General features: G+C 49.0%; 1 long non-coding RNA gene and 44 other non-coding genes across 45 annotated transcripts; 43 read left to right on the plus strand and 2 right to left on the minus strand.

Moving 5' to 3' along the window:
- Positions 1–44,378: 44,378 nt before the first annotated feature.
- Positions 44,379–62,833, minus strand: LOC144166877 (uncharacterized). Its single transcript, XR_013321783.1, has 3 exons — positions 62,672–62,833; positions 52,055–52,184; positions 44,379–44,483 (listed from the first exon to the last, which is right to left on the minus strand). It is a non-coding gene; the product is annotated as an uncharacterized LOC144166877 (long non-coding RNA).
- A 7,072-nt stretch (positions 62,834–69,905) lies between these two features.
- Trnaw-cca (transfer RNA tryptophan (anticodon CCA)) lies at positions 69,906–69,977 on the plus strand. Its single transcript has one exon. It is a non-coding gene; the product is annotated as a tRNA-Trp (tRNA).
- Positions 69,978–70,352: 375 nt separating this feature from the next.
- Trnaw-cca (transfer RNA tryptophan (anticodon CCA)) lies at positions 70,353–70,424 on the plus strand. Its single transcript has one exon. It is a non-coding gene; the product is annotated as a tRNA-Trp (tRNA).
- Positions 70,425–70,799: 375 nt separating this feature from the next.
- On the plus strand, positions 70,800–70,871 carry Trnaw-cca (transfer RNA tryptophan (anticodon CCA)). The gene has a single exon. It is a non-coding gene; the product is annotated as a tRNA-Trp (tRNA).
- Positions 70,872–71,246: 375 nt separating this feature from the next.
- Trnaw-cca (transfer RNA tryptophan (anticodon CCA)) lies at positions 71,247–71,318 on the plus strand. The gene has a single exon. It is a non-coding gene; the product is annotated as a tRNA-Trp (tRNA).
- Positions 71,319–71,693: 375 nt separating this feature from the next.
- Positions 71,694–71,765, plus strand: Trnaw-cca (transfer RNA tryptophan (anticodon CCA)). The gene has a single exon. It is a non-coding gene; the product is annotated as a tRNA-Trp (tRNA).
- Positions 71,766–72,140: 375 nt separating this feature from the next.
- Trnaw-cca (transfer RNA tryptophan (anticodon CCA)) lies at positions 72,141–72,212 on the plus strand. The gene has a single exon. It is a non-coding gene; the product is annotated as a tRNA-Trp (tRNA).
- A 375-nt stretch (positions 72,213–72,587) lies between these two features.
- Positions 72,588–72,659, plus strand: Trnaw-cca (transfer RNA tryptophan (anticodon CCA)). The gene has a single exon. It is a non-coding gene; the product is annotated as a tRNA-Trp (tRNA).
- A 375-nt stretch (positions 72,660–73,034) lies between these two features.
- On the plus strand, positions 73,035–73,106 carry Trnaw-cca (transfer RNA tryptophan (anticodon CCA)). The gene has a single exon. It is a non-coding gene; the product is annotated as a tRNA-Trp (tRNA).
- Positions 73,107–73,481: 375 nt separating this feature from the next.
- On the plus strand, positions 73,482–73,553 carry Trnaw-cca (transfer RNA tryptophan (anticodon CCA)). The gene has a single exon. It is a non-coding gene; the product is annotated as a tRNA-Trp (tRNA).
- Positions 73,554–73,928: 375 nt separating this feature from the next.
- Trnaw-cca (transfer RNA tryptophan (anticodon CCA)) lies at positions 73,929–74,000 on the plus strand. The gene has a single exon. It is a non-coding gene; the product is annotated as a tRNA-Trp (tRNA).
- A 375-nt stretch (positions 74,001–74,375) lies between these two features.
- Trnaw-cca (transfer RNA tryptophan (anticodon CCA)) lies at positions 74,376–74,447 on the plus strand. Its single transcript has one exon. It is a non-coding gene; the product is annotated as a tRNA-Trp (tRNA).
- Positions 74,448–74,822: 375 nt separating this feature from the next.
- Trnaw-cca (transfer RNA tryptophan (anticodon CCA)) lies at positions 74,823–74,894 on the plus strand. The gene has a single exon. It is a non-coding gene; the product is annotated as a tRNA-Trp (tRNA).
- Positions 74,895–75,269: 375 nt separating this feature from the next.
- Trnaw-cca (transfer RNA tryptophan (anticodon CCA)) lies at positions 75,270–75,341 on the plus strand. The gene has a single exon. It is a non-coding gene; the product is annotated as a tRNA-Trp (tRNA).
- A 375-nt stretch (positions 75,342–75,716) lies between these two features.
- Positions 75,717–75,788, plus strand: Trnaw-cca (transfer RNA tryptophan (anticodon CCA)). Its single transcript has one exon. It is a non-coding gene; the product is annotated as a tRNA-Trp (tRNA).
- Positions 75,789–76,163: 375 nt separating this feature from the next.
- On the plus strand, positions 76,164–76,235 carry Trnaw-cca (transfer RNA tryptophan (anticodon CCA)). The gene has a single exon. It is a non-coding gene; the product is annotated as a tRNA-Trp (tRNA).
- A 375-nt stretch (positions 76,236–76,610) lies between these two features.
- Trnaw-cca (transfer RNA tryptophan (anticodon CCA)) lies at positions 76,611–76,682 on the plus strand. The gene has a single exon. It is a non-coding gene; the product is annotated as a tRNA-Trp (tRNA).
- A 375-nt stretch (positions 76,683–77,057) lies between these two features.
- Positions 77,058–77,129, plus strand: Trnaw-cca (transfer RNA tryptophan (anticodon CCA)). Its single transcript has one exon. It is a non-coding gene; the product is annotated as a tRNA-Trp (tRNA).
- Positions 77,130–77,504: 375 nt separating this feature from the next.
- On the plus strand, positions 77,505–77,576 carry Trnaw-cca (transfer RNA tryptophan (anticodon CCA)). Its single transcript has one exon. It is a non-coding gene; the product is annotated as a tRNA-Trp (tRNA).
- Positions 77,577–77,951: 375 nt separating this feature from the next.
- Positions 77,952–78,023, plus strand: Trnaw-cca (transfer RNA tryptophan (anticodon CCA)). The gene has a single exon. It is a non-coding gene; the product is annotated as a tRNA-Trp (tRNA).
- A 375-nt stretch (positions 78,024–78,398) lies between these two features.
- Trnaw-cca (transfer RNA tryptophan (anticodon CCA)) lies at positions 78,399–78,470 on the plus strand. The gene has a single exon. It is a non-coding gene; the product is annotated as a tRNA-Trp (tRNA).
- Positions 78,471–78,886: 416 nt separating this feature from the next.
- On the plus strand, positions 78,887–78,958 carry Trnaw-cca (transfer RNA tryptophan (anticodon CCA)). The gene has a single exon. It is a non-coding gene; the product is annotated as a tRNA-Trp (tRNA).
- A 375-nt stretch (positions 78,959–79,333) lies between these two features.
- On the plus strand, positions 79,334–79,405 carry Trnaw-cca (transfer RNA tryptophan (anticodon CCA)). Its single transcript has one exon. It is a non-coding gene; the product is annotated as a tRNA-Trp (tRNA).
- A 375-nt stretch (positions 79,406–79,780) lies between these two features.
- Trnaw-cca (transfer RNA tryptophan (anticodon CCA)) lies at positions 79,781–79,852 on the plus strand. The gene has a single exon. It is a non-coding gene; the product is annotated as a tRNA-Trp (tRNA).
- Positions 79,853–80,227: 375 nt separating this feature from the next.
- On the plus strand, positions 80,228–80,299 carry Trnaw-cca (transfer RNA tryptophan (anticodon CCA)). The gene has a single exon. It is a non-coding gene; the product is annotated as a tRNA-Trp (tRNA).
- A 375-nt stretch (positions 80,300–80,674) lies between these two features.
- Positions 80,675–80,746, plus strand: Trnaw-cca (transfer RNA tryptophan (anticodon CCA)). Its single transcript has one exon. It is a non-coding gene; the product is annotated as a tRNA-Trp (tRNA).
- A 375-nt stretch (positions 80,747–81,121) lies between these two features.
- Positions 81,122–81,193, plus strand: Trnaw-cca (transfer RNA tryptophan (anticodon CCA)). Its single transcript has one exon. It is a non-coding gene; the product is annotated as a tRNA-Trp (tRNA).
- Positions 81,194–81,568: 375 nt separating this feature from the next.
- Positions 81,569–81,640, plus strand: Trnaw-cca (transfer RNA tryptophan (anticodon CCA)). Its single transcript has one exon. It is a non-coding gene; the product is annotated as a tRNA-Trp (tRNA).
- Positions 81,641–82,015: 375 nt separating this feature from the next.
- On the plus strand, positions 82,016–82,087 carry Trnaw-cca (transfer RNA tryptophan (anticodon CCA)). Its single transcript has one exon. It is a non-coding gene; the product is annotated as a tRNA-Trp (tRNA).
- Positions 82,088–82,462: 375 nt separating this feature from the next.
- Trnaw-cca (transfer RNA tryptophan (anticodon CCA)) lies at positions 82,463–82,534 on the plus strand. Its single transcript has one exon. It is a non-coding gene; the product is annotated as a tRNA-Trp (tRNA).
- A 375-nt stretch (positions 82,535–82,909) lies between these two features.
- Positions 82,910–82,981, plus strand: Trnaw-cca (transfer RNA tryptophan (anticodon CCA)). Its single transcript has one exon. It is a non-coding gene; the product is annotated as a tRNA-Trp (tRNA).
- A 375-nt stretch (positions 82,982–83,356) lies between these two features.
- On the plus strand, positions 83,357–83,428 carry Trnaw-cca (transfer RNA tryptophan (anticodon CCA)). The gene has a single exon. It is a non-coding gene; the product is annotated as a tRNA-Trp (tRNA).
- A 3,649-nt stretch (positions 83,429–87,077) lies between these two features.
- On the plus strand, positions 87,078–87,149 carry Trnaw-cca (transfer RNA tryptophan (anticodon CCA)). The gene has a single exon. It is a non-coding gene; the product is annotated as a tRNA-Trp (tRNA).
- Positions 87,150–87,512: 363 nt separating this feature from the next.
- On the plus strand, positions 87,513–87,584 carry Trnaw-cca (transfer RNA tryptophan (anticodon CCA)). The gene has a single exon. It is a non-coding gene; the product is annotated as a tRNA-Trp (tRNA).
- Positions 87,585–87,948: 364 nt separating this feature from the next.
- Trnaw-cca (transfer RNA tryptophan (anticodon CCA)) lies at positions 87,949–88,020 on the plus strand. The gene has a single exon. It is a non-coding gene; the product is annotated as a tRNA-Trp (tRNA).
- Positions 88,021–94,293: 6,273 nt separating this feature from the next.
- Trnaw-cca (transfer RNA tryptophan (anticodon CCA)) lies at positions 94,294–94,365 on the plus strand. Its single transcript has one exon. It is a non-coding gene; the product is annotated as a tRNA-Trp (tRNA).
- A 376-nt stretch (positions 94,366–94,741) lies between these two features.
- On the plus strand, positions 94,742–94,813 carry Trnaw-cca (transfer RNA tryptophan (anticodon CCA)). The gene has a single exon. It is a non-coding gene; the product is annotated as a tRNA-Trp (tRNA).
- Positions 94,814–95,189: 376 nt separating this feature from the next.
- On the plus strand, positions 95,190–95,261 carry Trnaw-cca (transfer RNA tryptophan (anticodon CCA)). Its single transcript has one exon. It is a non-coding gene; the product is annotated as a tRNA-Trp (tRNA).
- Positions 95,262–95,637: 376 nt separating this feature from the next.
- Trnaw-cca (transfer RNA tryptophan (anticodon CCA)) lies at positions 95,638–95,709 on the plus strand. The gene has a single exon. It is a non-coding gene; the product is annotated as a tRNA-Trp (tRNA).
- Positions 95,710–96,085: 376 nt separating this feature from the next.
- On the plus strand, positions 96,086–96,157 carry Trnaw-cca (transfer RNA tryptophan (anticodon CCA)). The gene has a single exon. It is a non-coding gene; the product is annotated as a tRNA-Trp (tRNA).
- A 376-nt stretch (positions 96,158–96,533) lies between these two features.
- Positions 96,534–96,605, plus strand: Trnaw-cca (transfer RNA tryptophan (anticodon CCA)). Its single transcript has one exon. It is a non-coding gene; the product is annotated as a tRNA-Trp (tRNA).
- Positions 96,606–97,871: 1,266 nt separating this feature from the next.
- Trnaw-cca (transfer RNA tryptophan (anticodon CCA)) lies at positions 97,872–97,944 on the plus strand. The gene has a single exon. It is a non-coding gene; the product is annotated as a tRNA-Trp (tRNA).
- Positions 97,945–98,306: 362 nt separating this feature from the next.
- Trnaw-cca (transfer RNA tryptophan (anticodon CCA)) lies at positions 98,307–98,378 on the plus strand. Its single transcript has one exon. It is a non-coding gene; the product is annotated as a tRNA-Trp (tRNA).
- Positions 98,379–109,661: 11,283 nt separating this feature from the next.
- Trnac-aca (transfer RNA cysteine (anticodon ACA)) lies at positions 109,662–109,733 on the plus strand. The gene has a single exon. It is a non-coding gene; the product is annotated as a tRNA-Cys (tRNA).
- Positions 109,734–119,514: 9,781 nt separating this feature from the next.
- Trnaw-cca (transfer RNA tryptophan (anticodon CCA)) lies at positions 119,515–119,586 on the minus strand. The gene has a single exon. It is a non-coding gene; the product is annotated as a tRNA-Trp (tRNA).
- Positions 119,587–139,972: the final 20,386 nt, after the last annotated feature.

The raw sequence follows: 139,972 nt of genomic DNA on the forward strand, positions 1-139,972 counted from the left end.
ACGATGGGTAAGCTGGTTTATCGATTACGATATTTGAGGGCAGCTTCAATTTTGCCTTACGCGGAAGGTATTGACGTAAGATATGGTTCAAGCAGCGAGTTCGCTGCTTAGCCTATTTTAATAAAGTATCTTTTTAAAGCCCAACAGGTGTGTCGCTGCCTGTTGATCGGAACGCCAGTGTGGGTCAGGTTAACGACTGCACCTCCTGTATATCGAAAAAATTGGGCCCTCATCTGTAGTCACACTCTGTGGGCTACTGGTGCTCATGCAGCGAAGCACATTCATTGCAAACTTCGAATTCATTCAGTGAAATAATAGGGACCTTCCGTATCATACAACATTCATTACGTTGCGCTCCCACACACAATTACACAGGCATGATTTCCAGTTGTACTAAGCTTCGTATAGGTCGTCATGTTCTCAGATTCGCGTGAGACCACACAGTATTGGATGGGCAAGATTCACCTTACCGATACAAAAATTTACCTCTTTAGATGGGTTTCCATTTTCCGTTTGGTCTAGCTTTAGTTTTTATGTACGGCATTCCCCAACATTTTCGCCATCGTGCCATAGATAGAGGCGAAATATACGGTGGACCTTGAATCAAAGACAAACAGCTACAGAAGATACGGAGCACGCGACTGACGATTTTGCAACGTTCGCATGCAGACTAGGGAGCAAACGTAGGATCCGTTCAAAATTTATGGGGCTATTTTCTTGTGACCACACTGAAGCCATCTGTCTCGCGGGACATACGAACTGGAGGGCAAGGATTCAAGAAGCTGAAACAGTGCATGCAGCGTTCAATGGGCCGTACCGGGGCCTGGAATGGGGTGTGTTCTTTTCCCTAAGAATAATTTAAATGGAAGCTGACGGGGAAAACGGCGTACCTGCATGGATACAGGCAAGAGGGGCACTCACTTGATGCCATTCTCAAGGGCAAGGTTTCAGCATCAGTAACCACCGAGTGCTCCAAATGCTTCCATCGTCTCTTATGGCTGTTAGGACAACCTAAAATAGCATTTATTACGAGCCTAGTCATCAAATGTGTGGAGGTTTGGTCTCCGGGGATACTATGAAAAGCAAATCTTGGGCGTTTAACGTGCCGAGCTACCCCTCGGCTACGAGGCGCGCCGTAGTGGAGAGCTCTGTATTAATTTTGACTACCTGAATATCTTCAACGCATTGCGAAGTCTCAACGCACGGTAGTTTTCGCTTTAGGCCTCCGTCCGAAAAGCAGCAACCGCCACCGGGATCGAACCCGCGTCCTTGGACTCAGCCATCGTGTTGGCTCGGCAGCAAAACGCCCTAGCCACATAGCCAGCGTGGCTTTATTTATCGCCGGGTGTTTACGTCAACAATAGGAACGGACAAGGTTAAAACCGCTAGCGCTACGGTTGCTAGCGTAGCATAATTTAGAAACGTGGCATGTTCAATACTGTTTCCACTTCCGGCAGCCAGTCCGGTACACACGACGGGGCCTTCCTCCCTTGTACAATTCTCCTGATGTACTCGCACAAGTACTGCCTCGCCGGTCTGGAATCAACATCGCTGTTGCGGAAAGCCATGCCAGACCTTCCATATCCCGTGCGAGCCAAAAGCATCAAAACAGATCATAAGGTACTGTGCAGTCCACTCTTAAAGGGAAACGGCGAGTGCCTGGCCACTGCGCTCCGCGAAGCGCCGCCACTGAGAAGTGGAGAGAATCGGAGACGTCCGGCACATACGCACTGACGACTCCAGGCGGGAGAATCCGCTCCGTGGTCTGCTACGGCTCTCTGCTACGCCACTCAGCTTGCGATAGCGGGGAATTTCGCACTCGAAGGATCTGAGCGGCACGGCGAAGCGCCCTTGCAGTCGACAGAGCGGCTTCTCCCGCCTGGAGTGGTCAGTGCGCATGTGCCGGACGTCTGCGATTCTCGCCACTTCGTGGCGTCGACGCTTCGCGGAGCGCAGCGGCCACGCGCTCGCCGTTTCTCTTTAACAGTGGACCTCACTGTACATCATCATCGCCTTCTACACACAGGAACTGAATCCTTTTTCAGCGCACGCTGGAGCACATCCAAAAGAAATACCGCGTCCCAACGATCCAGGAACACATGTTTGATTGTTTCGGGCTTCTTGAAGAGAGTACAGTCCATACCCCATGAAACAAAGGGGCCCTACCACAGCATACACGTTTTCGGGAGCATAACACAGGCGTGTAATTCTAAAAAAAAAGGATTTGACTCTAGGTGGGCCGGCCATTCCTTTGAACCGGTTAAGTGCGTTCTGCTCAGGTTCTGCAGGTACTGTTTTCCTCTGGACATTGCACAAGTATTTAAAAAAAAAATCATTTACACAAAAATTGAGTGCCTTGGACAATATCGCGGAGATAACCATGAATACCTCCAGACAGTGGTTACGTTGCACTAACAACAAAATATGGCAAAGCCCTGCTCAAACCTACTTGAATAACGGTTAATAACAACGGATCTTGCCCATCACATAAAAAGAAAAACTGCTTGCCAACTTGACCCAGGAAAACATGCGACAGTAAGAGACCCTCGGAGCCGACACGTCGGAGCGGGATTGTGCGACTCGCCCGCCCCCAGCTAGACCCGCAAATAAAGGCGGCGAACACGCGGTGCTAGCTTTGCACATTGGAGCATGCACAGTACATATTTGTATTGTCTTCATTTCATTGAGTTCTCTGTGGTTGCTAAGCAAATTTTCTTACTACTACTAACAGAAATGAACATTCCTGTAGCTAAGGAGCAATTGCTTTGTTTTCTTTTCCATACAAACCCTTGCAATGTTTATTGATATGCCTGAAGCAAAGTGGAAAGCCGGGCTAGTTGAAAATGGTTCATGACTGGAACTGCGCACAAAAAACTGCCTCTGCGTAATAAATCAGCCCAAGCTCAAGCTTCGGCAAAGATCTAAAGGAGTAATCCATGACTTCGTGTAGCGCAAAAAAAAAAAAAAACACGACAGAAATCACAGGCAGGCGTCGGGCACAAGCGCTTGTGTCCGTCGCCTCTTTGTGTCCTTTGTCGTTTTTTTTGCGCTACACGAAGTCGTGAATTACGGCTATCAACTAGCCCAAACCCAAACTCAGATAATCTGAAGGAGTGCTGACACAAAATTTTGAAGCAGAGATAACTATGCATAAAGCTTCTTTTGTATATGTAGGTATCCTCTAGGAAGATATAACAGTAACCGTTCAGTACAACAAACTTTAAATGAGTTTTAAATTTTGCCGCCCAAGAAAGATTAGAATGGATGCTTTTTCGCATCGGCATAAGCATGAAGATTTAAGCGCCCGACCGCAAACTGCCGACGTCAGGGCTCCTGTGACGCAGCCAACACGCTGGCTGGTGTTGGCGCGCGCTGCTCCGCCTTCTCTAGACGTCAAAGTTTTGGGTCTGGTACACAAGGCCGTTCTCGACCGCTGTCGCCGCCGGTGTCGACGCGATCACTCGCTCAGGCGGGTGCGTCTAGACCGGCTGTGGTGCGGCGAGAACAATGACGTCATGACCGCCGTCCTGTGGGTGTCTGTTTTGTAAAAACCGAATCTGACACACATTAACGAGGCTGTAAATAATTACTTACACTTCTATCGGCCATGTAATCTGATGTTCTGATTATTAGGCTGGTCGGCACCCTTAGCAGTGAGAAAAAAGTAACACGAAAATTTTGTGTCAGTACTTCTTCAAAAAATAATTTTAGAGGTTTCTGCTGCATAAAGGAATTACACTACCATTAATCACTAGACTATATATCGTGTTCAATTATGGCAGTGAAAAAAACATTTAGCTTTAAACATTTTCACGATTCAAAAAGTTATAGTCCTCATACTATGCTCCGCCGTGGACGCGCTGCACCTGTGACTGCACTTGGCGGAGGCTGTAATGGTTACATGAAAGCGCCATGGCAATAAAGAGGCAGAAAGCCATAGCTTTCATAGAGCACCCTACCAATTCAAATATCTTGTACTGTGTAGGCTGCCACAACAAATGACGAAAAGTGTGACCTTGACTACCACCAGCACCACGACGCAATGGTAATCGAGTGCGATATAATGCTTTCAGTATGCTTGCAATGGCTGGAAATAGCTGGTACACTGATAGCCTAGCTTGTTTGGCCTTTGCCCGATCGTAACGTAAAAGGTGTGCTTTTTTATGTAGGCGTTTTCACGCTTTTTGTTTTGCACTAGCCTCAGCACCACATTGCATGTTTCCTATTGTCGAAGCCCTCAAGCGTAAAGAACATTTCACACCCATACTACCTCATTTTCACAACTGCCTGAAGTTTTTCTGAATAGCTAATTCAGAAGCCCCCAAAATGCTAGCAACATTGATAGCAACCTAATAATGAAGCGGCACGAGCTGCAGCAGCATAGTGCGAAATTTCAAGTTTCCGCAAAAAACCTGCAACGCGTTGCTGGGGCACGCTAGACCGCATTCTCGAGTAAAACGTAAAAAATCACCCCATAAGGAGCACGGTTTCTACGCAACGATCAGCCACAGGCGAAACACTAAAAGCAATCTGCACACCAGCTATCTCCAGCCTCATGCAGCTACCACAAGATTACCGATGCAGTATTCACGCACGACGACCAACATTACGTGACACTGCCTGCAGTTCATGGCAGGCAGCGCATTCCGTCATTTTTGTTAAGTTCGTAAACAACCGGACAGGTCGTTCTATGCGAAACATTTCACACAACGTACGTAAGTATTTCATAGGCCATGTTCAGAGTATACCGACGCAAAAGCCGTATCGTGATCTATGGACGTAACAAACGGCGTGTCACGCAGTTCGGTTGGCTGAGACCTGAAATGACGTCATTTTTTAAAGTTATTACGACAGTTGCCGACAAGTTTTAACCCGGCCTTATTTCTCAATAAAAATCATAGCTCTCATCGGATGTGCATGACCTAAAAATATTTTGGACAAACATTTCTCGGTAGCACACGCGTTCAACGTTTAAAAAAAGGCTTGAAACTCCATATTCTTCAATCAACTTAAAACAAACACTCCATGAATACTTCCATGAAGTTTATATGGCTTTGTTCGAAGCTATGAGATTACGCTAATGTTAATGTAAGCTCGTACATTACATTCTATCTATTTGTTGAAAACAGAAGTTCGTGAAAATTAAAAACATTCGAGCTCTTGGGCTTAATGCGCTTTCCACTACAGTACACCTGGGCCATGAGGTGTACTGTAGTGGAGAGCTTCGGATTATTTTAAGCAACCTGGTAATTAGTGAAAATTGCCACATTCCCATATTTTGAATTTTTTCAAGTAACAAATAAAAATTTCCCATTTTGAGTGTTTTACACACTAATGTGATGAGTTGTACAGAAGTAGAGGACTGCGGGTTATTTTACACCGCCTGGTAATTTTTCGTGCACTAAAATCTAGAAAAATGGGCGTTTTCGTTCTTCGCCGTTACCAGAAAAACATCCAGGGCTGGGATAGAACCTGTACTGAGCTGCCCAACGCCTTAGCCGCTGTGCTACACCGACGGGTCCGGTGTGTGTGCCATAGTCTTTGTTGCCAGCCCTGGGTTACCGCTTAATTTTAAATGCAGAGCATTTCAGTAACTCACGATGTCACCCGCGTTGGCGTCCGTAGTCCGCACGCTCGCTGCGCATGCGCGTCGAGTCGAGGCGAAAGCGAACACTCTCTCGCGAGGGGCATTGGATTGGATTCGAAAACTCTCTCTCGAGGGCATTAGATTGGATTCGATTGGCTTGGCTTGGATTGGATTGGATTGGCTTGGATTGGCTTGGCTTGGATTGGATTGGATTTGGATTGCATTGGATTGGATTAAAGTGGATTGTGTTGGATTGTGTTGCGTCATAGCCGCGGCAGACGCGCTGGGGCCGGCGCATGTGCAGTACTCTCTCTTCCGCGGTTTCCTCTCCTTCGGGCGCGCTGCGCATATAACCGGTGCGCCGTTCTCAGGCGAAGCAACATCCGCGCTTGGCTCAAACACCTAGGGTCCTCGCCGCTTTACAAGTACGCCAACGTCGTCGACTGGGACCGGCTTACGCAGTCCCTTCAACGTATATAAGCGGCGGAGCGCGCGTTCGGAATTCAGTCAAGGGCGTCTTTGCTTGGCTTTCGCTTGACGTGATGCTTTGCTTGCCTCGAGTAGATGCGACGCATTTACTCGAGTTCCCCCCGTGGGAAGATGCGGGCGGCTTTTTTTGTTTAGAGATGTCCACAAAAATGCACAGTGTTAAAGCATGCCAGTTGCCTTGCAACCCTACACAAACTCCACCCGGATTATGATCCAATAGAAGTATCAGACATAGCCACTGAATGAAAGCAGTGCTCCAAGTTTCGATTTTAATATTCCATCTAGGTGGATTTTTACTTTCAATAGGAAAAGCCTTTTTGAATAGGAGCCCATGCATCCTTACAGGCATTATTCTTAATCATTTCTTCATTTCGAGAGACAGATAAGACAAAGACGCATTGAAAAGCAAGATGCCCTTAGCAGATGCGCACCTTATGAGCTAAAATTTTAGATTCACCTGTTTCATAGCAAGTGTCAACTTTTTTGTCAGCGCGCGTCATGATTGCGAAACATGCTTGCAATGTTATGCTTCACCAAGTGAAAGTCCTCGCTGTCTTCATGAAATCATTCAGGATGTGGTACGATGGGAAAAGGCCTCCAACTGACCGATCTTGAGGCAAATGAATACGAATCGTCTTAAAGGACTCGAAAATGGCGTACATGATCGAGAACTCGCTTAGTAATGCCTTTAAGCTTACCCGCTACCTTTTTATCGTTTCACTATATCCTTACAATGATAACAGTAAAGTCTCAACTTACAAAGTTAAATTAATTTATGGAGGCTGAGAAACCCTGGTGTGATGTCGATGGTCCGCCTCTTGCATTGCCGTTCGGGTGGGTTGAATTTACCGATGTGTGTGCAAAAATGAGGAAGATAGTTTTAATTCACGTGCAATAAACTGTGTGCCTTAGTTTCATATAAGTAAGGTCTTGCGAGACGCTTGCCTAGGCAAGGCAGAGTATGCTCAACTGTTCACTGTTGATATTGAATAAAAGTATCGAATAACTTTGTATAGTGATAAAAAACTGGCTAGAAAAAGGGTGCTCCGGAACCTGTGGCTCTAGGCTGACCAAATCTACCCGTGCTACTGAGCATAGTTCCCGCGACTTTGACTGCAGTACAAGATGTTCATTCGAATTTCGCACGTATATTTGTCTTTTATACTTTGGGAGTCAGTTAAACTCAGTCACCCAGGAAAGGGACAGAGAAATAAATGAATAGCAAATATCGGGAGTTATTATGAACTTTCGAATGTTACTGAAGCCTTTCAACAATGCAGTACAAAAGTAAAATGGGAATGGTTTGATAACCGTAGTATCCGTAATATCTGCCGCACATCACCGGCCGCTCTTCAATGCGTGCACAATTAAGGGAAGGGGTTGAAAGGGGAAAGGTACGTGCACGCGTATCCAGACTTAACACTCTCACCGGCGACATGGCTGTTGTGCCGGTGGGGAAGGGCACTGTGTGGGCATCTCATGACCCGCTACGACCTGACTGCTGTCCACTGTGGACGAGCGGTTTCAGTTGGTATGTTACACATACAGTAAGATGCCTACGACGCGAGAGGGAAACGGACAGCTCGATGTTTGTCCGCTAGAATAAAACACTAGTCCTTCCAAGCTTCGGCCGGCTAATTGGCTAGGAAGTATGCTCTATCCCAACTTATAAGCAAACGTGTTTTGTTTCGTACACGCCCTAAGCTGCGCCCAGCGGATAAGTTCTGTGTGAGGTGGCGAAGCCACCTCATTCTGAGCTTCACCATGTATCGATTATTCGAAGCCTGCCACGCGGCGTTCCGGGGTGTGTGGGTCATGGCTGTTGTGAAAGCTAAAATGCGGCTTGAACTGGTACAGCTGAGACGTGTTCAAGCAAGCCTTCCACATGCGACTGCCGTCGGGGTGACTCCTCCTTTCCTCCCTGCCTCCGGCACAGCGTGAACCGGCTTCTGTGGAATGTATCACGGGACCTGTGGAAGGTGCCTTGTGTATCGGTACTTTTTGGTGCCGTGCGCAACACGCTGAATGCCTGTTAAAGGAGTACTGACACGAAATTTCTCGCTTTCAGTTTTTATGCTGTAAAGAATGCCTATTGGCCCAGTAATTACGAAAATCGAACCGAAAGCCGTCAGCCGCCAACGCAGAATTAATTATAGCACGTTTATTGCAACCAATTTCAAATTTGGTCGCCGCGCGGGAAAATGGCCGTTCGAAGGCCAGCCTGCAAGCGGGCAGCCTTACGTCACGGTCTCACCCGTGACGTCAGGGACGTTTTTCTTTCCTCCATGCGTTCGCCGCATCGTCTGCTACGATTGTACATGGTCCGCGACATGTCGTCTGAATCTTCAGACTCGGATGAGTCACTGCCACCCGACAGACAGAACAACTTTATTTGGCCAGGCGATTAGGCCGGCGATGTCTTTGCCGTCGTCCGTTTTTTAATATCACTGCGGCTCGAACCGGCGCAGACCGTGATAGCAACAGCTTGTCGCCACTCTTATAATCAATCTGATCACGAAAAAGAAGCTCTACATGCGAGAAACTAGATGTTAGTGTGTTGAAAATTGTGCTAGGAGTTGTTATCAGAGCTGAATTTAAAAGTGGCGTTCAGATATTTGCCGCGATGGGAAGCCTACGCTGACCGGAAGCGGAGGTTCGGCGCTCCGACCCAGCACTGTCGGCACCACGGTGCGGCGAACGGCCGAAAGATGGCGCCACCTGCGCGCTAGAATCAAAACAGGCCGCGGCAGTTGTCTTGGTCACCGATCGCAGAAACGGAAATTATTGCCAAAATAAAGCTTCATATGCGAAAAAGGGGATGATAGTGTGGTGAAAAGTTGTGTAAGGGATGGTCATTCGCAGTTGTACAGATACCATCGATCAAATAGTCGCCACGATACTAAGTTCCCAACACCCAAGGTGACCCGTGCAACCCCGAGCCCGCTGGCTTGGGCGACAGTTCTTGCAGCCGCCGGCGTGCACGAACTCCACGAAGTCCACATTTAGCGCTGCATGTCGTCGCGTGGAAAATAATGCATCTTGGCGTCGTCGTCGATTTGCTCGGGCAGGCTTCCACGAGCAGTACTTCGCATACCGCGAGCTTGCCATAGCACAACTTGGGCGAGCTCGGCGACGCGCACCGCCGCGTCGCCGCGGTGCCCGTCGACATCGCGCACCACGCCGTTTTCGGCACCAGTGTCGAACACCATGCGCCGGCAACGAACTGAACAGCAAAGACGTCGAACACGCAACGTTTACAAGCATTGCTCACACAGCTACGCCCACGTCTCCTGCCCAAACGAATACCACCGACAACAGCAGCGCAGGATATCGTTTCCGGTTCTGAAAACGACTATATGACGTCACCCTGAACCGGCCATACACGTAGGCCAATGTTTCGTCACACCGAAAGCGATGGCGCTAGTGCTGCCGATTTGTGGAAGCTCGCGGCCTCGACACTCAAAATCGATTTTAGATGTGATTCCGGCCTCGGATCGCTGCAAAAATTTCTGTGAGGCACCTGTACAAACTACTGAAGCCAATTATATCATTTTTTAGGTATCGAAATTTGGTGTCAGTACTCCTTTAAGCGTTAGGAATTCTGGGTATAAATACTCGCCTTGCGCCAGCATGGACCCGTGCCTCCTGGGCCACCGGGAAGAACGTTTCTCTGCCCGTTGTATGTGTCATGTTGTAAGCACGCCAGCGTGCTGTTACCTCTATCATCGCTGTTGTCTATAGGCATGCATTAAACAAGTTAAATTTGACTGTTCATCGTCGGAACGGAGGGAATTCCCCTGCAAGCCGCTCATCCACAACGTTACCAAGGCATCACGGAGGTCGGTTCTTGTACGCCTTCGCTCATGTAACAGTGGTCATCCTTATTTACAGTGTGAAAGGGCACTGAATTTTGGCGCACAACACTCATGTGACAGCGTAGAAGTGATCTGTTACGCTGAAAACCAACTAAAAAATTCGCGTTCCTTTGCAGCTGCTTTTGTACAAAATTAGAGAAAGAACGCCCGGATTGACGCCAATGAGTCCGCGGCTTCCTAGGCTGCCGTAAAAAAGTGCCCACCCAAAAAGGAGTCGTGGATAAAAACCCATTTGTGTGGAGAACAAAAAATGTCACGAAAATTTTGAGAAATTTTAGCAATGCGCAAGCATTCTTTCCAGCCGCTCTGCTGCACACTGAGCCGTTTTGAAGTCGGCTTCACGGCTGTATGTATATTGGTTCGCTGGGAAGAGGCTTAAATACAGGATGTTTATCCAGTCATGCCTGAGTGTGCAGGTGACGTGTACCCCTACGGAGCGTTATACAAATCTCTTTGTGAGGTCGGCTACACTACTATGCAATTACATATTGCTAACGCATTGTGCCGAGAGTTATTGTTTTTGTGTTTGTTGTGGTTTTTAATTTGTATTAAGAACGTGCGGATTATCTGCATTTGCAACTGGTTACACGTGTTAACTAGGCAATATGTGGATATATGCACACATTTTGCAGATATCAAGCGGCTCCCACTTAGCTGCCTCCAGAACGCCCGTTAATGAAACGGAGGCAGCCCTACCCTTTCCCTCTGCGGCAACACCGTCTCCCTTTCCACCGCAGTGCCTTCGGCACATTATAATGTGGAATAAACGTGGTTTCATTCATCCGTTCAGGTGTCCAGCATTGCAGACAGATTTTATGGGGTACTGTGAAAAAAAAAAATCATTGAGAACTAAAAATGGCGCTTAAATTGACCTACAGTTTGTTATCGAAACGTTTGAAAATAAATTGAACGGTCTTTGCCACAGGTCATAACAGGATTACTCTCACCTTGTAACCCCATAGAAACCGCGTAGAGAAGTACATAACGAAACATTCCGGTTACGCAGAGGCACAGATGCGCATATAAGCTTGGTATGGCTAATTATAATTTAAAAATGAAGTACAATAATTTAAAAGCCCAGCCAGCCAATAGAGTGCAGCATTGCTGACGTACAGCTGAGGCTCTGAAGTGAAGAGAAGCCCATGGGCGTACAACGGTAGCGCTCCCTGACCACCGGACGGCGAAATTCTGAACTCAGCTTTTCGTGAGCATCGCGATCCCAGCGCGCCATCTAAGTGTACCTAAGCGAACTGGCACGCAACGCTGCGGTCTCAAAGGGAGGGCGAACAGGCGCCACAGGAGGGCGGTATCGCCGTGCGCCTAAAGCACCCTCAAATCGAAAAAGCGCAACGGAGCGTACACGTGCGGCTCGTCTGCTCTGGCTATGGCGGGCATTTGCGTATCGTTTACAGGGACGGGGTGGCTGTAAGTGAGCGGCACTCCGGCATAATCGTTATTCCATCGGGTTCATCCGGCTCTCCGGTACGCCCACGGAACGCTAGTTGCGCTATGCGGATGCACCGCGGCTAACAGAGGCAAGGCACGTGACGCCCACCCGTCGCGTGTCCCGCCAAACGGCCTCGTTCTGTAATCCCTTTGTTAGGTGCTCCATCTGGTGTCGCATATCAATGGGGTTGGTGTGCCTTGCTTCCAAGTTCCACCCCCCTCAAGCATGGCTTTTTTGTGCCAACCGAAGCTACGTGTCAAAAAAAGAACAAAAAAGAATCTGTAGTAGCGAAGAAACGTCGCTCACGCCCTCACTGATGTCCTATCGTTAGACGTGGTGAATGCGGATAAAGACGGTCAAGCCATAAATCAGCCGTAGCGCCCCTGCGTTACCGACACACGGAAACGCACTATTTATCTCCGGCATCAAGCGCGTTCAACCACGCTCTCTTTTTTTCTAGCGATTGGATTTTTTTCAGACTCATTTTTGCGCGCAACGTGTGTGTGTGTATGCTTGCGCGTGGGTGCGCGTGCGTGTGCGTGTGTGTGTGTCTGCGTATGTATGTGTGTGTGTGCGTGTGTGTGTGTGTGCCTGTGCGCGTGTGTGTATGGTCGTGTGTGTGTGTGCGTGGCGTGTGTCTGTGCGTGTGTGTGCGTGCGTGCGTATGTGTCTGTGTGTGCGCGCGCGTGTGTGTGTATATGTCTGTGTGTGTGTACGTGCGAGCGCGTGCGTGCGTGTGTGTGTGTGTGCGCGTGCGTGAGTGCGCGTGTGCGCGCGCGTGTCTTGTGGAGCGTGTTGCCGTGTTTGTGGGAATCGATGAGAACTGAACGTACGCACGAGTTATCCGGCGAAAAGACCGTATTGCATGTATACAGTCCATCATTAAAAGGATGAGAAATGCGGTTCCAGCTATCAAAGTGACTTTCTGCACTATATGTTGATCTATCACCTGCCACGTGTTTGACAGTGCTGATGCTCTCAACTAAATCTAAAAAAGGAACTGTAGCGCCATGCAGTGGAGAAACAAGTTTGGTAAGTTGAAACGACGTTGCGGATACTTTGGTGGTCGGTATACAGTCAAACCCTAATATAACGAACCCGGATAGAGCGAATTGCACTATATATCGAACAAAAGCAAATCTGTTACGAAAATGTGTGCGACGCATACTCCTTATAACGAAGTTCACATCGGATATATTGAACTCAGCGGGCATACAATCGACACCGAAATGCGTGGTCTTGGATCGGTGATTGAGATGCTTATTGGCTACGATTGAGATGTTGAGCCTCTCATGGACCGAGGTGATGCCAGACACCTTCCGTAACTGTTTCCCACGCGCGGGATTCACGACGGAGCCCATCCAGTCAGCGAGTACGGACCAAAACGGCATCATCGGCGAACTGCGCGAAGAGCTCGCCAACGTTTCAGATGCTGTGCCGAAAGAAGTGCATTCAGAGGATTTCCTGAGTGTTAACGACGATGTTGCCGTCACTGTGAGCTCCTCGAGCGCACACACGGTCGCCGATGTCATGGCAGCTGGTGCTGCTGAAAGCACTGAAGAGATTGCGGACGTCACAACGTAAAGCCGCCCGACTCTTGATGAAGCGCTTTTTGTCAGTCGATGTTCTCCGTTAATATTGCTTCGATATTGAAGGACACGGACTTGAACTGGGGCAAACGAGAGAGAGAGAGAGAGAGAGAGAGAGAGAATAACTTTAATAAAAACCAGCGATGTTAGCCGAGCCGTCGGGCTGGCTTGCTACGCTAGATGAGCGAAGAAAAACAAAAAGAAAAAAAAAAGAGAAAAAAATGGAAAACGAAAAGATGTCATTTGATACGGCCAAAATTTTCAATCACAAAACTCTGTCCAGTTCTATGCTCCGAAGAAACTCCAAAAGAGCTTTGATTGCACGCGCAGCCCGACTGGGACCCGTCCATGGACCCAAAAGCCATCAGCTCAAGTCCCGCACGAAGCTGCCTGCACAAAGATAACATGAGTTTCTGTCTGTGCACGGTGTACTTTGGACAGACGCATATAACATGATGGATGTCTTCTCGTGAGTCACATCTGGAACAAAGAGGTGAAGATGCCTGCTGGATTTTGTACAGGTAATGTCCCGTGTAGGCCGTGTAGGCCGCATTCTCTACACGATGTCTCGTGTAGAGAATGCGGTGCTAGTTGGTGCCGCCAAAACGAAAGTGAAAACAAAAATCACTTCTTTCTTGCCAAGTAGGCAGTTAAGGCGGAAAGTAGCTTTATTGCATGAGATAAATGGATTGTTTTGTGTATAAGGTAATGGCATACTTTCTGTGTTCGGTTCGTTCTGTGGGAATGGCGGGGGAGGGGGGGGTCCGCGTATCGCGAACTCGTAACAAAAAAATTCGTTACAGACGGGTTCGGCTATATCGAAGTATTGGATATATCGAACTAATCGCCGTGCATATTACAGTTCGTTATAACCGGTTTTGACTCTATTGGTGTTCTCGGTGAGCTAAGCTATCGATCTTGAGCCACTTATATTTTGACTTCAGTGTTTCTTTTTAAGGCATGTCTTCAGTGACCATAGACAGCGGAGTCGCCGCTGGATAATGCGTGGGGCTAATGGGCTTGCTGTAGCTGTCTATTTATTTAGAATGCTCCAGTCACATTAGGGGCTACTGCTGGAGTGAGACATGAAGCAGCGCGTACAATTCCTCTTCCTGCTAAATACATCGAGTTCTTCCTTCGATTCCCGCCAAACAGCCTTAAGCTGGAAGCAAACGGCTGACCATCACATCCACATTGGCGCACGTGCACGTACCTTTACGCTAGTGTCCATATCGGATCTCATCATCTGTACGACGCGTTATTCCGAGCAATAGACGACATGGATCAACGTGGGGTAATTCGACGCTCCAAAGCCCGTGGTCTTCGCCCGCAGTGCTAGAGTAGTAGTAGTAGTAGTAAAGTATTTTATTGGGGAAGGGAAGGCTTGTTGGCCAGACTGGGAAATGGTAATAGCGTAGAGGGAGGAATAACATTTCTTGAATCTTCAAGGGCATGTAGGAAGCTTCCAATGGAGCTTCTAGTTGTCAAGTTTGAGGTGTCGAGTGGGTTGTAGGCCCCGGCTTACAGTACTCGTGCTAGTCCGCTCTCAAGGGAAAACGTGCCTGCCGCGGTGAGAAATTGTGGATTGCAGTTCAGGGTGTTACCTGGTGAAGAACCATTGGGGAGTGCACTTTCGAGAATATAGCGATGGTCGGAGAATGCAGCGCAGTGCCACATTAAGTGGTTTAGGCCCGCGATAGATGTTTCTGAACAGTGTTAACAGCGTGGCGGTGGTACCTTTCCACGGTGAATCCATTTCGAAACGATGTAAGGAATGAGAGCAGCATTCAGAAGTCTCTTGTTAATGAAAATTTGGGATGGGGTGGTTGAGAAGGGACGCCGTTGAGATAGCCAAGCGGAGTGCTTGGTGTTACGCGGAATTGCCGCGCGTGGCGACCGTGGTCTAGTTGCACGTGAAAGGAGGTAGGCGTGCGAGACAGCAGCAGAGGATTGGTCATCCAGAGGTGGGGTTTCGAGGAGGCTCTCGTAGCAGCGGAGCGTGCAGTCTGGTTGCCATGTACCTGCATCATGTGTTCCGGTATCCACGCGAGGCGAGTTTTCGTGCCATTCTGAGTGCGTATGCTGGCCATAGCTTGCATCTGGTGGACAGTAGAGCTGTCCGTAAAAGCCTTGTTGAACCCCTCAACAACAGTTTTCGAGTCGTTGAAGATACGAATGCGGGACGGTAGCGGGGCAGATATGTTGTAGGCAATTTGGTCTAGTGAATGGGGTACGCCACGCAACTGGGCTTCAGTGGGGGAGCGAGAGAGTAAATGTTTTGTAACAGAATCGTCAAGTTCAGGTCGCGCTGGATAACGCCACGCGAGGCCCATTCGGTGTTGGTCAAGGCTGGCATCGTTAAAGATGTCAATTTCATCTGGGAGCTTCATGTCCAGGATGTGATGAAGGGCCTTTTGGCGTGGACGTATCCTTGCTCTGGGAATGCAAACTCGCTGACGTCGGGGTGTCAGAAGTGGCCTTTCTGAGTGGGGAGGCGGTGCCCGACTCAGAGGTGGCGGGAACACAGTGCGAGAATTCCGCGCAGTGAGCGCCGCTCCCTGACACGTAAGCAATCGGCGTTCTTCGTGTTCGAGTGTTGCTTCAGAGAGCAAGACTTCCGTAGGAGGCAGAGGAGGCGCCTTCTCGAGGGCGTCGATACGGGTGTCGCGGCAGTCCAGTTATTGTTCGGAGCGTAGCTCGATGCAGTACTGCCAATTGCTTCTTGTGACTGCTTTAGAAGGTATAGATAGAGTTACCGTGCACAAGGCGGCCTTGGGCCATTTGTCCTGCTAGGGTAATGCAAGCCGCTTGTTGTTCCCCTCCGTACTTATTCGACGGGACCGCTCGACTACAATTGATTTCGAAAAACATTGCACTTCCGAGCCCGCCAATTAGCCATTTTAGACGATGCTGTTTCCGGGATATTTATTACATTAGGCCCTGACGAGCTTAATGCAGTTGCGGAATTTCTGAAGCCTACTTCAGTTAAGGCCCTCCGCAACTTGATTGGCCTTCGTTCATACTTCCACCGGTTTGTTCACGATTCCGCTTCGATTACAGCATCTTCGGCAAAAATACTGTGACTACTGTGACTACTTTACGGCGCTTGCTGACATCACCACCAACACTGCGCGACTACGACCCCAGCGCCCCTACGAAGTAGACACAGACGTCAGTAGTGTAGGCCTCGGGGCTGTCCTCGCGCAATGAAAGTATGCTTACCCCGAATTCATCAATCTGTATCATATCAATCACAGCGCGAGAGACGAGACAGAGAGGAGAATAACCACAGGATGAGCGCTGTTTTTATAAGACAGGATGCGGCACATTCTCCGGCTGTGTCCCGTAGAGGGCTCCAAAAGGCTACATATTGCTCGAACTTGAGCTGGACAAATACTGTGTTTAATGTGCCACGCAGCAACGCTCACTTTGCACACGTACAATGCAACAAGGGAAGCTACTACGGCCAAGTTGGCCAGGAACGGGTTAAAGCATGTAGCAGAGCCTAATTTAGAAGACCGTCTCCTGTCTGTCTCGTCTGTTGCGCTGTGAACACGTACCAACTCGCCCAACTTGCAACTGTTCATCGATGAGAAAGCCAGCTGGACTCTCTTGAAAGTAGAATAAAATCTCTAAGTAACCGAAAAAGAGTTTCGGCCGTTGTCTAAGACTCAGGGAAATTCCGCCCTTATTTATACGGCCCGGCTTCTGAGTTTTACTGGCCATCACGCAATACGTTCGTTATCGTCTGTCAGAAACACCATGAAACGGCTTGCACGTTGGTCTCTCCCTCTTCAAAAATACGGCATTTGTATCGCCGGCCACGACAGCATGCTCGATGCACCTGAGCCCACAGATTCTCTCCTCGCTTACCAAAGCCGCTAAAAATGAAAAAGAACCGTGGGTTTCTTCAATGATGACCTGTCTTACAACCACAATGTCTACATCCCAACTTCGCGCACTGCGGCAGCAAGCCTCTCACTTTACTGTACGTGATGGTCTTCTGTACCGTAGTAACTACATGTCCGATGGAAGGACATGACTTCTCGTGATACCGCGCCACGTTCGAGCCGAAATGTGCGAACCTTTAGACGCCGACCCAAATACGCCAACTCTTGCCTGCTGAAAACATCCCCCAAGCATCGTCAGCGGTATTGGGTTGTGGGTCACGGCTGGTGGGTACTGTGTTGCCAGGGGAGTGCCTTGATTGGATGCGCACGTTCGATGGTAGTGCATCGCCCAATTGTACTGAATATATACAGTAGACTCTCGATAAACGGAACTTCAAGGGACCGGAAAAATTAGTTCCGTTTAACAGGAGTTCCGTTTACTCAGAGAGATGTTCTAAGGTGCAAATTTATGGGCGTACACAATTCTAAGGGCATTTCATGGAACTCTAACCACTAGAAAGTGACTGTAGCTGATAGTTTTCAGAAAGCAAAAAAACTACAACAAGCGTAGGCACAGCATTCACAAAGTTGATTTGACAACAATGAGTCGCTGTGCACTACAAAATGCGTCAATTATTTTTGTTTGAGTCCTTGCAACTGCATCTTCACGGAGGCTAGAGGCCTCAACTTCGCGAGTGCTTACGAGCCACCGAATTTAGAAGACGGCAACGTGGTAATGAAGGAGGAATAGAACAACGATGGCACGAACGAGGCGACGGTAGGTGAGCCCTGTAGCCTCGGCGTCTAGAATCGAGACCGAACGACTGGAACAAGAACTGCGATGTTGCATTCGTAGCGCTAACACGGCTAACTACTTACGAGACGAGGCTTACGAGGCCAACAAGGCTAAAAAAGCATAGGGGAAGTTAAAAAAACAAGAACGAAACAGCCGGAACCGTAAAAAGCTGATTCTCATGCCAGGATTTCACAAGAAGTTCCATTTCTGGTTCCGTTTACACGGTGATGCGGAAATTTTAGTTCCGATTACCGAGAGTTTTTTTACGTTATCTGAATACAAAACCAACCAAACTCCAGGAAACTCTTCCGTTTAAGCAGCAATTCTGTTTAAGTGATTTCCGTTTATCGAGATTCTACTGTATTTCTTGAACGCCTTTTACGAATCACCAACATATGATGTCAAATGTCTATTTTTTCTACGAGCCACTGCTTGGTTATTTTGCGCTGTGCACAAATGTTCGTGCTTACTTTCGACCGAAATGAGATCTCTGGAGTTTAATGATACTTATTACAAGACAAAGACTTCCACGATCGCGTACCAGAGACTGTGGTGGTTTGCAATTCTGTGTAAATACCTTTATTTCCTGCGTGTGGGTCTTTAGGATATAGGGAGTGGATTTGAAAACGTTTATTTGACCTGAAGTAAAGCGCACGCGCTTTAGACGGGGCCTACGTCGTCGCCTGCAGGTGTGTCCACTCGCCTATTCAGGCTTGTCGAGTCCCTTTCTGGCTAACGCCTCGAGGACCCGCTGGATGGCCTTCAGTTGTGTTGCTTGGTCTGCGGTCCGCGTCACCCATTCGAGCGACGGCGGAAGCATTCATCTTCGTGCTTCGTCCGGATGCTTCTTGAAATCTCACAGTATGTGTTCCATGGTGGCTTTTTCGTCGCGGCACACCTTGAATTTGTGGTCTGGGTACATGTCTGGGTGCATCTTGTGTAGTATTGCTCGGTTCGGTAGAGTTCTCATTTGTAGTTGTCTGAATAGGACAGCCTCTGTCCTGTTCAGGTTCTTGTGTGGTTGCTGTAGTTCTCTTATTGCCAGTCTGCACATTTTGATGATTTCATCGTATTTTGTCATTCTGTCTTTGTTGATGTACCACAGCTCGGAGCATTCCCCGCGGGCGCAGTCCGTTTGCTCTCGCGGCCGACCATGTGCCGCTTCGTTGCGGTTTGTGTTTTTCTCCGACACTTTCGTGGTGTGTGCCGTTATGCACTTGATTCTGGCGTTTCGTTTTTTTTTGTTTCTTTCTTCTGTAGCGCGCTGACGGCCTTGGGGGTGATCCCTTTTTTGCAGAGTTTTTGACTGCTTGTATTGCGTCCCTGTTGATTGTCCTTCAGTCTGGATTTGCAAAGCCCAAGGCGATTGCTATCTCCGGCTTTTTCAGCTTTTTTACAGTCCACGCTGGCTGCTGTTCGTGTCTTCCCTTCGTTGTTCATCATTACTATGGCACAACTACTCCGCCGCGTTCACCTATCTGACTTGTTTATCCTTTGCGTGTGAATCCACCATTGCTTTCCCTCTGGCTTGCCTGCTGCCCAATTTATGTTCTGGGTGCATGTTCCGGGGTGGGGGGTCCGCCCTGATGCATCTTCTGGCTTCGTCCGGTATTGAGCATTTGGGGCTTTGTTGTCTTTGATGCATGATGTTTAAATTGTCCAATATTATTCCGGCTTTGTTGTATTGAGTCTCTACAGTTGGGCTGTACGCTGCGGTTCCGCTATTTTGTCGAGCGTGCTGTGCATGCCCAGCCGGAGTAGGCTCTTCGTGCTCCTGCTTTCCGGTAGTCCTTGTGCCTTCTTATCCGCTTTTCTGATGAGCAAATTTAGCATGTTCTTCTCGCTTTGGTTCCGTCTGTGATACGCCGCCACATAGAGGATATGGCATATCACAAAGTAGAGGAATAGCCTTGTGAGGTTGTCTTCTCTCACGCCACCTCTCCTGTCCGTGATTCTTTTAAGCATTGTTACTGTTTTTGCTTACTTGACTGCTATCCGTGTGATGGTGCCGCCGTTGGTTCCGTGGGCTTTGATAAGCATACCCAGGATTAGGATCTCGCTTACTGTTGGGATTTCGTGGCCGTAGCCGGTTCTGATCTTGATTTCCTCGCTTTCTCTGGTATTAGTTCGGTGCGCTTTAATTGTATGGCAGGTCAGTAGCTCTAATTTGCTCGGAGAGCATCTCAGGCCAGACCCTTCCAGGTTTTCTTCTATCACTTCTACCACCCTTGGCAGTGTGGCCTCGACGTGTGCATCGCTTCCACCCATCACGCACAGCGTAATAAGGCCCGCGTAGATTTGGCGCATAGGTCTTGCATCTGGATCAAACTTTTGGCCAGTCGAATCATGACGAGCTTAAAGAGCATGGGCGAGATGACTGCTCCTTGAGGGGTGCCCTGGCTGCCTAGCTCCTTTTCATCTGCCTGTAGTTCTCCTGCCCTGAGTTCCAGTGTTGGGCTCGTCAGGAAGTCCTTGATGTATGGTATGATCGTTCGTCTATGCTGAACTCCGACATTTGCCTTAGGACCGCTGCATGCGTGACCTTGTCAAGTGCGGTTTGCAGGTCAAGTCCCAGTATGGCCTTGTTTTCACTTGTCTTAGTGTCAATTATTTGGTGCTGTCGGAATCCGATTATTGTTTCCGGACACTGTTCGTCTCTCTCCAGGTACTCTTGCCACTCATTATGTAAGAAATGCTTCATGGATTTGCCCACGCAGGATGCTAGCGCAATTGGGCGATGGTTTTCCGTGCTCAGTGGCTTCCCTGGCTGGGCGTGAAAATGGTCTCGGTATTTTTCAACTGTTTTGGGAGCTTGCCGCTTCTCCAGCATTAATATTCCGACATGGTTTTGATGTATTTGTCGTCGAGGTTCCTGAGGATCCTGTTGGGGACGTGATCCGACGCGGTGTCGACATGGTGTTCAGGTAGTGCAGCGCTATCTGTACATCTTCGACTTCGATGTCCCTATCGAGGCGCTCGTTGGGTCGGCCTCGGTACGGGCCATGCTCCACCATGGACGTTGTCGGTACGTACTTGACTCGGTGACTTCTCGGTGGAGGAACTTGGTCGGTCTGTCTTGTAGGTGTTTGAGGAAATTCTACGCGCCTTACCGTTGTGTAGGTGGCCGTCGACCACGTCGCACATCTCGTTCCAGTGTTGGTTGCTCAGGACTCTGCAGTGGTTCTCGATTGGTTTGTTGAGCTCGGCCAATATCTTTGGCAGTCATTTGTTACGTTTGCTTTTAAGTGCGAATGCACTTCTTAAGCGACCCTGAACCTGCGTCCACCGGCGATGTCCGCATAGCATACCCACGTGGGGGATTGGCCAGGAATCTCCTCGTCTTCCTTGGCAACGGGGGGAGATGGGCGCGCGCTGCCTGGCCGCTGACATGGCACATACCCACGTGGGGGATTGTCCAGGAATCGGGCGTGAGAAGGGCTAATGCACCCGCTTAAAGGAGTACTGACACGAAATTTCAAAGCTGAGATTCGCTCTAGCAATCAAGTACAACGACAACACAAATAGGTGTCTGTGAATAAATGCATCTTTCTTTCTTTGTAGTTGCGTGTGTGTGTGTGATCTCTCTTTCGCGAACATTACCGAACCGCGCAAATTCAACTCGTGCATTCGCACTTTCACATTCTTCCCCTTGGGGAAATGCGGGGAATTTTTTCCACCTGCCTTGCGTGGCTTATACACCTCGATCAGCTATGCCAGCCTGCTGTCCATGACGTCCGTTTCCACGTCTGTTTCGATCTCCTTTGTTGTCTCTCGCACGTTGCGGGCGAGTTTGTCGTTGCATTCGTCGATGTCATCTATCTCTGCGACGTCCGCTTCTTCCAGGTCCCTGATCTTCCTGACCTCGGACCACTAGATTCACTCTTATTTCTTACGCTGTTCTTATGGTCGGCCGTAACTGGCACCGTGATTTCTAGTATTACATGATCACTGCCCAGCTCCTCTACAGTGTTTTTTCACTTGATGACGGCGTACGCGTCGTTCTTCACAAATGTAAGGTTGTAAGGTCTGGCGTAGCGTCCCTCGATATCCAGTTTCTGATACTCGCCGAGTACGCAGGGTCCGTGATTAGGATATAGTCGAGTTCGGTTGCGTCGGGTGCCAGATTCCTGCCTTTGGCGTTGTTCTTGAGGTAGCCACACGATTGGTACATCGCGTTCCGCACGCGAGTAGTTTGGAGTCTTTAGCTATGTTTCCGGCCTTGTGCAGCAGTGACTTTAATTGTTGGTGCTTCTGTGACGCGTTGATGTATACGTTTAGGATTAATAGCCTCTCTTCGTTGTTGTCGGTCGCTATGAGTTATGTGTAGACGTGTTCGATTTTTTTGTTTTCATGTTCCAGAAACGTCACTCCTTTTCTGACCAAGTTGCACAGGTCTCTTTCGCCCGCCGGGCTCACTTGCACTCTGTATACGGGAAGGGTTGGGGTTGCGGTGAGCGTTTCGTGTAGTAGGATCCCGTCCGCCTTTTTCTTGGCGTGTTCGATGTGTTGCTGTAGCGCTGCCTGCTTTGGCTAGAAATCGCGGCAGTTCTATTGCTATACGGTAATGCTTGGTAAATCAGTGACCATGGTTGCCCTGATTGGTAGTTGTTGCCAGGTGCTTGGTTGATCTGCTGCATGACCGGTGTCATCATTTGGTCTATGCGTACTCTCATTTCTCCCAGTACCTTGTCTTGTTGTTGAATTTTTTTCTCGAGGGTTTTCGCGATCCTCTGGATTGTGTTGTGGAGTTGGATGTGTGTTATTGTTACTTTTTCTTCTTGTTCCTCGATACGCCATTTCTTCGCTGATGGCCCCTTGCTCTCATCTGCTTTGGTCTTCATCATGACCTTCTCGGTGCTTGGTTGGTCCGTTGGTTGCTGTCAGTTAGTCAACTTTCTCCTGAGGCTGTTCACGGTTTGCGTGAGTTACTGAATCATCGCGCTCACCTCCGCATTTTCTTTGCGCATCTCGTTTCCTTGGCGCACTATATCTATTATCTCCTTTTTTCTTATCTTCTTTTGGTGCTTCTTGTTTACAGCGCTCGCTTGTGGGTACTCCGTCTTGCCGCTTGGGGGGCGCACCATGTCCTTCCAGCTCCCTTTTCTCTGGATTGCGATCTTCCGCATCGCGTGCTGTAGCCCGGACCCGGATATCCAGCTTAAGTTGGTGACCCGAGCACGGACGGCCAGCCGAAGTCAAGGCATCCCGGACTAGATACGCCTTCCACGGAGCGAGGCCCGCACATCAGCCTCTTCTGGAGAAATAAAAAATATTTTTTTTCTCTCTCTCTCTGTCGCGGCTTTGACTTCTCCTCTTGCTATTGTCCCGTGATTGCAAAATGTTCTGAGAAGGCGTCCTTGGCTTTTGCGCAGCTGGCGTGTCGAGCGGTGGAAAATTCCCCGCTTGCGTCAGCTGCTGTTCTCCTTTGCGCCTTTCCCATTGCCGCTTACATATCACGTAAGGGGTCTTGTATCTTGCTCTACACTCACGATCTCCTGTGAGATTCTTATCCTCACGAAGCTTGCACTTCGGTGAACAGTAATGATCTTCTTTGGTGTCTTTCTCACCGCAGCCTCTGCGCGCCCGCTCGTTTGGTGTTGGGCATGCATCTTCCCTGTGTCCTACTCGGCCGCGTTAGTGGCGAAAGTCTGCTTGCTTGCGATAAAGCTGACATTCGATCAGGGCGTTTCCACACCTGACATAGTTTGGCAACCTTACCTCCACTGAAGGTTACGGTGGCTGTTGTTGATTTTCCGACGCGTTTGGCGCCCAAGGCTATAGCGGGTTCCGTTCGTTGACGATACTTTGGTCTATGTGTCTCGGCGTTTCCCGCAGCCGTATCCCTCTGATCACTCCTTTCACTGTGTCGTGCGGGGCCGTGCGATATGCACTCACCTTGTTTGGGTTGTCCCTGATGACGATGCCTTGAATACTTTCATGGCATCTTGCGTTCGCTTCTTTTGGAGTGCTGATGAGGAAGATGTTCTGTTGCGCGTTTATGCACATCGTGTCTTCCTTTCCGTCCTCCTCGGTGATCCCGGCTGCGACGTGTACGGCGACCATTACGCCAAGTATTGCAATCTTTGCCACGTGGTCGGACTACAATCTTGGTTCCCTCCATTGGCATTGCTCGCCTCCTCGCTGCTTTGATTGCCGATATCCCCGTATTCCTTGACTGTTTTTCCATTAGCGTCTGTCGTCCCCTCCGTTGGCGGTTGCCGTCTTGTTCTGACAGCGCCTCACGTGTCGCTCGCCTGCTGTTCTCCATCCTGCTTCTTCGTTGAAGTCTTCCGGTGGGATTTCCTCTCCCTCTACTTGCACATATTTTTCATGGCCCTGATATTGAGAGCAGGTTTTCATGTCTTGCTGTAATTTCGGACTCTCGGACGTGCCCTGACTCACCGCCAGCATGACGGCCTCTGTCTAGTAGTCACTCGTTAGGCTTAGCGCTGCGTCGTCCGGCGGTGACAGAAAATGTCAATTAAGTAAGCAAAATTTTCCTTGCCTGTTGGTATTTTGGTATCCACTGATGCTGCTTAACCTCACGAGCATGTTGATATATGTTAATGACCTTTGTGGCTGATTAGCCCTTCATAACGAACCATTAATTGCGGAGCCGATGCGACACACGTCCGCTCACTTCGGTGATTGCAGCGCCTCCTTTCGTCAATGAGATTCCTCGGTGAACGGCCTGACACGAAATCGCAACTCACGCATGCTTGCAGTACTGTCTCCAACGTGACGCCGAACTGCAACCGAGAACTATGGAAGACCGTTCCTTGGAGAAGCTCACAATACTTCTAGTCAACCAGCGTCCCGTCTCAAACCATGCACGAGCATTCTCCGCTTTTCTCGGGGCTAGCGAAGCGCTTCCTTTAGTCTATAAATTCGAGGTTGAGATATCGAATTAAAGTCCATTAACTCATTTTATAAACGGAGCAAGGAAAGTCGCTGCTTACGTACCTTTTCAGCCACCATGAAGTTGAGTGTGACCCCCCAGTCCAAAAGCACCTTGCCCGGACTGAGGCCGCCCTAATATATAGGCATCTTGCACCGGACCAAGCCCGTTGTGGACGCAGCCCTTTTCTACATAAAGGTGCCTATAGCGTACGCCGGGGCATACAGAACTATCGATTTTTTATACTGTTATCCCCCACTTCGTGCAGAGCACCGTGGTAACGGTTTACGGGACTGACACCGAGACAAGGCGTAAAGAAAGAAAACCATGATGAATGCATAGCTCCTGCTTGTCTCTTTTATCAAATAGAACCTGATTTGTCGGCTAAAATACGAGCTACCAACGAGTTGTCATCTGCACCGCTTTAATTGTTCATTCGTCTCGGCTTTTGTTGCCATGTTACCCCCGATGCCTTCTTTGTGTCGGCGCCCGTGGTTTCACTCGTGATGATCATAGCTGTTGGTATCTGGCAGGGCGCCGACACTTACGTAAATTGAATGTTACGAATAAAGGCCCTGGTGAGCATGACATCTTCCACAATAGATATGACGCCCGAACCACCATGATATAGCAAATGGCGCTGCTTCTTGGGCAGCAAACATCACTGTAACATGCTGACGAAGTTAGTTGTTCGAAAATATTGTAGCGCTAACAGACGAAGACATGGAAGCAAAGACTACATCCCTGTGTGCTAATCTTCAACTGTTACAAAGCTAGCCCTTCGTGATGCCGCATCCCTCCCACGGCCTCCTGTATTAGCACAGCCTTGTTTTCAAAAGTTCCAGTTCCAAATGCCAGAAAATCTGCTTGTCAAGAAACCACGAGGGTTCAATGTCCACTCCAACCATCAGGTCCGGAAAGGAACTCTTGTAGAAACAATAAGCGTTGATTGATTTTCCGTACAGGCAAGCTTTGACCGACGAGCGCCACCACACCACGGCATTGTTTATTCATGACGCGTATTGTAATGATGCTCTTATAGAGTGCAGGCAAAAATATAGCCGAGTTTGGAAGCTCTTAAGCACCTTTACTGAGCGGTGTACCTCATTCTAATGAAAGCGACCTTCGGGTGCGTTTGTTTAGCGTGTAAGACCTATAACAGGTGATGTTCGTAAATAGCCCAATTACGCTAGCAAGCTGATGAACTTACGCTTGTTGAGACACCAGGAGCTGACGAACTTCCAGATGAACTTTATAAGACATGTAAATTACTGTTTTACTTAAATAAAGTTCCCTTCCGTGATATATGAGAGCCAAAACGAACACATCTTCACGACGGAAGCCTCACACGTTTACCCAGAACGGTAAACCAGCAGGTTTGCCAACTTTATGCATGTCCGCGTACATTTATTTTGATGATACTCTGTGATCATTCTTGCCCCACATTTCTAAGCAGGCTCTAAGAGAACAGGGGGGGGGGAAACAACATCTTTACTCGCCGGCTAAAAGGTCACGGTGGCTCTCACTCCCTCGCTAGGAGGGGGATGCCGGCCGTGACTGCTGGCGTGTGATCGCCGCCAGCGCAAACTGCGCGGCGGCTTTCTGTACTTCCTTGTCCGTCTCGCGCACCGCACGCGCGAGATGGGGCGGTAGTATATTCGTTCCCGCTTCCGCGTCGTTGCACTCCCACATCATGTGGGTCATGGTCGCCCTCGCGGCCCCGCACACCGCACACTGGTCCGTGATGTATCGTTCGGGCGTGACATGCACGGCCCACACCGGGGTCCACGTCGCTCGCACTTGGAGTTGTCGGAGGAGCGCCGCCTCCTGCCGGGTGAGGTCCGGGTGCGGCGCAGGGTAGCGTTTACGTTGCTCCCTGTGCCATTCCAGGACCCCTCCATACGTTGTAATCGGGGCGGGCTCCTGTTCTTCCACCCCCTCGTCTTCTGCGTTGTCGCTGTCGTCTCTGGCGTCGTTGTTTTCTTTGGCCGCACGAGGTGACGCGGCGCGCCGGCCGACGGGGCGTCCGGTTAGCGCCCTCGCCGCCCTGTCCGCGTCCTCGTTGCGGTTGCGAACGGGTCCCACGCTGCCCATGTGGGCCGGGAACCATCGCAAGGTTATCGGCGTCCGCGAGTCCAGGGCTCCGCACACCCTCACTGCGTTCACACACACTTGGTTCCTTGCGAAATTGGCGATTGCCTCCCTCGAGTCACTTAGCACCGTCGTGCATCCTCTGGCGGTTGCCGCCAGCGCTATGGCCGTTTCCTCCGCCTCCGTGGCCGTCTCGACACGCACGCTGCACGCCGCGACGACTCTGCCGGTGGTTGCTTGCACGACCGCCGCCGTGTAGGCATGTCGGCGGTTGTCGGGGTATCGGGCCACGTCGACGTACATGGCGCCGGCGTCGTCATCGTACGTCTCTGCCAGGGTGCGAGCCCTGGCCAGGCGACGCTCATGGTTCTCTGTTGGATCCATGTGCCGTGGGATCGGTGCGACGCGGATGCTGTCGCGGGCCTCGCGCTTCAGCGGCAGCCGCCTCTTTCTCTCCCGCAGCCTCGTTTCGTGTCCTACCGCGACAAGGATGGCCCTGCCCGTGCGCGTCGTTTCCAGTCTGGCTATCTGCGCCGTTGCTTGCGCCTCTATGATCTCGCTCAGCGTGTTGTGCAAGCCTAAGTCGAGCATGTTCTGTGTATTTGTGTGGGTGTATAAGCCCAGCGCAGCTTTGTATGCCCGGCGTATGAGAGCGTCGAGCTTATTGCGTTCGGCCGTGGTCCAGTTGTGAAAGGCGGCCACGTACGCCAGGTGGCTTATGACGAACGACTGGACCAGCCTCAGCGTGCTGCGTTCCTTCATGCCGGCGTGCCTGTTGGCAATCTTCTTGACGAGGCCGAGTGCTCGGCTTGCTTTGATTTGCAGTAGCTTGACGGTGTGAGCGTTGCGTCGGTGTTCGTGGATGTGTAGTCCGAGGACTCTGATGGTCTCTACCTCGGGTATGGCCGACCCGTCGCCCGTGCGCACTTGGATGTTTGCCGCCTTCCCGTTCTTGGGGCTTCGCGGGGCCTTCAGGATTAGTAGTTCCGACTTGGCGGGGGAGCATTGCAGCCCCGTTCCCGACCCCGATCGGTTGTATAATGAATTGGGGGAAAACGGCGCAATTTAAGGCGAAGGACGATAAAAAAATTGGCTCCAATACACGTTGTGAAGGTGGTTGGAAAGCAACGCTGTGAACGATCCCCGCAGCAATTCCACATGCGACGTCACTTGAATTCATACACGCGGCTCTAGAAAGAGTCAAACCAGAGATTCTGCCATCCGTTACCTGGGATTCACGGGAACGCCGCCCCGAACGCAGCAGCGTCGGCCACGGCCGGGCTCGAGCGGCAGACGCCGCCGCTGTATCCCGGCCGTGCGTCGGAAGAAAGAAAACGGAGAGGACCGTATTTCGAATGGTGAGACAGCGGAACCTAGCCATCCTGATGTGCTAGCTCGCGGTTACACCACCGCGCGACACAAACGCAGACACCATACAATCCGGCATGGGAGCTTAGTGATTCCCATTTATACAGGTTTAAACTAAACAGTTTCGTAAGTTTGAGAATTGCGAGCACGCTTACGGAACTTATATAATCGCTATTTATCAGAACCAGTTGCTCCATTCGTATTTTGTAATACCTGTTAAAACACAACCGAATTGGTATTCAGCAATATAGAAAACGCAGTCCCATTCGTGACAAGCAGGGCGTAAAGGCTGGCGTTTCTCTAGCGGCCAAATGTCTGTAAGTGGTCTCTACATTTTGCTTTCCCGCCCTGCAAACCCACCCTTAACGTATATTTGCCGTATGACCACTTAATTCCCTCGGGTCCGGGTTACCCAGGACGTGCTGTCGAACAAGTTAATCAAGCCGTGCGAGGTAAGCGCAGAATGGATGCGCAGCTGCACCAAAACGGCCGAACACCGTCGCTAAACCAGACGACAAAGCCGACGGAAGGCTCCCGCCAATGCGAACACCGGGGTGAGCACGGGGAACGCTGGGTAATAGTGCCCTATCGCCACGCCATCTACCCTGTGCTCCGTGAGTGAAAAGCGCCCTCCGCCTCCCCAGCCCCGTTGGAAGTTTCTTGCCCCGCACGCCACGAAAAAACCACTGGCTGGTAGAGGTAGAAAGCTTTGCTTTAAACACTTCACAGATGAGAGGTTCCCTAGGTAGCTCCTTTTGTCCTTCGTTTCAAATTCCGTTGTGTGTACGCACTATATTTCTGATTTGATTGATTGATTGATTGATTGATTGATTGATTGATTGATTGATTGATTGATTGATTGATTGATTGATTGATTGATTGATTGATTGGGGTGCTTAACGCGCTGACGCAACGCAGGCGATGAGGCGTGCCGTAGTGTAGGGTTCCGGATTAATTTTGACCACCTGGGGATCTTTAAAGGAGCCATGAAAAGAAAACACAAGTTTAGTTAATTCAAAAGATTACCTCGTTAGAATCATACTGACACCACTTTTAACGTAAACTTGGCTCAAATAAGCTACATAATTAGGTAAAAAAGGGAATGGCCATGCGGCCCACTAGCTCATTTCCCGCAACAGGACCTATGATGTCACCCGCCGCGGTGGCTCAGTGGCTAAGGCGTTGCGCTGCTGAGCACGAGGTCGCGGGTTCGATTCCCGGCCGCGGCGGCCGCTTTTCTGATGGAGGCGAAAAGCAAAAACGCCCGTGGTACGAGATTTCGGCGCACGATAAAGATCCCCAGGTGGTCAAAATTAATCCGGAGCCCTCCACTACGGCGCGCCTCATCGCCTGCGTTGCGTCGGCGCGTTAAACCCTACAATCAATCAATCAAAACCTATGATGTCCTACCACACAGCTCAGCGATTGGTTGAGGGCGGCAAAAGCAAACGCAAATTAGGCAGGACATATAATCTTGCCGAACGAGCTATTTGCGCTTAAATTTAGGGCACATTCTTTTTAAAGCCCTAAGAATGGTGGGACAAACAGTGGAAGTTACGAAAGCACACGTAAACATAGAAATACCGATGCGTACTGCTGTTGGTACTGCGCGCACTATGCTTGGTTTAGCTGCACAGTACTGCGGGGCTTTGGGGTGATTTCAGACGACACTGGCCGATAGGCCTCCTGCGCTGGAGTTTTGGCGACATGCAGCGCCCCTAGTGACCGACACCTCTGGGTAGTACAAAAGCAAACGACCCTCGCCGCCCTCCATGTGTTTTCAATTACAAGCCAGAGTGACAGTTGGTTGTACTTAGTTTAATCGCTTTGTGGCGCCTTTAAATGACTGCATACTGTGTAAAATAGCCCTTAAAGTAGTTGCAGAGGCTAAGCAAAATAATACCCGCTAAAATAGGCCGATTTATCAGCTTTCTTTTGAGCGAGATCGGCTTTCTTACTGTCGCGGCGTGGGACAGCATCGCCAGGTCGGGTGGTCTAACTTCCTGACGACCATTACCGTTCTTTCTTCTTGCGCGCGGGCGACAAAAGAAAGTTCACGAGTAGCATAAACACGGAACGCTGCTGGTAACTGCAAAAGGTTGCTTCAGCGGGAGCATGCAAGCGAACGCAACAATTGCGCAGCCGACTCAGCTGACACTGCTGGCCTGGCACCGCCTTGAAAACGAGTGGAAATTTTGTTTTGTATTTTCGCAAACTAAATGATTCTTGCGTAATGTTTTACGCCGCACGATTTACGAACGGCAGGGTACATGTATACTAGCGAGTAGGTGAGGCAATAGCGTCAAATAAACAAATTAAGCGCTATTAAAGGACGCAAAACAAGTACCAAATCGCACGCCCGCTGCCTGCAAAGATGTGTACTTCTGTATTTGCATAACATAACAGCCGCATACACGACGCGCGGCCCCGAATATTTACATACGATCATCACTGACTCTGTTGGTTATCTTCTAGTGCAGGGGTCGTCGCTAAAAATCTGAACGCTGACACGCGAGTTTTGTCCTCAAATGGAGTTCGGCAGCAAGAAAAGAATAGAGAATTGGTCGCTTCCAGTTGTATAGCCCCCCATCTTCACACTTCGCCAGAATATTGTCAAATATTATTGGCAATTCGCTATTTCTTTGTTGTTGTTTTTTTTTTGCGTTCAAAGCCCCCCTGCCCCCCTCACCACCCGATTTGGCGTCCAGCCCTCCGCCGTGTCGGCTGCATGCAACTCGGCCCTGCAATTCAAAACGTTGCTGACCCTCATTCTAGCCTATTAAGTGCGAACTGGGAATACATAATGCAAGAGCGTAATTAAGTAAAGTGGGAGCAAACAATGAAAGCGAGCGGCCTCTCAGTTCGCCCGACCACCTTGTTTTACCGCCACTAATTTCGGAATCGCGAAACAGATTTCACGCTTCGGACGGTCGCTGCATTTTGTCACTGAGACACGCGACAAAACGGCAAGATAATACTGCACCATGTATTCGTAACGGCGACGCAAACGAGCACTGTTTAATGAAAGCGCACGCATAGTGCGCAGGTACGCAAAAGAGCGGTGCACCGCAGCAGGCGAGCCAGCGGTCCGCCGGACTCACTGGCTTTAAAGCGCGATCTTCGCCGATTGCGTCCCTCTTGTTTTTTGATCGGCTGTTGCTGAAAAGTTCTTGTCAGCTAGAGTATTAGTTTAAACTAGAAGTTTCACTTCAAATGGTCAGTGAACCTGCGAGTGGGGGAGCGCCGTCACCGTCCCGGCACTTTCGTCGGCGCTGTAAACGTATTTAGCGCTGCAAAGCTTTTCCCTTTAATGCCAAGTTGATCGCCGGAAGAGACCGGACTCGTCGGGGCTGGGCTGGTGACCATGTCGCAAAACAATCGGAAACATCAAGATCATTTTGCTTCTCTCAACACGCGATCCTATGGGACCCGCGCAGCTGTGTACTACGCGGAAGTACTGCCCGGAAGACGCTTGCGCAGCGCCCCCTGGGCAGCTCAGGAGGCCTATTGACGCAAGCGACGATGTCTTACATGACCGCATTTGTCGAGCGAACACCATGTATCACGAAACGATTGTCTCCATGAACAAAACAAGCCAGGTACAAATACGTTCATAAAGAAACGAAAGGCTGAAAACGGCTTCTCGTGGTGCGGTGGCGCCATCTAGGTTCACTAACGGTAAACAAGGCCCTGGGATGTCATTGCAGACCACGAAAACGCACGATTTAGCGAGAAAATCAAAATTTTAACTGAAATACATAATTTATCAGTAAATAAAGCATCGTTTGCATTCGGACAAGCGCTCGGGGGCACTATAAAACACGAAACCTTTCGAATAACACAAACTCGTGTTTTGTCTTCATGGCTCCTTTAAAACTCTTTCGCTACCGCGCCTATCAAAATCGATCAATTTGATCGATACTTTTGGGAGCGCCTTTTCATAGCGTTCCAGGCGTTTCTCGAACAAGTAAAGCTGTTCGGAGTTAGATCAGAAAATGGCCTTTCAAAATCAGTTTTGTTTTCATTTTTGCAACGGAAACGTGATTTTTGACACGCTTTTGAATCACCTGGGTGTGGAAAAGGGGCGTGGTCATCGTGCGTCACGGCTACCAACGAAGAATGCGTGCAACTCGTAATTACTCTGCACCAGCGCTTGTTTTTTGCTATCAGGGCGTGAATGGGGAACTAGCAAACGATTTTCAATCGTCAGGTTCGCGTTCTGACAGTAATAATCCCAGAAATCGGGTGAAAATGTCAAGCAGTGCCTGGTTGCAAAGCTACTTTATGATTTTAGGCAGTTTTACTGCCTTTGCGCAAGTTGTTCTAAGTACTGTGGTAGTTCTACTTACCCCAGGACCATTCGCAAACAGTTTACAACAGTTTCGGTTTCGTTTCTGCATCGCGAAATTCATATTTAGCGCTACTACGCAGTTACCCAACTTCAAGGCTACCTGCCATGGCGCCTGAAGCGTCCGCGACTGATCCTCGAACAAAGCACGCCGCTCCTGATTTCCCCCCACCCTAACCCGATTTCTGCGATAAGAACTTCAGATGCAAGTCAAAAGGTCACACCCAGTCGCCAGATATCTGTTCCGCCGAGGACAGCGCTTCAAACCGGCCTTACACTGCCAGCTGTTCGCCTTCCAGTTTCTTTTCCATGCGAGGGTATCTAATGTTGCTGCTTATTTATTTATTATTTATTTAAGACATACTGCAGTCCGAAGACCAAGCAGGACGAAGACCAATAGTTGAACTGTCTATTCGGACGGAGTCTCTGATAAGTTTTTGTACTGTTTCATTTGAAAAATGTTAGGTGGCGCTGCAATAGAGGAGGCTCGTTGTGCTGATCTTTTTTAGCGCGCTACTGCTACTCGGCCAAAGATCGCAGGGCACGATTCTAGCTCATCGTACCTCATTTTTGCGAGCAAGGCTACAATTGCGAGTAAGATGATAATAAAGCTCAGCTTTATGTTTTGAGAGATAACTGACCGTGAACGACAACAAGCATCAGCCACGGCGTTCCGTTTTCAACTTCATGCAGGTTTTTTTCCGCATCGCGTGCTTGTCCCAAATATTGTGCTCGCTGTAAATGCAAAGTCAGCCATTGACAAGATGTTTTTACGTTATGTGGGGGCAAATTGGTTCCTCTGATAACGTCAAACCGCCAGATTTATTCCGGGGAACCACCCGAAATTGCACATTTTGAATTAGAGGTTGGGCTTCACCGCATGACACGAGCACCGTGCGTGCTAACATTTTTTTTTTATATCTGAAAAACTGTTCCGCGCAAGTCGACATTTTTTTTAGGGTGTGTTTTTCAAATGTTTCCCTACAAAATGTATATTCTAATTTTTTTCTACTACCAGTGGTTTGATATACACAACTCCTTTTTTATCATTTTTTTCGACAACTTGACAAAAATTTTGATTTTGATATTTTTTTTCACAACTATGATATTTAAAAATCTTTAAAAAACTGGTGTTATTGGAAAGGCCGTTAAATAATCTGCATTTTGTGATCTGGCAATTAGTGCCTAAATAATTTTTTAGCAGGAAAAAAAATGTTTTCTTGGACCTCTAAAAATTGGTCAATTTTCTGCGGTAGCGAAAGAGTTAACGTGCGGCGAAATCTCATGCACACGGGTGTTTTTGCTTTTTGTCTCCATCAGGAAAGCGGCCGCCGCGGTCGCGAATCGAACATGCGACCTCGTGCTCAGCAGCGTAGAGCCTTAGCCACTGAGCCGCACTATATTTCTAAACACAATAAACATTGTCGTCGTGCCATTTACTCCTGCTGACCACAACGTGGCCCCCCTAGCTGTAGCCACGGTTTCTAACGGTCTTGCGCGCGGGCCATTGAGTGCATTTTAACAACGGGACTGTTTGAACTTGAACATGGAGCCGTGGCGTTATTAAGAAAATAGCAAGAAAAAAACTTCGCCGCCTGCAAAGGGGGCACCACCACCGATAGGGCATTGTAACACTGAAGCCAGCTTTCGCGCCTGTGAGCCCTATGGGCATATGCGTTTCCGTATCCCTTACTATATCACTTTAAAGGTGATAGTCTTTCTTGGGCTACTAAAACGCAAAAAATGGCGCAGATTCCACTAGTGGAGCAAGGCTGGAGAAACAGCGGAGCGAGGGCTCGACCTAGCTTCTTCCCCTCTGGGATCCGCTGACAGCGTTGGGAGGGGCACCGAGACGGCTCTGTAAAATCCGGCTAAACTTGGCCTCACCCCTCAATATTTAGCCCAGCCTGGCAAGAACATCGCAAACTTTACCAAACTTACCAAACTTACAAAGCTTACCAAAGCCTAGCAAAGCGTAGCAGCAGTTAGCAAAGCCGGAAGGAGCTAGGTCTACCACAGCTCCGCTGTTTCTCCGGCGTTGCACAGTGCAAACTGCGCCAATTTTTGTAGCGTAAGCTACACTGGCCGAGGTTGAGCAGTTTCGCGTGGACCTCGAAGGGCTGTCCTGCGCAAGCGCGAGGAGCATTGGATTGGATTGGATCGGATTGGATTTGAATTTGGATGAAATTGGATTTGGATTGGATTAAATTGGGTTGTATCGGATCCAATCCAATTGGAGTACGGGTGTGTTGAGAATTTGGTCTGCACATTCGCCGGTCTGCGCATTCCAGAGGAGTGACGTCATAGGCGCGGCAGACACTCTGGAGCCGACGCGGGCCAAGCTGTGCGCCTGCGTTGCGCATTAGGCAAGTCTGGCGGTGCGCCGGAGCCGCTTGATAGCCATTTCGCCTGGCTCCTAGAGAGCCGTGCTGCGCATGCGCGAGGAGCAGTGACTGGACTGGAACTGGACTGGACTGGAAGCAGGAACACAATCACAGGGCCACAAGAAACCACCTACGAGAACGCCGCAGAGAATGGCTGCCATGGAGCCAAACACCCACCAGGCGGCGCTGGCACGTTGTTGAGAGTGAGGTTATTTTCTTATTTTTCGTCGCTGCTTCAATTTTTTGTAAAAGTAAATAAGCAATATATCTATAATTAACTTTTAACGTTACTTATTATCATCTAAACGCTCGCGGTTTAAGGTTAATTTTTCCGATCTTCGGACTTCTGTTCACGAGATTACTCACTCGGCGAGCTGGCCCCGGTAAAGTGTGTTTGGGGACCACACTCAGCTTAAAGTGCGTTTCTTGTAAAGTGTCATTCGCGTTTGCCGTTTAGCTGCTCCCGAATGACATTTTAGCCGAGTGCACTCCGTGTAAGTGCACTTAAATAGGCACGTTTGACAGGGGTATAACACTGTGTTTGTTCAGACCTGGAGGGATATTTCCCTGCATTACCCACAGCGATGTCTTCCCAATATTCGAATATGCGTTATAGGAAAAGTGCACTAAAGAGGAGGAGTAGAGGGAGGGGGAGAAAACTTTATCTAGCAGTAGAATCTAGCTGATTAGTTGGCCGGATCCTCAGCTCCGGACAAGAGAGTAAGAGTAACTTTCTTCAATTCATGGAACGCCATCTCGACTAGACCAGGATTTGTTCTTTACGACTGGGCTTTTGGAAAACAATAATGAGATGCTTGGAAATATTCATCGGTTTCGATTATTGTAATATGTGCATGTGTACTATTAATTGCGTTTTTTAGCGAGTATATCAAGCCTTGAACACCGTAAATAAAGAGTCTGTTCGTTATGATAACGATGGTTGCGCTAAAAATTCCGGGCACGAAAGTTGCCTTCGAGTACTCTGGACAACGCTGTCTGCGCCGTTTCGCAGTGACGTAGCAAAAACCTCTTCATTTGATTGATTGTAGGGTTTTAACGCGCCGACGCAACGCAGGCGATGAGGCGCGCCGTAGTGGAGGGCTCCGGATTAATTTTAATTAATTAATTAATTAATTAATCCACCTGGGGATCTTTATCGTGCGCCGAAATCTCGTACACACGGGCGTTTTTGCTTTTCGCCTCCATCAGAAAAGCGGCCGCCGCGGCCGGGAATTGAACCCGCGACCTCGTGCTCAGCAGCGCAACGCCTTCGCCACTGAGCCACCGCGGCGGGTAAAAACCTCTTCATTGTATTTGCGTGTGAGTAAACAACGCACACTGCGGATATTCACTTTCTTGCACGCTGCAATAACGAAAGCCAATTTGTGAAGAAGGGAATGTATGCCATACAGCCTGAAGAAAACATTTACACTATCTTTGTGAGCCTCCCAAACATCCCAAAACCTAGTAATAAGATGTTTGTAACGGTGCAGAAAAATTAATGTGTTGGGCACAGAAAAACAAAAAAAAAACATTCATATGATACAAGTCGACAACAACGAAAGAAATAGAATACAGCCGCTTTGTTTGGTGCTGTACGATGCGCGTGTAGCAGCCCGCTGCTTTGGTGCGTAGCATTCGAATCTCGAGTCTTCATAAGAGCATCTAAAAAATACTGAAGGAAGCCTACGCATTTTGAATACTTATCGAGGAGCTCGGAGCGCTGAACCTCGTGAATAAGCTAGAAAGGACGAGTTACACACGATCTTCTGACCGATTCTCTTTGTCATCTCCCTCCTCGTGTGTTGAAACTTGTGCGGGATACAGCTTGAAATTATACAGATCAGTCAGAAGCTGGCACAAATAACTGAATTACTAAAATTGGCTTTTTAATGCACGAAAGCATCAAAGCGGGCGATTGCTAGCGCAGGCACTGCTGCCCCTCACAAGCGGAGCGTAGCATGACGACAGCGGCGCGAGTCCCTAAGCCGACGTCAGAGACAGAGGGCGCCACTCAAACATCTCACCGCCAATACTTCGGTGGTTATTCTGGAGTTCTTCAAAAACAGAGGAGTAGTGATCGGAGATCTTGCTGTATTTTAAGCGTTATCTAACATGAGACGACACTGTCGCCACCATTCAATTATATCCCTGAAGTCTCATAAACCACTCAATTGGGTCATATTGCGCCACTGTGAAACACACCCGCCTCGATGCGTGGCTCAGTCTCTAAGGCATTGTGCTGCTGTGCCCAAGGACGCGGCGGGCGCTTTTATATTAGGGGGCAAAAGTGAAAACACCCGTGTGTTCGAGATTTCGGCACACGTTTATGATCCCCAGGTGGTTAAAGTTAGTCTGGAGCCCTCCACTACGGCGCGCCTCATCGCCCGTGTTGTGTCGGCGCGTTAGACCCCACAATCAATCAATCAATCAATCAATCAATCAATCAATCAATCAATCAATCAATCAATCAATCAATCAATCAATCAATCAATCAATCAATCAATCAATCAATCAATCAATCAATCAATCAATCAATCAATCAATAAACACAGCCGTCTAACTGGAAACTCTCAGGGACGCATTCTGGTGGCAGTTGGAAGACATCTAGAAGCAAAGACGCTCAAGGCTTCTTTAGGAAGCAAATGGGCCGTATACTAACAGGATTTGCCGTGAATCTTGGTCACCAAGGCAAGAGACCTGAAACATGAATAATACCCTAGTTACACGGCGGAAGTAACCGCAGTTAAGTTTGACCGTGGTTACAAAACTTCAACCGCGGTTATCACAAACTGCGATTTTGGCTGTTACACGCGAAATTCCAAGTGTGGTGACCGCGGTCACTTGGTTGTGAGCGTAACAAAAATAAATCACCACACTTTTAACTTCACGATAAAAACAAAAGAGGAGCAGTGTAGACAAAAGTAGACATCGTCAAAGTAGTCTCTTCAGACCCAAACGCAACGCACTCGCGCGCGGCAAGGAGAAGGGCTTCCCCAACAGCTCGCAACCGGATTGGTTTGCGCAGGTTTGCTCGGTGTTGGGAACTTTAGGCTTAGCATCACGGGGGATATTTACCTAACCGCCGCTACCTCTACAACTGCGGATTACAATCTATAGCACAATTTTGCACCGCACTAACATCCACTTTCTCGCATGTGTAAGTTCTTTTACGCGATTAGATTGATTTCGAAGAGCGGCGATACTACAGTACACTGTAGCGATACGCTGTTGCTGCCGTGGTCTGGGCCGGTTCGAGCCGCTTGCAGTGCTGTGCGGGCATGCGCTCCGGCGTGTTTGCACGCACGGCCGACGTGCGCGCCGATCCTTTCCGAGTGCTGAAAACGATTCATGATTGCCTGCTCTATCCATTTGTTTGGCGGACGACGCGCGGAATTTCCAAATTTAGCACGGCTTTTGTCGTAGTTGATCGGGTGGATCGGGACACGAGCCGCTGCTGACGGGCAGTCGCGCTGATTGCGAGAGCGACGCAAAGAACGCAAGCGCGTCTTGGGGGCAGCTTTGGGGCGCCCGTTATTTGAGAACCTTCGTCTCCTCCCAACGCCAGGTGATTTTTTTTTTCGCCTCCGCTGATGCGCCACCACTTGCGTCCAAACTGATTTGTGCGATTTTGAGCACTGCGGCTGTTGGAACTGCGGTTAGCGTGACCGAACTGAGGTGGCCAAGCTCAGTTTGCTTTAACCATGGTTAGCGGGGTAACCGCAGTTTCGTCTGTCGTGTAACGCAGCAAACTGCGGTTTTGTCTAAGCGTGGTTCGCTTAACCGTGGTTAACTGTGCCCGTGTAACTAGGGTATAAGTGGTTGGGGAAGTTCAGGAGTTGACTCAAAACTACAAAAGTACAGGTTAATACGCCCGGCAATCCGAAGAAGAGACCGCGTGTATATAGCTTGTGGTGGTTTCGTAATGCAGTCGCCGCCATTTTCCACGCACGGGCGGGTTGTTTTGATATGCACTGGCGGTTGGTCGTTTAGAGAACAGGCTGCAGGTAACAGCGCTGCCTAGGCACGACCCGGGTTTTCTCCAGATGCGGACAGTGACGCCCCCAACGCTCACGGTTGCTTAGAAACCAGAACACAATTATGTGCTAATTTATAGCAAAAGCCCTGCATAACAAGTGTCTGTAGCTAGAAACCAGCACGTAAAGAAATGAACCTTTCAGAAGGTGGGCTTCAATGAACAGCAGCACCGCCAGCACAAAAAAAATAAGCTTGTTTTATAATTCAGTTTTATTACATCGCCACAGGCTCGTGTGCCGTGTGGTATTTCCCTATCAGCGAGAATAACTTGCCACAAAATTGTCGCATCTGCCCCAGCATTTTTTTTACTCATGAACGGTTACAGGCTTCGCACTTGCACTGAAGCGCTTTACTGCAGCATGTGCAGAGTTCTAAAAGCCACCATACATGAATTTGCGTTTTTTTTAGAAGTAGTCCGGCCAATGGGGTAACGTTGTCGAGAGGGCGCAGCCGCCGTGATGGTGCGGACTAGTGGAGCCTGCCTCCAGCGAGGAAAGGCCGTACAAGCACAGAGCCCGTCTGCTTGGCTCGCCAGGTGAGCCTCCGTTCGAAACGAACGGAGATCGCCTCAACCACTGCCGCCCACCGGCGTCGTAAATGTGGCGCCTCGGATGGTAGTTGAGTGGCTGCGTTGGAGTGGAGCCATCGCCCAGAAGTACTTGAAACGATCTATGCGAGCGCTTCTCGTGAAGCAGGGACTGCGAGGGACTCCATGAACTTCGCGCTGGTGCGTCGCCCAGCACTGAGGAGGAGCTCGTTCGTGCAGGAGATGAGTCTGGAAATAGCAGAAAAGGAAAACAAGAACAAAGATCCGTGCATCATGATTTCACCGCGTGGACGGGGCAAAGTCAATCATAACGTGGCACGTGTCGTTCCCGGCTCTGCAATTATTCTGAAGTCAACGCAGGTACTTCGTATCCACCCTTTCCAGAACAAAAGGCCCTAGTGTAAAACGAATGCTCCTTTCTCACCATCACCATCATCGTCATCAGCCTGCTCAGGTCCACTGCAGAACGAAGGCCTCTCCCACTGACCTCCAAGCGCCCCTGTCCTGCGCTGCTCGAGTCCACTGTTTACCCCCGAATTTCTTTATTTCAACCCTCCATCGGGTTAATAGCTTTCCCCATCTTCTAGACCCATCTCTTGGTATCCACACTGTTACCCTAGTTGTCCACCTGTTGTCCGCTCGTGTAATTGCATGGCCAGCCCAAGCCCATTTCCTTTTCTTTATTTGAACTATGAAATCTACTCGAGTTTGCTCCCTGATCCAGGATGCTCGTTTCCTGTCCCTGAGTGTTACTCCTAACATTATTGGTTCCATGGCCCGTTGAGCAAACCTAAGTTTGCTTTCTAGTTGTTCAGTTGTTCAGCTTTTATCTCCGCATGTCACCACCGGCACTATACAATCGTTGTAGGGGTTTCTTCTGGAGGACAGAGGTAGCTTCTTTTTATTTTTTGGGAGTGCTTGCCGAGAGGTCCCCAACCCATACCTATCCTGCACCGGATTTCTCTCTCGTGGCTGGGGTCAGAACTAACCATCTTCCCGAGGTAGTTATATTATTTTGCTTCTTCGAACGGCTCATTTTCTAAGCTTATGAGGACGCTTTCGGCGTGCTTATTCCTCATTTTTAAATTCATAAATATATGTTTTTGGCCCCACTGCCCTGATTTCTGATTGTAGTTCCCCAAGCATTCTTTGCAGGTGTTCTGCAGTCTCACTAAGCAAGACGATCTCGTCCGCAAACCTCAAATGGCTCAGGTACTCCCCGTTTATCCTCAATTCTGTGTTTTCCTCGTCAAGCTTGCGGAATTTCCCCTCCAGACTTGCTGTGAATGGTTTTGGAGAGATGGCGTCTCCCTGTCACACCCCCTTTCGAATGCGGAATTCATCGCTTTCCTTGTGGAGGGCTATCCTGCCTGTGCCTTCCTTGTATGTGTCCTCTGGAATTCTCATGTAGGTCTCCTCTATTCCCCGGTTTTTAAGTGCTTGTAGCCCGGCTTTGGTGAGTACGGAATCAAACGCTTTCTCATAGTCTATAATTGCCATGTGAAAAGGTTTAGTGTACTCTGCGGAATTTTCTATCGCTTGATGGAAAACATGCGTGTTATCAATGGTTGAGTACCCTTTCGTAAACCCAGCCTGCTCTGGCAATTGTTGGGAATCCAGGGCCCGTTTGCCCGAACGCGATGAGTGTGGGAATAAGTTTTCAACTACGACTTTAGGGATCTCTAGGTAATAAGTCTGTTGCCCGAAACTGATAAAAAACGCTCCGTTAAGGTAGAGTTTCTGTCGGGTGTTTTGGCAACCGGCTTATTTGTCGTGGCCGACTTCAACTTATGGGCGTCTTATTCGTCAGCGGGAACTTGACCGAGAAATTATGCGTACGGGCAAACGGGCCCGCTGTAACCTATGCGAGCTAACTGTAACTTTGGTAAACAGCTTGTAAACAACAGAGTTGTTTGATGGGTCCGTAATTCTTGAGGTCCTTCGTATCTCCCTTCTTATAAATAGAATAGTGTTGGTGGTTTTCCAGGCTGTGGGCCCTTTCTGAAGCTGTAAGTATTCCGAAATTAGTGCAGCAAGTTTTTCCAGCACAATATCTCTACCCTCCTTCAAAAGATCCACGGTTATACCGTCGTCACCTGCAGCTTTTCCTAATTTCATGTCTTTGGGAAGTAGTTTCCCCTGGTCTAACGTCACTGGCATACAGCCTGGTGTGGAATCGTTTTGCTACTTTTATTATGTCGCCCAAGCTGCGAGTAACGTTACCCTGCACGTCCCTGAGTGCGTACATCCCCTCTTTGCCGATAGCTAGTTTCCTCTTAGTTGCTTTCAAGCTTCGCCCCGTTTACAGCATTTCATCGAACCCTGCCATGTTATATGCACGGCTGCCGTTTGTTTTACTTTTGTTACTGAGTTTACACAGCTGGGGTAATTGAATCTGACCCGCCGTACTTGACAATTTCATGTTCTTGCATTTGGCAATTAGTTCTTTCTTTTTCTTAGTTAGTTTTTCAGTTTCTTGCCTATATCTTCTTCCTCCCACAGCTGCTGCTGATTCTCTGATTGCCATTGTTAGGTTGCCATTTAGCCTGTCTACACGGACCTCATTCATTTAGAAGCGCAAATTTGTTTTGAACAGCCATGCGGAGTTTCTTAGTTTTGATTGGTTTATTTCTTTCTCTTCCAAGATTCAGCGTTACTTTGCACCTAACCATCCCATGATTGCTGCTCCTAATGTCACTAGCACCTCTGCGTCTAAAATACCTGTGTAGTCACTTAAAATGAAGTCAATTTCTTTTTTTGTTGTGCCATTGGGACTTTTCCATGTCCATTTCCAATTCTGTAGTGTGTAGAAGAATTTGTTCATCAACCTCAGGCTATTTCACTCTGCAAATTCCGCTAATGGATCTCCTCGAGAATCGCGATTATCTATTCGGAAGTTTCCCACTGAACTCTTTCCTATTTTGGTGTCATCGACCTTTGCGTTGAAGTCTCCCATCACAATCATGAACTGCGTTGCTGCCTTTTTCATTGCTGATTCGACGTCCTCGTAGAACCTCTCTACGGTTTTGTTGGCGCATAGGCTTGTACTATTTATAACCTGTATCGCTTGTTTAGCTCGATCATAACAGCCGTGACTCTCTCGCTAATTCTGAAAAACTCCTCCGCGTTGCCTGCTACTTCTCTGTAAATTAAAAATTCCCCCCTGTTCTTTCTTCTCTTGGGGTGCAGTGCACTACAGAATATGCCCACTAGTCAGCTCCATGAAGCCTTCTCCTGTTCTTCTAACTTCACTTAACCCTATAATATCCAACTTAACGTACGAGAGCTGCTCTGGTAGTGCAGCCAAGCTTCCCTCGCTAGACAGCGAAGCTTAGACAGGGAAGCCTTCTGTGCGATTTAAAACCACCGCAGAAAGATTACGTGCAAGTGATGCGTTATTGGACAGATCTATAAATGCAGATACTTTTAATGGTGGGGAAGACACAGTATAAATCCATGTGAAAATATGCCCCGTAAAAATGCCAGTAACTAGACATGTATTAAGAAGGTTTGGTTGAAAATTCAAGAAAACACACACTGGGTTAAATTTACGCATGAAGTCGTTGAAAAGTTTGGCTGTCAATTTCTTCGCTTGGCAACACGGGAAACGGCCACAGACATGGCCGATGCGCCACTGGAATGGCGCGGCTTGGGTAAAGGCGCCGGCACACCGAAAAAAAAAAAAAAAAAAACGCGGGCGTGCGTTGTCTGCTTTGTTTCAACCCGATTCTCAACGGTGGTGTCAAGAGAGATGTTATTAATCGCGCTCACATTGGATTCGAGCGGTTCGGTGAGGTAGAGTTTCTTAACGTGCAACACAGTCATGTGCTTAGCACGGACAAGTACCGCCATCCCGCGGAGCCCGACGTAACGAGTGGCGGCGCACTCATACGGTTGCCTACATGCGCGCCTCGCCAGTGAATACAAGCAATACCCATTGTGCGCACATGCCACTCTTACGCAGAAAGAAAGGTTGAAAAGTTAGGCGTAAAGTTTTGGAAAGTGTAAAAATAAACTTGCAAAGTGTAAATATGTCACAAGGCGGGTCGCCAGGACATCGAAAGGGCAACAAGTTCACCTTGTACGGCATGATTTAAATGTCCGTTAAAGCGTGAGCTACACATTTTTTCCAAAAATCTGCATCTCTGCAGTAGACAAAACAAGGCTCCATTTTCTCAAGACCCGGAATAGTTCTCCCTGTCTGCGCTAGTTTCTATAAATGATTGTTAGCGTACGCCGTGGCGTATCAAAGTGCTGCTCCTAGTATCGCTCTCTTCACTGACCTTCAGCTCTGGTAGCATGAATGGTAAACGCAGGCTCTCTATTCGCAAACGCTCTCCCGTCGCAAAGTATGCTATCCAGTCTGACATCTTGGGACCTAACGTAGATGTCTTCTGGAACTGTTTTCGAAGTGTGAGGTACTCGTTGTTTCAAAACCATAAATCTGTGGCATTGTGAACTGCTGTAGTTCCCAAAAACAAAACCGGGGATTTAGCTTCCAATACACTTTAAGCATGTTGGTGCCCTCATGTTTATTTACTCGGCTGAAGATAATATGCTTTGTGGTGGTAGTGTTGAGGCTCAGTTGAGTTTGGACATTCAGTTCAAAAGTTTGAAAAATCATACGAAGCCATCTTGGAATAGCGTGCGTGACATCTAGTAGAGGATTTCTTGTGTATAATCACTGAATGAAGTATGTACAACGCGGATAAAAAAATGACGGCTGAAGGGATGTGACACGAACGACGCTTGTCCGTGTCACCTCTCTTCATGCGCCGTTCCTTTTCCAAAGGAGTTCCACCTAACTCAAACTTTCACGTGTATAACAATTAAGTGAAGAAACGGACATACCAGTTTTCAGGGATGGAATGAGAAACGTGGCATGCAATAAACTTTCGATAGAAATTAATTGAGCAACCGCCTGTTACAACACAGCCCTGTAGGTGGGAAGTTGCCGTGAATTTTTCGATGAACTATAGCAATTTGCGCCAAATTTTCCGCCCGGAAAATTACGTTAGCTCCTACCTTTGCACGACTGAGGAAGCTGCGAGTGCATGAAGCACTCCCTTGGTACATCATCGGCATGGTCTACGGAATGCGTTGTCGGGACCCGGTGGCATTCCACGTTAGCATCCCCTGCGTTAAGGAAAACGGTGTCACGCCGGCGTAAAGGACTCTAGAGCGCAGTTAATGCCTCGCAAAGCAGCATGACTGTGAGAGTATACACCTGACACAGGACATGAGAGATGTGCAGAAATAGAAAGAAATGGGGCCAGAAACCTCTGAAAGGTCAAGTTGCAAAAATAAAGTGAGCTTACTCCAGGCAACAGAAAACGGCGCAGTACATTCGGCGTCGGATCATGACGTAAGAAATTTATATTTGAAATACTGTAGCTGATACTGTAGGTGATACTGAATGAGGTGAGAGGGCATGGAGCGAAACCTCAGGGCGTTGATGGCCATCTGACTGCTTCTGCATGGTGACAGCTTCCCAATCTATTGAAGAAGATCCGACAAAAAGCGCAGTTCGGAGACCGCCCAGCCCGGTGACAAAGAACTCCGGCATAAAGGTGAATCGTTATTTAAATGTCACCACTCGGGGGCCATGATAGCGATGTGAATGGTCTGCTCCCAATAATGGCTGAAAACGTTACTATCGCTCAGAACGAAATTCGGGTGCGTCAAGCCAAATGCATGGTGTATACAAAGCGGTGGTTGCAAAAAACGAGACGTTCTGATCGAGATAGTGTTGATAGGAACATGCTACGTCCTTGTCGTTTTCGAGCGCTTAGTCTTCAGAAACCATCCATGTGTAGGCTTATTTTTTGTGCAGCTGCTTAGCACGGAAACTGACACGAAAAGTAAGTTTGGAAAAAAATGGTTGCCGTGGTTTGCCCTACCGAGGGTGCATTCAATTTCCACGACGACAGTTGATGGTCGTGTGGCACCGCAAAACAGCGCTTTGGAGTGTATGCCACAGAGAGCATGCGCGCGGAACAACCAAGTTATCTTCGAGAGCAGTGCCATCAATAAAAGTTCAGTTGTTGTTTGGGACGCACGTCGTTCACTCGCACTGGTCTTCCTTGCGCGCGTTCCAACATTGGTGGCCCGTAATTCTGATGCAGCCACAGGAGTGTTGTACCAACAGCGCTATGACTTTGACGTCCACGACAGACGCCCCTCCGACAGTCTCCTCAGTCGACGGTAACTGCCACATTGAGCGGGGGCTCAGTTGCTCATCACAAAAGTCGGAGCTCTTCTTCTATCACTCGAAGCGTCGCCATCGTGATGCCTGTGCCCCTGATATTCAGGCCACGCTACAAGGCAACCTCATTCCGCACGTGCCCTCCATTCGTATTCTCGGACTCCGAATTCAAGAAAATGGGGCTAACACTGAAATTATCCGCAGTCTCGAAAACACCACCGACCAGATTGGCAGACTCATCGCCCGCATAGCCAACCGCAACCATGGTCTCAAAGAAGCCAACCTCCTTCGCTTGGTGCACGCATTCATTACCAGCGCCGCATCACATACGCCACCCCCTTTCTGAAGTTTACCCAGACCGAAATTGGACGCCTCCAATGCACCATCCGCAAGGTGGTCAAGCTGGCCATGGTTCTCCGTCGTCATACCTCTACTGAAAAGCTTCTCAACACCGGGACATACAACACCTTCGAGGAGCTGGTTGAAGCGCAGCGTGTTGGTCAACTCCACCGTCTGGCCTCTACACCGACGGGTCGCTCCATCCTAACCAGACTGGGCATCTCCTTTCTACGCAGCATGGAGATAAGGTCAGTTTGAGTGGCTCTTTACAATCCCGCTACAGTGTGGCCCCCATCCCACGGAATATGAGCCTTGCCTTCCATCAAGAACGCCGCCTTGCCCGGGCCAAGGCCTTACACAAAGCCCATGCTTCGCCCCCCACTACCCTATACGTCGACGCAGCGGAATATCCCGACCATGCAGCCTGCGTCGCCGCAGTGGTCAACCCCCAAGGAGACTCTGTAGCTTCGTGTTCGGTCTCCACGCCTCACCCTGAAGTTGGGGAAGAAGCCGCCATTGCCCTGGCCCTTACAGCTGCCCCGGCCACCGCAATAATCCCCGACTCGCAGACGGCTCTGCGGAACTTTGCGACGGGTCGTGTATCACCGCACGTGCATCACCCATCACCGCACGTATCCTGCAGACTGCACAGACTCCGCCTGCACATTGTCCACGCCTGATATGGACTCCGGCTCATTCGTCCCTTCCGGGTAACGAGCTGGCTAACGAGGTAGCCCGAGATTTCTGCTGTCGGGATGCCTCGGATGCTGCCTCTCCACCTCGGGCGGGAGGGAGGGATCGCCTGGTTACGTATCGGGAAATAACGCAGCACTACCGCCTTAGTCGGATGCACTTCCCCGGCCCCACTCCCACTCTAAAACGCAGGCAGTCTGTTCAGTGGCGTCGACTGTAGACTAACACATTCCCGCATCCCGCATTGTGCCACCTCCACTTCCCGGCGCGATACTGCCACATGTGCACGTGGTGCGGCGCGCCTTTTGCTTCCCTCCACCACATAGTAGGCGCGTGCCCCTCGCGACCCACCCTCCATCCTACTCTGTCCCTGCCCCTTACCACGGTAGAGCAATGGGAGGCTACTCTGCTCATCCCCGACCAACAGCTGGCCGAACTCGCCGCTAGGGCCCACGGGCTCCTAGCCGTCGACTAGGGGACTGTAGTGTGCCGGTGCTCCCAGCCGGTGCCTCTTTCTTCACAGCTCTGGATAAATAAAGTTTTCACCACAACCACCACTGCCACATTTTGGACTGCGGACCCCGCATTCTGGATTATACAAGTGAAATCGCAGTTCGCAGCACTACGGATCAGAACACACCTTACGAATACTACTACGTCGTCAGCAGTCTCCCGTCACAAGCCCAAAAGAAAGAAACCTAGTGCATCACCACTGCAAGCTGTCAATAGCACAGTGATAACAACATGCGCACATTGTTCACTCACGCTGAATTTAGGTTTGGGCGGAACGTCTAACTGGGTTTTCATAGCTGCTGACGTCAAATGCGCCCTAATAGGCGCAGACGTTCCGCAATACTTCGGGCTGTCGGTCAACATCCGCAACAAACGGCTTCAGTGGGTCCTATTTCTCATGGAGCGGTACAAGGCAAGCCGCGTTGGCAACCTCCTCTCAGCCAGACCTTGCTCAGTCAGCCTGGAGAATCGTAGTTCACTGTCATATTACATGTGTGAAGCACATCGAAACCACAGGCCCAAAAGTCTACGCGCGGCCACGGCGCCTTTCATCCGGGAAGCTTCGGCTAGCTCAAAAGGTGTTTGCCCACATGATGCCACTCGGAATAATACGTCCTTCGTTCAGCTCATATGCGTCACCTCGTCATGCGTTTCCCAAATCAACGGACGGTAATTGGCGTCCTTATGTGGACTATCGAGCACTCACCCGGGTGACCGTACCGGACCGTCACCCAATGCCTCGAGTTCCCGTCTTGGCTCCTTCCTGCATAGCGCTACCATATTTTCGAAAATAGATCCCTCAAGAGCATATCATCAGGTACACGTAGCGGGAGAAATATTCCCCAGACCGACATAACGACGGCGTTTGGAATGTTCGAATTTCTACGCACGCCTTTCGGGTTACGCAACGCCGTACAACAGCGCAACAGAGACACTAGGGAAACAAAATGACCGGACGATACTGCACACACAACTAATTTTATTTAAACCGCATCACCACATAAGTACTACAATCTAAACCCACGTGCCCACACATCATGACGCACAACAGATTATACGTATCTTAAACTAACCGATACAAAAATTCTTTCTCATGGAGTGCTAGCGACGGTTCACTAATGTACAAATCCCCTCGTTTTCTAATGTGGACTGCCTCAATGATTTTCCTAGTTATCTGATTGCCATGAACCGAAAGGATAATGATATCTTGAAGCACAGGAACGCACCCCTGTTCAGAACAATGCCTTATGTCTTATGTTTTAGTGAGTTTTTGTGTTCTAATAATCCAATATTAATACAACGACCGTCTAACCGACATATACGTGACCACAATCAAAGGAACTTGATAGATAATACGAATTTTACACTCGACGAACGGGGACCTGTGTTTAAGAGTACAGCTTTTATTTTTATCTCCGAGATCAGATTGCGCCGATTTTCTTTCTACATGACCACAAATTGTTCGCATCTTATTGGGTGCTGAAAAAACAACATTTACTCCCAAACGACTAGCTACATTTCTGAGACGGTGCGACAAATTGTGGTTATGCGGAATTACGGCAACCTTTTTCTTTTTCAAGGCTTACTGCCTTCGGTCCTTCGAAGGCCTGCGGATAAAAGAATTAGACTCCTAAAAACATAAGAAGTATCCACATATCACGAGGCATTGTTCTGAACACGGGTGCGTTCTGCTGTTTCAAGATACCACCATCCTTTCGGTTCATGGCAATCAGCTAACTAGGGAAATCATCGGGACATTCCACATTAGAAACAGAGGTGATTTGTGCATTAGTGAACCGACGATAGCTTCGCATGAGAAATAATTTTTGTTTCTGGATGGGCCAGTTTGAGATATGTATATTCTGCTGTGCGTCATGATGTATGGGCGCGTGGGTTTAGGTTGTAGTACTTATGTAGTGATGTAGTTTCAATAAAATTCGTTTTGAGCACAGCATCGTCCGGTCATTTTCTTTCCCTATTGTCTGTATTTTTACACTGTTTTTCGAAGATGTTCAACCAATACCAACTCGCCCAAATGTCGATTCTTTTACGCAACGGCAGCCAAACTTTTCTATGGTTAATGGATGTCGTTTTCCGGGGATTCCACTTTTGAAAGGTATACCTAGATGATCTGCTGATTGTTAGCAGCACTCCAGAAGAGCCCGAGAGGCATCTGAGATGCGTGCTGCAGAGACTGACATAGCACGGCTTTGCTATGAATACGGCAAAGTGTGTGCTTGGTACCGACGATATCATTTGGGCCACAGCATTTCAAGCGCCGGGATACAACCCCATCAGGACGACGTCGAAGGAGTACAGCAATTTCCACAGCCGAGAAACAGTCGCCAGCTTCGAGAGTTCCCCGGGCTCGTAAACTTTGACGTAGCCTCATCCCGAAATGCGCCAACATCGTTCACCTCTTCCTCAGTCTACTCGTGGCGTCAGTAAGTAATGCAAGTGCCATTGACTGGGGGGACGAAGCCCTACAAGCCTTTTAGCACGTTAAGGATGCTCTCACAAATGCTGCTCTTCTCGTATACCCGCAGCCGGGTGTTCCGCAAAGCGTAATGGTGGACACCTCCGACACAGCAATTAGAGCCGTGTTACAGCAGAAGGTGAGCGGAGTGTGACGCCCAATTTCTTTCTTCTCTAGAAAATTGAGCCTGTCAGAACGACGGTACAGCACCTTTTGTAGGGAACTCCTAGCCATATACGGTGCTATCCGGCATTTCGGCCACTATGTAGAAGGGCAGAAATTTTAGGTACTCACGGACCACGAGCCACTGATCTACGCGTTACGTGCGATGAAGTCAGATACTGGCATGGGAGTTCCGCAAGATGTCGCACATGGCAGAATTCACGACGGATATACGCCATGTCAGTGGGGCGGACAATCCTGCTTCAGCCGCCCTGTCTCGCCACCCAGTGAATGTCATCAATCTGCAGAGCGGCGTTGACTTCACCCCACTAACTATGGTTCAACGCAGGGGCAGCGAGTTGAATAACCTACTCACGTCTCCATACAGCGCCGTAAAGTTGCAACAGGGGACTCAACCCCCCCGGTTCATATGCTGTGGCATGTCCACAGGCAGGGCCACGCCATTTGTGCCCTCTATCCTTCCCAGCAACGTTTTTGGCTCGCTGCCCATCCTGTTGCATCCAGGGATTCGAGCCACTCAACGGTTGTGCACAGTGAGATTCATGTGGCCAGGAATATACCGAGATATCCGACGCTGGACACGAGAGTGCCTCACATGAGCGTTTCAAAGTGCAGTGCCTTACTGTGAACAACTTAAGATCTTGATCTTTTCCTCTGGCGGACTCTTGATTTTCCCATGTGCATGTGGACATTGTGGGGCCTCTTCTCAGGGGCAAATCTGATGACGTGCATTGATCGCATTACGTGGTGACTGAAGCCATGCCGATTCCAGACATGAGTGTCTGACCTATTCGCCAGCATCACGCAGCGCGTGGGTATATCGCGCATCAGAACTGCTTACCATCCTATTAGCAACGGTATGGTGGAAAGGCTCCATCGGCAGCTGAAGACTAGCCTGACGGCAATTGCGAGTCACAGTTAGGTGAAAGCACTGCTTTTGTTCTGCTGGGAATTAGGACAGCTCTGAAAGCAGGTATTGGATGCCGCTCGGTTGAACTGGTGTATGCAACAACGTTTCGAATTCCAGGAAAGTTTTGCGCTGATAGTAAAGATGCAGACGTTCACGCCAACACCGACACTACGCCCTGTGGGTGCGGGACATCATGAGCCAGCTTCGCGCTGTCTCTCCATGTCCGCCAGCAGCACAGCCTGTCCACGTGCGTCGTGATCTCTCCTGTTGCTTTCGTGTGTTTGGGAGGCACGACGTCGTACAGCATCCACTCCGGACCCCGTACGACGGGCTGTACAAAATTGTGAAATACGGAGACAAGCAAATTACGATTCACAGGGGTAGCCGTCATGACGTGGTTTCGCTGGATCACGTAAAACCCGCACACGTGGACTCCGGCAGTGAAGCACCTGCACCACCTCGAGCTGCATCGCCACAAGGACCCCCAGCAGACAACATATAGGACAGCCCCAAGTCCTAAAGACGTTTACGCGAAGTGTACGGTGTACAAGACCTCCTTTGCGCGTGAACTTATGAACCACAGCGTGCCGTCCGAGTAAGCGCATTATTCGCGCCCTCGCTAGGGGGGGGGGGGTGGGGGGGGGGAGGGGTGGTATTACTGTGCTTCGGGGTGTATGGCTTTGGAGTGTACGCCACAGAGCGCATGCGCGCGGAACAATCAAGTTATCTTCTAGAGCAGTGCCGGTAATAAAAGTTCAGTTATTTGAGACGCGCGTCTTTCACTTCCACTGCTCTTCGGAATGCGCGCTCCAACATACATAGCCATGGGAAGGCTTGTAGCTTGCAAAGATAGGGGTAAATACTGGGCTCGTTAATTTTGTGCCAACAATTGATATTCCCGTGAGTCCAATGATACATTTCTGGAATTTACTTCATTTAAAGCGGTGGGGGATCAGCCTGAGGTTGTGTCGTGCTCTTCGACACCTTTTCGAAGAACGAGAATATCATTAAGGATATTAACCACTCCTTGTAGTCTTGATTAGAAAATACGGGATCTAATGCTAGAAATTTTGTTTGGAAGCAGACAAGTGATGCCGAAGACGGGGGAGGTGCATGAAGGAAGATTTTTTCGGAGCGAGCGTATTCTGGTAAATGGAAGTTTGCGTCGCGTTGCACGCACACTTGTCTATTTGCGAGCTTTCTTTGTGTCTTCTTAAAGTTTGCTAGCTTCAAACACTGTACCCTAGCTGCAGTTCGGAGTACTAGCAGCGTGAAGAGCTATATACACACAATCTGAGTCTATATAAACAAACTGTATGATGTTGAGCTTTACAAAACGCAATCACGAAATTCCTTTCGTGACAGCCTCCTCTGGCGACAACGCATACCTTTCGTCGTTGGGTGGTCGTCTGCTTTCTTATATTCCTCAATATCAGCGCCACTTTCCGCGCTTCGAGTAGCTGCTCCAAACTGCTTTTGCGTCTTGCGATGCTTAGCCCTCCTGTTCTTGAACCACACCTATAATAACAGAGAGAAAAACGAAGTGTGAACGAAAGAAGGTGTACTGATTGTGCAGCAGCATACAGGCAATCATCAACAGCACGCCTTTCATCCTTTAGACAGAACGGATGACAGACCCTCCAGTTTTTCAGTTATGCGGCCGACATTGCCAATGACCTATGATCTCAATAAAAGGTTAAATACATTTGAGACAGACAGGCGACACAGCTTTCGAATTACTTGCGGCTCATTCGGTAAGAATTGTATGTTGAGGAGTACTTGGTTTGAAAAATAATCGTGTAACTCTGCATGCAATACATAGGTGTTTCGAAACAAGCGCACAGAGTTAAAAAAATGAAAGAAGCTCACACCAATGCGTAAGATATGGAGGTGCCGAAGCTGCACGCAACATTCACGACCATCACGAACGTTTAGGTCCACCATTGCAGCCGATTTACTTCTCCTTCGCTGCCGGAACGACCATGGCGTCACCGGAGTCGTTTGTTGCTATAACCATTGTTGGTATTGTTGCTCCAGCATTGTTGCTATAACTGTGAGTTTCATTTTTTCTTTTTTCTTTCAGTGATAATCATTGCGCATCACCTTGGAGGGGCGTACGCTTTGACATGTATTTCCCGCTCCGAGCAAGCTTTGCCACGATCACGGCGATCGCTGGAGATTTTTTTGCCAATCTCGGCCAGTCTCCTTAAGTGGATATGCTTGGCTTGAGAAACGTGGACCGGGGACGCTGGGCGGTCGCCGTGAGGCACGCACACGTGAGCGCTAAGAATTTTCTTGATTTCGTTAACTGCCAGGCGGTCGCCGCGAGGCCGGCGCTCACGTACACGCGCTCTGCAATTTCTTGGAATTTTTAACTGCGGATACGAAAAATTACGACTTTCTAAACACCTTTTTGCATCCACATAGGTGCATACGTTAGAATTACCGGGCAGCACACAACCCAGAAAATTACGTAAAAAGTAAAATTTTATTTGTTAGAACATAGACAAACCGTTCTCGATTATGACGGGCAGCACCTCGTAGAAGTAGACGTTAACGGTTGTACGTAAAATAACACGTGCAGTAATGTGGATACATTTTCTTTGCGGCGCCATCGAAATAGCGTGATCTTGTCGTGCAGCGTCCAACAACGCACTAGAGAACCGCATTGAGATGAACAGCGTGCTACAGGTGCTACTACTCGTGCACACAATCGCATTCGGGCATTGTTCGCACATCTCGTACCACCACTCGGTTGCTGCATGCCACAGTTCATGGTAACCGCCCACAGTAACCACAAAAACACGACGAAACAGCATGACGGCCCTGAGCATCCCCTATCCTAGGTTTTGCGACGCTACCAGTCGCGTAAGTGCCGGACCCGTTGAAACATTAAAAGTTACTTTAACGCATTTGTGTTTGCGAACGAAAATACAATGCATGTAAACTTGAGGTAGGCGGCTTCCATCCCTCATTTTAGAATTACCCGCTGTCTCAATGATTACGGCCTACATATTCCATGACGTAAATACAGAAAAATTTACACAGATGTCTGCCAGTGTTACCTCTCAGTTCACAATCCCAGAAAGCGCTTTTCTCTTTTATTCCAGTTTTTTTGCTCACGAGCTGCCAGAAGGATGCAAAATGTCCAGTCCTTCAGGTAAACTTTTATTGCTTTAGCAGCCTTTCTGATGATGATGATGGTTGGTGCTTAATGGCGCAATGCCAACAAGGGCAAAGAGCGCCAGATAAGAAGTTACTGAATTTTGATGAGACCGTGTATACTAAAACATGTAACTAAAAGTAAAAGCGATGCAAAACAAAAGCAAATGGAGATGGCTGATGTATAGGGCCAGGATGATTACACGTGATATGACAAGAGCTGCAGAAATTTTACCTCAGCTAAAAACTTAAAAACACGTTGACTATAAAACATCGGTTCGTCGGCTAAAAAGTATGATGGGTGCAGTGGAATGTGCCGTTTGTATAATTCAGGGAAATGTTTGTGTCGTGTTGTGCCAAGTGCCTTGCATGTGATTAGTATGTGGACTACGGATATGTCCATTCAACACCTGCTACAGATGGGTCGCGAAGATCCAGTGAGCAGGTGGGAGTGCGTCACATGTGTGTGGCCTATCCGCAGCCTAGCCAGAGCGACTTCAGTGTATCTGTTGTGCGAGACAGTTATGTAGCGTCCCAGTTGTGGTTTTATTATCTGTAGTTTATTGTCTGTTTGTTAACTCCAGTGTAGTTGCCATGTGTTCCGAAGGTGTCGCCTGATGTGTGTCTTTAGGTCGGTGTAAGGTACTGTTATGTCAACTGTGGTCATGAGAGCAGCAGCACCAGCCATTTGATCAGCGGTCTCATTGCCAGGGATCCCACAGTGACCTGGTACCCAGCATATAGTTATTTATAAATTTGAAGCATATGCAGTCATTATAATCTTTAGAAGAACATTGATTACATAGTTTTAGACGACCTTCCTGATGGCAGTGCCTGCACAACGCTTGGAGAATCTGTGTAGACGATGGACTTTGGAATTTTATGTTCGATGATGTGATTTGAAACGAGTAAAATGCCATACGATTCTGCCGTGTAAATATTGCTATGAAAATTCATTGTTTTAGTAACGCTAAAATTTGGTCCGTGCGCTGCACAAGAGACGGCTAAAGAAGTTTTCGACGCATCGCTATAGAATTCTGCGCACCTGTACTTGTCCTGCAGGAACAGGAAGTGCTGTAGAATTGCACTCCTGGGTACCCTAGTTTTTTTCTAGTAGCGTGAATGACATGTCGCATGATATAGGATGCCATGGTGGAATGAAATTATGGATGGGCGTCTTGTGCGTTACTGACAGAGGGACCATGAATGCAGAAGCCTCATCCCTCATTCTGAGAGAGAAAGGTAACGAAATAAATGGCCTATTTAAAATGGGTTGCAAGTTTGATGTATTGTTCATGATGGGATTATAAGGATGGTTGGTAAGAAACACGATCTTAGATGCATACAGCACGTCAACATACTCCCGCTGATGCCCTAGGCACCATTTGTGGCACTGGACATAAAGTCTTTCGACAGGGCTAGTGCGGAAAGCGCCGCATGAGAGTCGAAGGCCAAGATGCAGCACTGGGTCGAGCATTTTCAGTGCGGTCTTTGTGGCCCACCCATACACGACACTACCGTAGTCGAGCCGAGACCCCACCAAGGCTGTGTATAGGCGCAGCAGGAGTTGTTTGTCGGCCCCATAAGATTGTTGTGAGAGGACCTTAAGAATATTCATTGTTTTTAAGCATTTGCGTTTGAGCTGTTTGATATGAGGAATTAATGTAAGTTTTTCATCGAATAAATTGCCTAAAAACTTGTGCTCCTTGTTCACAGGAATCGGCACATTCGCAAGAGTGATGTCTGGGTCCGGGTGGACCCCACGCTTCCTGGAGAACACAACACAAGACCTCTTTCCGGGATTAATTTTAAAACCATTCTTTTCAGCACAGCCGGCAAGCTTCTTCACGCCGAGCTGGACTTGACGTTCGCAGATGAACATGTTACACGATTTAAAGGATATCTGAACGTCGTGTACATACATAGAATAAGAGATTGTAGGTGGCAATGCCTTTCCAAGAGAGTTCATCTTAACTATGAAGAGCGTGCAGCTCAACACTCCCCCTTGCGGCACGCCATTTTCTTGCACATGTACCTTTGACAGTGCAGAACCAACTCTGACGCGAAATGTTCTCTCCGACAAAGAACTAGTGAGGGTGTTAAACATATTACCAGAAACACGGAATGACTTGAGGTCACTAAGGATCCCATAACGCCAAGCGGTGTCGTACGCCTTCTCGAGGTCGAAAAACACAGTTAAAATACTGTTTATGCACGAAGGCATCCTTTATATATGTTTCAAGAGCTACAAGTTGATCTTTCGTGGATCACCCCACCCTGAAGCTTGCCTGGCAGCTCTCGAGAAGGCCGTTGTACACGAAAAAGTACATGAGCCTGCGATTTATCATCTTCTCGAGAAGCTTGCATGGGCAGCTGGTCAGGCCTATGGGACAGTAACTGGAGGGGGACGATGGGTCCTTCCCCTCTTTCAGGAAAGCTACAACTGTAGCCTCCCTCCAATAGTTTGGAATGTGCCCCGAAAGCCAAATCTTGTTATATAGGTGGAGGAGTGTTAGAAGAGTATCTGAGTGTAGCTGCTGTATCACTGTATATGTGATGTCTGGGCCTGGAGCTGAGGGTTTACAAGTGCTCAGAGCGGCCCTCAGCTCATGAAGTGAAATTTGAGTTATAAGAGGAGGTTGACCTGTCGTTATCAAGTAAAGACTTCTTTTCAACCGATTGTTTGTGTTTCATGAAAGTGTTAGTGTAGTGTGCAGAACTGGACACGTGTTGGAAGTGTTGTGCGAGTGTGTTAGCCTGGTCTTCCAATGTGTCCCCTGTTGTACTAACCAGGGGCAGGCTGTGTGTCTGTTGTCCTTTTAGTTTGCGTATTCGTGTCCAGATTTTGCGAGTGTCAGTGTGTGAGTTTATGGATGTTAGGAATGAGCGCCAACTCTCTCGTTTTGCCTCACGCCGCACACGTTTTCCCATCGTCTTTGCCCTTTTGAACCATAAAAGGTTTCCCGACGTGGGGTACCGGCGGAGGATACCCCACACCTTGTTCTGGGCCTCTCGCGCCCGCCTGCAGTCCTCATTCCATAGTCCAAGGTTCGACGAAAACTCGTCTGGCGAGGAAATAACATTGTTGGTACAAAACCTTGGCGAGTGTAGGTTTTGTACCAACAAAGTCCTCATTCCACCACGGCCTCTCTCTAGTGGGGCGGGGCACAAGAGGCGTGGGGAATGGACTTTTCGGCGGCGTCGAGGATGTGCGCCGTGAGGAGTTGGCCGGCTTCATGTACGTGTAGGTGTGTTATGGATGTGTAGTGGAGTTTGGATATTTCTGTAAATGTATTCCAGTTTGCTGTTGCTTCATTGAACCTATTATGGGAACGTGAACTGGTAGGGCCCTTGCCGATTTATGTTAATGAAGTAGGGAAGTGGTCACTACCGTATGGATTCGTGTCCACGTCCCATTCAAGAGGTGGAAGAAGTACTGCCTATCCTATAGTCAGGTCAAAGTGTAAGTGTTGTGTCCTTTATTATAATATGTTGGCTGTTACTTGTTGAAAAGGCATGATCCCGACGATGTTAAGAATTTCTCAATGAGGCGACCTCGAGCATCGGTGCGGGAAGAGCCCCAAAGAGAATTATGTGCATTCAGGTCGCCTATCAAGATGTAAGATTCAAGCAACTGATCTACCAGCCCTTCGAAATCCGAGATCGAGAGCTGGAAGTCAGGTGGTATGTAAAGGGAGCATACTGTTATTATATTAAATATTATTGAACGAATCGCAACAGCTTCAAGGACAGTGTTTAAGGAGATGGTATTACATGCAATGCATTTTCGAGCGAGAATAGCCACACCGCCAGAAGAGTGTCTGCATCCATCTCTGTCTTTTCTAAAAAACCATGTAATTATCCAGGAAGTTTGTATTTTTGCTGCTCAGATGAGTTTCCTGCAGGCATATTATACTTGGTTGCTTGGTGTGCAGTATCTCATATACATGGTCAAGATTTTTGATGAGGCCTCTACAGTTCCATTCTACAGTATTTTCCCTTCCCATTATTTGCAGTAACGACTGGAAATGTGTGAGAATGAGTGTTTATGCATCGTCTTTTGGGGGCTGTGACTCTTGGTTTTTGTGGCTTATCGGATGGTTTGGACGGTGTTACCCGTTCCTTCCGCTGCAATGCAGAGAGGTAGGGTCCAACGTCCATGTCTTCGTTGGACGTCCTCGGAGTGACCAAGAGATTGGGCTCCTTGGACCTAGCACCCTTGTGGGTGCTGTTTTCTGCAACCGCCGCCACCGATGGGATCGGTACTGCCAGAAGTGGCACAGGCGATGCGGCAGGGGCGGGAGCTGCCGCGGGCTCCCCCATCTTCATCTCCTCCGTACCCTGATTTGAGCTTTGGGCAGGTGGAGAAGAAATGGTGGATGCAGCAGCGCCCACAACTGACTGAGTTGCTCCCACAGCCACTGCTGACTGAGCAGGCGGTGTGGTAGCGGGTTGGGCCGCCGGAGGCAACCCTAGAGGAGGGGGACCAAGTCCGACTCGCGGTACTGGGTTCCCACCGAAACCAGACGCCGCTCCACCCCCCGGCGAGCTGCGTCGGCGTACCTCTCCAGGGGGAAAAAGGCGAACCTCTTCCGCGCCTCTGGGCAGGTGATGTTCCCGGTGATCTTAACATTGATTCTGCTTCTCCTGTTGGAACTTATCACATTTTCGCGAGTACTCTGCATGGGGTTTCCGGCAGTTGGCACAGGTGAAGGTTTCGGATTCACAGTTATCTGAAGGATGGTCATGCTGACTGCACTTAGCGCAGGTAAGGCGGCCACGGCAAGAGTTTGTGCCATGCCCGAACCTTTGGCACTTGAAGCAGCGCCGTGGGTTTGGGATGTATGGGCGTACAGAACAATGTATGTAACCAGCATTTATGGATTGCGGAAGGGTGGATCGATCGAAGGTCAAGATAATGTGTTTAGTTGCTACCTGTTATTGCGGCGTATTAATATGCGCGTTACAGCCGTGACGCCCTGATCCCTTAAGCCTTCCAAAAGGTCAGCATCGGTCTCGGAAATGAGATCTGCCTCAGAGATCACACCCTGAGAGCTGTTGAGGCTGCGGTGGGGTGTGACCCTGATCTCCAGATCTGCCATGCGGGTTTGTTTCAGGAGGATTGTGGATTGCTGCTTAGTTTTTACTTCAACTAGCACTTCTCCAGTTCTGAGCTTTTTGGCGCCGTATGTTTTGCCGATGATCCCTTCAAGGAATTTGGAAACAAGAAATATGGATTGAGATGTAACTGGCTTTGATTTGTCCACAGATTCAATTATCAAAAAACGAGGGTAGTTATCTTGCTTTGGGAGCGAGATGGAAGGCAAAGCAGGAAAAGAAACTTCGGTGCGGCCCCTTTTCAGGGACCGATCATGTTTGGGGCCGGGTTTGGAAAATGCCATATGATGTAGAAAAAAACAGGTAACGGGGGTACTTTCTTCGTCAGCCTTACCCTGATAGCTGAAGAGGTCCCTTAGCTCCCTCCCTGGTAAACAGACAGGGAGCCCATCCGCCGGAACTTTACCTGGGCTCCGACGGCCACCGTTTGTGGTTTCTGCCCTTCACCTTACAACTCGTAGCCACGGTGGGTTACAGCAAGAGTATGGGGGCTCGGGGTCACCAAGATTGCTCAAGGTGCCCCGTGCGGGGTAGCGGCCTTTATGGCCACACACTCCTCCACTGTACACGTAAAGGACTAGGCACGGTTTCACATGAATGCTAAGAAACTTCACGTAGCGTCGAACTTTTCTAGTGCCAAACTCTTTCTGGGCTTGTAATTTCTCGTTTATTAAACGTGTATCTGTGTCAATGAGGACAGACTCGGATGAACCTGCACATTTTTTTGTGTGAACTGCTGCAAGCATTTCATCGATGTGAGTTCATTTCTTTTCACTCATCTTAGCGTTCTGCGCGGTTGATCTCTGTGATCGTTTTGTCTGGACTTTTTAAAAATGCAGAGCAGATTCATGAAGGTGGCATAGAAGTGGTTTTTTTTTCATAAATTCATCCCTAGCAGTATTTGAAACAATGCAGTTGTACTCCCAAGAACGACAAAAAAGATTGCCATTTTTTACCGTTATTTCTGCGCACGAAAGGCCGTAATGAAATACTTTTTTTCAGAAATTAATTGTCAAGTGGCTTTGGATTCCTTTCCAGCATTTCCCCACTTCTAGATTCGAGGTGAACGTAGAGTGAAAATTGCTCCACGAACAGCCATTTGCTTTTCTGCTTAACCTTGCTGCCTGCTGTGTTTTCTTGTCCCATTCTGTCGGTACGTCCTTTTGGTGTATTGCATGGGTACCAGGTGCAATGAGGAGGGTGCTGTGCGAAAAGGGTGGGCGGGCACTTGTTTACGAATAAGTCAAGTAAAAGAGGAGGGACAACGTCTAAAGGACAGGTCATGGCCACAAAAACTTGCACCCAAGTGAACTGCAGCTTCGCTGATTTCTTCGCTCCAGTTAGCCTGCACTTGGCTTTTGTCAGTGTGATAGGTGCGAAAGTTTTCTGCCACTAGCCACCATACTTTCCGGTTTTAACCCGTAAAAATATAGCGTAGCAAAAAATTCTCAAACCGATTAGGACGCGAAAGCACCCCACTTTTGAGTCTTTTTGGCCCCGAAATAGTCTGAGACGCATTTCTCTCCCCGATTAGATGTTTTGGTGACGCTTCCAAATTGTGACCAAGGCGGAACTGGCCGTACCCCCTGCGCATGATAACCATCTACAGTATGCCACAGACTTATAAATGGTCTCGGTGGAAGTCCCAACTCAGCGTTTGTATTCCACTGCTAATGTGTATTATGCTGCGTGGGAACCCTGGTCGTCGTTCCGATCTAGCACAGAACAAAATTGTGCCCTTTCTGGCATTACTGGGCATTTCAGTAAGCCCTATGCCCTAACTATCGTGCCAACATTCATCGTTCATAACAACCAACTTATAACCGCCATTTATTATAACAACCAGCATTCATTATAACCAACTGTGGTAAACTTGTATTGACAAGGAATATGCAGAGGTCCCGACAGAAAGATGCGTTCATTTTGTTGAGTATATTTCCTGCGCAACCATAAATTCTATACCACGATAGTGTATCCGATTCCTGCTCACTAGAAAATGATTTTGTTGGAGATATCGAAATTCCTGTGGTTTGTGTTCTTTAAAACGGTCATGAAAACCGCATTCATTCTCGAATTCCTTTAAAGAACTAGCCTTTGATAATTAGCTCAAACTTCATTGTATCCGCGTTGAAGTAGTATTCACCAAGATATATCCCAAATATTGGTATACTTTAAACTATCCCACTACACAACACAATTACAGATGTCATCGGTAACATCCCACAACAGCGTAATGCATGTTGAAACAACATGGCAGCATTCGGCCGGCGTGATCAAATGAAACAACAGGAACCAGCAGATCACCGAATCATATTGATTTTCGTTAGCTTTTCTCGGCTGTGGTAAATCCCACAAACCATTCTTGTTGACGTCACACAGACTACGGGAATGTGGCTGTATTTCTTATTATGCACCGTAATTGCTTGAGGCTTGTTTTAACATTGGCATCACGGTTATTCGGACGATGCAACCTTTTGAAGGAACTAACCCATTATGTTGTATTCGTGGCCCCATAAACTGCTCAAAGCATTTCTTGGCCACTTGTCTTCGTCCTTCAGGAAGAGCGGGACCTAATGCCACTCTTCAGGTTGAAGAAGAGTGCGATGAAACGCCCATTCACGCACTATACCAGCGAAAACAGGGTGCCACTCAGGACGCCAGACCTACCGTTAGCGAGCTTCTAGACGGGAATCCTTCGTGTTATTTGTTCCTCGTCGTGTGAAATCAAAGCCTCTTTCTTGAGAAAAACATGGTTAACACGCGAAGCTTTCTCCCATGCAATCCGAGTCAAAGTCGAAGTACAAAATCCGAACTGCTTCGACCGTGTCGGAATGGTATAGGCGTCGGCTTCATAACGCGAGAGACCCAGGTTAGACTCCAACAACGGGGAGAGTTTTTTCCTTGAGACACTTGATGTGCCTTCGCTTATCATCATCATCGCTTTGTGAAACCAACTGTGTAAAGTTGGCTTTCCTGCAGTGGGTTCTGGTGCGACATCAAACGCCCTCAGTCAGGCATAGAAAGCTTCGCTTTAAAAGGTGACCCCTTCAACGTGCCAAGCGACGCTGAGATTCCGCTTGCATGCAAGTCAAACTTGATCGCACTCATCACGCCAGTGAATAAAAAGCCACCGCGTCATAAATAAAACAGGTGTTACAGTGTCATAATCGTGCAGCCATGGCTATTAGTGAAAAAAACTGGAATACCTGTCTTTCTTTTCGCTGAAAAATGCCATTCTTTGTCGTTTTCACCTGAGATACATTGAAAGTCGTCGAATTTTTAGAAAAAAAGAAACTTCCAATAAGGTCCGCCACTTTTTCTCAGATATATAGCCAGGAAAATAAAAAGGTTATCAGGATCAGGCCCTTCGCTTTGGCTACTTGCGAAAACATGGCACTCCACTCCCGCAGCAACACGGAGTACAAGGGTCTTCATGTCATTTCTCTGTGACTTCGGCCTTAACGGAACGCTGTGAACGTTTGCTTTAATTTTACTACGGTGCGTGTGCTCTATGCGTGTTTCTGCGTCTGTCAGCTTTTTTGTGCTTATTTTCGTTTGTTAGTGTTTGTATAAGTTTTTGTGTATTCGCTTCCTTCTCTCATTTTCACCCCTCTCATGTTGATATGGAGTAGCAAGCCATAGGCTGACTCCTTTTCCTCGTTAAAGACATCCCTTCTCCTCCCTCCTTAGTGAATATACCCAATGAGAGGATGCAGTTGACGCACCTGTACTCGTGCCTCTGGTAAATTGGTCCTCAGTGCGAGACTCTCGCGGGTGACGACGTCCGGGTACGGGGTCTGCGAGAAGCTGCGCTCCAGCGCGGACAGCTGCTGTTGCGTGAAGGCCGTGCGGCTGCGGCGCTGCTTGCGGGTCACGGGCCACGACAGCATCCCTGCGTTGAGGGCGTCGAGGAGGAGAAATCGTCCCGCACAGTTGCCGCTGACATGCTGCCGCATAATCCCCTTACACGTGGCAGTATGCATATCGCTAAGTACGAATTGGTGCAATAAAAGTTCATTGTAGGTGGCATGCGGAAAATAATCCCTGTTCCTCTAATTAACACTTGACATTGCTGTAATGGTGAAATGGTGAAATCGCTTAGGGATAACACGAACTGATGTAGGATATCCTTACTGCAGTAAGCTCAAAAAATCAATGAACGGGTACGGAGTTTTGCGTGAATGCTACGAAAATGTTCCTAGAGAAACTGCAACGAGTAACGCAAGAGCAAATGATGAATGAAGTTACACCGCATATCTCCGCGCGTAACTAGCGGCGCGGAGAACCTCCCGTGCGGCGCGGAGAACCTCCCGTTTTTTTCTTGTTCCAAAAATGGTGGCACTTCACTAGACGAAACTTTTCATGGGACCTGGGTGTTGAGCAGGTGTTTCAATAGGCATGACGCCTCCGAGGTACTTCTGCCAGGCACAGACGCCCACCCGCTGGTGTTATCGCCGCCATTTACCGTACACGTTTCACGGGTAAGGTACGCTGCCCTCAGCTGTGGCGTCTCTTGTTCGTCGCTGCTAGTGTCACTAGATAAGCGTACAGACTATCGGCACGCATTTCTCCTATTGTTTCGTGCCGCCACCTGAAACATTGGTCAGTTCGCATCACGCGACATTATTTTACACTGCGGCGCTTCATGGGCGCCGCCATTTTGTTGCTAACGCACTTTAGTCGGTCCACTTAGCTTAGCTTAACTTAGACTTAGCTTGTACTCCCTGCACTGAGGCTGTGCGCGACTGAAACCGCTCCGAACGCGAATCAAAGGTAACGCGTGTAGCAGAATTTCAGCAGCAAAAGTGTTTTCGAAGATGCCGTTTTGCTGCATCTTCGGCAGTGTTGTTAACAAACGACCCTGTCCAAGTTAGTGGTGAAGCCGTCGAAGCGGCCATCTCGCAACACTGACAAACACCAAATGGCCGCCGTTGCGCACTTGCGTGCCTCATCGGCGGTACTCTGACACCTTATCTCGTGGCACTCGTCTCAGCATCTGTGGCCTATTCGCCATCCCGACGCCACCGTCGTGTTAAGCGGGACTCCCACGACGGACGAGACCGCTCGCGGAGGCGGACGGATATGTGGAGTCAACACAACGTCATCGGATGGTCCGGCTCGGCGCAACGAATTTCCTCTAGGTGGCGTTGCTCGGCGACGCATCCACACGTGGGGAGTGACTAGGAGACGACAACGCGGAGGAAGCGAGGCGGCTCTCGACCGCTCACAGCACCCCAAATGACAAGGCGCACTTCTTCCTATTCTCTCGACAACAGCAGATCCAGCAGCAATATTATAAGCAGCGCGCCATATGTCACTGCCTTACGTGCCGACCCCGATGCGTTGAGAAAACCGCGTTCGCACCTGCTACAACCTAAAACCACGTGACTGCAGTTCCTAAAACAGGTTCAATTCACCGCGGTGGCCCGACGCAGTCGGCCGCAAATATGCGGAGGCATTTTCTTTCCTGGGCCATCCTTGGGCGGCCCCTGCCGAGGGGTAGAGTGTAAAATTGGTCACGTGAGCGGGCTCCGCGGGCCACAAAGACGTTATTTATCCGTCGTGTGAATCAAGCTTTAACTTCAATGCCTCCTGCACCACCCGGTTGCACGATTGGGGCTCTCCTCTCTCCCAACGGCGTGGGTCCCTACGGCAAGCAGGGGCTGCTCAACGCGAAAAATACTTTGCACGCCGGGGTTTAGCATGCCTCCCCGGGTGCCGCCATGTTCGAGCAGTTGGTGCGCCGCCATCCGCGCTGACATTTTTTTGTGGACTGTGAAAACAGCAGCTCCCGGCGTTGCCGTGGGCCGTCGCTGGCGTTGGACTGCGTAGTGCGCGGGTTGTTCCGGCGCCGAATCCTACTTTTTTTATTCGGCGTGTCCACAGTTTAATCCACAGTTGAACAGTGCACTATGAGGGACTTCACTGTGTGCAGTGCTTGCCTATATGTTACAACGCCCTATGAGGCTGTATATGTTGTAGTGCAGGGCTTTTTACGATCGGTTGCTGTTCCCTAATTTGCGATACCAGACTTTTTGCGGTCTATTTTTTTTTATTCCACACAGGTGGGTTAGCAATGTAACTCGCCAGTGTGTCACTGCGCCGTTGTGAACGGCCCTGACAACCATCGCTGGGGCAACATCTCCATTCAAAACAGTTGAGAAGGGCATAACGACAATACAATCGTCTTCATGTGCGTGGTCTATTCATTACAGGAATTTTGTGGAGGTCCTGAGTGCCGCCGGAACCGTCCGCGATGGCTCAGTGGCCACGACGTTGGGCTGCTTAGCAAAAGGACGCGTGTTTGATCCCGGCCTCGACGACCAAAAAAAACGAAAACGCCCTTGTGCAGACATTCTGACTTTATCGAATATCCCCAAGTGGTCGTATTTAATCCGTAGTCTTTAACTGTAGGGCTCGTGTCACAGCCCAAGGGTAGCTTTGGTGCGTCGCACCACCAAACGTTTTGAATTCGACTACCGGCCCCAAATTATCGCCGTGCTGAGCGGACACCTGGCAGTTTTTCCAGTCAGAGAGCTGGTCCCTTGCTTATTGACTTCCCGTGCATAGTTATTGCAAGCCTGTGCTCCTTGCACGTTAGCTATTTTAATTTCCTCGACACAAGGCCAGCAAAAATACACAACGGTGCAGTGACGAACGGGTACCTTCCGTACATCGCTAATTTGAGGAAGGGCGTGGTGAGGTGAGGGGGCTTAAAGAAAGAAGTCGACCAAAAACATTTGATATGGCAAAAAGCGCTACCGCAAACGACCGCAAAAACACTGGAGGCCACAATATAGCCCTCCAGGCTATGATCCCGACGAGAACAACGCATGTAGGGAGGGCAAGTAGCATTCGCGCGCTGTGTACAGAAATATGGTAACATTGCATACAGTTAAGTTCTGAGTCACCTGGAATTCTCCCTCATAGGGAACTGCTAAACTGTGGATCAAACTGTGGACGTACGTCGTATAAAATATCATGCACCCCTCCGTCTAACGACGACAATGGTTGAACGCGAAGGTTTCTCGTGATGTATTCTTTGGTTGGCCAATTTTTGGGTTGTTTAGTTGCTACTCTGGAGGTAGGCATAACTTCTCTACAATACCCAGCAAATCTCGGGTGTGCACTCCGTAGGCCTAACGTTTGGGTTTAGGGTCCGCGGCGCGAATCGGTACCTGCTGCTTAGCGCTTGCTTCGACTATGTCGATATGGACCACAATCGGCTCAGACAGAATACGTGGTCCATATCGACATAATCATCTGTCAGACAAGGCTGCCCCCTGTCACCGTTGCTGTTTGCATTGTACCTCGAGCCTGCTTGTCTCAGTATTCAGCAGAGTCAAAAAGTGAAAGTTTTGCTTACAATCGTGCGAAGTTAAAGTGCTTGCTTATGGAGATGATATAGCGTATTTTTGCGCTGACAAAAGGAGTGTCCAGGAAGCCCTTACAGTGACTAAGCAGTTCTGCGATGTGTCTGGTGCGGATGTTAATATGGAAAAAACTAAGGGATTTTGGATCGGACAATGGGGAACAAAACCATCCAGATTCGCTGGTATTATTTGGGAAAGCGCCCCACTTCAGTGCCTCGGCGTGCCGTTACATAAAATACGGAACACAGGACCTCATTGGTCATCAGCGCTCGGGAAAGCGCCCCACTTCAGTGCCTCGGCGTGCCGTTACATAAAATACGGAACACAGGACCTCATTGGTCATCAGCGCTCACGCAAGTCAAGCGCGCATCGCAGGCATGGAATGGGCGAGACCTCACTGTGTTTGCAGGTGGAAGAGTGTGTAATGTCTTTCTTGCCGCAAAGCTCCTTTATGTGCCTCAAGTGCTTTACTGTGCGCGAGCAAAAGTTCAGGCCCTACATAGAGATTTTGCAACATTTGTGTGGGGCTCTCAATGGGAGCCTATGCGCAGGGACAACTTGTTTCTTCCTTTAAAGGCAGGGGGCATTGGACTCATGCACTTGTTTGTGCACCAACTTGTGTCTCGTTTTTTCTTCTACAAATTGGTTGATCACCCACTTTTACTAACTGTACTTCAGCAGCGCATAAGTTTCCATTTGCCTTTTTTGCTTGTATGTACGGGCGAAGTCAATACGAAGCCTCCATGGAGATTTCTCAAAGGGGTCGTGGAGTCATGTAACTTTCTTACCGCGCGGTTTTCCTTGGAATATCTGTTCAGCATGTCAAGGAAAACTATGACGAACACTCTTATTGAAAGTCTATTCCCGGTGCCTGTTTATCGCCAGCCTTACTTAGGCCACCAGAAAAGCAATGTTTTAAAACGCGTAATGTGCATGTGTATCCCGCCAAATGCAAAAACATTTTTCTTCAAGCTTCATCCTTCCACACTCCCAGTTAAGACATAGCTGCGCGAAAAAGGAATGTCTATTCCTTGGTCGGACAATTGTCGCCTCTGTAATCAACCAGAGACAATTGATAATTGTTTTGTGTTGTGCCGGGACGCTGTGTTCTTGTGGGACGTTCTGCAGCGGACACTAAAAAAGGACATTGACATCACCCCGTACACCATTCGCTTCCTGCCATTTGAAGATGTTAATCGGGTGCCATATGACGTTTTCGTTCTCCTAGGATTGTTTAACTTGTGGAAGTGCCGCATGACTGATCGGCATGCGGAACCCCCCCGGCCGACCAAGTGCATTTTTCGGGAACAGGCGGCGTTGGTGCGGAGCGTTTATGCAGCGCAGAGTGATCCACCAGAGTGGCTGCCTCTTTTGGATGCGTGCGTTTGCTTGCCTGAGTCTTGATCTTTGTTCGACTGATGTCCTTGCACTTTGCTGTCTGTTAGTCTTTATATTGTGTGTTGAGTGTCTTGTCTTTTAAAGTTTTCTAAAATTCCCAAGCATTAAAGAAAAAAAAATGTCGATATGGACCAATAGGATAGAGGCCGGCTTCATAACGCGAAGGACGCAGGTTCGATTCCGGGCACGAGAAGCGTTTTTTTTTTTTCTTTCCCTTCACCAACTATCACTCTTGATCATGCCTAGAAAAGTTAGCTTTTCTGAGGGACGTATTGGCGTACAACGGCATCAGTGGGGACACCAAAGCTTTGCTTTTGAAGTACTTCATCGTCATCATCACCACAATCATAATTATCATCATCATCATCAAAGGAATCTCCCATGGATCTCCAATTATGCAGGTCCTGTGCTAACTGCGTCCAATTTATCCCCGAAACTTCTTGACCTCATCTGCCCATCTATCTGCCGCCTCCTGCCACCCTTGCTTCCTGTAGGGATCCATTCTCTTACCCTTAATGGCCAGCGGTTATTTTGCCTTCGCATTACATGCCCTGCCTACACCCAATTCTTCATCTTAATTTCTATTATTATGTCCTCAACACGTGTTTGTTCCCTGGCCCACTCCGCTCTCTTCCTCTCTCTTAATGTTACACCTATCCTCTTTCATTCCATTGCTCGCTCAGTCGTCCTAAATTTGAGTTGAAACCTTTTAGTGAGCCTCCCAGTTTCTTCCCCGTAGGTGAGTACCGGTAAGGTGTAGCCGTCATACACTTTCTTCTTTATGGACAGTGGTAGGCTGCCATTAATTATCTGAGAATGCCTGCCGAATGCTCTCCACCCCATTCTTATCCTTCTAATTATCTCTGTCTCATAGTTGGGATCCGGGGTCACTACTTGGCATCAGTAAATATATTCGCTTACCACTTACACTGCCTCGCCACCTATCACAAACCGCTTTGCTCTCCCGAGGTTATTTAGCAGTGCTTTCGTTTTCTGCATATTAATTTTCAGGCCCACGATTCTACTCTGCTGGTCCAGTGCGGTAATCATGCTTTGCAATTCATCCCCCGAGTTAAATAGCAAGGCAACGTCATCAGCAAATCTGAGGTTAATGAGGTATTCTCCATTAACCCTTACTCCCACCTGTTCCCAATCCAATGTACTGAACACCTCTTGCAGATATGCCGTGAATAACAATGGACAGATCGTGTCTCCTTGTTTGACGCCGTTCCTTATAGGTATTTTACCGTCCTCCGTATGGAGGATAATTGTCGCTGTGGACCCGTTCTAGAAATCTAGTATTCTTACGTAGTGCTCGTCTACACCCTGATTCCACAATGCCGAAATGACTGCTCAGGTTTGAACAGAGTCAAATGCGTTATCATGATCTGTGGAGGCTACATATAGGGGTTGAGTATACTCCGCGCATTTTTCTACCCCCTCATTGATCGTGTGAATATGGTCTATTATTGAATAGCCTATGGTCTATATGTAAATATGGTGTAAATGGTTGTCTGTGGTGTGAACATGGTCTATTGTTGAAAGCACTTATCCATTTCCAAATCGGAGTCGGCGCCAGTACAGACCGCGTGGTAGCAGTCCAGCGCAAGCGGCGGCCTGCTGCAGCGGCGGCAGCGTTGGTGCGTTGGTTGCCGCAGTCTCCCTAAAATGCCCGCACGGAGGCGCACCAAGCGCAGGATAATGACGGCCCCTTCAGAGGGCTGCAAAACTCTAACCATGACGCCCTCAGACTGTCCTTATGAATTGCTTTCGCCCTAATGAGAGAGGAACATTGTAGCGCTGCGCAAAGAGATAAATGCTTGGCTCAAAGCACATTTAGTATCTACGAAAGAGGGGCTATAAATAAAAAAAAAGGACAGAAACGGTGTACGGGTGCAGATCCATTTGATTTAAAGCCCCACGTCTTATCACAAAGTCTACCATCCTTCTAACTTTCAAGCCCATGGCGTTGGTGCACGAAACGTATATTACAGTCACACAGCGCACGACTTCCGGGGTCCCCTTGAACTGTAATAGTCACATTAGCGCACGATCCCATACTCTCGAAACGAACGTTCTTGAAACAGAGGAGCTTAATAACAGAACTCAATGATTGTGGACACCTGCAATCTTTCGTTCTAATAAAACGCAGGTATCGTATGCGTATTTTAGAGCGCCGCAGCTGTGCGGCCCGGTGGCGCAACGGTAGCGCGTCTAACTCCAGATGAGAAGGTTGTGTGTTCGAATCACACCCGGGTCACGAATATACCCGTTTCCTTTAATCCTTTTTGTTTCTACTTGCGATATTCCCGTTTCCCCCGCTGGATTTTCACGCGGCGTCTTCTAGGAAGCCGAATAATAGCCCCACGTCTGATCAAAAAGTCTACCATCCTGCCAACTTTCAAGCCCATGGCGTTGGTGCATGAAACGCATATTACACTCACAAAGCGCACGACTTCCGAGGTCCCCTTGGACTGCAGTAGCCACATTAGCGCACCGACCCCATACTCTCGAAAAGAACGTTCTTGAAACAGAGGAGCTATGTAACAGAACTCAATGATTGTCGACACCAGCAATCTTTCCTTCTAATAAAACTCAGGTATCGTATGCGTAATTTAGAGCGCCGCAGCTGTGCGGCCCGGTGGCGCAACGGTAGCGCGTCTAACTCCAGATGAGAAGGTTGTGTGTTCGAATCACACCCGGGTCACGAATATACCCGTTTCCTTTAATCCTTTTTGTTTCTACTTGCGATATTCCCGTTTCCCCCGCTGGATTTTCACGCGGCGTCTTCTAGGAAGCCGAATAATAGCCCCACGTCTGATCAAAAAGTCTACCATCCTGCCAACTTTCAAGCCCATGGCGTTGGTGCATGAAACGCATATTACACTCACAAAGCGCACGACTTCCGAGGTCCCCTTGGACTGCAGTAGCCACATTAGCGCACCGACCCCATACTCTCGAAAAGAACGTTCTTGAAACAGAGGAGCTATGTAACAGAACTCAATGATTGTCGACACCAGCAATCTTTCCTTCTAATAAAACTCAGGTATCGTATGCGTAATTTAGAGCGCCGCAGCTGTGCGGCCCGGTGGCGCAACGGTAGCGCGTCTAACTCCAGATGAGAAGGTTGTGTGTTCGAATCACACCCGGGTCACGAATATGGCTGTTTCCTTTTTTCCTTTTTATTTCTATTTGCGATGTTCCCGTTTCCCCCGCTGGATTTTCACGCGGCGTCTTCTAGGAAGCCGAATAATAGCCCCACGTCTGATCAAAAAGTCTACCATCCTGCCAACTTTCAAGCCCATGGCGTTGGTGCATGAAACGCATATTACACTCACAAAGCGCACGACTTCCGAGGTCCCCTTGGACTGCAGTAGCCACATTAGCGCACCGACCCCATACTCTCGAAAAGAACGTTCTTGAAACAGAGGAGCTATGTAACAGAACTCAATGATTGTCGACACCAGCAATCTTTCCTTCTAATAAAACTCAGGTATCGTATGCGTAATTTAGAGCGCCGCAGCTGTGCGGCCCGGTGGCGCAACGGTAGCGCGTCTAACTCCAGATGAGAAGGTTGTGTGTTCGAATCACACCCGGGTCACGAATATACCCGTTTCCTTTAATCCTTTTTGTTTCTACTTGCGATATTCCCGTTTCCCCCGCTGGATTTTCACGCGGCGTCTTCTAGGAAGCCGAATAATAGCCCCACGTCTGATCAAAAAGTCTACCATCCTGCCAACTTTCAAGCCCATGGCGTTGGTGCATGAAACGCATATTACACTCACAAAGCGCACGACTTCCGAGGTCCCCTTGGACTGCAGTAGCCACATTAGCGCACCGACCCCATACTCTCGAAAAGAACGTTCTTGAAACAGAGGAGCTATGTAACAGAACTCAATGATTGTCGACACCAGCAATCTTTCCTTCTAATAAAACTCAGGTATCGTATGCGTAATTTAGAGCGCCGCAGCTGTGCGGCCCGGTGGCGCAACGGTAGCGCGTCTAACTCCAGATGAGAAGGTTGTGTGTTCGAATCACACCCGGGTCACGAATATACCCGTTTCCTTTAATCCTTTTTGTTTCTACTTGCGATATTCCCGTTTCCCCCGCTGGATTTTCACGCGGCGTCTTCTAGGAAGCCGAATAATAGCCCCACGTCTGATCAAAAAGTCTACCATCCTGCCAACTTTCAAGCCCATGGCGTTGGTGCATGAAACGCATATTACACTCACAAAGCGCATGACTTCCGAGGTCCCCTTGGACTGCAGTAGCCACATTAGCGCACCGACCCCATACTCTCGAAAAGAACGTTCTTGAAACAGAGGAGCTATGTAACAGAACTCAATGATTGTCGACACCAGCAATCTTTCCTTCTAATAAAACTCAGGTATCGTATGCGTAATTTAGAGCGCCGCAGCTGTGCGGCCCGGTGGCGCAACGGTAGCGCGTCTAACTCCAGATGAGAAGGTTGTGTGTTCGAATCACACCCGGGTCACGAATATACCCGTTTCCTTTAATCCTTTTTGTTTCTACTTGCGATATTCCCGTTTCCCCCGCTGGATTTTCACGCGGCGTCTTCTAGGAAGCCGAATAATAGCCCCACGTCTGATCAAAAAGTTTACCATCCTGCCAACTTTCAAGCCCATGGCGTTGGTGCATGAAACGCATATTACACTCACAAAGCGCATGACTTCCGAGGTCCCCTTGGACTGCAGTAGCCACATTAGCGCACCGACCCCATACTCTCGAAAAGAACGTTCTTGAAACAGAGGAGCTATGTAACAGAACTCAATGATTGTCGACACCAGCAATCTTTCCTTCTAATAAAACTCAGGTATCGTATGCGTAATTTAGAGCGCCGCAGCTGTGCGGCCCGGTGGCGCAACGGTAGCGCGTCTAACTCCAGATGAGAAGGTTGTGTGTTCGAATCACACCCGGGTCACGAATATACCCGTTTCCTTTAATCCTTTTTGTTTCTACTTGCGATATTCCCGTTTCCCCCGCTGGATTTTCACGCGGCGTCTTCTAGGAAGCCGAATAATAGCCCCACGTCTGATCAAAAAGTCTACCATCCTGCCAACTTTCAAGCCCATGGCGTTGGTGCATGAAACGCATATTACACTCACAAAGCGCACGACTTCCGAGGTCCCCTTGGACTGCAGTAGCCACATTAGCGCACCGACCCCATACTCTCGAAAAGAACGTTCTTGAAACAGAGGAGCTATGTAACAGAACTCAATGATTGTCGACACCAGCAATCTTTCCTTCTAATAAAACTCAGGTATCGTATGCGTAATTTAGAGCGCCGCAGCTGTGCGGCCCGGTGGCGCAACGGTAGCGCGTCTAACTCCAGATGAGAAGGTTGTGTGTTCGAATCACACCCGGGTCACGAATATACCCGTTTCCTTTAATCCTTTTTGTTTCTACTTGCGATATTCCCGTTTCCCCCGCTGGATTTTCACGCGGCGTCTTCTAGGAAGCCGAATAATAGCCCCACGTCTGATCAAAAAGTCTACCATCCTGCCAACTTTCAAGCCCATGGCGTTGGTGCATGAAACGCATATTACACTCACAAAGCGCACGACTTCCGAGGTCCCCTTGGACTGCAGTAGCCACATTAGCGCACCGACCCCATACTCTCGAAAAGAACGTTCTTGAAACAGAGGAGCTATGTAACAGAACTCAATGATTGTCGACACCAGCAATCTTTCCTTCTAATAAAACTCAGGTATCGTATGCGTAATTTAGAGCGCCGCAGCTGTGCGGCCCGGTGGCGCAACGGTAGCGCGTCTAACTCCAGATGAGAAGGTTGTGTGTTCGAATCACACCCGGGTCACGAATATACCCGTTTCCTTTAATCCTTTTTGTTTCTACTTGCGATATTCCCGTTTCCCCCGCTGGATTTTCACGCGGCGTCTTCTAGGAAGCCGAATAATAGCCCCACGTCTGATCAAAAAGTCTACCATCCTGCCAACTTTCAAGCCCATGGCGTTGGTGCATGAAACGCATATTACACTCACAAAGCGCATGACTTCCGAGGTCCCCTTGGACTGCAGTAGCCACATTAGCGCACCGACCCCATACTCTCGAAAAGAACGTTCTTGAAACAGAGGAGCTATGTAACAGAACTCAATGATTGTCGACACCAGCAATCTTTCCTTCTAATAAAACTCAGGTATCGTATGCGTAATTTAGAGCGCCGCAGCTGTGCGGCCCGGTGGCGCAACGGTAGCGCGTCTAACTCCAGATGAGAAGGTTGTGTGTTCGAATCACACCCGGGTCACGAATATACCCGTTTCCTTTAATCCTTTTTGTTTCTACTTGCGATATTCCCGTTTCCCCCGCTGGATTTTCACGCGGCGTCTTCTAGGAAGCCGAATAATAGCCCCACGTCTGATCAAAAAGTCTACCATCCTGCCAACTTTCAAGCCCATGGCGTTGGTGCATGAAACGCATATTACACTCACAAAGCGCACGACTTCCGAGGTCCCCTTGGACTGCAGTAGCCACATTAGCGCACCGACCCCATACTCTCGAAAAGAACGTTCTTGAAACAGAGGAGCTATGTAACAGAACTCAATGATTGTCGACACCAGCAATCTTTCCTTCTAATAAAACTCAGGTATCGTATGCGTAATTTAGAGCGCCGCAGCTGTGCGGCCCGGTGGCGCAACGGTAGCGCGTCTAACTCCAGATGAGAAGGTTGTGTGTTCGAATCACACCCGGGTCACGAATATACCCGTTTCCTTTAATCCTTTTTGTTTCTACTTGCGATATTCCCGTTTCCCCCGCTGGATTTTCACGCGGCGTCTTCTAGGAAGCCGAATAATAGCCCCACGTCTGATCAAAAAGTCTACCATCCTGCCAACTTTCAAGCCCATGGCGTTGGTGCATGAAACGCATATTACACTCACAAAGCGCACGACTTCCGAGGTCCCCTTGGACTGCAGTAGCCACATTAGCGCACCGACCCCATACTCTCGAAAAGAACGTTCTTGAAACAGAGGAGCTATGTAACAGAACTCAATGATTGTCGACACCAGCAATCTTTCCTTCTAATAAAACTCAGGTATCGTATGCGTAATTTAGAGCGCCGCAGCTGTGCGGCCCGGTGGCGCAACGGTAGCGCGTCTAACTCCAGATGAGAAGGTTGTGTGTTCGAATCACACCCGGGTCACGAATATACCCGTTTCCTTTAATCCTTTTTGTTTCTACTTGCGATATTCCCGTTTCCCCCGCTGGATTTTCACGCGGCGTCTTCTAGGAAGCCGAATAATAGCCCCACGTCTGATCAAAAAGTCTACCATCCTGCCAACTTTCAAGCCCATGGCGTTGGTGCATGAAACGCATATTACACTCACAAAGCGCATGACTTCCGAGGTCCCCTTGGACTGCAGTAGCCACATTAGCGCACCGACCCCATACTCTCGAAAAGAACGTTCTTGAAACAGAGGAGCTATGTAACAGAACTCAATGATTGTCGACACCAGCAATCTTTCCTTCTAATAAAACTCAGGTATCGTATGCGTAATTTAGAGCGCCGCAGCTGTGCGGCCCGGTGGCGCAACGGTAGCGCGTCTAACTCCAGATGAGAAGGTTGTGTGTTCGAATCACACCCGGGTCACGAATATACCCGTTTCCTTTAATCCTTTTTGTTTCTACTTGCGATATTCCCGTTTCCCCCGCTGGATTTTCACGCGGCGTCTTCTAGGAAGCCGAATAATAGCCCCACGTCTGATCAAAAAGTCTACCATCCTGCCAACTTTCAAGCCCATGGCGTTGGTGCATGAAACGCATATTACACTCACAAAGCGCATGACTTCCGAGGTCCCCTTGGACTGCAGTAGCCACATTAGCGCACCGACCCCATACTCTCGAAAAGAACGTTCTTGAAACAGAGGAGCTATGTAACAGAACTCAATGATTGTCGACACCAGCAATCTTTCCTTCTAATAAAACTCAGGTATCGTATGCGTAATTTAGAGCGCCGCAGCTGTGCGGCCCGGTGGCGCAACGGTAGCGCGTCTAACTCCAGATGAGAAGGTTGTGTGTTCGAATCACACCCGGGTCACGAATATACCCGTTTCCTTTAATCCTTTTTGTTTCTACTTGCGATATTCCCGTTTCCCCCGCTGGATTTTCACGCGGCGTCTTCTAGGAAGCCGAATAATAGCCCCACGTCTGATCAAAAAGTCTACCATCCTGCCAACTTTCAAGCCCATGGCGTTGGTGCATGAAACGCATATTACACTCACAAAGCGCACGACTTCCGAGGTCCCCTTGGACTGCAGTAGCCACATTAGCGCACCGACCCCATACTCTCGAAAAGAACGTTCTTGAAACAGAGGAGCTATGTAACAGAACTCAATGATTGTCGACACCAGCAATCTTTCCTTCTAATAAAACTCAGGTATCGTATGCGTAATTTAGAGCGCCGCAGCTGTGCGGCCCGGTGGCGCAACGGTAGCGCGTCTAACTCCAGATGAGAAGGTTGTGTGTTCGAATCACACCCGGGTCACGAATATACCCGTTTCCTTTAATCCTTTTTGTTTCTACTTGCGATATTCCCGTTTCCCCCGCTGGATTTTCACGCGGCGTCTTCTAGGAAGCCGAATAATAGCCCCACGTCTGATCAAAAAGTCTACCATCCTGCCAACTTTCAAGCCCATGGCGTTGGTGCATGAAACGCATATTACACTCACAAAGCGCACGACTTCCGAGGTCCCCTTGGACTGCAGTAGCCACATTAGCGCACCGACCCCATACTCTCGAAAAGAACGTTCTTGAAACAGAGGAGCTATGTAACAGAACTCAATGATTGTCGACACCAGCAATCTTTCCTTCTAATAAAACTCAGGTATCGTATGCGTAATTTAGAGCGCCGCAGCTGTGCGGCCCGGTGGCGCAACGGTAGCGCGTCTAACTCCAGATGAGAAGGTTGTGTGTTCGAATCACACCCGGGTCACGAATATGGCTGTTTCCTTTTTTCCTTTTTATTTCTATTTGCGATGTTCCCGTTTCCCCAGCTGGATTTTCACACGGCGTTGTCTAGGAAGCCGAATAATAGCACCACGTCTGATCAAAAAGTCTACCATCCTGCCAACTTTCAAGCCCATGGCGTTGGTGCATGAAACGCATATTACACTCACAAAGCGCACGACTTCCGAGGTCCCCTTGGACTGCAGTAGCCACATTAGCGCACCGACCCCATACTCTCGAAAAGAACGTTCTTGAAACAGAGGAGCTATGTAACAGAACTCAATGATTGTCGACACCAGCAATCTTTCCTTCTAATAAAACTCAGGTATCGTATGCGTAATTTAGAGCGCCGCAGCTGTGCGGCCCGGTGGCGCAACGGTAGCGCGTCTAACTCCAGATGAGAAGGTTGTGTGTTCGAATCACACCCGGGTCACGAATATACCCGTTTCCTTTAATCCTTTTTGTTTCTACTTGCGATATTCCCGTTTCCCCCGCTGGATTTTCACGCGGCGTCTTCTAGGAAGCCGAATAATAGCCCCACGTCTGATCAAAAAGTCTACCATCCTGCCAACTTTCAAGCCCATGGCGTTGGTGCATGAAACGCATATTACACTCACAAAGCGCACGACTTCCGAGGTCCCCTTGGACTGCAGTAGCCACATTAGCGCACCGACCCCATACTCTCGAAAAGAACGTTCTTGAAACAGAGGAGCTATGTAACAGAACTCAATGATTGTCGACACCAGCAATCTTTCCTTCTAATAAAACTCAGGTATCGTATGCGTAATTTAGAGCGCCGCAGCTGTGCGGCCCGGTGGCGCAACGGTAGCGCGTCTAACTCCAGATGAGAAGGTTGTGTGTTCGAATCACACCCGGGTCACGAATATACCCGTTTCCTTTAATCCTTTTTGTTTCTACTTGCGATATTCCCGTTTCCCCCGCTGGATTTTCACGCGGCGTCTTCTAGGAAGCCGAATAATAGCCCCACGTCTGATCAAAAAGTCTACCATCCTGCCAACTTTCAAGCCCATGGCGTTGGTGCATGAAACGCATATTACACTCACAAAGCGCACGACTTCCGAGGTCCCCTTGGACTGCAGTAGCCACATTAGCGCACCGACCCCATACTCTCGAAAAGAACGTTCTTGAAACAGAGGAGCTATGTAACAGAACTCAATGATTGTCGACACCAGCAATCTTTCCTTCTAATAAAACTCAGGTATCGTATGCGTAATTTAGAGCGCCGCAGCTGTGCGGCCCGGTGGCGCAACGGTAGCGCGTCTAACTCCAGATGAGAAGGTTGTGTGTTCGAATCACACCCGGGTCACGAATATACCCGTTTCCTTTAATCCTTTTTGTTTCTACTTGCGATATTCCCGTTTCCCCCGCTGGATTTTCACGCGGCGTCTTCTAGGAAGCCGAATAATAGCCCCACGTCTGATCAAAAAGTCTACCATCCTGCCAACTTTCAAGCCCATGGCGTTGGTGCATGAAACGCATATTACACTCACAAAGCGCACGACTTCCGAGGTCCCCTTGGACTGCAGTAGCCACATTAGCGCACCGACCCCATACTCTCGAAAAGAACGTTCTTGAAACAGAGGAGCTATGTAACAGAACTCAATGATTGTCGACACCAGCAATCTTTCCTTCTAATAAAACTCAGGTATCGTATGCGTAATTTAGAGCGCCGCAGCTGTGCGGCCCGGTGGCGCAACGGTAGCGCGTCTAACTCCAGATGAGAAGGTTGTGTGTTCGAATCACACCCGGGTCACGAATATACCCGTTTCCTTTAATCCTTTTTGTTTCTACTTGCGATATTCCCGTTTCCCCCGCTGGATTTTCACGCGGCGTCTTCTAGGAAGCCGAATAATAGCCCCACGTCTGATCAAAAAGTCTACCATCCTGCCAACTTTCAAGCCCATGGCGTTGGTGCATGAAACGCATATTACACTCACAAAGCGCACGACTTCCGAGGTCCCCTTGGACTGCAGTAGCCACATTAGCGCCCCGACCCCATACTCTCGAAAAGAACGTTCTTGAAACAGAGGAGCTATGTAACAGAACTCAATGATTGTCGACACCAGCAATCTTTCCTTCTAAGTAATTTCCCAACCAGACAGAAGTCTGTCGAAATGTTCACTTTCAACTCAGGTATCGTATGCGTAATTTAGAGCGCCGCAGCTGTGCGGCCCGGTGGCGCAACGGTAGCGCGTCTAACTCCAGATGAGAAGGTTGTGTGTTCGAATCACACCCGGGTCACGAATATACCCGTTTCCTTTAATCCTTTTTGTTTCTACTTGCGATATTCCCGTTTCCCCCGCTGGATTTTCACGCGGCGTCTTCTAGGAAGCCGAATAATAGCCCCACGTCTGATCAAAAAGTCTACCATCCTGCCAACTTTCAAACCCATGGCGTTGGTGCATGAAACGCATATTACACTCACAAAGCGCACGACTTCCGAGGTCCCCTTGGACTGCAGTAGCCACATTAGCGCACCGACCCCATACTCTCGAAAAGAACGTTCTTGAAACAGAGGAGCTATGTAACAGAACTCAATGATTGTCGACACCAGCAATCTTTCCTTCTAATAAAACTCAGGTATCGTATGCGTAATTTAGAGCGCCGCAGCTGTGCGGCCCGGTGGCGCAACGGTAGCGCGTCTAACTCCAGATGAGAAGGTTGTGTGTTCGAATCACACCCGGGTCACGAATATACCCGTTTCCTTTAATCCTTTTTGTTTCTACTTGCGATATTCCCGTTTCCCCCGCTGGATTTTCACGCGGCGTCTTCTAGGAAGCCGAATAATAGCCCCACGTCTGATCAAAAAGTCTACCATCCTGCCAACTTTCAAGCCCATGGCGTTGGTGCATGAAACGTATATTACACTCACAAAGCGCACGACTTCCGAGGTCCCCTTGGACTGCAGTAGCCACATTAGCGCACCGACCCCATACTCTCGAAAAGAACGTTTTTGAAACAGAGGAGCTATGTAACAGAACTCAATGATTGTCGACACCAGCAATCTTTCCTTCTAATAAAACTCAGGTATCGTATGCGTAATTTAGAGCGCCGCAGCTGTGCGGCCCGGTGGCGCAACGGTAGCGCGTCTAACTCCAGATGAGAAGGTTGTGTGTTCGAATCACACCCGGGTCACGAATATACCCGTTTCCTTTAATCCTTTTTGTTTCTACTTGCGATATTCCCGTTTCCCCCGCTGGATTTTCACGCGGCGTCTTCTAGGAAGCCGAATAATAGCCCCACGTCTGATCAAAAAGTCTACCATCCTGCCAACTTTCAAGCCCATGGCGTTGGTGCATGAAACGCATATTACACTCACAAAGCGCACGACTTCCGAGGTCCCCTTGGACTGCAGTAGCCACATTAGCGCACCGACCCCATACTCTCGAAAAGAACGTTCTTGAAACAGAGGAGCTATGTAACAGAACTCAATGATTGTCGACACCAGCAATCTTTCCTTCTAATAAAACTCAGGTATCGTATGCGTAATTTAGAGCGCCGCAGCTGTGCGGCCCGGTGGCGCAACGGTAGCGCGTCTAACTCCAGATGAGAAGGTTGTGTGTTCGAATCACACCCGGGTCACGAATATACCCGTTTCCTTTAATCCTTTTTGTTTCTACTTGCGATATTCCCGTTTCCCCCGCTGGATTTTCACGCGGCGTCTTCTAGGAAGCCGAATAATAGCCCCACGTCTGATCAAAAAGTCTACCATCCTGCCAACTTTCAAGCCCATGGCGTTGGTGCATGAAACGCATATTACACTCACAAAGCGCACGACTTCCGAGGTCCCCTTGGACTGCAGTAGCCACATTAGCGCACCGACCCCATACTCTCGAAAAGAACGTTCTTGAAACAGAGGAGCTATGTAACAGAACTCAATGATTGTCGACACCAGCAATCTTTCCTTCTAATAAAACTCAGGTATCGTATGCGTAATTTAGAGCGCCGCAGCTGTGCGGCCCGGTGGCGCAACGGTAGCGCGTCTAACTCCAGATGAGAAGGTTGTGTGTTCGAATCACACCCGGGTCACGAATATACCCGTTTCCTTTAATCCTTTTTGTTTCTACTTGCGATATTCCCGTTTCCCCCGCTGGATTTTCACGCGGCGTCTTCTAGGAAGCCGAATAATAGCCCCACGTCTGATCAAAAAGTCTACCATCCTGCCAACTTTCAAGCCCATGGCGTTGGTGCATGAAACGCATATTACACTCACAAAGCGCACGACTTCCGAGGTCCCCTTGGACTGCAGTAGCCACATTAGCGCACCGACCCCATACTCTCGAAAAGAACGTTCTTGAAACAGAGGAGCTATGTAACAGAACTCAATGATTGTCGACACCAGCAATCTTTCCTTCTAATAAAACTCAGGTATCGTATGCGTAATTTAGAGCGCCGCAGCTGTGCGGCCCGGTGGCGCAACGGTAGCGCGTCTAACTCCAGATGAGAAGGTTGTGTGTTCGAATCACACCCGGGTCACGAATATACCCGTTTCCTTTAATCCTTTTTGTTTCTACTTGCGATATTCCCGTTTCCCCCGCTGGATTTTCACGCGGCGTCTTCTAGGAAGCCGAATAATAGCCCCACGTCTGATCAAAAAGTCTACCATCCTGCCAACTTTCAAGCCCATGGCGTTGGTGCATGAAACGCATATTACACTCACAAAGCGCACGACTTCCGAGGTCCCCTTGGACTGCAGTAGCCACATTAGCGCACCGACCCCATACTCTCGAAAAGAACGTTCTTGAAACAGAGGAGCTATGTAACAGAACTCAATGATTGTCGACACCAGCAATCTTTCCTTCTAATAAAACTCAGGTATCGTATGCGTAATTTAGAGCGCCGCAGCTGTGCGGCCCGGTGGCGCAACGGTAGCGCGTCTAACTCCAGATGAGAAGGTTGTGTGTTCGAATCACACCCGGGTCACGAATATACCCGTTTCCTTTAATCCTTTTTGTTTCTACTTGCGATATTCCCGTTTCCCCCGCTGAATTTTCACGCGGCGTCTTCTAGGAAGCCGAATAATAGCCCCACGTCTGATCAAAAAGTCTACCATCCTGCCAACTTTCAAGCCCATGGCGTTGGTGCATGAAACGTATATTACACTCACAAAGCGCACGACTTCCGAGGTCCCCTTGGACTGCAGTAGCCACATTAGCGCACCGACCCCATACTCTCGAAAAGAACGTTCTTGAAACAGAGGAGCTATGTAACAGAACTCAATGATTGTCGACACCAGCAATCTTTCCTTCTAATAAAACTCAGGTATCGTATGCGTAATTTAGAGCGCCGCAGCTGTGCGGCCCGGTGGCGCAACGGTAGCGCGTCTAACTCCAGATGAGAAGGTTGTGTGTTCGAATCACACCCGGGTCACGAATATACCCGTTTCCTTTAATCCTTTTTGTTTCTACTTGCGATATTCCCGTTTCCCCCGCTGGATTTTCACGCGGCGTCTTCTAGGAAGCCGAATAATAGCCCCACGTCTGATCAAAAAGTCTACCATCCTGCCAACTTTCAAGCCCATGGCGTTGGTGCATGAAACGCATATTACACTCACAAAGCGCACGACTTCCGAGGTCCCCTTGGACTGCAGTAGCCACATTAGCGCACCGACCCCATACTCTCGAAAAGAACGTTCTTGAAACAGAGGAGCTATGTAACAGAACTCAATGATTGTCGACACCAGCAATCTTTCCTTCTAATAAAACTCAGGTATCGTATGCGTAATTTAGAGCGCCGCAGCTGTGCGGCCCGGTGGCGCAACGGTAGCGCGTCTAACTCCAGATGAGAAGGTTGTGTGTTCGAATCACACCCGGGTCACGAATATACCCGTTTCCTTTAATCCTTTTTGTTTCTACTTGCGATATTCCCGTTTCCCCCGCTGAATTTTCACGCGGCGTCTTCTAGGAAGCCGAATAATAGCCCCACGTCTGATCAAAAAGTCTACCATCCTGCCAACTTTCAAGCCCATGGCGTTGGTGCATGAAACGTATATTACACTCACAAAGCGCACGACTTCCGAGGTCCCCTTGGACTGCAGTAGCCACATTAGCGCACCGACCCCATACTCTCGAAAAGAACGTTCTTGAAACAGAGGAGCTATGTAACAGAACTCAATGATTGTCGACACCAGCAATCTTTCCTTCTAATAAAACTCAGGTATCGTATGCGTAATTTAGAGCGCCGCAGCTGTGCGGCCCGGTGGCGCAACGGTAGCGCGTCTAACTCCAGATGAGAAGGTTGTGTGTTCGAATCACACCCGGGTCACGAATATACCCGTTTCCTTTAATCCTTTTTGTTTCTACTTGCGATATTCCCGTTTCCCCCGCTGGATTTTCACGCGGCGTCTTCTAGGAAGCCGAATAATAGCCCCACGTCTGATCAAAAAGTCTACCATCCTGCCAACTTTCAAGCCCATGGCGTTGGTGCATGAAACGCATATTACACTCACAAAGCGCACGACTTCCGAGGTCCCCTTGGACTGCAGTAGCCACATTAGCGCACCGACCCCATACTCTCAAAAAGAACGTTCTTGAAACAGAGGAGCTATGTAACAGAACTCAATGATTGTCGACACCAGCAATCTTTCCTTCTAATAAAACTCAGGTATCGTATGCGTAATTTAGAGCGCCGCAGCTGTGCGGCCCGGTGGCGCAACGGTAGCGCGTCTAACTCCAGATGAGAAGGTTGTGTGTTCGAATCACACCCGGGTCACGAATATGGCTGTTTCCTTTTTTCCTTTTTATTTCTATTTGCGATGTTCCCGTTTCCCCAGCTGGATTTTCACACGGCGTTGTCTAGGAAGCCGAATAATAGCACCACGTCTTATCACAAAGTCTACTATTCTGCCAACTTTCAAGCCCATGGCGCTGGTGCACGAAACGTATATTACACTCACAAAGCGCACGACTTCCGAGGTCCCCTTGGACTGCAGTAGCCACATTAGCGCACCGACCCCATACTCTCGAAACGAACGTTCTTGAAACAGAGGAGCTATGTAACAGAACTCAGTGATTGTCGACACCAGCAATAGGTCGTTCTAATATAACGCAGGTATCCTATCCGTAATTTAGAGCACTGGAGCTGTGCGGTCCGGTGGCGCAACCCACTTCCGGCCACCTCGGTGTGCGGACGTGTTTTTCATGAGCTCCTGGAGAGCGGATTTTGCGGCCCACCCGGGTCGCGGAAACAGGACCATGGAAAGTATTTCTCAGGAATACCAAGTTCTTCTGCCGACTCTGCCAACAGGTACTACTGTTTTGGATACTTTATTTTTTCACGCTGACATGAAAGGAAGGACCTACCGGGTGGAAGATTTTCGTGACATGCTGATAAGATTGGGAGCGCTCGCCGACGTTGCCGCGTTGTGGGCGTTTCAAATGAATCATGTTTGGGCTGTCACGTTCAAGAATGCCGAAGCACTGAAGAAAACGCTAGCTGCGAAGGAGGTGACGGTGAAGGAAAGGCGGTGTATCATCGTCGACTCCAGCAACCAAGACATTCGGCTCAAGCTGCACTGGGTTTTGCATAACGTGACCGACGACGATTTGCGGGTGGCTCTTGCGCCCTAGAAAAAGTGACCGAAGTAGCGAGGGAGCGGTGGCGAGTTCGCGGCTGTACCGAGCAAGCGTCAACGACGCGGTCCGTGTCGCTCAAACTGAAGGCCGGGCTGAAAGTGGAGGACCTGCCTCATCAGCTACGTGTCGCGGGGGACAATGCGCTGGTCGCTGTCCCGGGTAGCCCCCCTAGTGCCTACGCTGTCGCGGCACAGGTCACGTCCGCAGGGAATGTCGAGTGCCCCGCTGTGAAACGTGTAGACACTTCGGTCATGACGCCGCCGCTTGCGTCAAGACGTACGCAGGTGTCACTGGTCCAGCGGTCGTCGACGAAGCGTCGGAACACCTCATGGATGAAGCCGATGCGGAAGAAGCAGCCAGGGCACGAGAGGAAGAACCCTGTGCAGTGGCAATAGACGTCAAGGACGACGCCAACGGTGAAACGGGCAGCGACAAGGGGGAGGACGAGGCAAAGGGGGACGGCGGCCGAACGACCACCCCCGAGCTTCAACTACCCGGACTAGAAGGCGCCAAAGAGCAGCCAGAAGGCAAGCAGTGCGGTGAACCACAAATTGTGGAAGTGCTGTCCGCTACTGCAACCCAGCGAGCCGGCCCCACCAGCGACGGAAGCCAACCTCCTGTAAGCGACGACTGGCAAGGAACAACACCACAGGACGAGGCAGACGCTGAAATGGCCGACGCCAATGGTGGGAGTGGCAAACGGGTCCGGGACGTCGACGACGATGACGAGGACGAAGGCTCCGGGAACACTAGTGCGTGTGAACTGTCTACGGAAACCGGTGTTCGGCGTCGACCGAAACTGAAGGTGAGGCCGAACATTCCAACGGAGAGACATAAGAGTGCATCGAAGCCCCCCAAGAAATGAGGATGGACACGTGTCGAAAGCAGAGACTTGTAATGGCAGACTCAAAGCCCTCAACGACCTTGCAAAGTGCCCTCGAGGTATGCCACCATCACGAGGTTTTTTGGGTTTGGGTGTGTGTGTGTGTGTGTGCTTGCGTGTGTGTGTGTATGCGTGGGTGGGTGAGTGTAGTGGGTTGCCAACAGTGTATTGAGAGATGCAGCGAAATTTCTGCTCCTAGTCTGTGTCATTAATCGAGACATCAATGGATAAAACAGCATTGTGAATAGGTACGATAAACGTCCGGGATTTCGCGGCCAGCAGGAGGCAGTGCCAGCTGAGTATGCTCTTTATTGAACATGACCTTGACCTCATCGCCATTCGAGAGACTAAGGTAAAAACTGAGGAGCAGACGGAGCAGATTATTTGGCAGTTTCGAGGAAACTACAACGTGTGTGTTTGCCATGCTGTGCGTACGTCAGGGGGCTGTTTACTTTTACTGCCTGAGGTCAGATCAGCATTTGGAATTTCTCTGTATGCATCTCGGAAGGATGGGAAGTTTCTCACAAGTGAGGAATACCGAGATGACAAATATGTGGAAATTGTCCTGCTGTTCGGATTGTATGCGATTTTGCGGTCTCGCACGGAACACGTCCTTTGTTTGGAGGGAGCAAAAGTCCGCGTGGACGCATTTTTGTGCCGCATTTGCCTACACCAGCTCTCTGTTAAAAAGTGCAGACAACAAGCTATCCAGCAAGTGCAAAGTAGTGCAGTCGCAATTGCACAGACGCGTCCATCCGTGATTTCAAAATGAACCAGTGTATCTGTGTGTTTCACTTCGCTGAGTACACTCTGTTATGTCAACGGCCTCTGATGTATAAAGGCAAAGACTGCCTTTTTTACTATGTACATAGTACTGGTTTTTAAATGAAGCTAAAAAAAAGAAAAAAGGCCCAGTCGCGCAATGGTAGCGCGTCTGGCTCCAGATCAGCTAGTTGGATGTTGGAATCACACCCGGGTCAGGAATAAAGCCGTTTCCTTTTTTCCTTTTTATTTCTACTTGATATTCCCATTTCCCCAGCTGGATTTTCACGCGGCGTCTTCTAGGAAGCCGAATAATAGCACCACGTCTTATCACAAAGTCTACCATCCTGCAAGTTTCAAACCTATGGCGTTGGTGCACGAAACGTATATTACACTCACAAAGCGCACGACTTCCGGGGTCCCCTTGGAATGCAGTAGCCACATTCGCGCACCGACCCCATACTCTCGAAACGAACGTTCTTCAAACAGAGGCTACGTAACAGAACTCAATGATTGTCGACACCAGCAATATATAAAACGCAGGTATCCTATACGTAATTTAGAGCACCGTAGCGTTGCGGCCCGGTGGCGCAACGGTAGCGCGTCTGACTCCAGATCACGGTTTAAGGACAACTTTTTAAGATTCTTGACGGTGACAGACGATGAGACAAAAGAAAATTTAGAAGTACCAATTACAGTGGACGAGGTTAAGAAGGCTATCGACGAACTAAGTCCGGGAAAGTCTCCAGGCCCAGACAGGTTGTGCACGGCGTTCTACAAAGCCTTCCGCAATGACTTAAGTGCAGTGTTGTGTGGCCTGTACAAGCCTACAAGCAGGAAAGACTGCACACTGTCCTTGCACACTGTCCTCATACCGAAAACAGACGTAAGCGAAGAGCTCAGAAAAGTTACTGCGTATAGGCCAATATCTTTAATGAATGTTGATTATAAAATTTTAATGAAAGTTTTAGCAAAGAGATTACAGAGTGTGATAACGAACATAGTGGGTGAACACCAAACATGTGGTATAAAGGGAAGGTCTATCACAAGTAATATACATATAGTACGGAGCATTCTCGAATGTTGTGATAGCATAAATGACGTTGTATTCTATCCGTAATTTAGAGGACCATAGCTGTGCGGCCCGGTGGAACAACGGTAGCGCGTCTGACTCCAGATCAGAAGGTGGTGTGTTCGAATCACACCCGGGTCAGAAATATAACCGTTTCCTTTTTTCCTTTTTATTTCTACTTGCGATATTACCGTTACCCCAGCTGGATTTTCACGCGGCGTCTTCTAGGAAGCCGAATAATAGCACCACGTCTTATCACAAAGTATACCATTCTGCAAGTTTCAAACCCATGGCGTTGGTGCACGAAACGTATATTACACTCACATAGCGCACGACTTCCGGGGTCCCCTTGGAATGCAGTAGCCACATTCGCGAACCGACCCCATACTCCCGAAACGAACGTTCTTCAAACAGAGGCAACGTTACAGAACTCAATGATTGTCGACACCAGCAATTAATAAAACGGAGGTATCCTATCCGTAATTTAGAGCACTGTAGCTGTGCGGCCCGGTGGCGCAACGGTAGCGCGTCTGACTCCAGATCAGAAGGTTGTGTGTTCGAATCACACCCGGGCCAGGAATATAACCGTTTCGTTTTTTCCTTTTTATTTCTACTTACGATATTACCGTTTCCACAGCTGGAGTTTCACGTGGCGTCTTCTAGGAAACCGAATAATAGCACCACGTCTTATCGCAAAGTCCACCATCCTGCCAACTTTCAAACCCATGGCGTTGGTTCCCGAAACGTATATTACACTCACAAAGCGCACGACTTCCGGGGTCCCCTTGGACTGCAGTAGCCACATTTGCGCACCGACCCCATACTCTCGAAACGAACGTTCTCCAAACAGAGGCTACGTAACAGAACTCAATGATTGTCGACACCAGCAATTAATAAAACTCAGGTATCCTATCCGTAATTTAGAGCACCGCAGCTGCGCGGCGCGGTGGCGCAACGGTAGCGCGTCTGACTCCAGATCAGAAGGTTGTGTGTTCGAATCACACCCTGGTCAGGAATGTAACCGTTTCATCTTTTCCTTCTTTTTCTACTTGCGATATTACCGTTTCCCCAGCTGTATTTTCACGCGCAGTCTTCTAGGAAGCCGAATAGCACCACGTCTTATCACAAAGTCTGCCATCCTGCATACTTTCAAGCCCATGGCGTTGGTTCCCGAAACGTATATTACACTCACAAAGCGCACGACTTCCGGGGTCCCCTTGGACTGCAGTAGCCACATTAGCGCACCGACCCCATACTCTCGAAAGGAACGTTCTTGAAACAAAGGCTACGTAACAGAACTCAGTGATTGTCGACACCAGCAATAGGTCATTCTAATAAAACGCAGGTATCGTATCCGTTATTTATAGCACCGCAGCTGTGCTGCCCGGTGGCGCAACGGTACCGCGTGGGATTCTGCTTCCGGTAGCGCTAGCGTGCGGTCGCAGAATGTCGAGCTCCGCCCAAGGAGCAGCTTCAGCGGGCCTTTCGGTCTGCGGTAACAGGATATTTGCCCAGGATGCTGATGATTACCAAGTACTTTTGCCATAGTTTCCTTCAGGTCAGTCGGTTTTAAACACGTTTTTTTTTCATGCCGACATGCGTGCCCAGCCTTACCGCGTTGAGGACTTTCGGGACGTTTTGGCTCGTCTGGAACTGCTCCCCGACGTCGTGGCGTTGGGGGCGTACCAGATGAGTCACGTTTGGGCAGTGACGTTCAAGTCGGCGGAGGGTGTAAAGAAGATTTCTGCGCTCACTGATATCAAGGTGAAGGATCGTCGGTGCCTTGTTATCGACCCGTTTAATCAAGAAGCCCACCTCAAGCTTCACTGGCTGCTGCACAACGTGCCATACGACGCCGTTCGCGCAGCGCTGGCGCCCTACGGGCGTGTCGGCGAGGTGCGCAGGGAGCGGTGGCGCGTCGAAGGCATCCAAGACAAGGGCTTGACACTTCGTACGGTGTCCCTCAAGTTGAAGGCGGGCGTGACCATCGACGATCTGCCGCACGAACTTCGTGTGGCGGGTGACAAGGCCCTCGTCGTCGTCGCCGGAAGGGCCCCGCAGTGCTTACGTTGCAACCTCAAGGGGCACGTCAGGCGTGAAGGCAAGGTTCCGAAGTGTTCTTCGTGCCGTCGCTTCGGGCATGATGCAAGCGCCTGCGTTAAGTCCTGTGACAGCGTCACCGGTCCAGCGAGGGAGGACGACCTCCGCGAAAACCTCACGGATGATGCAGAAGCGGAGGAGACAGCTGCAGGAGTAGCCGACAAGGTGGTGAAGGATTCGACGTCGGCGGGGCGGGTCGAGGCCGAGGCTGGCCAGCGCGTTTCTGAAAAGGATGAGCCGGTCCAACCAAAGACGCTTCCCCCTCACGTCTCGTCGAACGAGGCCAACGGCAGCGGAGCGGCAAGTCAGGGGACGACGGAGGTGTCGGCTCGAGCAGCCGAAGCCGTGCAAATGGACCTGAGTGTGGCCGTGGCAAAGCGACAACGCGAAAGCAACGACACAGAGCAGGGTGACGGACTCACCAGCAGCGAGGAGCCCCCGGCTAAGGCGGTTTCAGTGATACGTCCGAGCTTCAAGCCGAAGCCCAATGTCCCACCAGACCGAACGAAAACTCCGGCTCCGCCCACTTAGGCAGCACGTCACTACGAAAGGTAGTCGCCATCCTGTTCCTCAGTGTTTGTTGTTGCGCTGCTGTTTTGAACTGCCAACGAACTAAACGCAACAGCGTAGTTCGGTCAAGGCAGTAATTTTGGAGTGGGTATTGTGTTCCTGATGTTTATGCTTTGATCTTTAGGTTTGACTGGGGGGAGGGTGGCAGTGCGTATTGCAGCAGCCGTGAATCCCGCCCCGCAGGCCATACGAATGTTTTATAATTGCGGGATTTTGGAGCGTGTATGGGATGTTTGCAGTTGACGAAGCGTCTTTCTTTTTCGTGCTGCATGAATGTAAGTGTTGTGCGATAAGTCTAGCTCCCTCCTAAACATGGTTTACTTGAGCCACCACGCTTAACGTCAGGGGATTTTCGGATCGGAGACGTCAAAATCAGGTGTATCGACTCGTAACAGATGAGGATTTGGACATCGTGGCCTTGTAAGAGACCATAGTTGGGAGGGAGGACCAGACCGATCGTACGGTGCGGCCCTTCATTGCGCGCTATGATGTGTGCGTGTCGCATGCGGTCGGGTTTTCTGCGGGTTGCGCACTTCTAATTCGGAGAAGCTTAGGGGCCGCTCTAAAGACCGCCACCGCCTCGGAAACGGTGCGGTATGTTGTGTGTGACTTGGAGTATTGTTCCAATGAATGGCGTGTAATGTGTGTCTACGGGCCCACCAATACAGCCGAAAGGAAGGCTTTCTTTGAAGAAATGCGTCCATGGTGTGAGACTAACGGCTCTTAATTTTAATGGACGATTATATTTGTTTGCTCAGCGCGCGATAAAAGCAGCACGACCAATTTCAGAGACGCCAGTACGGTGGTACTGAATGAGATAGTAGCCGGCTGCGCCCTGGAAGATGCAGGTGATAGCATGAGCAATGCAGGCACCGTTCGCTATACACATTTTGAGGGCAATAGTCATGCGCGGCTCGACAGGGTGTATTTTTCCGTAGAACTCTACCTGAATGTGACAATTACGAAGTGACCCCAGTTTCATTTAGCGACCATTGTCTGGTGTCGATAACACTAGGCAGGGCCGCTAAACGTGTAAACGCGTTCTCCTGGGGTTTGTGGAAAATGAACAACAAACTTCTGCAAGATGATCAATTCGTCGAGGCCGTTGACGCATGCGCACGGACCTCATTTAGCAGCTCAGGCGTGACGAACTTCATTCGGAAGTGGGAGCTGTTCAAACAAGAAGTTAAGCTAAAAGGCCTTGAACGTTCCTCCGCAATGAAGAGCGACGAGAAAAAGAAAGAAGCCACGCTACGAAGTAATCTCGACGCTCTTATTGTAGCAGAATGTAAATCGCCAGGGACGTGCAGAGATGACATACAGAATGTTAAAGCACAGCTCGAGGTATTAGATGAGGGCAAATATCATGGCGCGCTTGTTCGCGCAAGAGCAGAAAAGATGCTGCTGGGAGAGGCGCCGACCAAAAGAGCCTTATGCTCCGAGAAAAAGTACGCTCGCAGAAATGCGATAGCGGAAATAGAAAGCGAAGGCGTCTTGTACAAGGACCAAGCCAGCATAGAACGCTGTTTTTGTCACTTTTACGACAAGCTGTTTGCACGTCACGCTATTGATGTGGCGTTTAAGGATGAATTTTTGAGATTGTTACCATGCCTAAACAAAGAGATGTCAGCACTGCTCGAAACAGACATAACGGAGAATGAAGTAAGAAAAGCTATAGAGGAGTTGAGCCCGGAAAGACGCATGGCCCCGATGGGCTAAGCGCTGCATTCTATAAAAAGTTTAAAGAGTGCCTAAGTCCGGTGTTGTGTACGTTATACGCTGAGGCGTATCAGAATGGTGTGCTGCCACCGTCTTTTCATGAGTCGCACACCATTTTTATTCCTAAGTCAGATGATGACGCCAAACTCCGAGCTGTATCTGGGTATCGCCCAATCAGTCTCACTAATGTAGACTATAAGATTCTAATGAAAATTCTGGCGAGTCGTTTGCAGACTGTTATTAGGGACATCGTTGGACCGCATCAGACATTCGGTATAAAGGGGCGGTCGATAGTAACGAACATTCATACTGCTCGAAGTGTTCTTGAGTGTTGCGACAGCACTCAAGGTTCTCTAGCAATGTTCCAGGTAGACCTGGAAAAGGCGTTCGATCAGGTATCACACAAGCTCCTTATAGCCATGTTAGAGCATATAAATGTAGGGGCTGTTATTCTTCAAGGAGTACGCATGGCGTATAGTGGGTGTTCAACTAGCCTCGTTGTGAACAAGTCGCTCAGCAAAGCAGTGCAGGTTCAACGTGGCGTACGTCAGGGTTGCCCATTGTCCCCATTGCTTTTCTGTGTATATGTAGAAGCGTTTTGTTTGAGTGATATTGGAAGCAAAACCATCAACGGCTTTCGACTACAGTCGTGTGAGGTGCGTGTGTTGGCCTATGCCGACGACATTGCACTTTTCTTTATTGATAAAAGCAGCATAACCGAAGCTGTAAAGACACTAAAGGCCTTTTGTAAATACAGTGCCAGCAGTGCGAACTGGCAAAAATGTTTAGGTTTCTGGCACGGCCAATGGGAAGAAGCCCCGGAGGTGTTTGAAAGCATAAGCTGGCAGACGACGCCAACCAGATACTTAGGTGTGCCTCTCGAAAACTACGAGGACAGTGATCCCTATTGGCGCAGACAGACAGCTGAATTGCGCGATAAAGCAGAAAAATGGCAAGGCACTGGGCTCTGCATTTTTGCAAGAGGCTCAGTCTGCAATGTGTTCTTGATAAGTAAAATATGGTACGTGCTCCAGGTGTTACACTGTTCGCGTGCGCATCTGCAGGCGTTGCACCGTGTTTTCGCCGTGTTGATTTTTGCGACAGGTTGTCAATCGTTTTCTCTTCCTTCGGGATGTACAAGACCCCTTTTTGCGTACTGTTTGCCAAATGAAGTTGTCTGTGGTGTTACCCGATTTTTTTATAGCGTCAGCATGTTTCCCTGTCTTGATAATGAAGGGATACTTCCGCGAAGTTGTTCAAGCGACCCAGTTTTTGCGTGCCCGCTTCACGATGGAATACCTATGTAGCGTCACGCGGAAAAAATTGTATAATGATCTCGTTGACTCTATTTCCAGTTCCACTGTACCGGTCAATGTACCGTGCAGGGCCGGGCCAGGATGTGCTTAAACGCGTGAAAACTATGGCGGTACCGCCATGGGTTAAAACGTTCTTTTTTAAGCTCCACGCGGGTGTCCCAACAGTCAAAACGTGGCGAAAAGAGAAAGGACTGTAAGTTCCGTGGGGGGTTGACTGTTATCCGTGCAAAAAGCCGGAGTCAGTAGGACACGTGTTTTTAAAATGTTGGGATGGGGTCTTTTTTTGGGACGGGCTTCAGATGATATTAAAGAAAGATTTCCCTCTAGACGCCTACGGAATCAGGTTTATACCCATCGAGAATGACGGCGGGTGATGTGGTGATGGTTTTGGCTCTGCACGGCATTTGGAAATCTCGCATGGCTATACGCCACCGCGATGTTGATGCTAAACGTTCCAAGGAATACTTTGGAGAAACTGTTCGTTTGATTGTAGAGGTTTGGAAGACTCAGCCTGACCCCCCGGAATGGCTTCCAGTAATGGAGTCGCTGACAAACCTTAAGCAGTTTTAGCCATTTCCTGCTAGCAAAAGACTGTTAGCAGTTTTATCAGTGTATGTTACAGCTTTGTGTTCCTGTTTTCCTTGCTTTGTGTGCTTGTTCTCTGTCAGAGTGTGGCAATAAAAAGAAAAAAAAAAAAGCAACGGTAGCGCGTCTGACTCCAGATCAGAAGGTTCTGTGTTCGAATCCCACCCGGGTCAGGAATATAGACGTTTCCTTTTTCCTTTTCATTTCTACTTGCGATGTTCCTGTTTCCCCAGCTGGAATTTCACGCGGCGCCTTCTAGGAAGCCAAATAATACCCCACGTATTATCACAAAGTCTACCATCCTGCCAACTTTCAAGCCCACGGCGCTGGTGTACGAAACGTATATTACAGTCACACAGCGCACGACTTCCGGGGTCCCCTTGAACTGCAATAGCCACATTTGCGCACCAACCCCATGCTCTCGAAACGAACGTTCTTGCAACAGAGGAGCTATGTAACAGAACTCAATGATTGTCGACACCAGCAATAGGTCGTTCTAATACAACGCAGGTATCCTATCCGTAATTTAGAGCACCGCAGCTGTGCGGCCCGCTGGCGCAACGTTAGCGCGTCTGACTCCAGATCACAAAGGTTCTGTGTTCGAATCACACCCGGGTCGGGAATATAGCCGTTTCCTTTTTTCCCTTTTTTTTTGTACTTGCGATGTTCCTGTTTCCCCAGCTGGATTTCCACGCGGCGTCTTCTAGGAAGCCTAATAATAGCACCACGTCTTATCAGAAAGTCTACCATCCTCCCAACTTTCAAGCCCACGGCGCTGCTGCACGAAACGTATATTACACTCACAAAGCGCACGACTTCCGGGGTCCCCTTGAACTGCAGTAGCCACATTTGGGCACAGACCCCATGCTCTCGAAACGAACGCTCTTGCAACAGAGGAGCTATGTAACAGAACTCAATGATTGTCGACACCAGCAATAGGTCCTTCGAATATAACCCAGGTATCCTATCCGTAATTTAGAGCACCGCAGCTGCGCGGCCCGGTGGCGCAACGGTAGCGCGTCTGACTCCAGATCAGAAGGTTGTGTGTTCGAATCACACCCGGGTCAGGAATATGGCCGTTACCTTTTTTCCTTTTTATTTCTACTTGTGATGTTCCCGTTTCCCCAGCTGGATGTTCACGCGGCGTCTTCTAGAAAGCCGAATAATAGCACCACGTCTTATCACAAAGAATACCATCCTGCCAAACTTTCAAGCCCATGGCCTTGGTGAACGAAACGTATATTACACTCACAAAGCGCACGACTTCCGGGGTCACCTTGAACTGCAGTAGCCACATTTGGGCACAGACCCCATGCTCTCGAAACGAACGCTCTTGCAACAGAGGAGCTATGTAACAGAACTCAATGATTGTCGACACCAGCAATAGGTCGTTCGAATATAACCCAGGTATCCTATCCGTAATTTAGAGCACCGCAGCTGCGCGGCCCGGTGGCGCAACGGTAGCGCGTCTGACTCCAGATCAGAAGGTTGTGTGTTCGAATCACACCCGGGTCAGGAATATGGCCGTTACCTTTTTTCCTTTTTATTTCTACTTGTGATGTTCCCGTTTCCCCAGCTGGATGTTCACGCGGCGTCTTCTAGAAAGCCGAATAATAGCACCACGTCTTATCACAAAGTCTACCATCCTGCCAAACTTTCAAGCCCATGGCCTTGGTGCACGAAACGTATATTACACTCACAAAGCGCACGACTTCCGGGGTCACCTTGAACTGCAGTAGCCACATTTGGGCAGAGACCCCATGCTCTCGAAACGAACGCTCTTGCAACAGAGGAGCTATGTAACAGAACTCAATGATTGTCGACACCAGCAATAGGTCGTTCGAATATAACCCAGGTATCCTATCCGTAATTTAGAGCACCGCAGCTGCGCGGCCCGGTGGCGCAACGGTAGCGCGTCTGACTCCAGATCAGAAGGTTGTGTGTTCGAATCGCACCCGGGTCAGGAATATGGCCGTTTCCTTTTTTCCTTTTTATTTCTACTTGTGATGTTCCCGTTTCCCCAGCTGGATGTTCACGCGGCGTCTTCTAGAAAGCCGAATAAAAGCACCACGTCTTATCACAAAGTCTACCATCCTGCCAAACTTTCAAGCCCATGGCCTTGGTGCACGAAACGTATATTACACTCACAAAGCGCACGACTTCCGGGGTCACCTTGAACTGCAGTAGCCACATTTGGGCACAGACCCCATGCTCTCGAAACGAACGCTCTTGCAACAGAGGAGCTATGTAACAGAACTCAATGATTGTCGACACCAGCAATAGGTCGTTCGAATATAACCCAGGTATCCTATCCGTAATTTAGAGCACCGCAGCTGCGCGGCCCGGTGGCGCAACGGTAGCGCGTCTGACTCCAGATCAGAAGGTTGTGTGTTCGAATCACACCCGGGTCAGGAATATGGCCGTTACCTTTTTTCCTTTTTATTTCTACTTGTGATGTTCCCGTTTCCCCAGCTGGATGTTCACGCGGCGTCTTCTAGAAAGCCGAATAATAGCACCACGTCTTATCACAAAGTCTACCATCCTGCCAAACTTTCAAGCCCATGGCCTTGGTGCACGAAACGTATATTACGCTCACAAAGCGCACGACTTCCGGGGTCACCTTGAACTGCAGTAGCCACATTTGGGCACAGACCCCATGCTCTCGAAACGAACGCTCTTGCAACAGAGGAGCTATGTAACAGAACTCAATGATTGTCGACACCAGCAATAGGTCGTTCGAATATAACCCAGGTATCCTATCCGTAATTTATAGCACCGCAGCTGCGCGGCCCGGTGGCGCAACGGTAGCGCGTCTGACTCCAGATCAGAAGGTTGTGTGTTCGAATCACACCCGGGTAAGGAATATGGCCGTTACCTTTTTTCCTTTTTATTTCTACTTGTGATGTTCCCGTTTCCCCAGCTGGATGTTCACGCGGCGTCTTCTAGAAACCCGAATAATAGCACCACGTCTTATCACAAAGTCTACGATCCTGCCAAACTTTCAAGCCCATGGCCTTGGTGCACGAAACGTATATTACACTCACAAAGCGCACGACTTCCGGGGTCCCCTTGAACTGCAGTACCCACATTTGGGCACAGACCCCATGCTCTCGAAACGAACGCTCTTGCAACAGAGGAGCTATGTAACAGAACTCAATGATTGTCGACACCAGCAATAGGTCGTTCGAATATAACCCAGGTATCCTATCCGTAATTTAGAGCTCCGCAGCTGCGCGGCCCGGTGGCGCAACGGTAGCGCGTCTGACTCCAGATCAGAAGGTTGTGTGTTCGAATCACACCCGGGTCAGGAATATGGCCGTTACCTTTTTTCCTTTTTATTTCTACTTGTGATGTTCCCGTTTCCCCAGCTGGATGTTCACGCGGCGTCTTCTAGGAAGCCGAATCATAGCACCACGTCTTATCACAAAGTCTACGATCCTGCCAAACTTTCAAGCCCACGGCGCTGGTGCACGAAACGTATATTACACTCACAAAGCGCATGACTTCCGGGGTCCCCATGAACTGCAGTACCCACATTTGGGCACAGACCCCATGCTCTCGAAACGAACGTTCTGGAAACAGATGAGCTATGTAACAGAACTCAATGATTGTCGATACCAGTAATATGTCGTTCTAATAAAACGCAGGTATCCTATCCGTAATTTAGAGCACCGCAGCTGTGCGGCCCGGTGGCGCAACGGTAGCGCGTCTGACTCCAGATCAGAAGGTTTGTGTTCGAATCACACAAGGGTCAGGAATGTAGCCGTTTCCTTTTTTCCTTTTTATTTCTACTTGTGATGTTCCCGTTTCCCCAGCTGGATGTTCACGCGGCGTCTTCTAGAAACCCGAATAATAGCACCACGTCTTATCACAAAGTCTACGATCCTGACAAACTTTCAAGCCCATGGCCTTGGTGCACGAAACGTATATTACACTCACAAAGCGCACGACTTCCGAGGTCACCTTGAACTGCAGTAGCCACATTTGCGCACCAACCCCATGCTCTCGAAACGAACGTTCTGGAAACAGAGGAGCTATGTAACAGAACTCAATGATTGTCGATACCAGCAATATGTCGTTCTAATAAAACGCAGGTATCCTATCCGTAATTTAGAGCACCGAAGCTGTGCGGCCCGGTGGCGCAACGGTAGCGCGTCTGACTCCAGATCAGAAGGTTTGTGTTCGAATCACACAAGGGTCAGGAATGTAGCCGTTTCCTTTTTTCCTTTTTATTTCTACTTGCGATGTTCCTGTTTCCCCAGCTGGATTTTCACGCGGCGTCTTCTAGGAAGCCGAATCATAGCACCACGTCTTATCACAAAGTCTACCATCCTGCCAACTTTTAAGCCCATGGCGTTGGTGCACGAAACGTATATTACACTCACAAAGCGCACGACTTCCGGGGTCCCATTGGACTGCAGTAGCCACATTAGCGCACCGACCCCATACTCTCGAAACGAACGTTCTTCAAACAGAGGCTACGTAACAGAACTCAATGATTGTCGACACCAGCAATATGTCCTTCTAATAAAACTCAGGCATCCTATCCGTAATTTAGAGCACCACAGCTGTGCGGCCCGGTGGCGCAACGGTAGCGCGTCTGACACCAGATCAGAAGGTGGTGTGTTCGAATCACACCCGGCTGAGAAATACACCCTTTCCTTTTTTCCTTTTTATTTCTACTTGCGATATTACCGTTACCCCAGCTGGATTTTCACGCGGCGTCTTCTAGGAAGCCGAATAATAGCACCACGTCTTATCACAAAGTATACCATTCTGCAAGTTTCAAACCCATGGCGTTGGTGCACGAAACGTATATTACACTCACATAGCGCATGACTTCCGGGGTCCCCTTGGAATGCAGTAGCCACATTCGCGAACCGACCCCATACTCCCGAAACGAACGTTCTTCAAACAGAGGCAACGTTACAGAACTCAATGATTGTCGACACCAGCAATTAATAAAACGCAGGTATCCTATCCGTAATTTAGAGCACCATAGCTGTGCGGCCCGGTGGCGCAACGGTAACGCGTCTGACTCCAGATCAGAAGGTTGTGTGTTCGAATCACACCCATGTCACGAATGTAACCATTTCCTTTTAGATGCGACGCTGATAGGAGGATCTCTTGCCGGCGGCCCTGTCCTGCGTGCGTCGTCCTCCGCGTCCGCACAGCTGCGTCTCTCCTCCCCTCACCCCCTCTGCTCTCTCCGATAGCGAACACTCTCTCTCTCTCTCTCTCAACATCTGCAGGCCCGTGGCGCACTCTCACTCCGCCGGTTGCCGGCGCTGCTCGTGGCGCTGCGCGCTGTGCGCATCTCCTCTCATTCGGCTGCGCTGCGCTTATACGCGGAGTGCCGCGCTCCGGCCGGTCTGTCTGTCGACGGTCGTCCGTGCTACGCTGCTCTCTCTCTCTCTCTCTCTCTCACTCCCTCTCTCTCTCTCTCTCTCTCTCTCTCTCTCTCTCTCTCTCTCTCTCTCTCGCATTACCCGACGATTGCTCACGCAATTCGAGTAATCGACCCAACGGAAACGCACAATGGATCCCCCTTCAGCGTCGCATCACACCAGGGTTCCCGCGAGGGGAGGTGGGCGTAATTTTTTATTTTTCCTTTTTATTTCTACTTGCGATATTCCCGTTTCCCCACCTGGGTTTTTACGCAGCGTTTTCTAGGAAGCCAAATAATAGCCCCACGTCTTTTCTCAAAGTCTACCGTCGTGCCAAGTTTCGCGAGCATGGCGTTGGTGCGCGAAACGTATATTACACTCCCACAGCGCATTACAATCGGGTTCCGCTTGTAGTGCAATAGCCACACTCGATCACCATCACCATGCTCTTGAAATGAACGCTTTTGAAACAGAGGCTATCTCACAGAATTCCAGGATGATAAAACGCAGACATTGTATCGTTATTTTATGACATCAGAGCTGGGCGGCCCGGTGGCGCAGATATTCTACTTGCGGATTACGAGTGGAGCGGTCGCAGAATGTCTGGCTCCAGCAATGGGGCGTTTTCAGCTAGTTTACCGGTCGCGGTAACAGGTTTGAAGAAGACACCCAGGATTATGCTATCGTTTTGCCACCACTTCCAACAGGGCCAGTTGTTTTAAACAGTTGTTTTTCGGGCCAATATGAAGGGACGGCCTTATCACGTCGAAGATTTTCGAGTCGCGTTAGTGGAACGAGGCCTGCTAGGTGAAGTGCTTGCGCACGGCCCGTCTCAGATGAACCACATCTGAGCCACAACTTTTAAGACCCCGGATACATCGCAGAAAATGCTCACTGCGACCGAAATAGTTGTGAAGGGACGGAAATGTGTTGTTATCAACCCGTGGGACCGTAATGTCTGCTTGATTCGTCACTGAATGCTTCACCACGTAGGAGACGACGATATGAGGGTGGCGTTCACCCCGTACGGCAACATCATCGAGGTGAGCAGGGAAAAGTGGCGTGTGGAAGATTGCGGCAGCCAGTGCAGCATCACACATGTAGACGTGTTCAGGCTCAAGGCTGGTGTGTCGCACGAGGGTATCCCGCATCAACTACGTATCGCCGGTGCCAAGGCGCTCGTTGTGGTGCCAGGCAGGGCCCCGCTCTGCCTTTCGTGCCAACGCGCAGGTCCCATCATGAACTCCAAAAAATGATTGAAGAACTACAGTCATAGAGTTTTACCGTGGGGATTAAGATAAATATGAATAAATCAATTAATGATAAATAAACGTGTTGAACGTGTTCTCTCCCGCATACGTAACGAAACACTGCAACAAGTAAAAGAATATAACTGCTTTGACCAGATGGTCAGTGCTGACACCATGCACGAGAAAGAAATTTGGCGCAGGATAGGATTGAACTAAGAAGCACTAGGCCAGCTCTCACAACTAATGAAAAGCGAGCTACCTCTATCCCTAAATTAAGGTATTCAATCAATGCATCCTGCCGGTGATGACATACGCAGCGGAAACTTGACGCTTTACTAACACTCAGAAAGCAAACTTAGATCTGCCCAACGTGCCATGGAGCGACTAATGATATGAATAACGCTTAGGGACAGGAAATGAGCAATCTAGATTAGAGAGCAAAGTCGGGTTGAGGGCATCACAGTTCAAAGTATGAAAAAGAAATGGGCTTGGGCTGGCCATGTAGTACGACGACAACAGGTGTACCACAAGGGCAACAGAATAGACACCGAGAGACGGAACTAGACGAGGAAGGCTATTAACTCGATGAAGAGACGAAATAAGAAATTCGGAGGCAAAGAATGGACTCGGGCAGCGCAGGGCAGACGCGGGTGGCGATCAACGAGAGAGGCCTTCGTCCTGCAGTGGACCTGAACAGGCTGTTGTTGTTGATGATGACAAATGCTTCAAAGTAATCGGGCAGAATGCGACTTCGGGTTGTGGCTACATTCGGGCAACCGTGCGTGACGAAATTCAAAGCGTGAGTGATCGGATAAAGTTCTGCTTCAGTTTAAAGGGACACTGAAGTGATTTGTAAACATTGCGGGATTACTAGCGCAAATTGTAGTTCGGAGTCCGTAGGCATTGTTTCGACCACTCTGGCCGCGTTTACGCGAATTTAGTTAGTAGAAAAATCAATTCGAAAATGCTGTCCTCCTCTCTTTACGCTCGCCCATTTTCTGTGGCGTTTTCGTGTGACGGCAGCAGGAGATGAGCTGGAAAATGGCTGCGCTACTGCATGGTTCGCCGACCAGCCGGCCTACCGATCGAGTCAGTCGGCCCAGCGTTTCGTCCGCCGGCCGCCGACGGGTCGTCGCTATTCGCTCGCTCAATTGACACTAAGCCACAACACCTTTGTGAATGAAAGAATGTGCCTTTCCTTACTTTGTTAGTTTGTACACTGTGTCGCTCCACACAAGCGCTGCACAAGTGCACATGCGACACTTCGCTGACTTTACGCTAGTAGGAAAATCTAAGGCCAATTGAAGGCGGGAGAAGAGTCAGCGAAGTCAATATAGGTACTAAGAAAATAAAATCACCTGAAACTTTTACTGCACAGCGCAAAACTAGGGAGCAGGAAGCACTTTTTGCGCTGGGTAAACAAGCACAGCGGTCAGCAGCACGACCGCACATCTGCGAACGCTTTTCCGTCAAAGAAATGCAATTGCTAGACGTGAGATATTGTGGAAGTTTGGGGGACACTTACTGCACGAGTGATATACAACAAATAGTCACATAAAGTACTTAAAATGCTTAAAATAAATAAAAGTGTAAACTGGCCATACATTATAAACCTTATATATCCAAACCAGCCAGCGCCGGCCCGTGGCCTAGCGGTCTGAGCCGCTGGAATTTGTTTTGAAAGTCGCACGTTCGAATCCCCGAGGGTACATGTATTTTTTTTTTTTTTGCAAGTTGATTTTTTCGTATGCGGCCGATGTTTTCTGAACATAGTTCACCATTTTTGGGCCGTAACGTTCACTGCTCCACGAGCGAGATCGCAGAACGCGCGCATACTGACAATGACGCGCTAGCGAGTTCTCGTTGGCGTGCTGTTGCCACAAGCACCGACTGCTTGCGGGAAGTGGGCCCTGGCCTGAATCAGCAACCCTTGGCCTGGTGCGAACTAGCTTTTTACGAACAGACATGAGTGAAGCAAGCTCCGAATATGCGGGAAAAGCGCATGGCATTTGAGAGTCTGCGGTGACGCGGAGGGTGTTCATCCACTGCGTAGGCCTCGTCTAGTGATTTCTACGATTCCAAGCCGCCCTGGGAGGTTTATCTTAGACATTTGACAGCCGACAACATGGCAGAAGCGCGGCACGGCGATAATTGAGAAATCGAGAATGCCCATCCAACAACGCCATCAGATGTCAACCATGTTGTTTTACAGAACCGAAACCGAAACCGAAACTTTTGATTGCTAACCTTGGGCATCGTCCAATCACGGTGCCCCCCCTCCTGACGTCACAGCCTTTAGTTGGTGCGGCCGCCGCAAACCGCGCATAGTAGTTTTTCTTCTTTCGCGCTTTGTAAAATAATTACCGATTTGTCAACCGGATAAACGATGAATAGTGTGTTAATTTGAGCCAGTCTACACAGTGCAAGCAAGAACGGGAGCTTGACAAATTCACTTCAGTGTCCCTTTAAGGAGCATGTGGAATGGAAAAGCGCATGGGATCCATTCATGGGGGAAGATCTACGGATTTCCAGGCTGGGCTCACAACGAATGAAGGGATGCTAGAATCAGTAAATATATCAACTTCTTGGGTTCATTTGGTTCTTTTGAAGCATGGCAGTTTGAATGATACAAGTACGGCGAGAGCTATACGAGGTATGTGGCTTCATGGAGGACGGAATCAGTAATGATGACAAGGGGCGGGGGGGAAGCAACGACGAGTTGCTGTGCTTCGCGTTGGTGAAGGGGGGGGGGGGGAAACAGTGTGTGTAGAACATGTCGGCCGGTAGGCGAGAACGCACCGTAGACGACCGTAGGCGACTGTTGCAACCGTGTCATCCCAGCGCCGACACCAGTAGTTGCGACCGGGCGGGGGCACCGGATCCGAGCTCCGTGGCCTCCGACATACGAGTGGTAGCGTGTATGATGCGAGCGGCCAGCCGCTGTTGCAGCCGTGAAGAAGTCCAAAAGCCGTAGGCTAACGTAACTGTTTACTTCATAGCGAGAGGTGAGCCGAAGCCACAGAGCAATGCCCCGACGGGCGAGGTTACAATACAGGACTCGAGCAGAGCGACAGCAGGGATTCGCTGCTCAAACAGGAATGGGTTATAGCGCTTGCGGGGCTTCTATTTTATACCCAAGAGCGTCAACGGTCAAAACGCCAACAAGTAGCAACACGCCACGAACGTCAGACACACACAACACTCTTTCCACAGTTCGTGAGTCGCCGGTAGCTTCGGCGCACGTTGAGTCCGAGAGAGGGGAGAGAGGAGGATTCCGCTGCGACCGACGGGGCCTCTGTGTCCTTGAAACATGCCTGGGCGTGTTCAGTCGGCGCGCTATCGAATGTTGATCGCGCCGATAGCGAAGCGTCTGAGCCAGGCATGTCGAGGCGTGAATGTATGACTCACCGACATGCTGGCGCCTGACGGCTGTGGGGCGCACGTCCTTGAAACAAGTCTCGACGTGCCGCTGGAAACCGCCGGAGGCGCGTTGAAAAGCGAGACGTCTGGCCCGGCATGCCGAGACAAGAAAGTATGATTCACCGACACGGCGGCGCCTTGGTCGAAAGGCGCACGTAGTGGCTTCGCCGCACAGCCGAGGAGTGATGCGGGAAAATACGGCGGCGCTGGCCGATTCGTAACATCTTCTCCGCCGGGGGTCCGAGATCCCGATGGATAAGGGTCTTCAACCGTTGTCCGGACGGATGCTTTCGAAGTGAAGTGCTCGGCAGACGCTCGACTCCAGGCCTGGGCTGTACGACACCGTGCTGGGGCTTCACAGGGCCGATCCCTGGGCGAGTAGTGGCTCACCAGGAACATCTCTGGCTTGGTCAGGCAAGCAACAGAACAACACAGGAAGAGACAACCGCATCGCCGGCAAGTGCGAAGACAAATCCACACTCAAGATCTACCAGGCTTTTAGTGGCGATAAAATACGCTAATACCTAACTACTCTAGTTATATTTTAGCCCAGCAGTAATTTAGACAAGTGAACAAACTTGAAAGGTGACATTTCGCGTGATTGGAAATGTCCCACAAAAAAAGAAATGTAATCGTAAAGGGCGAAACCTGCTTCAGGAAAAACAATGAATTTGAAAAAGCCAGGCGTCTACAGGCCACTTCTCGCGCCGAGAGCTGCGATTTGAGCTATCGTCATTCCCTGAGCTTTTCGCTTTCTGTACCGCACTTTAGGTGTGCCTGCTTTCTGAAAGTGACTGCGACCGGTCGAAAGCACATCGGCCCTCTTCCGAGACGTGTCTCGAGCGCGCGGAGGACACTGCTCTAATTTCCACCGCTCGAGCAAGGCGTGCGCTTTCGTTCTCGGCCGCTGCGTGGTCCGCTGAGACCCGACGCAAAGCGAGCGTGCGGCTCTGCCACTTGGCAGGCGCGTATGAGAGCTCTGGCCGCATTTGTTTGCGACACTGTCGGCAAGCGAACACCGCAGGGTGTTTTCGCTCCCCTTTCCGGCTGTCAAGGCCAATTTAGGCACGGGCGGCCCGGTCTCAGAAGACGGCTCATCCCCAGGCGACACCAGAATGGCTATGTGCTCGGCTGGCCGTTGCCTGACATCGAGTATCTATTTTCCGGTGGAACGCTAGCGACTCGCTCCGTTGTGGTGCCGTCACTACGCTTGGCTGCACCGTGAACATCGTTCAGTGTCTCGACTGCCGGCTCTGCCCCAGCGTTGCTAGGTTCAGAACTCGTGTCCGGAGAAACAACAGGCGTTTCAATAGACTCGGGGTGCCTCCTTCCGCTAACGTCTCGGTTTAGGCTTTCCCGCGGAACGCGGGTAGCCCCCGAACTGCGCGCGTTCGGGTCGACAGCCGTTTTCAAGGCCTCCCGTGAACTTGCGCACTTCGAACATGGCGACGAAACATCTCTACTCACAGTAGGGACCTTACACACAGTGTACTTACGCTGCCCTCTGTCGTGAGCCTCCGGAAATGCCAAATCATCGCTTTCTGTCTGAGTCTCGCCATTCCTCACAGAGGTGGCGATACTATCGTTACTCGAGCTCTCCGCAGCGAGCCCAGCTGGTGCTTTCCTCGGGAGTTTCTCAAAATTGTACCCCTTGTCGCTTAACAGCTGATCCGACCTGTTCGAGAATAGGTACCTGTACTCCGGAAGAAGTTGTGGGGATACTGCTACTTGCGTCACAAGTTCACCAAACGGACCTGCGATGCTGACCTTAGCAATCGGCAGGTGCACGTTTCGTGCTTCCACAACCTGCTTCACCCAAACACACTGCCCCGTTAGCTGATCCGGTTCAACGTACGAAGGGTGGACCATGTCTACCGTCGCCGCGGAGTCGCGAAGAACTCGGCACGGTTTACCGTTGACGACAAGCTCACGTACGTACGGCTCTAGAAACTGCCTGCTGTCCTCACTCTGATCTAGCACGTGAAAGGCGAGTTTTCCTTTCTTACAACCGGCAGCGAAATGTCCCGTCTTGCCGCAGTTGTAACACGCAGCCTGTCTGCGCGCTTCAAAAGCTTTCTTTCTGCGCTGCTCCTCAGCGTCTGCTGCTCTCTTTTCGTTATCGTGGCCAGTTTCTCTATCCACGACAACGACTTCCCTTGCTCCATCGTCTTCCTGGGGAGCTCTGCCTTTCGGCCCTGACTTATCAGGCCTCGACCTGAACTCTTTTTGGCCGTCCTTCGGCCCCTGCGCACCTCGTCGTGCGACGAACTCGTCGGCTAGCTGAGCTGCCTGATCCACAGTATTTACCCCTGGCCTATCTTGCACCCAGAGTCTCAGGTTTTCTGGAAGACGGCGGTAAAACTGCTCAAGACCGAAGCACTCAACGACCGAAAGCCTTTGCCTCTTTGAGCCACTCTTCCATATTTGCCCTCAGCTTGTAGGCGAACTCCGAGTACGACTCGCCCCTAGCTTTCTCGGCTCCACGGAACTTCTGGCGAAACGCCTCTGCTGACAGCCTGTACTTACGCAGGAGGCTAGACTTGACTTTCTCGTAGTCCTCCGCCTCCTCCTTTGGCAAGCGGGCCATCACGTCGGATGCCTCACCTGGCAAAATCGTAAGCAGCTTTTGCTGCCATGAGTCTCGGCTAAACTATGCCCTCTCACACGTACGCTCGAAGTTGACCAGAAAAAGACCGATGTCTTCTCCTACCTTGTAGGGTCGCATTAGGTCACACATTCGCAACGTAGGTAGCTCAGTCGCCACAGAGTGCACGTTGGCGCGCTGCTGTCACTCTCACGCCTAGATCGGGATTTCTCGATGTCTAGACGTTTCATTTCCAGCTCATGCTGTCGCTCCTGTTCTCGCCCTCTATACTCGCGTTCCTGTTCTCGCTTTCTTTCCTCGCGTTCCTCACGCTGGCGCCAAGCCTCCGCCTCTGCAGCGTGACGTTTAGCGGTCTCCCTGCCATTGATCGTCTCAATGCACTCAGACAGCTCGTCATCGTCAGCCCCAACAGCGAGTATAGCCTGTATCAGCTCTGGCTTTCTCAGCGCGTCCGTAACATCCAAGCGCAACTCTTTTGCAAGCTCCAACAACTGCGGTTTTTTCAACGCCTTCAAATTCATGGCCGGTCTAGAGTACTGCTTTCCCACTGCTCCAAAAATGTTTTGCGCGAATAACCCACGCGACAAAAAACACCCGCCCTACCAGCTGTCCTCAGAAGCCTGGTAAGACTCAGTGAAGAAAAGTCCCGCACTCACCTTTGACCACCGTGAATTCTGCGAAGTCTGAAGCCGCCTTGACGTCCGTGGTGTTGGGTCTCGCACCACTGGCTCCAGGTGTTACGAAGTTGTCATCCGACCGCTGCCAACCAGTTGTTCCAACCGTGTCATCCCAGCGCCGACACCAGTTGTTGCGAACGGGCGGGGGCACCCGATCAGATCTCCGTGGCCTCCGACACACGAGTGGTAGCGTGTATGATGCGAGCGCCCAGCCGCTGTTGCAGCCGTGAAGAAGTCCAAAAGCCGTAGGCTAACGTAACTGTTTACTTCATAGCGAGAGGTGAGCCGAAGCCAAAGAGCAATGCCCCGACCGGCGAGGTTACAATACAGGACTCGAGCAGAGCGACAGCATGGATTCGCTGCTCAAACAGGAATGGGTTATCGCGCTTGCGGGGCTTCTATTTTATACCCAAAAGCGTCAACGGTCAAAACGCCAACAAGTAGCAACATGCCACGAACGTCACAGACACACACAACTCTCTTTCCACAGTTCGTGAGTCGACAGTAGCTTCGGCGCACGTTGAGTCCGATAGAGGGGAGAGAGGAGGATTCCGCTGCGACCGACGGGGCCTCTGTGTCCTTGAAACATGCCTGGGCGTGTTCAGTCGGCGCGCTATCGAATGTCGATCGCGCCGATAGCGAAGCGTCTGAGCCGGGCATGTCGAGGCGTGAATGTATGACTCACCGACATGCTGGCGCCTGACGGCTGTGGGGCCCACGTCCTTGAAACAAGTCTCGACGTGCCGCTGGAAACCGCCGGAGGCGCGTTGAAAAGCGAGACGTCTGGCCGGGCATGTCGAGACATGAAAGTATGATTCACCGACACGGCGGCGCCTTGGTCGACAGGCGCACGTAGTGGCTTCGCCGCACAGCCGAGGAGTGATGCGGGAAAACACGGCGGCGCTGGCCGATTCGTAACACGACCTAGTCAATCGTAGGCGAGAATGCATTGCGAGAACGCAGTGGGAGAGCACATGATGATGGGTTTCCACAAAGGCGCATAAAGCGCCTCAAAGGAATAAAAACGGTTCCCAAGGTTGGAATCGAACCTGCGCCCCTTGCGTTATGATGCCGACGACTACCCGACGGCGTCATTCCGGTGGTTTGAATGACACAGTTTGGACTTTGAACTTTGATTTTGACTCAGGTTGCACGGGAGAAAGCTTGGCGTGTTAATCATCTTTGTCTTAAGAAATGGGCTTTGATATTTATTTCAGGCATTGCGTTTCGAGGAGGCGTTGCGTGGTTGTGCAAGTTTGGAGCTCTATAGCTTGGCTGCTTGTCTAATGATTTTAGCGATTTTGGTGCGTTCACCCGGTTTGATTGAGCGGTAGGAAGTAGCGTATGTAATTCGGCTTACCGAAAATACTCGCACTATTTGTAGGGTGTCTTTTCCCTTGGGGCCTCAGCGTTCGTATGTGATTCTGCTGAGGGGAGTGAGAAATTCGAATGGGTAACAGTGCTACCGTGACAGACATACATGTGTCTATCCGTACCACAACAGCTTTGTGACGCAGCTGCAATGACTGGAGGGCGGCGGCTTTTCCCTGTGATTTGTTAGACAAATGTGACTGATATTTATTTATGAAGCCAGCTGAAACGAAACGTCGCATTGTTACGCGGTCGTTTGAGCAGTCCAACGTCGTGTAATTTGACACGAGATGACTCCAATAAAACACTGTTTAAATCAGTTTTCCGTAACCATACCTTTCCCGTATAAGTCCACATTTTGAGAGCAGACGGGAATTCCTAATTGTTTGCGACTCCATGCACAACAATATTGCAAGTTAAAGGCCCACGAATAAACAGCAGCAAAAAGTATCTCAATTTATTACAAGTTCACGGTAAACTTGCTCATTGAACAAGTAAACTAGACATTTTGTAACCATGCATAGTGTATTCTTGGACGCCAATCAGAGTATTGTTTTTTTAAATCATGTATACATTACATTAGGAGCCACAGATCATTCGCAAGAAAGTTGGCTAGGTCGCAAAGCCTATTAAGTCTACCTTCCCTACGGCCGCCGGAAAATGTTAAGACTTTAGGGGGTATCAGTAAACACTTTCGTTGGAAAAGGCTAAAATGTTTATTTAGGAAATTCTCAATTGCTTATATCGCAAGCCCGTTCAGATAACAAACTGGTCTTCGCTCATATATATGTATCGCTTACCAAACTCTACAAAGTAATTTATGGTTTGTCCGAATTAATTCCTAAGCGGGAGAATCTGGATTTGCGCCCATCTACATATTTTTGGGTTTTGCTGAATCTGTGGTATGCCCATTTACATATTGGCACACCCGCGATTCGCCAGGTTGATCGTGACGCAAACCGCTCCCATGGTGTCGTCATGGTACGTGCGCTGGTATGGTTGAAGTGAGAGGTGAAATGCAATGTTTAATTTGTTAGTTATCACCAATTTATCCTAGGCATCTTTCACGCCTAAAAACCGCTTGGAAGTATACTGTGGCACAGCTAAAGCGACTGGTTGTCTTTGGTGTCCCTTTAACTGGCGGTAACAATGTTTCGGGCGGAAGTTGCATCGTCTTAACAACACACTGAATGCAGTCATCGGGCATTGAATTTATTTTTCCCTACCTTCAGCCTTCTTTCACTTACATATTTATTTAAACAGCGAGAAATATTTTGTACGTACTTTGTGTCATTTTGAATGGGCGGGAGCGGCGGATGTGATCCCACATGGCGGCTACCGGTACACGGGCAACGCTTCCTACTTTTGTGTGCAGGCTGGAGACCCCACGCTGAATTCACGCCTTCTTCCAAAGACGCCAGTGGTCGAGTGGGTCCAGCTCTTTACAAATTACAAGCGGCACTCGGAAACGGGGCGCTGTGCGCGTTCAACACGCCTCGTGCATCCGCGCCATCGGTCCTAACGAGCACTATTGAAACGGACGCGATCATGCAGGAAGAATACCATGCGTCTGCAGATCAAGAGCATTCCCATTCGTTCCTTGGAAAAACCATCGAGGCTCATGTTGCTGTTTCCAAAAGAGCCCGTCGTCCTGGCCCGGTGGCGCAATGGTAGCGCGTCTGACTACAGATCAGAAGGTTGCGTGTTCGAATCACGTCCGGGTCACCACCTTTTTTTTTTAAGTGAGATACTCATGCTTCACCTAGGTCTTCCCGGCCCCTGTTTTATGAAGGCGTTTTTGTTGAACAACGGCGTACTGCAGACACTTTCGGTATTCCATTACTAGCTGATGGATGGATTATGGGGGTTTAACGCGCCGACGCTTCACAGGCGATGAGGCAAGCCGTAGTGGAGGGCTCCGGATTAATTTTGACCGCCTGGGGATCTCTAACGTGCGCCGAAATCTCGTAAACACGGGCGTTTTTGCTTTTCGCCTCCAACAGAACAGCGGCCGACATGGCCGGGAATCGAACCCGCGTCCTCATGCTCAGCAGCACAATGCCTTAGCCACTGAACTACCGCGGCGGGTACCATAACTTACTGCACTCCCTGGACTCAGTCCTTTGTGGAAACTTCATCGCAGCCTTGATGACAATAAACGCAGCCGCACACCAATAGTGGCAACTCTAATGCTCACCAGCAAGAACTACTCCCAAACTGAAGAAACTCTCCTTCGCACTTTCTTTCCTCCCGCTTAACTTACTCCTCCTCAACCACTACCAAATATTACTATACACGACCCGGTGCCCGAACTTGAAAGCGCATTCTCGTTTGCTGAACTCAATGAATTCACCTACGCAGTCTACCTGAACCAGCCCAGATACACCTCCTCGAACAGCTCAATCACTCGTGGGAAACCGGACTCGTCCCCATCCACCTGAAACTGTCGCTCATATTTCCCATAGCAAAACAAAACAAGAAGCAACAAACGCCCGATGACTTCTCGCATCTCCGACTGAAATCCCTTACGCCCGTTATCTGCAAACTAATAGAACGGCTCATACATAGCCGAATCGCACACTATCTTGAATTCGTAAGGCCCTATTTTCACCCCTCACAAACAGGTTTTCACCCGAACCTCAGCACCGTTGACAGCCTGTGGCTCCTCAGACGGGCTCATCAGACGGGTGACGGGCTCCTCAGTCAGCGTGGCCGCGCATTCTCTAGAAGTCATAATGGATAATTGGAGACGTGGCTACGAGTGTGCCATTCCTTCCAGAGACGACTTGCAGAGTCCCCTACCTCTGCCTAGAGTCGATGACGAATAGCTGGTGGAAGTCTACAATTCCGAGGACGACTTTGCGTCCACACTCGCCGCGAAGAAGACGACGACCTCTTCGGTGCATATGACGACGATTACTAGCCCCGCAACTCCGCAAATAAACAATGACACTGAAACTTAACTATGTGTCCGGCAATGCTCACCTAAAACAGCTTCTTCATTCAAGTCTTGCGCGTGAGGGCAAGCTTCCCTCAATTTGGGGGGAGAAGCCCCTTAGGAGCTCGTGCTTTCGGCGTCTAATGTCGTCGTCGTCTCATGTCGTCTTAGTATCGTTTATTCGCGGTACTAAAACACTGGGACACTGGTTTTCCAACGCCTCGCGCTAGAACGCTTCGTGCTTCAAAGGTACGAGGCTTGTACAGCAAAGCTGTATACCTCTACCCCCAACGGTTTCATCACCGAGGGCAAAATCGCCAAGGCGCCAAGAATACAGTTATACTCTGCATGCTTCGCCCCTCCCTAGGTGTCACGTTACAGTTTCATTTCTGTGGGCGAAAACGCCAAGGCCCCAAGAATACACTTATACACAGCATGCTTCGCTCCTCCCCATGTTTCACTTTATGGTTTCATCTCCGTCGGCAAAAACGTCAAGGTGCCAACAATACACTTATACACTGCATGCCCCACCCCTCCCCAGGTTTCACATTACGGTTTCACCTCCATGGGAAAAAACGCCTGGGCACCAAGAATACACTTATACACTGCATGCTTCACCCGTTACGCAGGTTTCACGTTGCGGTTTCATTTCGGTAGGCGAAAGCGCCAAGGCGCGAAGAATACACTTATACACTGCATGCTTCGCCCCTCCCCAGGCTTCGCGTTACGGCTTCACTTCCGTAAGCAAAAACGCCAAGGCACCAAGAATACACTTATACACTTCATGCTTCGCTCCTCCCCAGGTTTCCCGATAGTGGAAATGGTCCGGGATTTTTTTTACAAAGAAAAGTGCTGAGCTTGCTCGTCGCTCTCTGCGCCTCGGCACTCTGAGATGAACCGTGACCTAGGCAAGACTGCAGTGCTCGCTGCCTCCGCTGTCTTCGCAGAAGAAAACTCGTGAGCAGTTAAATTTTCTCCTCCCCCGCCCTTTCCTCTCACACTAGACATGGCATTCGTCGGGCACTATCCCGAATGGGAACATCCCGCGTTCCGTCCGTGCTTCCAGCGACCGCCACCCGGCCTTGAACTTCCTCGTACTAACTCGGCTGCGCTTACCCGGCCCCTGTCTCATATTCCCATAGGGAATCCGTTGCGGCCACCGCATCCAACCGTGTCCAACACCCCACCCTCCACCCCCTTTTCCTGAGGTTAAAGGAGTACTGACACGGAATTTTCGTGTAAAGTTTTTTCCGCTGCTATTGGTGCCTACCAGCCAAATAATCATAGAATGGCACTTCAGATGGTCGATAGCGGCGTAAAATGATTTAAAGCCTCGTTTATCCGTGTCAGTTTCTGTTTCGAATAAACGAACACCTAATCTGCCCCCTGACAGGAGGGCGCTCGTGACGTCACCGTTCTCGTCTCACCACTGCCGGTGAAAGCTCACGCTGTCACTCTCGCGCGCGCGCCTCAGACCGGCCGTGGTCTCCAGCACAAGCGACGGGCAGCATGACGTCAGTCCCAAAAGCGTGACGTGAACAGATGGCGGAACAGCGGCGCCAATCGACGCCACTGTGTTTGCCACGGCACGGGAGTCCCACACGTCAGCAGTTTGGGGCCAGGAGGAACAGATGGCGTCATGCTGAGGCCGATTGCGAAAGTGTATCCGTTCTGAGCTTTCTCGTGCGTGCAAAGATTAAAATGTAATCAAAATATGTTATACTGAACGGTTACCGTTGAGACTTTCTGGGAGATATCTCCATATACAATGGAAGCCTTTTACATATTTATCCCACCTTTGAAATTTCGTGTCAATACTCCTTTAGAAACGCGGCAGCGGCCATATTATAAACAAAGAGGGGAACAGTTCAAAACGCACGACGCACAAACGAAAAAAAAACTACCCCTAGCGCTGAGTTACAACTGATTTTTATTTTTCGGCATGTCACATATATATGTTGACAGTGAAAAAAACAGGGGCTACCAATTGCTACAGGTAACCCATACGATCCTCACACTGCGCCATCATCATCTCCACAAACATATACACAACTATCTGTGGGCCAGAACATCGCCTCTTGTATTTTTTCAATGCCAAACTCATCGCCCGCTTTAGAATGGCAGTGAGTGGCAGAATGGCAGTGAGTGCCCGATGGCGTAAGCTGGGGCCCCAAGATTAATCGGGATCACCCGACCATAACTGAACTTGAGAGCGGCTTACGTCTTGTTGCCAAGGCAACCAATGTTCGAGACTGCCGAAGTAGCTGCGCTCTGGGCAGCGATAGAAAACCCAGCGCCGTGGCGGAGTACGCTTTGATTGTACGTTTCATTGTACAATCAAATTGATAGTACGCTTTGATTGTACCTCGCGTAAAAAAGAGCACGGGGTGGGATTTTTAGTCCACAGGGAGATATCAGGGAACGTGGAAGAAATTCTTCGGTGTCAACAAAAGCGTCGGTATCGTGGGGATTAAGCTAAACAACTGATACAGGTAAAGAGAGGTCAAGCCTATCCACCAGGAGCTAGCTACGATGATGAAGCCGTATATAGTTTCTACGAAGACGCTGAGTCGGCAATCAATTATAGAACAACACAGTTCACAATCAGAATGGGATCCTTTAACGCAAAAGTTGGCGCGAACAGAGTAGGAGAACAATCAGCGAAAAATTTTGGAATAGGCACTTGCAACAGTCGAGGAGATACAATGGTTGGATCTGCGGAGAGAAATAACCTTACGCTGAAGAACACATTATTCCGCAAACGAAAGATTAGGAAATGGACACGGAAAAGTTGCGACGGGGTGACAAAAAACGAACTTGACTTCATTCGAAGTGACAACCCAGGTATTGTACAGGATGTGGAGGTTCTTGACAAGAATCCGTTTAGCAACCATAAAACCGTTATGTGAAAACTAAGGCTGAGTCTCAAAACGGAAAGAAAGATACTCGTAAAAAGTAATAAATACGGCATCAAGTCACTCAGAGACAGGACGCAACAGCAATCACAGAGTCAGCAGAGGGGATTGGAGAAGCAGCATGTAGGAAGCAAACAGGAAAACTAACTCATCAAACAATGGAGTTTATTGCGAAGCGTGAGAAAATGAATGGCCGAGTATGTACGGGGGATAAAATGAAACTAGCGTAACTGTCAAAATTTATTAACAGAAGTAAAACAAATGACATTCGTCCGTACAACACCGCAGCCATCGAGGAAACGTTGGAAATAGGAGGAAGCTTGAAGTAAACAAAGATAAAACTGGCTATTGTCAGAGACAGAATGTACGCACTTAGAGTTGGGCAGGGTAACATTACGCACAATTTGGATGAGATAATAAAAATACCAGAACTATTCTACACCAGGCTAAACGCCAGCGATGTGGTACCAGGGGAAACTACTGAGCCTACAAGTGTAGCTTGCGATGTTCCTCCAGCACCTAAAGAGAAGTAGAAAAGGCGCTTAAGGACATGAAAAGAGGGAAAGCTGCAGGCGACGACGGCATAACGATAGAACGTGTAAAAGATCGAGGGTGCAGATATATTACTAGAAATGTTCGCTAAAATATTCTCAGAATGTTTAAGGATTTTAAAGGCACCCAAAGCCCGAAAAAACGCCAACATAGTTTTAACTTAAAAGAAAGGAGGTAATAAGGACCTTAAGAACTAAAGACCCATCAGCCTTCTGTCAGTTGCATACAAGCTGTTGACGAATGTAATATTTACCCGCATAAGCGACAGCCTAGACTCTCATCAACCAAGCGATTTCATTTGATCGTCGATTTGACTGCAGGGTTTAACTTGGCGGCACTACACAGGCGATGAGGTGCGCTGTAGTGGAAAGCTCCATATTAATTTTCACTACCTGGGCATGTTAAACGTGCGCTGAAATATCGAACACACGGGCGTTTTTGCTTTTCGCCTTCGTCAGAAAAGCGGCCCCGCGGCCAGGAACAACCCAGGGAGCGGGCTGGGTTTAGAAAATGATACTCAACATTGGATCTCGCCCATGTCATCAACCATGTAATAGAAAAATGCTCAGAGCATAATAGGCCGCTCTGCATGACATTCATAGACTATGAAAATGTTTGCGTAAGCACCGAGAGTGGCTGGAGTAGAAGGAAAGGGTCTGGTTGGCCACTCGGGGCTGATGCGTTTGGCCTTGAGAAAATACTCCAGGAAGCGATGGCCATAAAATGAATGTCTTTTTGGGAGAGGGATAACGAGGGCTTCCTAATACAATTTTCTTCTTGGCGCTCTATTTCTGCGGCCTCGATGATTTCTCTACTTATTTAATTTTGGATTTTGCAATAACCTTTGTTTCATGAAAGATAAAGAGCAGCTGCTTCAATGACGACAACGGATTCCTCCGCGACCAGTGTCCACCAGTGACCAGGTCTCCAATGCCCCGATTGCAGCGGCTGCTCTTTAATCTTGCATGAAACAAAGGTTATTGCAAAACACAAAGAGAAAATAAATAGAGTAATCATAGAGGCCGCAGAAATAGAGTGCAAAAAGATAATTGTATTAGGAAGCCCTCGTTATCCCTCTCCCAAAGATACATTCATTTTCTGGCCCACAGATAGTTCGGCATGTGTTGGTGGCGCATGGCTACGGTGCAGTATGACGGCCGCTTGGGTTATCTGTAGGAATCATCGTAGCCCTGTGTTTCCGTTTACTTTTTTGACTAAATGAATATATGCGACCTGATGAAAAATAAAACTCAGTTGTGGGGCAGCGCCTGTGGTTGTCACTTTTAAAAGCGAAGCTGTTTAGCAAAGCGTCGCTTTTCCTGGCTCTAGTTAAAAATACCGAGACAATGCCGAGCGCTTGTGCGTGCGTGCCTCGCGACGACCGCCCACCGTCCCCGGCACACGTTCACCATGCCAAGTATACCCGCCTAGGGAGACTGGCCAAAAAAAGCTCCAGTGTTCGCCGTAATCCTGGCAAAACTTGCTCGGAACGAGAAGAACACGCCATAGCGCACGCCCCTGCAAAGCGATGTGCAATGATTATCACATCGAAAAAATGAAGGAAGCTCACACTTATAGCAAGAATGATAGAGCAAAGGTCGTTGCGGCAGCGAAGAAGAAGCGGATTGGCTGTAATCGTGGATTTAAACCGTCGTGACGGTCATGACGTTTGCGTGCAGCTTCGCTACCTTCGAGTCTTACGCGTTAGTGTGAGCTTCCTTCAATATTTTTATTCGTCTTGTGCATCGTCTGGTTTGCGCTGTCCACCTCTTTGTTTCACCTAAAACCAACTCGACCAAGCCTCAACCACAGCAGGACATATTTTCGTCTGACATCTTAAACTGCGAGAAGAAAGAAACAAGAGGGTATTTCGCAGACACGTGGCCGGCCGTCTGTAGCCTGTTTCATATGGTACGTCCATAACCCGGCCCGACGGTACTTGACCCTTACGGAAGCATCTTATGGACTTCTTATTAGGAGAAAACATCCCGTGATGTCGCTCTAACATTTTATTCATCCCGTGTTGCTTCATACCGTCGACTAATTCCATTTAAAACTATTTTTGTTCATTGCACATGGCTCTGAATGAGTTAAAAGGGTTACTGTTATGCGTTCTTAGAAGCGCACAAACGTCATTCTATTAAAAGTGGCTACTAAATGTGGTGCAGAAAAAAATAAAACAAACTATTTCAGCTTGGCTAGAGGGTAGAGTTGTCCATGGAAAACAAATTTTATTTCACTGGCATGAGTAGTTTACAGAATGCAGAGTGTCCGCAAATGGGAACAATGGCCCTAAGCGTACCCATGCTGGGGTTGTTTCTTTCTTCCCCACGGGCCAGCAGCAATGCGTGGTACTCCATGCGCGCTTTATTTTCCCTCATGGCAGGCAGCCGAACCGTGAATTTGTAGGGCGACGCTGCACAATTGGCACTTCATTCGTGTATTTTTGGTGCACTTGCGGCACCGGCTCTGCTTTCTCAACGGTACCAAATGATGGCCGTGGCCTTCCTTGCTGTGGAAAACAAGAGCACCTGAAGGGCCAGGCTGTTGTCTGGTGTCCACCTTTTTGGTCAGCAAACCTTGCACGATGAGCCTTGGGAACTGAAGCTGGTCAAGTGGCGGTTCACTCCCTAGTTCTGTGTACAGCCTCCTGGCTGCAACGCGCAATGTTGCAAGCAAATTGCTGAGTAACGGCCAACACCACTTTTCATCATGCAGGCAAGGACGATAGTCGCTGATAAACCTATTAAGTAGGTCGACGCCACCCACGTGCTTGTTATATTTTTGTATGACTCTCGGCTGGGGCACTGGAACTCGCTTTCGTTCCTTTTGGCTGTAGCAGGTGGCTGTGGCGGTGGGGTGAATGCCATCATAATTTGTGGCAACGCTCACACACTTATTGTTATTCCACTTTAAGCGAGGACGTCGCCGTCGCACATAAAATCAAAAGTCCCTCTGGTTTATGAGCTAGTTCCTTCGAAGCCGGAAGTGGGCATTTCTTGAGCCGGGTCTCCCTCATGGTTCCTGTTGCTCGGAATCCACGTTCTTTCAGCTCTTGTAGCAAAGCATGCGACGTGAAAAAATTGTCCATGAAAATAACATGCTTTATAGGCACATCAACGCACTTGAGAGCGTTCAAAACAACGCGTGTTCCAAGTGGTACATTCATGCTTTTCCCGTCGTTTTCCCGTAGTAGATATCAATGTTGAAGGGATAACCCGATGAAGAGCAAAGGATCCATTCCTTGTAACCAAATCGTATTGGTTTCCCCTTTATAAACACCTTGCAGCTGTATCGACCAGAATACGGCAGCATCTGCTCGTTCACGCGATATTCTTAGAGAAAATGCCGAACTAATAAAGGGAGCTATTTACAAGCCTGAGTAGAGGTCTTATCTTTGCCATCTTGTCACCCTTCTCAAGGTTTTCACTGTCACATACATGGATGTACCTCTTTATTAGCCGGAATTTTGCGCGGCTCATTGTGTTTGCCACCAAAGGAACACTAAGGTCCTTATCTTTCGACCAATACCGGCCAGAGTATGGGAGCTTGTGGTAACCACTCAAGAAGAGAATGGCGACAAACTCAAGTATGTCTTTTTTAGTTATGCTGACGCTGTGGTTGTTCTGTTGCTGGGCATAAAAATTGGATTCTTCAGCTATGAGAAGTACGATTTCCGTGTTCAGTAGGCGGGCAAAGAGGTCAAAGGGCTCCTCATCTACAAGCTCGGCATGGGTCACTCGCAGTGGCTGAACCTCAGTTTCTACTATCGGGCCCGAATACTGAGTACTTCGCTTCCACTCAGGGGAGTTTTGAGATGCTTTTTTCGGTCTCGGGGGTGCTGCTTCTTGGAGAGCTCCTCCACATTTGTCGTCATCAGCCGTGTCAATCGCTCTCCACATCATACGTTAGAGCGATTACAACGGCGATATCACTGTGGCCCTCCTCTCCATCCGTGAGAATATCGTCCGCATTCGGTGGGGGTAGCAGAACAACATCAGCAGCTTGTGCGGAATCGTCGGCGAGAACCATTTCCACCGCTTCCTCCGGCGTGAGAAACTTTTTCCGATGCATTTGGATGACAAAGAGGCGTTGAAGCTGACAACACTTACGCGCAGTACGGCTGCTCCCGCACCCCCCTTCACGCCAACGTTCCCAATTATGAACATGCAGACATTTTTCGCCGTATTTACGTTATACACGCAAACAGCTACTCTATTTCGCGCGTCGTAATACTAAACACATTCAAAAAGAAAATATAATAAAAGATTCTTACCAAGCAGTTACAAAGCTTACGTTTTCCCGCAGAGCTTATCCGTACGGCGCACCGCAGCGTTTACGTGAAAACTCCCCCGTAAAGTTGTCGCCGCATAACATAAAGTACGAAACTAAAAAGGAATTTTCTTCCCTTCTGAATAAAACTTTGAGATTTTTTAAAGATGTTGTTAGCAAATATTAGCACGTTTCTTGCATACTTTAGTACCTATAGCTTCCGAAATTAACGGCGTGTTGTGTTCCCAAATGGGAACACTGGCGCCAAATGTTAATTCCCCTCGAAGTGCGTCCTTTGTGAGTTAAGTTATTTTTTCGCAATACATAGTTCTCCGTTAGACGAGTATGAACGTGTGATCGCGGACCGCAGTACGATCCTCGAACTTTTTTTTAACTCTCCTGGGTGTGAATTAGCGATTAACAAATATGTGAAGCCCGGCACGCTTAGACAGTAATCCAAGCTGTCAAACGTACAATTTTCTCGTATTGTAGTTTTATGCGTGAGCTAGAGCCATTCTTAAGGGACGCTACGCTTCCCCTATTAGCCGTGCATTTGAGAGGGGAAGCGCACGACAGCGTGTATCAACTCTTTTTCAGATGGAACATCCTCCTGAAAGGTCTGAACATTTGCACAATTACACAATTTTTTTGGCAATAAAACGTGCCGCAGTTAGTAATGGGGTACCGAAAGGGTATGCACTGCACCACCAACCAAATATTTTGTTCAAGATTTCGCTCAACAAAATTGTCATCTTCTGGATAAAACGCGGGCCGGAAAAACCCAGGTGAATCATGAGTATCTTAAAAAAAAAAACAAAAAAAAACGCAGTGACCCGGACGTGATTCGAACACGCAACCTTCTGATCTGGAGTCAGACGCGCTACCATTGCGCCACCGGGCCAGGACGTCGGCGGCATTTGAAAACAGCAACATGACCCTCGTATTTCCAAGGAACGAATGGGAATGCTCGTGGTATGCAGACGCAAGGAATTCTTCCTGCATGATCGCGTCCGTTTCAATAGCGCTCGTTAGGGGTGATGGCGTGGATGCATGAGGAGCAATGTTGTACACGTTCCTCTAAAACAGGAACGCAAGGTCGTTCCTCGTTCCTTCCCAAATTTGTAACGAGTTCCCCTTACAAGTTCCTTGAAAGGAATGCGCTCCAGTTCCACTTCGGACATTGGAACGTTTCGTTACATTAACGTTACATTTCTTTCTTACATTAAAATATGGTGACGGATTCCTGAGGCGAAATAAAGTCAGAAATTTAAAACTTACATCGAACTACGTATATTATAGGAATATGAACACCGCCGGCAGCAATTTATCTCCAGAGAAAAAGAAACCAGAGAAACGCTCCTAGATTTTTTTTTTCAAGGAGTACTGGATAAATTCCAGACATGTCTAACTGCGATTTTGGTGCTCGTCAATTATAGGTGCAAACCATATGAAACGTCCCCTTCGGTCTTACGAATGCGCAGTAAGGTTACTGCGCTTCAGATATGAGAATAGAAACTTACTCACATGCAGGAACGTAATTAAATGTCTTGCATTAGAAACCACGTCGAAAGGAACAATACATAGGCCTTTAATGAATGCTCGTTTAATATTTAGTGCGGGGGTTATAAAAGTGAAGCTTTGCGGATCATGCAGCACAAATTTACGAGTAACAAAACACAGCACGAGTAATGACTACGAGGTTAGCAATCCAAGTTTAAAGTCAGTTTAAAGTCAGTTTTTTTAGGTCGGAAGACGATAACAAGAAAAAAAATATAAGCAAACAGCGTAGTCACACACGAAATCTATGCACAAGAATTACAAAGTATGCCGAACGCAACCAGGGTAGTAGATAAAGGAAACAACCAAAGATAGCCAAGTATGTGGACGCGACGCACGAATCAGTTGCGGTGGTTAGAAATACGCAATAGGGAAAAGCACAGGAAATAGCACGGAGTCTAATCACGTGCGTAAAAAAACATTTACAGTATAAAAATACAGTGTGTTGCGACGGTAATTGCAACACTTTAAACAATTTTCCTGAGCGAACCGCCGCTGTGTTCGCGCTCAGACTTCACACGAAGGTCGCAATTTGTGGTCTATTTTGTTTGACACTGGGAACAACGACGGTACTTACTTGTTTATCCTGAAACTAAATAAAAACCATATTCGCCTATGGGAAAATGGCGTCGATTTGGACGCGCGAGCCTAAAACCGGGTTTCCTGATCGTCTGTTAGCACATTTCTAGGTGCATTTTCTGATCGCCTGCTGCACCATTTGGCTCCGTACGGGAATCCCAAACATGCGTTTCACTCTGCAGGTGGTTCCGTCGTTCCAACATGAACTTCCGCTGACTCGCACGTCCAAATCACCCGCCATTTTCCCATAGGCGAAAATCGTTTTTATTTATTTTCAGAATACACAGGTAAGTACCATCGTTGCTCCCGGTTGCTCCCGGAGGGCCAGCTGGCCCTCCCACTGCTCAGGGGTTGGGTGGGGAATGGGGAGTAGGGTTGGGGTTAGGTGGCACTCGCACACCATGTGGTATAGGGTGCATGGAGATGGGCAATGTTTGCATTTTGGAGAGTACTGCGCAGGATAAATAGCACGAAGGCGTGTGCCATGGGGGAAAGTGTTGGTTTGCAGCAGCCGTAAGATACACTCATCGGTCTTCGGAAGGTTCGGATGGGGTGGACAGAAGTGCTGGCGTTGTCGGCGTAAGTGGGCTAGGATGTCAGCTTAGCGAATGGGTATGGGCGGAGAAGCACTTGGGTCGTGAGCTTCCGAGGGTGGCCGGGGTATGAGGGCACGGGGAGAGGCGTGGGCCGCCTCATTCCCAGGGAGAGCCGTGTGACCCGGTGTCCACACGATGCGGATATCGGGAATTGGCGTTGATCGTTGAGCGAGAATTCGGAGGGCAATGGCCGAGATTCGTTCAGCTAGGTAGTGGCGGCAAGCGGTCTGGGAGTCTATCAGGATTGTCACGTACTCTAGATCGGTGTGGGCGGCCAAGACAATTGCAATTTCTTCTGCTGTTGTTATGTTGTTGGTAGGGGTGGTAGCTGAGTTAACAAGCCGTCCCATGGAGTCGACGAAGGCCGACGTGTGGGCTGAATGAGAGGAGTGTGGAGAGGCATCCACGTATCGAGTGTCATCCCGAGATCCGTACTTGTCGTAGAGGTGAGCAGCCCGCGCCTTGCGGCGGCCTTGGTTATACCAGAGTCCGTCAAGGCCTCTGTTTATACTTTGGGTGCATATGGTGGGGTATAGGGGAGACAGTGATGTGACGGCGGATAGCTGGTGGAATGCGTTCAAGAGTATGTTCCGGGGGGGGGGGGGGGGGGATAGCCTAGGCGACTTAATATTGCGCGGCACGTGGTTTTCAGGAGGAGGCGTTCTTTTTGGCTGGTGAGGTGCGCCTCGATGAGCTCCTCAAGGGTGTTGTGAACCCCGAGTTGTTGAAAACGGATTGTTGACGTGGTGATAGGTAGCCCAAGTGCCATTTTGTAACTTCTCAGTATGAGGGTGTTTATTTTATTGGTTTCCGCAGGTTTTAGTGTAAGATACGGCGTGCCGTATGTTTTGCGACTTATTAGGAGAGCCCGCACAAGACCGTACAGTGTCGCGTTCCTTAAGGCCTTGACGGCGGTGGGTGATTCGTCTAATGAGGCTGACTAGTTGCATGACCGTGGTTTGCAGTTGGGTGAGAGTTGCGTGGCCAGCCTCGTCTTGTTGAATTTGAAGTCACAGTCCCCGAAGAACGGTCACCTTGGGAACGGGTTTATCCTGTATGGTGAGTGAGGGCTCAGGCGGTGGAGACGGTTGTCTGCCACGAGAGCGGGCGCGGAGAACGAGTAGAGGCGATATTTCCGGGGTGCAAGTAAGTCCGCAGGTTGTCAGATAGGTGAGAGTGGCATCGATAGCTTGTTGGAGTGAGTCTCCCTGGTTGCCTACTGATCCACCGGTAGTCCAGATGGGGAGGTCGTCGGCGTAGAGCTCGTAGTGAATGTGAGAAAAAGAGTCAAGAGCTTGGGATAACCCGAGAAGTGCCACGTTGAAGAGGAGTGGTGATATTACTGAGCCTTGTGGCGTGCCCTTGGGTGGTGGGTGGAAGGCAGAGCTACGGAACCCGCGAAAAATTGAAGTGAATTTGTGATGTCGAATTTGTGATGTCGAATTTGATGTTGAATTTGTGAATGTCGTTTGGTTTACTTTTGCTACTAAATTTTGACAGTTCTGTTAGTTCTATTTGATCCACCGTACATACTCGGCAATTTTATTTTTGGACGCTTCGCAATAAGCTACTTTGTTTGAAGAGTTAGTTTTCCAGTTTGCTTCCTACATGCTGCTTCTCCCGTCCTGCCGTCTGCTGACTCTGTGATTGCTGTTGCTAGGTTGTCATTTTGGGTTTAAACAGTGTATTCGTCCTCACCGTCTAAAACAGGCAAGTTGCTCCGAAGGGTTATTACTGCAAAGCAGTACATGTCTCACCCCCCCCCCCCCCCCCCCCCCCTTAGTTCTCATTCCGGTGAAGCAGATTTATTTGGCGCCGCAGTCCGGGGCTTATCCTCGCCACCGCAGATTCCTCTTTTGCCACGGTTATCACAATGATTATTCCCCTCGCCATCACTGATGTCTCTTTCACAAATTGCGCAGTCGGACGTCAGTGGCCGTACCGCTGTTATGATTGCGGAGAATCAACACCAGTGCAAATGGGTGCAAAGACGCCCGAAAGCCACCGCCACCGCCGCGGCCGAGAATGTACCCGCGGCAGCTGCGCCCCAAATTCCACCTCGCCCACTAGCTGCGCGCCCCTGCCGTTTGAAAGCAACTTGCCCCGTTGGAACGCCCACGTGAGCAAATTCTTCTTTAGCTTGAAAGACATTCCGAGCAGCATTGTCGCGTCGGAGGCACATCGTTCACCAGCTGGTCATAGACCTTCTGGCGGAAAAATAATAATAGATCTTAGCCTGGTGGCATATAAAGTCTTTATCTTTCCATTCGCCAGTGTCTTTCACGTCTAGTTAGCAAAAGAGCATGCGACGATTTCTGACCTCGTGATGGTGTTCCAAGTTATGCAGTAACGGCAGGTCCCATTAGATGACGCGCGAAAAATTGAATTGACTTTATGAACCTGCCCCACTCCTCGGCGTTTACCGTGGAAGGAGTGAAATGGGAGGGGGAAGAGGTTAGAAGGGAGCGTGGTAGAGAAGAGACCTTCACGTTGCAGCGACGGCTGAAGACTGTCATCTGTCGCCGACATTTGCACCGAAGACACGCGGCCAAGTTTTTGTGAGCCGACGTAATGCGGCAATATTTCACCTGATGTTCTATTCCAAGTCAAAAACATTATTGCGAGCAGCCAGTTTTTTCCCCGCTGACAGCAAGCGCCAATACACTCAAAACAGTTACCGGACATCACCGATTGTTCAGAATAAATATGGTTCTATGTCGCTTGACGATGTCGATAGGATTGAAACCAGATTGCGGGACTTCGTGTAGAGCTTCGGTAAGTAAAGGACACCGCTAAAAGGTTGGGAAAAATTGACATGTACTTTGCGGGATAACAAAAAAATAACTGGTTTTCATCAACGTAAAGATAGCCAGCCAAGCTAAGAACTGCAGTGGAAAAAGAACAGAAATGTCAGACGCTGGTGAAACGAGGAAAGGAAACCGAAACTGCGTCGAGAGAGAACAAAGAAAGCTAAGGGAGTAGTTATAGAACCGAAAGGAAATAAATAACAATGACCTATCTCCAGGGTAGAGGAATAGCAGGGTCACAAAGCACCAGTGGTGTCGCTTATTATACGCGCGTTAAAATGGCGTCATACGGCGGCATCATAAAAGCAGGCCGCAGAAGCGTGGTTGCAGACGGGACCCGAACGTGACCGTCTGGGTACACATGCTGCGCGCACCGAAATTAACTTGGGACACAGACTCACACCAGAAACACCTCCCGTTGCGCCTCTACCCTGAGATCGTATCACTGAATCCCGTACTTTTGGCATTGTCGGTGTAAACTTCTGTGTAGACCGCTGTTCTGCCGCACCAAGAATCCCACGCAAAAAAAAAAAAAAGGTTTACGTCACCGTTTTCTCCTTTGGGGTGACACGAGCCGTCCACCTTGAGCTTACATCTCAGATGACGTCATCGAGCTTCTTGTCTGCCTTCAGGCGGTTTAACGCTAGACGCGGCATTTCATCGACAAGGCACTCGGGTAACGCCTTAGCCTTCCATCACTGCGCACGCTCTCTCCGTTCGGCTCCGGAAGAGCCCGTCCTTCATTTTTTTCAGCGGGCGCAACATTGCCTGAAAATTTAATGTCGAAAGAGCTCCGTGGTGGGGTGTTTGGTGGGAAATTTTAATCTGGCTCACCAAAGAGACACTACTGCGAATCCTCAGCCGCAGTTGCCTGACTTCTGGAGAGCTGCACACGACGCTTTGCGAAGTCGAGGCAGTAATTGACAGCCGTCCCTTCACGTATCTCTCGGCAGACGCGGCTGAGCCATACCCGCTGACCCCAGTGTACTTCTGGCTAGGCAAAAGCAACACGTGCCTGCCTACAAAGTGTCTACCTACACGTGCCTGCCTCTATAAATTTAGCCTACAAAGCGTGACCCTGAAATGGGAGCCTATAGGTGTCATGAGAAAAGTGTCTACCTACCCGTGCCTGCCTCTATAAATTTAGCCTACAAAGCGTGACCCTGAAATGGGAGCCTATAGTGGCAGTGTCATGAGCGGGAGTTATACGCTGCAGCAAGTCACAACTCAGCAATAGGCCAGAAGCGCTATGAACGTCTACATTGTGTGCGCTATCCGCGTTGTACCGACCGCTCCGGCTGAGGCCCTGTGTAGTCGTATCCGAGCTAGAACGTTGCTTCTTGCTATGGATCCATACATGGTTCCTATAAGCTTAAAATTGCCATGTGAGTGAACCGCATACACTGCAAAAGTCTGCGCCCTTGTCTGGTGCTCTTGAATAGTGGAAGCGGTTAACCAGAAATGGCCGTGGTGACGTCCCGTAGAACTATGTTTAGAGCGGGGGTACGATGGTGGCCAGATAGCGGGGGCTCCCGTGGCCGCCCACCGGCGTCTCTAACCCTCGTCCGCATGCTCTCGTGTTCCTTGCGGTACCACGTCGCGTATGCGAGGAAGCGTGCAGTGAAGGTCCCTACCGGATGTGGGACCGATCGACCACGGGCTGCGGCCGGCGACAGCATGCAGGCCATCCGGGGGGAACCCGCACTGCCCGCGTCTGCCCTGCAGCGCCGCAGCGGTGGCAGCAGCCGTGGTCGCGGGGAAGCCGTGCCTCGTCCAAACCGAGTTGAGGCAGGCCGCGGTGGGCGCAGTGGTCGCCGCTCCTGGCGGCAGCAGAGGCCAGCAGCACACTGCTGCGCTGGCTGCCGCCGCGAACATGTCTGCCCTGCAAGCGAAAGCGACACACTGACACTCTTTTGGGGCTCCTCCTTAGGCCGTCATGGACGTGGTTTAGCCGAAGTTACTGTTGTTGGAACGTTTTTGGTGATGCGAAAAAGAAAAGCGATTTATTTTATTTTTTAACTTATCTTCTAGATCATCAAAACAGTAGCCTCGCACCCATGACGAACCCTAGAGAGCTGAGCTTTTGGTAATCGAACGCCTCGGTAATCACCTCGTGGGTAATCAAATTGAAGTAAAAGAAGATTATTTAGGCCTCTCGTCGTTGGACAACGCTAAGTATTTTCGTCCGTATTCAGTTGGCAAAGGTGAAGAAGAAATGCATCCAGACGTCAGTCGTCCGCTTTTAACAAGCACTCCGGACCGCTAGCGCTACGGACGACAATACTGCTTAAAATATTAGTTTAGGTTTTATAATTTTGAATGTTATATATATATATATATATATATATATATATATATATATATATATATATATTTTAACATAAGTAAGACCAACGCATGCTGGTTATAGTGAAGCAAAATTAATTGCTAAAATTATTCAGCTCAACACGACAGCTACTCTCTATGTAAAGACCTCGTTAACTATCGGTGGCGTTTCTGTGCGCATGCACGAGATTTGAGATATAACAACGAAATTAACGTTGCACTTTTTTCTTACATAGCTCCCTACTAGCGGGTAATAGGGGAAGAGATTTCAAACTTCTGAATATACAGAGGAAAAAGTCAACAGCGCAGCCTGTCACAAGCACCTAGAAATCACGTGGGAATACAGACAGTTCGGTAGTACACGACAAACTAAGGAATAAATTATGCTCTGTGGCTTCAGTGTTTAAAACGCATTCAAGCGGTTCATTATACACTACCCCGGAATTCGCACAGTTTTTGACCTCGGTGACCGAAGTAATGCTGTATCATGCTGGCACAGTGCGGTTGATTTGACGAAGTAGCAATCGGTATCTGCAAACTGGTGCTGTAGTAGATGCTGAGTTCAGACAATTTCCAATTTTAATTTTCTGACTAAAATATTAACGAAACAAAACTAGGTATAGGTGTAGATTTTTTGTGCATAATAATCATGTATCGATTGCTCGAGGAATTAACGCTGCAGCCAGTTTTGAGCCATTTAGCGATTCCGACGTGCGGGAACACACGTCACGTCATTTGTTTTAGAACTGCAGTAGGGAACTGCATCTGCTAAAAAGTGTTGCTGAACGCAGCACAGGTTTAGATTTGCGGTCAAAAGTTTAAATGCACGCTTTATTATTACCCCTTTATTACCGCCTGTTATACCAACTAAATTTTTCTGCTGATTTCTGGAGAAGATTTCTTGGTAAATTGTCAATTCCAACACTGCATCATGCTTCAGTGTGCACCTGACAATTGGACAAACCCACCATTTCTGACCGCCGCACAGACTTTTACCTTTTGCAGTCATTTCCGTACCGAGTGCCGAAAATCCTCGACAAAACACACGTGGCGAATTGCCGAACCTCTGCATAAGCGACCCATAAAGTTGATTTTTACGCCTGATTCTTTTTGGTAGCAACTAAGGGTTCCTCTATAGATGGGATCCCCGTTCCGCTTGGAAAGCTCGTGCAGTAGGGCATCGTGGTTCTATAAATGTTGCAGTAGGCCGCCTCAATTCACGCGCGTTTCCACCGTACGGCGGCGCTGGCATCGAGGGCACCGGACTTGGAGCTGTGGATAACCGCGGTAAATTTATATTGACTTGAGCAAACCTCTACCGTATTATATTGGGAGGAGCGAGACGGGAAAGGAACAGTATGAGAGGTGAGCGTGAAAGATAAGGGAGGCCTTTACTTGGCAGGGGCGCCAGTCGACTATCGTCTTTCGGCGACATTTGCGACGAAAGGATCAGACACGAGGCCATTTTTGTTTTTTCTTCTTGCAAAGCGTGAGCGTGAAATTTATGCCCGCATAGTAGTATAATTCAGTTCTAAATGACATGTATATGTTAAACTGCATTTGTAAAGCGAAGCATTATATGACTGGGTAAAAGGAAAATGCGGCGGTCCAGTGTACGGACAAAAATTATCCGGCGCAGCCCGATGTGCATGCGCGAAAAAAAACATCTCAGAAAGAAGTTCAAATAAATTTGTGGGTGGCTTTATCTTTTGTGCAGCAGATCTCCCACGCAGCGTGCTACTACGTGGAGACGTAGGTGAAGCACAGATCGAGCTTTAGCTGGGGCAGGAGCTTCAACGTATTTAGCGCCGGCCGGACGTTTCTTGGGAATGGGAAGGCCACGCGTCATGCGTACTTCCGAGGAACAGGCAGCTTAGCGTAGGCGACACCGCAAGCAGGAACGGGAACGAGAAAAAATAGAAAGTTTTATCATAGCGGCTAGCGAAGGCTCACGATATAGGCGGCGGGTTATCGGGACCCGACTGCGCATGCGCGCGGGGGGAGGGCGAGGAGGTCGCCCCTCAGCGGAATGAATGCGCGGGCATAGCGAGGGCCGGCCGGCGGATATAATCCACCTTACCGGAACGAATCCGCAAGTTCCCGGTCGAGTCCCGGTACCCGCCGCCTTAGCGTTAGTGGACGCTACCCTCTATGCTAAAACTCTTACAACAAATACTCAACGTCTAATGAAAAAAAAAAGACTTTAATGAACCATGTCAGGAGTAACCCACGTGTAAGCACCGGCCGCACGTTGCAGCTTGGACGCATTTTTTTTTTCATCTGTCTGTAATACACTGTGATACCCGAATGCGCCACACTAATGACTCTAATAGGTATAACACGTGTGATTTCTTACTTGTCATGAACAGTTAGTTCTGCGTGGAGTTGGGCACAGTTTGCAACAACCGCCTGCTGTCGATACATGGGCTCCTACTGGAGGCATGGGGTTGGAAAACGACGGGAACTCGTGTTTTATTGGATCTTTCCTGAAAGAAATTGCGCCAAGATAGCGCACAGGCGTAGCCAGAAATTTTGCTCTGGGGGACTAAGATTGTTCCTCGACCTCCTCCACATGGTTTTTCAAGGGATTAAGAATATATTTCATAAATACAAAACTATCAACAGAAACTATTAACTGAAAATACTAACTGTTAATCGAAAATACATAACTAATTAACTGTCAAGACCCAGGCCACCAAAATATTTCCTAAAAATTTATTTGCATGTTCCGAGAATTGTGGCAGAATTGATATCACTCTTTGCAATTTTCTTTTTTTTCTACATAAGAAGAAATAACACAAAGAAATATGAAAATTTAGAACAAATATAAACATATCTGCTCAACAAATCTGGAAGCAAAAACTTTGAAGTATTGAACTAATTCTAAAAATAACAAGGCATGCCACGGATATTATAAATGTGAAAAGCACGAAACAAACAACTTGTGGGTGGACGTTTTATTTTAAAGTAGCTTTTTCGTCTGAGAATCTTGTTCTTGCTATTTTTGCAGACATGCGGCTGTTAGGAACAAATCTTAACACCGCTGTCTTTTATGCCAATATATACTGCTTAGGAGCAGCTTGTCAAGCATCACGTACTCCGGATAATTGCACCAAAATTAGTCACAGAATAAATACGTTAAAATGTACACTTGTGGTAAAAAAGCCAGAAGAATATATTTTGATATGGGCAACAAAAGTGTCACTGGCAAGGAACTGTACATTAATACGGGAAGCCCATTGTGCATGCTGCGAATTAACCTGCAAATTCACTGCTGAGACGCCGCTCCTGCAGCAAAATGACCTATTTCTGCAGCTGTGACAGTAGATCGTTTTGCCGCGTGAACGGCGCCGCAGCCGCCAATTCCCAGTCAAATTAGCACCGTGTAGAGAAGAGGGGGAAGGAGGAAGGAGACGAAGTCCCAAGTCTTTATCGCACATGTTTCTGGCGGCGGGCATGGGTATACATGGAGTACCAAAGCAACCAGGCCTGCGGTTTTGCCCGCCAATATTCCCTAGTGTGTTGTGAGCAGCGACTCTTCGTCGCGGAGCGTAGCGCGAGCTCGCAGAACACCCGCCTGGATGGAAACAGGCCACCAAGGGAGAGCAGACGCGCTTTCATGACAGGGTTCCTGCGGTTATATACAAAATCGTAGGGTGGTTTCCGGCCTAGGCAGCTCCCATAAGCCCCAACTCCCCATTCCCTCCTCACTACGCCCCAGTTAAGAGAGAGAGAAAAACTTTAATGAAGACCAGCGAGGTTAGCCGAGCCGTCGCGCTGACTTGCTCAAACTGCTTACCAAAGTCGCTGCCGTGAAAGGGCCATGGTCCAACACCAAATGTGAGCTTGTTCAGGATACCCATTCCCTCCTATTAATTCCCCGGACCAGTGGATGGACGCGTTGGGCCGCTGGGCTCAAGTCGTCGCACGACTCTTTGTCGTCGCGTGACTCTTATAGGGTGGCGCCCGCCGCGACCTAATCCTTTATGTCAATACAAGTTATTTCCCTGTTTCTACACACGGGAAGTGTGCTCTACGTAGGTGTGATGGATAACCATCACTCACATATGTATAATAAATAAAATGGGCTCCTACGGGAGGAGTGGGGTTACGGAAAGTCCCAAGCGGTGGCGCGTGCTATTCGAACAAGCGAATATCGAACTGAATTCCCCTTAGGAAGGCCTGTAATTCTAAAAACTCCGCTCGCCTTTTTGTATGTCTGTTAGTACAAAATCGTGCAATTGGTTAAAAAACACATTTACAACATCAACGAGCTGAATTTAATCGCTTTATTTATCCAAAAACACTACACACTTTCGTCTATCCATAATGGGTTTGTAGCCGGTACCGGTACACAAAAGGGATTGGATGACCTTTCGAAAGTACTTAGTAATGCCATTGATGAGAATAAATTTGCCCATTCGCTGTTTTTTGGTGTATTAAAAGCATTGGATTTTGTAAATCACGATGGAATGCTTGACAAACTCCACCGATGCAGTTTCCGTGGGCCTTTCTTTCCTCCATTGGAAAATTATTCGTAACCGCCAGCAGAATACTGTATCAGGTAAAATTACAAACTTCCCGCAAGTACTCAATCTGGTATTCCAGAAGGGTCCATTTGGGCTCATTTACTTTTTAATTTAGACGTTAAGGGGGCCATGCAGACAAAATACAAGCTTGTGTTATTCGAAAGATTTACCCTGGTATTCTGAATCCTTGCGCCACTCGAACCTCAAGTGGAGGGGATCCTTGAAATTGATTTCCCCATCCGTAAGCAATGTGGAAACCTCCCCTGAGTCGAGTGGAGGGAGCAAATGGAGTGGAGGAGGGACTCCGAATACGGCCCTTAGTGTTTTATAGTGCCCTCAGCGCTTATCCGGCAGCAAGCGATGCTTTAGTCACTGAGAAATTAAACATTTTGAGCCGAAATTTCAATTCTCCCGCTAAATTGTGCGTTTTCGTGACGTCGACAATGACCTGTCCAGAGCAGGGCCTTAAAACAAAGAAAAAGCTTGCTGACCAAGGCTGCTCCCATCATAGAGTTTCTTAGTTAAGTATACTAGAGAGGAAACTGCACCGGGGAATCCATGTCGTCGTGGGGGGTTATGGAGAGACTCCCGCTTCTGGCTTGGCATGACAATTGGATTCTGCAGTGGTTTTTTGGATTTACTTTCTTTACAATGCATTAACATGGCTACGAGCTACGAGGTTGCGGAAATCATAGTTTCATACTATGGTTTCGCCTACGTATGATTTCGCTATTTATAATTTCGTCTATGATTGCGCTAGCGCATATACGCTAGAGGGGACACTGACACTGCAATCGTTCAACCACCATGGGGCTGATTGTGTGACGTAGGACCCTATTCTCGACTGCGCAAATTGCCGGTAATTCTGGCAATTTGCCGGAAGTCTTTTCTGATTAGCTTTCAATTTTGGTCACGTGCTTCCGGTTGACAAAGTGGTTGTGTGTGCTGTCGTCATTTTGACGTTTCATGTCGTTTACGGACACCAGTTCTAAATTTTGCCTTATTTGTCGTTACTAAAGGCGCATAATTCTTGGTCGGCAATGAAAAACCAGACTAAATGCAGCGGACATGACAACGTAAGCCTGCATTTGCTATTCAACAACAATATACACACCCCCTCTGTGATTGGCTGAGAAGGCGTGACGTAATTTAAACAGTTGGCGGGAACGATTACGTCATGCATTGCCAACTTCAGCCTGCGTAAAAGTGACGTAATGCTACGTAACAGCTTAAAAATGGCGGCTGTTTTTGTCGCAAAATACAAGCAAAATAGGGCAAAAAAATTGAGCCGGCTTACGGCGCCGCGAAATGTGCGGCAATTTGCAGCAGGCGCAGTTTCGCATGCGCGCTATTTAAAGCATGTTTCCTACCGAAACAAAGTATAGTTTCAACTGCTTCCCAGTCAGCGATCATGGAGCATACAAATAACGTGCTGTATTTTGATTTTATGTTTGGCAATAAAATAAAAATTGTTTGTTTGGCGTAACCGCATCATGAGAGGGCAGTACAAGCCTCTCCATGACAAAGAGAACCCAATGCATGGCATTTGTCCACACTCGTGTTAGTAAGCTGTTGGTTCACATGATCGAACTCAAGAGAAAAATAACAAAGAAAAGTGACTATTGGGTTCATTAAAGCGCTGATTGAAGTCGAGCTTGACGAATGAGTGAATCGGCAACATCGGTGCGCTCCGCGGTTATCAGGCGTAGCGCTTCGCTGCTCTTATGTGTCATAGAAGCGATGGTCGCGGCCGTCTTTTTCTGTGATCACGCCATAAACTTGTAACATAGCAGCAGACCATGGCGTGGCGGTGGTGGCGGCAGGGAAGGTGATAACGCAACAAAGCTTGCATTGAAGCAGAGAGCCCAGCTATGTTACTAAAAGCGATTGAAAGAAATAAATAGATACGGTAAAAAAATTGTGTGATGTTCTTTAGCTCGACATCCGCCTTTCACTCGCTTTTGGATCAACGTTACTCGATCGCCTTGTGGTGTTGACGCCACATTTGACCTCCAGAAATGTGTTTTTCTTGTCAGCCTCAGCTACCGTCTTAATTTTTATAGTACATTCCAAGTGTTTTTATATCTTTCTTGCACAATATTTGATACCTTGGTAGCAATCTTTATGAGTGACTCGTCAAATTACACTGCATGTCGTCATAGCTATAGGTGCAGCACGTCACTGATTGCTTACGTCGTGCTTACGCAAAAAAACATGGGCGAATTGCCGGCAATTTGTGCAGTCGAGAATAGGGCCCATAGACTCGTGATTTTCGAACTTGGTTTAACTTGAGGCTTGGCAGTTGTTATGTGTATTTCGCTTCAGATTTTTCTGCGCCATCAGTTTCGTTTTCGGCGTGGAAAGCGTCTAGGGCTCGTTCCGGGGCAGAATCGTTGTTAGCGTCCGATTCCAGTGGCTGCAATTATCAAATACTGCTCGGCTGGAATGAACTGGACGCGGAAAGCAGTAGTATCGCCCTCCAGCCCCTACACTAGAACTAATCCTGTTCTACGGCATTTCTAAAAACGGACGCGAACCCGAGTTTCCGCACAAAGTACACGGTACGAGCACACTGTTCCATCCCAGTCCCGTTCATGACGGCGCTTGAGGGAACAACACGAGCGCATTAGCGGCTAAGCCAAATAAAAAAAAAAAAAACGTTACCAACAGAAAGTGAAGAAAACAAAACAATATCGCGGGAGCTTCGTCCGGCGGGTGGGTCACCACCAAGTTGATCGTGGTCAGCACCTTATCACGGTAGAATGCGGCGAAAGAAGCGACAGTATTGGCGTGAACAAGGCGCACGCACAATAGCTGTCACCGCCCGTGACCATGCAAACTTGTGGAATACAGTGCAGCCGCCCTGCTTTAGCTGCACGCCATCGCCAACTCGTACGAAAAAAAAAAAAAAAAACCGCTTCGTCGCCTAATCGGCCTAATCGTCGGCTCTGCTAAGCTCAGCCGTGTATACACTTTACAAATATCCTCCGGTCTGATAGAAGCATTCTATTGACAGCTTCACTGTAAAATCTTGCTCATGGACTTTGTAAGAAAAACCTGCACGAAACGTAGGGGAATAATTTGAAAATGCTCTAATCGATCGGAGCTAAGCATTGCCCGATGGCACGGTGGGTACAGTTTGAGGGCACTTCTAGGCGTTCTTCCTCGCCTTTTTGCTCAGCTGTCGGGACAATGACTAGTATTCAATGCTAGCTTTTAAGAAATATCCAAAAAAGGCTTCCACCATGTAAGCGCTTCCACACTGCGCATAAAAAATCAAGACTCACCGCCTAGGTGCTTCATAGCAGCCCAACCAGGCTCGTCGATGCACAGTCGAAACCGGCCACATCGTAGGGAACCGTTTTTCACACCCTGGCGATCGAAATGAAGGCTGCGCCACCATTGACGAGAGATCTGAACAGATTAGGCAGTACGGATGGCAAGCAGGCGGCGTCGCCAACATTGGGCTGATGCTTACGTTCTTGTCCATACGAGGCATTGCGGCTAAACGTATGACGCAGCGTAGTGTGTGTGGCAAGCCACAGAGCTACTGTTCTAAATACTCCCCCTCCGCAAGGATGTCGAGCGTGAATGAGGATCCCCTCTTAGCCGCCTTTGCTTCATGGTTTAACTTTTTGTCCCGATGTGAATTCATTTTTCCCGTCACAATATTCCTCCTTTGTTGCGGTCCTCCCCGTCGTCCGAGCTTCGGCCACTCAGAAGAGCGGCTCATCCCGGCGAGCGGTCCACTTGACGCAAATGCACTCGCAAACACAGCTGCGGCGGTCGCCATCCTTTGCAAGAGTGAGTATGCGCACACATGTGAGTATACCGCGAGCGCCGAGCAATGCAACGGCCTCCTTCACAATCCCCTCCGACGGCGTCCCGCGGCGCAAATATCCGTGTCGCCAGAGCAGGTCCCAGTACGTGCTGACTTCGGTCGGCTAAACGTCTCCATTCTATTCTGCTCTTGGCTTGACACCTCACGCATTAACACAAGTTCTGTGAGCATCCCGTACCGGCTTTGGTCAAATCTTATGTCCCCATATCTTGTTTCCCTTCCTTGTTCCGTCCCCGTACGCCTCTTCTAACGCCTCGCGCGGGAACCTCTCTGCTCGAGTGTTCGCTCTGTTCTCCGGTTACTCTCTTACAGAGTACGGGCCTTTGTATAGGTGGGCTTGGCTGACGTGCTGACGTCATGGTTAACTACATCTCAAGTTTATGCTACTCTCAGCGAGCCTGTTCTGCGCACAAAAGAGCGGCAACGGGCAGCGTTCCCGTGGCTGGTTCACATGCATCCGAAAAGCCCTTCATATAGCTGTCGGTTTTCCACGCTTCCCGTTCGGCTTTTGACAGAGAGCGAGGAGATATGCTCTCTTAGGCCGGCAAGTCGTAGGCAGCTGCTGCTAGAGTGTGCTGACGGTAGCAGAAGGACAGAGACCCTTGAGACTGCTTACGTGTGAGAATGCGAAGGCATTACATTTTATTTCAAGCCATGCGAACCCTTGTGTACAATGGTAGGCCTGTCGGGATCATGTTATCTCCTGTTGCGACGATGTCTTTCTCACGATAGGGATGTATGTCCGGCATGTAATCTCCGCCTCCTAATGATTGTGGTGATCTGGGCTGATGATGGTTGTAGGTGCAGCGAGCGTCCGTCCCTTTGATTGCCGTGCGACATTTTTGTGTTACTTTGCATCTGCTGATGCTTAATTTTGTGGGCAGCCATGTTTCACAGCTGCCGCTGAGATATACAGGGTGATCAAAGTTAAGTCGACAGGTTTTTTAAAAATTAGGCGCTTAAATGTACGTGAAGACTACCTCTACAGTGAGGTTATGCGCCCAGCGGGACACGTAATGAGGGGGTGATTATTGATTCCAGTGGCTTAATTAACTAAAATTGAATAGTTAGCTTTTTAGTGCCTGCAGTTAGTAGGCATGTTCGGATTGAAAAGTTGGATGCAATCATGTCTCTCCGCTGTTTCATTTGGCAGAACTCTTCTAGCGCGTCCGTGCTCCGAGATATAGAACTGCGAAGTTTAATTTCCGCTCGCGTGATTACGCATGCAAGTCAGTGATGACCGGAACAAAGTCCCTCCCTTATGTGACGTGCCTGCTGTGTAGGGTGTTTAGTTTGGAAACGGGGCGGAGGCATAGGCAAAAGTGATAACTGGCACCCTTTCAATCTTGGCTGGCGTTATCGCAATTTGCGGTACTCGCCACCGCTTTCGATACACAGAACAAAGGGAAGGAGCTTTGCGCCGGTCTTCACGGTCTAGCATACGTAATCATGCGATCAACAATTAAACTTCGCAATTCGATATCTCGGAGTACGGATGCGCTAGAAGAATTCTGCCAAATGAAACTGCGTATGAACACGATTGCGTCTAACTTTTCAATACAAACATGCCTGCTTACTGCAGCCACTAAAAAGTTAATTATTCAATTTTAGTTCATTATGCCACCGACTTGAATAAATACCACCTAATTCTGTCTCCCCCTGGGCGTGTAACCACACTGTAGAGGTGATCTCCACGTAAATCTAAGCATCTATTTAAAAAAAAAAAACCTGTCGAATTAATTTTGATCACTCTGTATACGCTTCATACTTTACTGAAATAGAAACACCACGGACAGCAGAAATGTGTCCGGTGCTGCGCATGCGTCCTTATTACCATCATCTTAATCCTTTTCCCACAGCGTCGTTCCCTTCGTCTTTCTATTACTATGACTGTAAAACTTGGCCAGTCGCCATTATTAGGCCTAAATGTACGCTTTTACCATGTACGTACTTTACGTTTATGATAATAACTTGCTGATGTTCCCCTCTAGGCCTCTAGTGATGCGGTTGCGCCCTCTCGTAACCATACTCGTAATCCTCTTCCCTTTGCGCAGCTTTTGTTCCTGCTGCTATGACTGAGAGGCTTGATCAATCGCCCTTGCTGTCCCTACATGTACGCAATTAGCGTATGTGTTCTTTGAGACTTCTGCAATTAGGCGGCTTGAAAGTACTCGTCTAGGTCTAAGCACACGTCTTTAAGACACGTGTACAAGTCGAAGGCCACAACTATACGCACCTTTAGTTAGGTAGAGTAAAGAATCAGCCGTGGTGTAGGGGATGCGTGCTGGGTCGCATCACGTAGCACGCCGGGATCGAATCATAGAGCCAAATTGTTATTCTTGTTTTCTGTGCTTTTATTCTCTATGCACTGCCGACCATTTTTGGAAGCATTGGGCGTTCATTTGGGCGCCGGATTTTCTCGAAATGTGGCAGTTATTGCTGGCGCGTCATTATTTCAAGCTACGTTTGGTGGATATGTCTGTTCGCGGCAGATGCCGTAACTAGGAGTGTATTTTGTTTGTTTTGCCTACCCGCGCGGGCATGACAGTTCTTGCGAGTTCCTGCAGGTCAGTTAAAGACATGCAATTCCTGTGCGCGCACGCCAATTAACAGCGTGCCCACACGATAAAAAAAACCCGTAAAACTACAGTTCCATCTACACCCCACACCCGTTTCTCTGCCATTGTATCATCAGCTCTGTCATCAGCGGTGTATACGTACTCTTCGTTCTCATCTTATTTCTTTGTATGTCACGAACGTAAGCGTCTACGTTTTTCCTTTCACGAGTTAAATTTACTCAGCCGCTCGGCTCGTTTTATGCATTGTTGCCAGCCACACTTGAGAATAATTTTGAATTTTAATGGAAATGTACGCTAGTGAGGCAGTTTTTCTGACAGGTGTATGGTGATTCCAGCCTTTTGTTCTTATATGTCAAAACTGTAGTCTAAACTGTCAGAAGGAGCGGTTTAATTTCGGGGGGCAAAGTTTAGAGTATAGCCGATCAGCTCAGCTTATCTGCAACAATCCCAAATGCCGATTACAGGCAACTTCAGAGCAGCAAACTTCTATGCTCTCAGACGGTGTGCCATTCCTTTGGTGCCAGAGTTTTTCAAAACTGACAATGCGGAAGAAAATTGCAATTGCTCTCACAGGAAGCTTGCGTAGAGCTAAACCAGCGGGACAAGTTGAACCTGATACCCGGGAGTTATTACTACTAAATGCAACCCCGTCAGCTGACGGTTAAGGAAATTTATTTATTTATTTATTTATTTATTTATTTATTTATTTATTTATTTATTTATTTATTTATTTATTTATTTATTTATTTATTTATTCCTTTCTTTTTTTAGGGCGAAGCACCTTGGAGGTTCGGGCTGTAAGCGTCTCATGTAGTCTCATGTCGTCGTGGTACTGCAAAACCGGGACACTCGTTTTCCAATCTTCTAGGCAAAGCGCGAGGCCTGCCTCGCGCTTTGCCAACAAGAATGCATCACCAACAAGCCCAACTTTACACTCTCGTCGTTTTCCAATGCCTCGCGCTAGAACACATGCTGCGGCGTGTGACACCAAGACAACTTACGGCCAGTCTGTCTGAGATATCATTTATTTTTGTTTAAATCCGCTTCAACGCAAGAGAGGGCGCTACCACCTCAGCAAGCGCGCGATTGCTCCTCCCACCGGCACTTCTCCGCCGCCAAATCAGCGCGCGCCGTGTGGCAAGAGAGACTTACAATCTTGGAATACACTTATGCTAGGGCCCCTAGAAATTTCTAGGGACCCTACTTATGCACTGCATGCTTCGCCCCTCCCCTGGTTTCACGTTACTGGGGATGGCCCGGGATTTTCCTTTCTTTCTTTCTTTCTTTCTTTCTTTGTGACGGCGCTCCGTGGTTTACTTGTCCAGTAGCTATTTACCCCGACATCGAACACAGTCGGCCCCTGGTGGCGGAGAGACGAACTGCTCATTGTGAGGCCACGGCCGGGCTGGAGGAGCGGCGGGCTCGCGCTCGCCGCTCCTCCAGTCCGGCCGTGTGTGAGGCACGGCCTCCGCGATCGGCTGCCGGCGGCGCGCAACGGCGTGCCGCCGGTATAGTCAACCGCCGGTAGCTGATCGCGGAGGCCACGTGTGAGGATTCCGCTCTCGCGTCGGCTGCTCGTTCACGTTGCGCACGAAGCAAGACGCGCGCTGAGCACGACCAAAAAAAAAAAAAAAAGAATATGTGTACTTGTCTGGCAGTAAGCAATGGCATAGTTACCTCTGCTTGCGGATTTCATCTCTAGGAACGTAATAATCAGCGGCCGTTGCAGGATAATGCGCTAGTTAAATTCAACAAAATGTCGTCGTCGGGGCCATCTCTTCAGCGTGAAACATGTTAATAACAATGTTCGGAGAGTTTGTACTCTTCTTACCCATGAGGGCAGTCGTCTGCCGTCTTGGGAACGTTAAAGGGTGCTTTGGTGCAGGTGGCGTGGAGGTAATGTGAAGGACAAAAGTAAACTACATGAAACGGGCAAGAGAAGACTATACTCGTGCATATCCGTACATTTTCTACGCCATTGTAAGAATAAGAAACAAACAAAAACAAGTATTCTACACAAGACCCGCGCGCTATGGCCAGCCCATTAATTAACGGGGAAGTATTTCGCATTCCTAAACAACTTATGTCAGGGAATTCTCCGCGTTCGTTTTAAAAAGTAACTACTATTTTTGTACTGTTTTGTACAACTTTATTGATAACTTTTTATGTAGAATTCGTTATATATTTTTTGTGGCTTTGCCAGAGTATTTCAGCCGGATCTGTCAATGGAATTAGGCAGTTCAGAGTTTCCGTCCGTCCTGTGGCCTCTCGTGTCTCACATTACGTATTCCATTTTTATCTCCTGACAGTAATCATCTCGCCCAAAAACGTGTTTTGCTCAGCATTATTATATGCTTAACCTAGTCAGGTCCTAACCCCTTAAGGTGGACCAAGTTCAAAGAAGAAGTAGAGATCGCGTAATTGAACATCACTCGCCCAGTCGTGTAATTCACGAATATCTTCTGCAGCATGTA

The sequence above is a fragment of the Haemaphysalis longicornis genome, unplaced genomic scaffold, assembly GCF_048455015.1.
Source record: "Haemaphysalis longicornis isolate Haplotype H1 unplaced genomic scaffold, Haemaphysalis longicornis Haplotype H1 scaffold_1, whole genome shotgun sequence".
NCBI classification, from domain to species: domain Eukaryota; kingdom Metazoa; phylum Arthropoda; class Arachnida; order Ixodida; family Ixodidae; genus Haemaphysalis; species Haemaphysalis longicornis.